The 132,343-nt window shown below is 38.4% G+C and overlaps 8 protein-coding genes and 3 non-coding genes across 11 annotated transcripts; 6 read left to right on the top strand and 5 right to left on the bottom strand.

Moving 5' to 3' along the window:
• Positions 1-4,671: 4,671 nt before the first annotated feature.
• Positions 4,672-7,523, bottom strand: LOC145782731 (cell cycle checkpoint control protein RAD9A-like). Its single transcript, XM_082594486.1, has 4 exons — positions 7,243-7,523; positions 6,526-6,677; positions 6,118-6,336; positions 4,672-5,790 (listed from the first exon to the last, which is right to left on the bottom strand). Exons 1-4 carry the CDS (start codon positions 7,508-7,510, stop codon positions 5,143-5,145), a joined length of 1,287 nt encoding a protein of 428 aa, XP_082450612.1. The 5' UTR covers positions 7,511-7,523; the 3' UTR covers positions 4,672-5,142.
• Positions 7,524-7,591: 68 nt separating this feature from the next.
• Positions 7,592-9,107, bottom strand: LOC145782748 (uncharacterized). The gene has a single exon (XM_082594507.1). The coding sequence runs from the start codon at positions 9,027-9,029 to the stop codon at positions 8,364-8,366; it is 666 nt and encodes a 221-aa protein (XP_082450633.1). The 5' UTR covers positions 9,030-9,107; the 3' UTR covers positions 7,592-8,363.
• Positions 9,108-23,901: 14,794 nt separating this feature from the next.
• On the top strand, positions 23,902-46,879 carry LOC145782746 (uncharacterized). The gene is made up of 2 exons (XM_082594505.1): positions 23,902-24,838; positions 46,524-46,879. The coding sequence occupies exons 1-2, from the start codon at positions 24,344-24,346 to the stop codon at positions 46,809-46,811; spliced, it is 783 nt and encodes a 260-aa protein (XP_082450631.1). The 5' UTR covers positions 23,902-24,343; the 3' UTR covers positions 46,812-46,879.
• Positions 28,501-33,567, top strand: LOC145783130 (uncharacterized). The gene is made up of 6 exons (XM_082594912.1): positions 28,501-28,617; positions 28,686-28,766; positions 28,900-28,962; positions 29,145-29,180; positions 29,489-29,533; positions 29,724-33,567. Exons 1-6 carry the CDS (start codon positions 28,520-28,522, stop codon positions 33,565-33,567), a joined length of 4,167 nt encoding a protein of 1,388 aa, XP_082451038.1. The 5' UTR covers positions 28,501-28,519.
• Positions 46,846-55,084, bottom strand: LOC145782733 (mannose-1-phosphate guanyltransferase alpha-A-like). The gene is made up of 11 exons (XM_082594488.1): positions 54,953-55,084; positions 54,677-54,774; positions 54,066-54,163; positions 53,603-53,706; positions 52,700-52,892; positions 51,857-52,047; positions 51,039-51,161; positions 50,525-50,625; positions 50,063-50,202; positions 49,304-49,475; positions 46,846-49,092 (listed from the first exon to the last, which is right to left on the bottom strand). The coding sequence occupies exons 2-11, from the start codon at positions 54,732-54,734 to the stop codon at positions 48,992-48,994; spliced, it is 1,281 nt and encodes a 426-aa protein (XP_082450614.1). The 5' UTR covers positions 54,735-54,774; positions 54,953-55,084; the 3' UTR covers positions 46,846-48,991.
• A 14,164-nt stretch (positions 55,085-69,248) lies between these two features.
• Positions 69,249-79,088, bottom strand: LOC145782741 (uncharacterized). Its single transcript, XM_082594500.1, has 2 exons — positions 78,422-79,088; positions 69,249-71,045 (listed from the first exon to the last, which is right to left on the bottom strand). The coding sequence occupies exons 1-2, from the start codon at positions 79,053-79,055 to the stop codon at positions 70,633-70,635; spliced, it is 1,047 nt and encodes a 348-aa protein (XP_082450626.1). The 5' UTR covers positions 79,056-79,088; the 3' UTR covers positions 69,249-70,632.
• A 1,831-nt stretch (positions 79,089-80,919) lies between these two features.
• Positions 80,920-81,038, top strand: Trnal-caa (transfer RNA leucine (anticodon CAA)). Its single transcript has 2 exons — positions 80,920-80,957; positions 80,993-81,038. It is a non-coding gene; the product is annotated as a tRNA-Leu (tRNA).
• Positions 81,039-84,966: 3,928 nt separating this feature from the next.
• On the top strand, positions 84,967-85,038 carry Trnae-uuc (transfer RNA glutamic acid (anticodon UUC)). Its single transcript has one exon. It is a non-coding gene; the product is annotated as a tRNA-Glu (tRNA).
• Positions 85,039-85,046: 8 nt separating this feature from the next.
• Positions 85,047-85,117, top strand: Trnag-gcc (transfer RNA glycine (anticodon GCC)). The gene has a single exon. It is a non-coding gene; the product is annotated as a tRNA-Gly (tRNA).
• Positions 85,118-102,054: 16,937 nt separating this feature from the next.
• On the top strand, positions 102,055-104,185 carry LOC145782730 (kelch-like protein 11). Its single transcript, XM_082594485.1, has one exon. The coding sequence runs from the start codon at positions 102,138-102,140 to the stop codon at positions 103,428-103,430; it is 1,293 nt and encodes a 430-aa protein (XP_082450611.1). The 5' UTR covers positions 102,055-102,137; the 3' UTR covers positions 103,431-104,185.
• A 4,491-nt stretch (positions 104,186-108,676) lies between these two features.
• Positions 108,677-120,691, bottom strand: LOC145783584 (uncharacterized). The gene is made up of 14 exons (XM_082595480.1): positions 120,599-120,691; positions 119,970-120,151; positions 117,966-118,098; positions 117,762-117,871; positions 117,123-117,294; positions 116,024-116,252; positions 115,727-115,843; positions 114,281-114,432; positions 113,347-113,528; positions 112,930-113,062; positions 112,448-112,557; positions 111,748-111,915; positions 111,098-111,321; positions 108,677-110,751 (listed from the first exon to the last, which is right to left on the bottom strand). The coding sequence occupies exons 1-14, from the start codon at positions 120,603-120,605 to the stop codon at positions 110,580-110,582; spliced, it is 2,091 nt and encodes a 696-aa protein (XP_082451606.1). The 5' UTR covers positions 120,606-120,691; the 3' UTR covers positions 108,677-110,579.
• Between the last annotated feature and the right edge of the window lie 11,652 nt (positions 120,692-132,343).

The following is a 132,343-nucleotide window of genomic DNA, read 5'->3' as shown; positions in this document are numbered from 1 at the left end:
GCTTGGGTCATATTTTGAATAGATTTTCAACGCTGAAGTTAAAAACGGAGTTATGTTTTCATTATGATATCATATTGAGGTGCAACCTAGCAGCTTTATGCAATTTTGGCTGTTTCTCAAGATTGTTTCTCAATTTTGGTGGTAAAAGATAGAGAGCTGGAACTTGTAGCAAATATTCAGAAGGGTCGGTTTTCTATCTGCTTTCAACACATTGTTAAGTGCTAACTGCAACAGAAAACGAGTTGATTAGAAAAAATGGCTTTTTGTTTATTTCCGTCTAACAATTAGCATTCAACCTGATGGACAACTACATTTGGCAATCAGTGTCGCACAGTGACTGTGCAATGCATAATGTGGCAAGATCTCTACAATTGATGACGTAATAATATCATATCGTTGTATGAAGCCCAATTCCCATCATTGTAAGTTGTATGATTGAAGAGCAGCCGGAAGTGTTGGGGAAACGAAAGGAAGATTCAATAGGATAGAACAGGAGACTACGTTTGAGATTGAAGAGATAAAAGAAGCCACAAACGACAAGGAAAATATTCATACATACAAGAGAGTGGTTATCCTGTGCAGCTTTGGAGCAAAGATCATGTGACCAAGACTACTTGTACAATGGAGGATCGACATTTCACTTCTCTGCGACAGCAAGCCGACCAACTGACTCCCAAATATTCTGAAATAGCTGGCTGGAACATCAAAATCATCTGTGCATCGCAAGAGGAAAAGATTTTGTCTTGAATGTTTAGAAAAAGCTAATCTTGAATTAAGTTCTGTTGATACTTGGAAATTGTGCTATGGAAACTATGCATGCCAAAATACATGGCATACAGACATTTCAACAAGTGGAAATTTCAATTTCCATGATTGGGTCTGCGTCAGTAGTTCAAAGCCTTTGCAAGTAGGCTATGTGAAACTGCCAGTCGTAAGCTTTACAAGTCTGAGAATAAAGATTCCCACAAAAAATTACGGTACGATATAATTGTCAAAATAAATTAATTGCATAACTGTGAATTAGAATGTTGATAAGTTGGCGAAGGCAAATGGAGTGAGGTGATATGGGCATGTTTTGAGAAGAGCGCTGGAGTTGCAAGTGGAGGGTCGTAGAAAACAATTTGAGGAGGAAAGCAGCAAGGTGGGCTTGACAAGAGAGGAAGCGTTAGACAGAGGCAGGGTGTGAAGGCAATTGTGGCAGAGGTGAATCTGGCCACCTTTGGTAACGGGGACATCACCAGATTAAAACTGGACTACTACTTCTGTGACTGCTCAACTGCACTATACTAATTTTCGTGCGCTGATTATATTTTCCACTTATTTTTGAACTTTGTACAGTATTCTTCCTACACCACATTTCGCGCAACACATAGAATGACAAAGCTAGCATATTGTTAAACGAAGTATGATAGAAGCTGATATGCTTAACAATCAGCTCAACAATAATCAAGCGTTTTTGTTTTATTATCTTTATCCTGCATTGCGGGAAAGCGGACTTGAGCGCTATGCATCGGTGTAGCCTACGCCTTCCGACGTACATCTGACCCACGCTGCAGCCAATTGCAATGTCTGTTTCCGGTTGTCTACTCTACTTATGCCTTAAATTTGGTACTACCCATTACTCGAATTCGATCACTGGATAGAGGCAATCATCGTAAAGTTTCTTGCCCAGAGAAACAACAGCAAGTGCGGGTGGCTGGAGTCGAACATGCACGCTCTCGACTGCGAGCCCAACGCGCTAACCACTCGGCTACTGCTGCCGAGTAATTCAATTAACTAAATACATAACCTGTAAAAACCAGGAAATGATCTAGAAAGTAATCTGAAAAGGGGAGCAATCCATATTTTATGTCCTGATAATGATAGGGTAATTTTCAAAAAAAGCGAAGCTATGCAGTACCATACACACACCAAGGCAGTTGCATAACACCACCGCAGTGGTCGATTTAAAAAAATCTTTCGTATGTCATCTGCGGCTATGTTTTTGTACATTTGCCAAAAGTGCAATTTTTAGAGGGTCTCTCATCAAAAGCCACCATAAGCAGATTCTACTCTAATCAGAAGCTTAACTCATAATACGGTAGGCCAAATGGCCAATTTTAATTTCACTTTTGTTGTCTTTGACTTGACCAGTATTTTCCCACGCTCTTTAGCGCCCCTACCACAGAGTCGGAAGCCAACTGCACGTGCTGAATCCTCATCGGGCAACGAGAAGCTGAAGCACACAAAGTAAAAGCAAATTTCAGCTTTATCTTTTTGCGTTAGTTAAACTTGAAGATTATTGTTATTGTCGTCATTTTATTTACGTTGATTTTATGTAAACTTGTGACCTGCCTCACTACATAATCACATTCAGCGTTTTCTGGTACAGACGTTGGAATTGATTACCACCGCACTGCGCGTGTAATCAATTGAGCGTTCTGTACCACGTTCCTTAGTTGATTGTTTTGCGTTTCTTTCTTACTATATATTGCGTTGCTTTTATACACTGAATTAGTAAGTACAAGCTCAGTGGCCGAGTGGTTTCGCTTTCGGCTCTGGTAGATCTGAGATCGATTCCAGGTCGGGTCAAACCGCAGACTTTAAAAACGGTACCGATTGTGTTCTATCTTGCATAGCGCAGTGAGAATGAGTCGGGTAATAATGTGATAGCATCGTAAACCTGATACAAATTAAAAATGAGCCATGTCGCTAAAAGACCTCAGCTGTTGTAGAGCGACAATAAATAAAACCATAATATTATTAGTAAGTACAAGAGGTAAATGGTTTTCTCACTTGGTTGGCTATCGCTACAATTATTATTGTTTATTTTATATTAAACGTCTGGAAATACAACAATTATAAAACTTACTTTTGAAAGGCATGCTAAAAGCATCCCGGTGCATCTTTTTTGCATCACGTTTTGTCGCTTTTATCTTTTTGTTTGTTTATCTTTATCCTGCATTGCGGGAAAGCGGACTTGAGCGCTATGCATCGGTGTACGCCTTCCGACGTACACCTGTCTACTCTACTTATGACTTAAATTTGGTACTACCCATTACTCGAAATCGATCACTGGATAGAGGCAATTATCGTAAAGTTTCTTGCCCAGAGAAACAACAGCAAGTGCGGGTGGCTGGAGTCGAACATGCAGGCTCTCGACTGCGAGCCCAACGCGCTAACCACTCGGCCATGTCTTGCAGACACTCAAACACATGCCACCAAAACGGAAGCAGCAAACTCGCTGTCTTTTTCTATTTGGTGATGTTGCGTTTATAATTCGCAAAGTAGCTGAATGCGTGTAGCCTATGTTGTCTCAATGATCATGAAGTATACAGACTACTTATCCAACAGCAGACACTTTCACTCCCCGAGTATGCTATGCAGTTGAGCAACGCACTTGCGGTAATTCTATTCAACGGCTCCGAGTGGATGGAATATTTTACAAACCTGTTAGGGAACGTTCAAATATTACGTAACGCCTTCGAGGGGGAGGGGGTGGTTTATGCAAAGCGTTACGTTAGCGTCACATCGGGGGGGAGGGGGTTCAAGCAAAACGTTACGTAACGCTTTCGAGTACGGAATGGTAGTTTTTTGTGCTGAATTCGTAGTGAAAAAGCGTTACATGGGGGAGGGGGAGATTGAAAAAAGCGTTACGTTGGCGTTACATGGGGGAGGGGGGGGTCAAAAATTCGGAAAAAAAGCGTTACGTAATATTTGAACGTTCCCTTACCGAGCGTGCATTGGTGGCCAAAAAGAATGAACCACGATTAGCGCTCAAGCTCTGCGAGAAATGAAAAATGACGAAGATGATCGACAAACGAACTAGGGTTGTAAAGGGGTGGAGAGTTTCCGGGAATTTTGGAAACTTTCTGGGAATTTTGAAGGACCCGGGAATATTGGGAATTTTCATTTGGCATTTATTATGTTTAAAACATTTGTTAAATATTTCATCAATTAGAAAAAAATATCAAAAACCCATCTTAAGCATTTCTTATTTTCTTTAATTATTATAAACATTAATTTGGTGTTAATTAAGAATGAGGCTTATGCATACTTATTCAATATTTAAAAAAAATACTGATCATATTTGGGAACACTCACACCAAGGTCCGCAATAGGCTCGCAAATGAAAGGGCGGAAAAACTAGTATCAGTCAGGTCAAACTTAGCATTGTTTGAGCCCTGTGAAGACAAGTCAACTCAAATTGAAGTTGACTCTGAAGTCGATGACGCTGCCAGAACAATCATTAGTACATCACTTGAAGAAGCCGTGCCGGAGGAGATGCTAACCGCAGCAACTAGAACAACGACTTTGTAACTGACTCAGTATTGTTTTTCTTTGCAAAAAAATAACAGATTGGTGGTGAATCATTTTTGAAGTTGTTAAACTAAACCATGTGTTTGTATGTTCTAAAGTATTTTAGTTATACATTGTACTATTATTCTAAACAGTATACGGCCATTATTTTCCTGTTTCAACATCAAATTAAGATTGTTTTGAAAGTTTCCCAAAATTCCCATGGAAAGTTTCGGCTCTGAAAATTCCCGGGAATTTTGCAACCCTAAAACGAACAACAATAAATGAATCGACTGGAAATTGCTCAACAGCAGGAGCCCTTCAAGGTATTGTACGACTGCTAATGTTTCGACAAGCGCGGGGTTAACCGTGCAGTGATCCATTTGCGCGGACTCATGTTAAAAATAAACATGTGTAATTGTGTAATGCAACAACAGCCAACATCACTGAGAGCAAGAACAATGTAACATGCAAACGATATAAAGTTTAGAAAGTTCTTAATGAAACAAATCATCTCTATAACATCAAGGCAATGCGACTCACAAGCAGCATTTGTAGCATTGTCAAATTGAACTCTTTGTGTATTGAACCAAGTTGTGGAGCGTCTGTCACGTGATGCTGACATCAGGAAGGAGACTTTTCAAAGCACAGTAGTCGGCAAGGCAACGAAAAAGCAGTTTTGGTCCCTTGCAACCGCTTACGGTGAAGAACTCCAAGAAAAATAAATAATATCTCTGGTTTAGAAAGCAATTTCTAAAAATGTCTCTTAAGAGTTCACGTTCATGACGTCACTACGCACGATTTGTGATGCAACAATAGTAACAGTGATGCAATACTTGTCACGCATTCGCAATGCACCCCCTCTCAATCAGCCTCATCGTCTGAATCGGGGGCGAGGACAACCAAGGTGTGATCGTCCTTGTCCTGAGTAGATTCAAAGAAGATCCTCCTAACTTTCTGGAACGAGGGTTCCACGCTTTCTTCCTCTGCAACTTCATCATCGTCCGCGCGAGAAAAATTTTGAACCGGGATCTCAGGACTCACTCCAATGTCGTCGCCGTTGGAATGGTGGGAATTTAATGTTCTGTCGTTACAAACGGAATCTGACTCTTTAGGAAAAGTCTCAACAACTGTTTCAGTGGATTGCTGACGCAGTCGTGGGAGGGAAACTTGTTTTGACCGGTTTTTACTTGATTCTGTAGTTCTTGGTGCTGCTTTAGCACCCGCGTTATAGCGAGATGCACCATTTTTCAGACCAGAACGGTTCTTTGTGACGTTTTTCGTGAAGTTACCACCAGAAGTTGCATTTCTCCCCTGGGATGTAAACTCGTCATCCGATATCGTTGCTAGGACAAAGTTGGCCTGGAAACCATTCTCTTGCTCAACGCTGATAATCAGGGGCTTACCTCCGACTTCGAAGTGCATGTGAACTGGAACGTTGGTGACGTCACAAAAGGCAAGGATCGCCCTCAAGTCCTTCAAACTGAACGTGACGTCAGTGTCAACTCCAACCTGCGAAATAATCAAAACTTTGAGATCACAACCATGCAACTGCGCAATATTCTATAAACAAGAAAGTGCGACATTCACATAAAACTTACAAAACAGGAATGCTTAACCAAAAGTAAACTTACCCTTTGTGTGTAAATTTTATCTATTATAGGGGTAGGATTAATAAAGGAAAAACAGAACACACAGTAAAGGCCTAAAAGCTGATTTGATAGAAGATGATGTACGTAATCCATGGACGGTAACCGAAAGTAAAAACGTGAAGAAGTTTTTTCAATGAAGATTCGTCAAATTGTCCATTACAGAATTTAACTACAGATTTGTTAGTACCTGAAAATCTAAAAACTCTTCTGGGTTCAAAATCATCTCAGTCTTCATGAAGGACGTGGAAGTGTCCTCCAGGTCAATGTAACTGCGTAAGATGACGCGGCAAGGCGTGACGGACAACGTCACTTCCTCCAGGCTAGGTGAGAAGTTGGTGACTATATCGTTCAATAGTTTATGTTCACATTTCAGAAGATTCGGAGAAAGATCTTTTGCAAAAACAGCCTGGGGAAAATATGAAAGAAATATCTTGTTCAAGAAGCAGAAAAACAGTGCCTATACTGTAAAGAAAATACAAGAGATACCAAATATTACCGCCTTAATAAATCTTTAATGTACGAGAGATTTCTAGCTCTAAGCAAGAACAAGCTGAGAAAATAATGGTAATTTAAATACGTATCACACCCTACAGACCTGCAAGGTTTCGCATTCCTGATACGTCAGCTGATGCGTTTTCATAATCCCATGGCGGCACTTCAACTGGAAGACCAACTTGCATTCCTCATTGTCCAAGTTCATGTCGCAAGACTCCACAGTTCTCTCTATGGAACTGAGCGACTTAAAAACTACAAAATATACGAAGTGAAAGCAGTGGTGCGATGAATTGAAAATAAGAAAAATTATTGAAAAAAATGAAATCAAACGTTTTGCAAAGTACTAACCATCCACCAATTGAATGATGTGATGCGGGTGTGATGGAATCAATTCGTTGATGAAATAAACGTTCACACGGCAAGACGCTTTGACATACTCTACTTTACAATTTTTTACATTAACTCAAAACTTTAAAAAAGTTACTCAAGTAGCCTGGTTCTTAAACTCAACAATTCTGCAAAAATGGGTTGGATGACTCGTGCAGATCAACACAAATTAATTATATTAAAAGCTCTAGGAGGGTGGTATCCTCAAGTGAGAGCTTTTCAGATTTTATCTTTGTCAAATACGATTTTTTAACTCCATTGATTTTGTTGAATTTTCACTTTCCAAAAACACATTTATTTATTGGCAACATTACTTTAAACAGCCAAGGTAAGTCTACAATTTTAAGCATCAACAAAAACAAATTCTTGAACTATTTTATTTTAATGTACACAACTTTGTTATTAAATGTACATAAACAAAATATTTAACCTTGCAGCATAGTTTTTACGGCGACTTTACATTTGAAATCCTCTGCTTCTTCCCCATCCTCGCTCCATCCTTCAACATCATTCTCATAAACTTTAAAGAGAGGACGCAAGAAGAAGAAGCTAGCAAATGCAGATCGAGAGGAATTGACAGTCTTCAAAGCCAAACCATTATGCAACGCTTCGATGTATATCTCATTGCCTAGCTTGGCAAGACAGTGAGTTGACTTGGCAAAAAGTTTGACATTGACGGCAGGTAGAACACATCTCATGACGAGGTCAGGTTTACGCCCTTTAACTATTTTATATTTAAATGTTCAGTTGCATATTGCCACCACGAAATGCAGCTCGACCTAAACGTAAAACAAAAATGAGTTGCTGCTTAAAAACTAATCACCAAGGTACTCGCACTACCAAATGCATTTCTATATTGAACTCCCCAATAATCGACAGTTTGTTCAACTTGATAAACCTGTTGAATGCGGCTTATTGTTCTCCACAAAATTGTAATATTGAATTCAAAGCCAGGCAGGAAGTACCACAATAAGCTGAAACTATGATCTATCTTGTAATTCAAGAACTGAAAATTACAAAGCTCTTTAACACCCTCAGCTTCACATTACTGGGGATAATAGTGAAAGCAATGTTGCATGCATCTTGCTAAGTTAAAGCTTTCATTATTAGCAATTTTTATTCATTTTCAATGTTACGAGAAATACAAAGTAGTTTGTACATATCAAACAGTAGCATTACACAATTTTGTCTATCAAAACTACATTATCATAAAAATGAAGTAGAATATTCAGAAGCACTAAAAGCCAAGTTAATTAATTGATTGTTGATGAATTGATGACCTTTCGATAAGAAATCTTGCTGCTGATGCTGCTACACAAGCTGAGCAAGCTTGTCAAAGAAATGATTTCAATCACACATGAAATATGATTGCGCAATGATAACGGTTCTATTAAAAGTTGCTCAACTTTAACAAATTATATCTCAACAAAAGTTATTTATTCTTGCTAGCAAATTTTTCATCTGTTCAGCAAAGACAATTGTGTAGTATTATCCAAAACCATGGCGAGGCAATGAAATACAACTTGTGCTAAACATACTCAAAATCTACAATCATGCCACAGATATTCCAAAGCGTTCAGCTCGTTTTTTCTTCTTTTCAACAACTTCTGGAGACTCAGCTTTAGTTGAGCTGCCAAACCGCTCCTGGCGCTTTCGTTTCTTTTCATCCGTCTCTTTGGATACTAACACATCAGATACAACGGTGCCGAATCTTTCGACTCTTTGTTTCAGCTTATCTGGGTCAACTTTGCTTGTTACTTTTGATGAGTCTGTCACTCCAAATCGTTTTGATCGATTGGACAAGCGGTCTGCATCACAAAGTTCATTTTCTTTCAAGCCAAACTTCTTCGCTCGGGCGGATTTTTTCTCTTCATCTGTCATTGATTCTACAACTTTCACTGGTTCAGAGGTTTTGTCTGGTGTCGGTTCAGGTTCTGCTTCTTTTTCTGCAACTACAGGAGCCTCTTCCTTTACTTCTTCTTCTTGCTCTGGCTCCTGAATTTTATCTTGAGCTTCAGGTTCTTCTTCTTCTTCCTCCAAGATTCCACCATCATCCTCAACCTCTGCACCCTCATGCTCTTCCAGATACGTTTGGAGCCTTTGAATCAAGTCTTGCTTGTTTCCAGAAACCTTTAAACCTCTGATTTGCAATTCCTTTTTCAATTCGGCAATTTTCATCTTTGTCAAATCTAAAACGAATTCCTCTTCATTTGACATTTTGATGTTATTAGATTTACGCTTTGTTCAGTTTAAATATATCAATACAAGAAACTCACTGTAAAAAAGACATATGTCAGTTGAGACAGATATTTCACTCAATCGTTTTATTTGCATTGTTCATCAAAGATGTAAACAAATTAGCTTTCTCAGACTGAGAATATAGATTTCTACAATCAGTTTTTATTACAACTAGCTTGTATTTTCAAATTTCAACATTGCATTTTTTTTAATGATGTAGGCTGCTTCTAGGGATGGTTAAAATGTTTTTAGTTGTCGCTTTTTTCAAACATTTTTTTGATTTTTTTATATATACTATTTTCAATAATTTCATACATTTATTTTCAAGTAACAACTGTTTCATTCATTTCATCATAACAAAGAACTGCAAAAGAAAGAATATCATAACTTAATATAAATTAGTTTGGTGCAGTTTTGACTAAGTTCTGTAAGTCAGCAGTGTGGTCGCATGCTCAGCATGGTAAGCAATGAACTACCTAACTTCAAGTGTTACCATCTTACCAATGATGATGATAAGGTTTGTTCGGTTCCAGTATGACTATGGACCATGTTAACCCTTAAAAGTCAACCTCATTTGTTGCTTGTCTTAATTTCTTTTATTAGTTTATTTTACTTTTTTTGTTCCTGCCATTTCTTTCATTGCCCATAGCCTATTATGATCAGTATTATATGAAGTATGGTATATCTCGGAATGGCCCGTTTTGACGAGTCCGATTCGACGAGTCCGATTCGACTAGTCCGATTCGGCGAGTTCCCTATTCGGCGAGAGCCTTTTTCGGCGAGTGCCCTATTCGGCGAGTTTTTGAAATTTTTGAAAGGAAATTATCGGGTACCGTAGCCTAATTACAATTGCCGTTTTTACATCGTTTTAACGTCGCTAAACGTTGAAATCGTGCAGAAAGAAATAAAAATAAAATGTTTGAACTATTAAATTAAAATTCGTCATGTCAGTTCAGTTATTTTTTATTTTTGACCATCATATCAAAAACAATACACGTCAACATAGCAAAGATAGAAGCGACAAAACGCGAACGTTAAAACGTGCTTGAATTCGTCATGTCAGTTCAGTTGTTTTTATTTCTGATCATGATATCAAAAACAATTCACATCAACATAGCAAAGGTGTAGAAAAAGATAGAAGCGACAAAACGCGAACGTTAAAACGTGCTTGTGACCGAAGTAAGTTATTGAGTTGAAAGAAATTTGGCACGGTCGCATCACCTTCAGAAAAATTTAAGATATGACGGAAAAATAAAACAAAGAAAATGTTACAAAAAAAAAAGATGTTTATTTCTATAAGTTAGTACTTTTGAATAGTTAAAATCATAGGCGCCTAACTATTTTTTTGACCGTGGGGGCGAAAGCGTGTTTTATCAGCAGCAACGTAAATTCAGCGAAATGTCACGCAGATGGATGACGTAATTATGTCGTCACACTAGGATTGCTTTTATTGCCACACTCGGAGTTATCGCTACGTTCGACCTACCGTTAATTATTATAAATAAAGCTCGACCAAAACACATGCTATGCGTCTGCGTTGGCTAGCGGTTGATGGACTGCGACTCTTTAAGCTAAGCACAACATAAAGTTTAGCAACGAACTAGATTTATTAGCATGAAACAATAGACGAAAAGGTTTACTAAAAGGTACACTGTAAATGGAATGAAAATACTGACTTGATCATATGCTTGAAAATATACCTGTTGAAAGCAAAATCATTCATGTTTACATCAATTCAACAGCACGTCACCTTTAATAAATTTAAAAGTTGCTGACATCCGTAAACAGCCCTTGAAAAATAGTTACAGAGAGACGTTTGATTAAGTTTTCGACTTGACATTGCTCCTATTTCACTACAATATCGCAACTTATGACTGACCAGCTTTCAAGTTTCAATCCGCTGTAATACGCCCGTTTTCGTGTTGCAGATGAAACAAAAGATGCGCATATTCCCCGCCTTTGATCGGGTTTCTATGACAACGGACGTGTGTGCGCCATGCAGTTTGCGCGAGTCCGTTGTTGTGTTGATTATGCCGCTTGTGCGACTGTGCGCAATGCGGTTTGTACCAGCCCTTGTTACGTTGGTTAGTGGTAACCTCGGGCCGAAACTTCAAGTTCATTTTCACAGCAACCGATTCACTGCCGCGACAATTCTCTGCAGAGGTTTCGACTTTCGAAAGCGACAGAGAGTCTGTTTGCAAGCGCATTAAGCTAAACGCAATTATGTTGTTTTTGGGTGCATTCAACATCTGATGACATTGAATCGATGCAAAATGGTAGATTTTTGCTATGTCACTGGCAGCAAAATCAGTCATTTTTACATTGATTCAACGTCTACAGACGTTAAATCAACGTAAAAATGACATATTTTTTTGTCTGGGGTGGGATTGTAGCATCGCTACTCGTTCTAGTGATTATTTATCGCGAAGCTGTTGCGGTTTGCATTTAAAAATGTTTTCCTGCTGCCGATCGCTAGTTCATCTATTGTTTTATGTATCAATGTAGCATAAAAAGTTGCTCCCACTCGGAAATATGCGTGGGGGGCTGGCCCCCACGGCTTAGGCGCCTATGGTTAAAATGATTAGTTTGGATCAACAAATGTGTGACCTACAGCTTAGATTAAAAGGAAATTATCGGGTACCGTAGCCTAGTTATCCCGACCAGCAAAAATTTGTTCCAAGAACCCAGTTAGCCTAACAGTTCATTTTTACATTGTAGTAACAGAATGAAAAGGCTAACCAAATGTGTGGCCTATCGTTTTAACGTCGCTAAACGTTGAAATCGTGTGGAAAAGGGTGCTTTTGCTGACTAGGATACGTTGAAACTGAGAAACATTCACAGAAGCCCTACGATACGTTGCATTTTTAAGATAATGTATTCAGACGTTGAATCAATGTACAAATGAAATGTTATGCTAAATGAGTTCTTGGAACAAATCGTAGGGCTTCTGTGAATGTTTCTCAGTTTCAAAGTATCTTAGTCAGCAAAAGCTCCCTTTTCTACACGATTTTAACGTTTAGCGACGTTAACACGATAGGCCACACATTTGTTTAGCCTTTTCATTCTGTTACTACAATGTAAAAATGAACTGTGTTCTTGGAACAAATTTTTGCTGGTCGGGATAACTAGGCTACGGTACCCGATAATTTCCTTTCTATCCAAGCTGTAGGCCACACATTTGTTGACCCAAACTAATCATTTTAACTATTCAAAAGTACCAACTTATAGACATAAACACGATTTATTTTATTTATTTTTTGTAACATTTTCTTTGTTTTATATTCCTTCATATTTTAAATTTTTCTGAAAGTGTTGCGACCGTGCCAAATTTCTTTCAACTCAATAACTTACTTCGGTCACAAGCACGTTTTAACGTTCGCGTTTTGTCGCTTCTACCTTTTTCTACACCTTTGCTATGTTGACGTGTATTGTTTTCGATATCATGATCAGAAATAAAAACAACTGAACTGACATGACGAATTCAAGCACGTTTTAACGTTCGCGTTTTGTCGCTTCTACCTTTGCTATGTTGACGTGTATTGTTTTTGATATGATGGTCAAAAATAAAAATAACTGAACTGACATGACGAATTTTAATTTAATAGTTCAAACATTTTATTTTTATTCCTTTCTGCACGATTTCAACGTTTAGCGACGTTAAAATGATGTAAAAACGGCAATTGTAATTAGGCTACGGTACCCGATAATTTCCTTTCAAAAATTTCAAAAACTCGCCGAATAGGGCACTTGCCGAAAAGGGCTCTCGCCGAATAGGGAACTCGCCGAATAGTAGCAGACCCGGTATATCTACAGTAGAGTGGTTCAAAAAAACACAATTTTCTCGGAATCTTCCTCCACAAGGCTTAAAATGTGCCATTTCCCCATAGAAGTGCCCTTGCAAAAAATTAGACTGATTAGAAGTTGTTTAAAGGTCAATCAGATTTTCACTTTTTTACCACATTCTGCCTATGTCAAACCCTATCGCACACAGGCCGATATTGTGTACAAGACTTACAGAGAGGGAAATGCCCCGATTGCCCCCTATTGTTTTGAAAACCACAGCAGAGAATGAGCTAGACTTCTATATGATGCAGAATTAAACTTCGTGTGTAACTGTGTATGTAAACAGATTTATTAACTTAACACCCAGACCCAGCAAAGCAAAAATCTTATTTCCATACTAAACTATCGGCAATTCGGCATCTACAATTTTTATTGAAAAACACTCGAAACCGGCAGTAGTCTCATCAGTCATCACTTCAATTATTTTGATAGGTTAAATAAGTTTAAACATAATACAATTTTCCTTTTATCACAAAGAGACATCCATCAATATCACAATAAATGAATTAAAATACAATGTTAACATCAAGGACTGTGGTGTTAAATCAGATATGACATTCGGCCACTGTTTTCGTCACAGTCTCATTTCAGGCTTTGTTGAGATTAAGGTTGCTTTGGTTAGCACCGGAAACCTTTTCCTGTGGATGCTTACTAACTGCAGTAGGTACTGGTACTGTTTCTGAGTCTCATGAAAATGATTGAAGTGATGACTGATGAGACTACTGCCGGCTTCGAGTGTTTTTCAATAATAATGGTAGATGCCGAATTGCCGATAGTTTAGTATGGAAATAAGATTTTTGCTTTGCTGGGTCTGGGTGTTAAGTTAATAAATCTGTTTACATACACACTAAGTTTAATTCTGCATCATATAGAAGTCTAGCTCATTCTCTGCTGTGGTTTTCAAGGTGATAGCAGGCATTTCCTTCTCTGTAAGTCTTGTACACAATATCGGCCTGTGTGCGATAGGGTTTGACATAGGCAGAATGTGGTAAAAAAAGTGAAAATCTGATTGACCTTTAAACGACTTCCAATCAGTCTAATTTTTTGCAAGGGCATTTCTATGGGGAAATGGCACATTTTAAGCCTTGTGGAGGAAGATTCCGAGAAAATTGTATTTTTTTGAACCACTCTAATCTACAGTCTAGTCGACTGATACAAATTAATTTATTGACAAGAAAAGTGGACAGTACCACACATTCTTTCAATTTATATTTAATAAACTTGAATTTAATTTGCGAATTTTAGTATGATGTGTCATACTTTTCAGGCCTTAAAACTCGTGTTTTTTTCCGGCAGCCATCGTGGCCTACTGAGAGCTCCTTCTCGGCAGCCAAATCTACGTGCTTGGAGGCCAAAATACAAATAACGATAGCACACGTAAATAGAATTAAACTGGCAACAATACCAAAATGATCACTGTAGCGTTGTTGAAGTCTGGGCGACGTCCTGCTATAGAATCGTTGTACCATGCAATAACTGCCTTATCGGGATTGTAATCTGGTATTGCGGAACCATCTAACGACACTAAATTGTTTCAACTGCATACCGCCTTTCATAAAACCTGACCATTTATACCGTTATGATGTCACCATTTAGGGTGTGAAGTGAAGTCATTAACCCACATCGGAAGCATTTCTCAACTCTGAAAACACGTGTTTTCCCCTCGGATGTCAACTAACCTACCCAGACAACAAAAGCCGTCATTTTTACATTGATTTTATGTTTGCAGTCGTTAAATCAGGGTAAAAATGACAAATTTTGTTGTCTGGGTAGTTCTCCTTTTTAACAACGATTCAATGTCCGACAACATTGAATCTACATAAAAACGACAATATTGCCAGGCGATGTGAATTAGCACTTCGGATTAACACTTTGTTAAAATAAACGTTGGGAATTACAAACAAGACTTAGAGCTGGTGATCGCAGCTAGATATTTTCCATACAATAGCAAATGTTCCCGCACAATACAACAGTGGTGATTATGACGCGCTGACCTAATTCGGATGCAACCTAGTTCGTACCCTGAACAGTTTGTACCCTCAGTTCGTACCCTGAAAGGATCGAGAGAAAAAATTAAAAAAAGCAGAAGTCGCTGATCACACTTTCCGCAAGCATTTTAAAATTTTCCCCCTGAAAAGATCGAGAGAACGATAGCACAAAGCAGAAGTCGCTGATCGCAGTTTCCGCTAACCTTTACCCTAACTCTAACCATAGAATAATCTATACTCTAACCCTAACCTCGCTGATCGCAGTTTCCGCAAACATTTTTCTGCAATTTCTGCTAACCGCAGTTTCCGCTTACCCTAACTCTAACCATCGAGTAGTCTATGATCTCTAACCCTAACTGATCGCAGTTTCCGCAAATATTTTTCCTCAGTTTCCACTAATCGCAGTTTCCACTAACCCTCGAGTTGTTTGTGGAAACTCCAATTAGCGACTTCGGCTTTTTGCTATGAAACTGCAATCAGCGACTTCGGCTTTTTTTAATTTTTTTTCTTGATCTTTTCAGGGTACGAACTGAGGGTACGAACTAGGTTGCACCCACCTAATTCTGCGTCACTCTTTGATACTAGATGTTTTCGACAGCTAATCCACAATCATTCTATTGCAAAATTAAATAATTAGCTAGAAGAAACCGGCGGCCAAATTGGCCGACTGAAGAGGTAGCACCGGCGGTCATTTAAGCACTACTTAGCGGCAATGGCCGCCGGCTGCTTTAAGGCTTGCTTTTTTTGATCATTTTATTACATTACGCATCTTTTTGGACCATTGATGAACTCAAAAAAAGATTTTAATGAAAAGTTTAGCAACGACATTTTATTTTGGTACCTAACTTATCGATGTATTGATTATATATTTCAAAACAAATATTTCAGAGAAGCAAAAGTACAAATTTTGTTTCAACATTTAAATTTTAGACTAGTATTATTTATTTGCATTAGACACAAAGTTCATAGAATTCAAATTTTTAACAATCATCACACAAAATACCAGACTAACACAACACCATTGTTGGTGCAAAAAAATTGATCGCTTTTTGCGCTCTAGCGACTACTGAACCCGCCCAAAACCAGCCCAAACGCTTTTTTGACGTCATAATACAATTAAACTTCCAAAATATTTTTGATAGACTCAATTCAATCATATATACTAATGTCTAACATATCTAGATCTTATAATTTACGCTGAAATTAGCATGTACCTGCAAAAAAAGAACAATCAATGTGTAAAAATTGAGAGTTAATTACAGTGCAAACAAAATAACAAATATGTAACTTTACTAAACACAGGTCAGCACAGCAGGCACAGTATGTCCAATTACACATTACCTACACATTTATGATCATACATATTCACGCTAAACTTATCTAACAATTTCAGAGGTTATTTATCCCACTTTCTCATGGTAAACAATGCCTTGCTATGAACACAACAGCGTTAAGTAAAGCTTTGAAGGCCTACTGAACTTTTATGTGAGCTTTCTTAATGAAAATAGAAAAATAATAAAACATTAATTTATGCATCTCACTAGCACAAAATAAACTTGCCTTCTTTATGAGACCAATCTAATGGCTGACATGACAGCATTAGGGCAGCAACTTACAGCATTCTATACAACCTACCTCAACCTAACCACAGTACATTTGAATCTCGACTACATTCTCTCCTTTTGATAAATTTTAGCAATCTCACGTTTTTTTTAGACACATTATTCAAACCAGCCCAAAAAACCGCAACCCGCAACCTTCAAAAAAATCCCGCAACTCAGGACGAAAACCAGCCCAATTGGGCGTGAAAACCGCAAGGTTGGCAACACTGCCAGCAAGACAAAGTGTCCACCGGTAGCCACTTTAACAAGTCGAAATTCTGCCACTGAAATTGACTACAATGCAACCGCCAACCAATCAGAACGTGTTATAAGAGGCTACCGTCCAATTGTGACCCTTCTAGCACTCATCCAGGGAGTTAATGCTTGTTTTGAATTTTATTTGGTAATTACAGAAGAAAAAGAGCAATAGCAGTGGTGAGAATCGAACACGCGTCAATGAAATGACTACTTCCTAGCCCTAACCCTAACCCCTAAGCCAACCAGCTGACAAAAAATCCATCACTTAATTTGCTTTCTATGATCTTCTTTTCGCCACTTTTTACGTCACTTAAACCGTAGCTTATGATTGGTTGGCGGTTGCATTCTAGTCAATTTCAGTGGCAGAATTTCGACTTGTTAAAGTGGCTACCGTGTCCACCAGCACACGGCAGTGACCGCACACCAGGGTTGCCAGATTGATAAAACAAAAAAGGCCAAATGCATCCCCAAAAAAGGCCAAATTATAGAAAAAAAGGCCAAACCTAAGGTTTTGTTCTCTTTGTTGAAATCAGTGGTGTTTTTGCACTTACTTTCAACAACAAATTAGATAATATTTACCCAGTTTCTATTGTTCTACATGTTATCTGTTAAAGAAGAATCGCTTAGTAAAATTCCTGAAAAAATGCAATCCATAAAATACAAACAGATAGGTATGGAAACAATTACAATACAACTGAAATATGCATACAGCATTAGGCTAAGCGTCATCCTATAGACTAAAAAGCCATTAACGTCCACCAGTGAGACCTAGGTGACTAGTGAGAAGGAGTTAATATTGGCATATCACTTAATGCAATATGAAATAGTATATATATACAATATTTATACCCAATATAATTACTTGTAGGCTACATTAAACACCCAACACTGCAAAATCAAAAAAATCAATTGCATTTATGTCCAACATCTTTCCACAATGAACACTCCTTATTATAGGAAAGCTAGCGCCTCTGCCATTTCGTTACTGCTAGTTTCACCATAAACAATATCAGATGTGAAACGCCTTATCATTATGGCACTGCCATCAAAGTTTGTGCAACATTTTCCATTCAGCAGCCTGTCCGTTTGTATTCGCAAAATCGTTTCCAAAAGCTCAGTCTGCATTTTGTTTCGTGTTTATTTTCACTGCAGTAAGTAATAAAAAAATCCTCTCTACTACTGCATTACTGACAGGGATGCAGAGACATGTTAAAGCATAACTAGCAAGGTCTTTGAAATGGGCATGATGTAAAACGCTACACCAAAACTTTTCACTGTTGCTAGGGATAACCAAAAGAACTATGAAAACCAAAAGTAAAAAAGGCCAAACAAATGCCAATCGGGAAACTAAAAAAGGCCAAGCGGCCAAACAAAAATTGTCCAGCCAAACACTTTTCAAAAAGGCCAAATTTCTGACATTTGGCCGTAAAAAGGCCAATCTGGCAACTCTGCCGCACACCAGCTCCACCTCCAGCTGTCCGTCCAGCATGTTTATTTCGCTTTTCAATTTCTTTCAACGTCAGTGTTGCCAAACGCAGCCAATTCAAAATGTCAAAACTTATTTTTATTTTCCCACTCTTTCTCACTGAAGTAGGCAATAGGTCTCCAAATAGGGTCTCTTTTCTCTGGAGGGGCAATATTATCAGTGATTGTCGTACCTGCTGAAGGGCTTCGCCCCCCAGACCTCCCAACTTGTTAATGACTTATCTGGTGCATAAGTCACATAGCAAGCCGTGTTATTTCATTTTTTCCAACTTTTTTCTGTGTTGGCATAAATGTTCATTTGGAATCTGCAATGAAAATATTATTTGAGTTTTTCTTGCAGGCCTATGAAATAGACATAAGTTCCATCGTCAGTGTATTGTTTTTCTGGTGCCAGGGGTGTAGCCAACACAAAATTTCGGAAGAGAAGGCTGGCAAATAAACACTATTTGCACAGGTCTGTAAACCTGCAAGGAGTTGACGAAGATGAAAAACTTAGAAGGGGCCTGGGGGCTTCCTTCGCATAATTTTGAAAAAAACACCTAAAATCCGCACATTTTAAAAGTACTTTCAGCTTAAATCAACAATAAACCTCTGTTAAATAATATTGTAACAAAGAATGGAATTTTTATTTAAAATATTTCGTGAGGGAGAGGTCAATTGCCCCCTTAACTACGTCCCTGGCTGGAGTCAATACACCATCAGTTTCTTCAGTGATGCTGTAAGATTCATTTCTTATTGTACATTACGAAATTCCTCGGTTAAATTTTTTTTGGTGTCTCTACACTTTCATCTTATTCTAAAATTACTTGATATGGCATTGCTGCAGGAGATGATTTTGTCCTTTTTCAAATTAGATCTTCTCGAGAAGATGAAATTCGAACTTCTGAATCATCACATATTTTCTTTGCAGAATATGCAAAAAATTTTTTGCTGATATTGTTACTTTTTCGTTTCATTTTTCAAAAACTTGTTTCATAATTTCGAAATATTTTATATTTGTTTTTTCATATCTTTATCCTGCATTGCGGAAAGCGGACTTGAGCGCTATGCATCGGTGTAGGCTACGCCTTCCGACGTAGGCTTCACCTGACCCACGCTGCAGCCGACAGCAATGTCTGTTTCTGGTTGTCTACTCTACTTATGACTTAAATTTGGTAGGCCTACTACCCATTACTCGAAATCGATCACTGGGTAGAGGCAATTATCGTAAAGTTTCTTGCCCAGAGTAACAACAGCAAGTGCGGGTGGCTGGAGTCGAACATGCGACTGCGAGCCCAACGCGCTAACCACTCGGCCACTGCTGCCGACAAATTCTTTCGCATTAAAGCAAAATTATTTGTCCTTAGGCCTACTTGTTTCGATTCGATGATAAATAAACTGCCTGCGTCTCTGATAAACAAACGAATACTGACTGAATGTATAGAAGGCCTTGAAAGTCGAAATTAGTGGAACAAGTGCAAACAAGACTAACTGATAATATTGTGATTTTAAAAGATAGTTTTTTATTGGTCGGATAAACACGTCCATCTCATCAAAAATTTTTTAACCGCAAAGAAATACAGTAAGCTATTTTTAACTCTGAGACAAGATTTTAAAAAGTTTAAAAGATAGAGTACCCGGTAAGTTACTAAACCATTTTTAAAAATTACAGAGGCTGTGATTCGTCGTTGTCGTCGTCGTGTGAGCCTCGGGGACCGAGGGTTTATTCTTTTGCCACCCCAGATTAAAGATGTTTCCGGACTAACCTGGAATGCTACTAGAGAGCATCCAGTCTTTAGTTTCATCATCCAAGACACGCAGACCTTCCACTCCATTAGGTGGCTTGAAGATGGTGCAATTGTTGATGATGTGATCTGCGGTGTGTTCCTCAGCACCACATTCACAAGAAGAGGCCACTCCCATTGGTGCATGGTTGAGGGAAAAGCCCGACGCCGTATACGGGGACGGTTGGGGCTGTCTTTGTAATGTTAGGCCTGTGAGATGGGTGTCGGCATCGGAGATGGCTGTCTGGATGGTATTTTACTGCACAGTTTCGTATTTCGCAATATTTGTTGGCAGCAGGCTTTCAATAGATTGAAATGATTCTTTTTCGCTTTGTGAGTAGGTTATCGATTGTCACAAATCTCCATTTTGATGACCTGATTCTGCTCGTAAAGTTATTTTTAAAAATTGCGCATCAGTGCGAGGTCAATTAGTTGTTTACTGGGTAGTTTTGTTATTTGATCTGACTTGACCAAAGAAAGCTGTCATGTTGAAACTACCAACCGTTTAATATCCTACACCGAGATTCATTTTAGTTCATTGTATTTCTAAATATCAAAGAGGAGCTACTGGCTTCGCGATATCACACGGTATAGCCTGCACGAGTGCACGTACAGAGGAAGGTCTATATAGAAACAAGTTGAAACGACAGGCTCGAAAGTTAAGACATGCTGCATGGAGAGTGTAATAAGATAATAAGTTGAACGGGTTTTGTAGCCTACTGCTCAGAGAAATCAAAGAAGTGAAAATAGGATGAAGACGGTTGTTGGAGCATCGCGTTCTATGGTAGCCTACAGCAGTGGTTCTCAACCGCCGGTCTGCGCAACCGGTTCATAAAAAATCTTACTTTTTGCCAAGCTTGTTTTGATATCAAAACATAAGCGTTGCAAAGTTGTCACCCAGACAGCCACTTTATCTGATCCATATCCGTACCCGATCTGGTAAAGATGGACCGAATAAAGTGACTAACCTCATTTTACGCTTGACCTATCTCGTCGTCGTTGATATACTTTTGACGGCCTAAATTTGTGACGTTTATAATTACTCGTATATTGTTGTAAACTGTGTGTGGCGTTCAAAATGCTTTCGAATGCAATATTGATAAAAGGGAAATTTTGTTTCTCATTTAGGAATTCAAGGTCATTGGGTTTGTATTTTGTCGAAACGCTTGTATCATTGAAAACACGCTGTTTATTTGATCAAGTTTCAATTGAAGAGTTGTGTCAGCCTTTGTCGTGCCAGTCTTACAAACTAGACTTGAAAGTTACAATCCTGACAACAAAGTCCATCATTTTTACATTGATTTAACGTGTACACATATTAAATCAATGTAAAAATGACGGATTTGTTGTCAGGAAAGGGGTCAGTAGCGTTGATAAGAAGTGTAGGGGGATAGCCTACTTTTGAACATGGCCCTAGGTGATTTGGCGATCCGGAACTTTTTTGGGGAAGGGGAACTGAAGGACTCCTTTAGAGACCCTTTTCCTTTTGGTGCAACTTCTTAAGTGAAGTTACCCCTTTCCTAATGAGGCCATCAATAATTATTTCTTTCTGTTGAGATCACGTCTTTTTATTATTGTCAAACAAGTTTTAGAGAAACAGAAATATTCAAACCGCAAGCACCGCTCACTTTCAAGCTAGCAACATTGGCTTTTACGTTGATTCAACGTCTGCAGTGGTTGAACAGACATTGAATAAATACAAATTGAAGTGAACCCATTTTTCTTGTTGATTTGCATGAAAAAAGAATTAAAGTGAAAGTTGTAGTTTTGTTCATTGTTACGTCAGTTTATTCTTAAGTGACGTTAAATCAATGTAAAACTGACGAATTTTGCTGTCTGGGGCGTTTTCTTCTTGTTTCTTGATTCCATTGTCTGTGATTGTTTGTAGAAGTAAACGCGCTCAACAAATATGAGGCTAATCGATTTTTCCGACTCCAAATCAATCGACAAACGAACTAAACAAAGGAAAGTAACCCCAGAAAGCAAAATCCGTCATTTTTATGTTAATTCAACGTCTGAAGACGTTGATTGTCAATCAATGATGTTGCTGGTTAGAAGGCTAAAGCTTTTAACGAGATTCTTTACCATTTTTCTCTTCTTTAATTTCTGATGCATGGCCTTTCATTGAGAGGAGGAATGACGCTTTTCCTGTAAGAAGACAGGTTTTTAATACACACGTTTAAAAAATGCCGTCAGCTTATTTAGGCCTACCATATTTCCATCGCCTAAAAGGAGGACACGTTTCGCCAGCAAGTCGAACTTTACGCTTGAAGAATCTTTTACACGTTTTCAGATCATTCCAGTATAGGGCTACGCAGCAAAAGTTAACAAAAAAAAACAAAAACAGATTGACTGAACGTTTAATTTATTTTTTCTCATTTCTAGTGCTTCTTTTAGACAACAAATGATTTTATATTTTTAAGAGTCAGCAAAAAGTGAAAAAAAGACTTACAGACAGCAATGATCGCAAAGATTTGCAAAATGTGACAAATCAGGCACGACCTCCAGCCACGTCAAGCCTTAACATTTTTCAACAAGGAATGGTCAGCCTTAACGCAATTGTTAAATTATTTGCAAGAAATATGACTAAAACAGTAGGCTGGCCATTACCGTTAAGAAGCTAAAAGCGGCGTGAATTAAAAAGCTGTTCTTTTCCTTGCAAAGCTGTAGGCCTATCCATGCCACGATTCTTTTTGCTGTAGGTTAGGTGTTATACACATTACACTTTTGGACATTCGTTTCGATTTGTTTCAAGTAACAAACGAACCAAACTGAGTTGGTAATCAACAACGTCTACCAGCGTTGTATCAATATAAAACGTTGGCTATAAAGGTAAAAGAATATTTTGTGAAACTGCATGTGAGCATGGCCTTTAAAATGTCGTTTAATATCTTACAGTGAACCAGGCAATGAACGTTCAACAACAGTTCCATAAAATGCGCCAATTTCTTGCAGAATTTATAAATCAGCATGTTACATTGGTCTACGAAATATTTAGAAAACAAATAGCCTACAAGCCGTCGCTGAAACGTCATCAAGCAATATAATCCCTTTGAAAATATAAGCATGAAAACTCAATCTGACAAAAAAAGAGGACATTTGAGCATTTTTTAGTGTTCTCGGAGGACAATTCATTTTTCTTGGAAAAATAGGGCAAAATGCTTTTAAAAGAGGACGTATGGCACTTGGCAGCCCTAGCTTATTTGATTCACACGCAGCAGATTTCACAGAAGCTTTATGCTTTTTTGTTGTATCTTTTCATCTAAACATGAGGTTGGTTTTGTTCCAACGAGAACACACAGTAGGCTTATGCATCTTGAACCTTTCTAACTTATTTATTTGTTAGACTTCGTTATATTTTGAGAAACATTGTTCAAAATGTAGTCTTTGAATGCCAAGTCATTGTTGAAATTGACTGAATGTGTTTTTTGCAAACAAAATCATTTTTTCTTTTTTAATTTTCTCAAACTTTCACGATTAGATTTTGCTATCACTTTCTATGCTGATCACAGACGCGATTGTGAGGGAAGACAGTGCAACAGCTAACCGCGTTGCTTCTGTATATTATGATTTTTTATCGTGTAGCTTTGCAGATAAGACCTTGTTCCGTCCAATCTATCTTGTTCGGTTATGCCGTCATAATGCATTCTTTATCATGTAATTGAGGAACCGAAGCGATTCAGTGAACGGACAGATTCCAGATTTCTTCAAGTCACTGAAAGTTGAAAGTCACCATTACGTAGTTAGTCATCTGGAAAGTTAGTTCGTCTCATTCTAGTCTTTGTTGCGTGACAAAGCCACAATTGAGTCAAGCGTGATAAGAATTTCCACCTTAAAATATTTTGTTGTGTTCACTTTAGTTTGCAAAAGTTGCAATCCAGAATGTTTCAACTTGCTTGGCAGCGTTTGATAATGTAGCAAGGGTTTAGCTCAGAAAGAAAAGGCCCGTGAGCAGTGCCGGAGGGTCAGATTACATTATTTTTACATTTCATATAAAAAATGTATCTAACAAAAGTGATTAGACATTGTCGTCAAGAGGCAAACGTGACAGGGACTGCACCTGGAAGCCCCTAGCTATGTCATTATGTCTTAATCCTATTATCAAGTTGTTGATTCGAATGCGTATAACTGTGCGAAAAACAATCTGTTTTTTTTTTTGTTACAATTAAACAAGTAATTAAATAAAACAACCATCACAGCTTAAAATTTCAAAACTTATGTAACAACACTTCAAACCTAGCCGTTTTCTTGTGCTGGGCTACGACATAAACTTGCAATGTAAGCAAACTTTATGCTAATCCAATAATTACAGGAGTAGGGCGTTAATGTGATTCTTTAATTCTTATCAAACCACGATGTCTGATGCAGTAACAACTTCCTCCAGTTTGCCATGCTCCACCTACGAATCCTGCCCATCCTGCCCCACTTCCGAATCCTGCCCCACCTCCGAATCCTGCCCCACTTCCGAAATTCCGGCCCATATTCATCCTGGAATCTTTGCTGGGGTTCTAGTCGGAGGCATAGTGGTCTCTGTTATTTGCTCCGTAGCAGTAACTTGTTGGTACATGAAGAGAAACTTGGAGAATGAGAGTCAAAGATCAAGTCAGTCTCATGTTTATGATACCCCCCCAGATGCATTTTTTAATCGGAAACCACCCAACAGATCAGTATCTTCCCCATTAGGGGCAAGTCACGTCAATCAAAACTTTCTCCATTTTTCGGACAAAACTTCACCCAGTGCAAACCAAAGACAGTTTTCCGATGATCCACAGACACAAGACTCCTCAAGACAATTACATGTCTATGACAGTGTCATCGAAGAAGCTTCGGGGTCGTCACAGCAACATGAGGTAAGATTGTGACCGTAACGCAGGCGATGTCTCGGGCTGTCCGAAACGAAAGTTGAATGAAAAGAAATGAAAGGAAGATATTATTCTGAAAATTCTTTAATGAAAATCCTGATTCACAACAAAATGAAACTGCAACAAGTAAATTCCTCAGCAAACAAAATATTGCTAAATTTTAAAAAAATTTAGAAATAGGCTACCTATTTTAAATGGGGAAACTTCTAACCTCTATATTAATAAGAGCGTAGCGTTTGATGGACGAGATTTGCTTTAATTTTAAGAAACTTTTCGGTCTTTTGACTAAATCAAAATCAAAATAATGAGAATTCGAAGTAAAGCTATTCCCTTGGAAATTTAGCCAATACTTCACGGTTCTCGGAAGATTATTATTGAAAAGTTTGATTCAATACAAAACAAATTTGTGATTTTTGTGATATCAAGCCTAATTGTTGAACAACTAGATCAATAAAATGATAAAAATGCCAATAATTTTGTCAACGTTCAAGCATTTGACTGACTGCAGGGCAGATTAACAAACTGAACCGGTCTGGGAATTTAGAAGAAAAACCGACCCACTTTTAACAAAGCAAATTTTGTAGCCTAAACGGCAAGCTGCGATGCTCACTTCATAAGTAATTTTGAAAAAATAGTCTATAAAGGTGAATCATTACTATCATGTTCCTTCCTCGTACTCTTTCGCAACCACCGAGTTCACGACGTTAGTAGTAGTAGATGCATGGTAGAGCAAGTAAATGTACTAACCCTTAGTACGAACTGGTAAGACCCCTCGCTTGGTACGAACCCTAGATCGCATCCTTTGTGGTACGAACCGAAGATAAGGTTGTTTGGTCTGAACTTTGTGGTACGAACTTGTAAGAACGGATGTTATGACGTAGCCACCGGTACGAACGGATGTTATGATGTAGCCACCGGTACTAAGCCTAGTCGGTACGAACGGATGTTATGATGTAGCCACCGGTACTAAGCCTAGTCGGTACGAACTTGTAAGAACGAATGTTATGACGTAATGATATGTAAGAACGACCGGTAAGAACTCTATGAACGAACTTGGTATCGAACCCTCCGACCTAGGACGGGTTCGGTACGAACGAGTGATGCTAATAGGTTATGTATTAAATCTAAGTACGAACTTTAGCTAGAAACTACAAGCTAACATACTCTATGTCTTGGTTTACTTATAAAAAGCAACAAATAAATATTTTTTCGTTTGTGGTCTGTAAAGAGTGATTTTTTTTTTATGTTACATTGCTAATGATCAGTGACCTGGGTTCAATTCCCATGACTGAGGTTGTTTTTAAAGCAATAAAAATGTACAGTTTCATACATTAGATGTCTTGTTGGTCAGTTTGTGTGCATACATAATCACAGTGGTTGGAATGACTACAAGATATAGAAAAGACTTTAAAACATAACCAGCTTATTTTTATTAATTCACAAAGCAACCTTTTAACCTGAAATTAAAACGATATGATATTGAAAAGACTTTAAAACATAACCAGCACATTTTTAGCAATTCACAAAGCAACCTTTTAACCTGAAATTAAAACGATATGATATTGAAAAGACTTTAAAACATAACCAGCACATTTTTAGCAATTCACAAAACAACTTTTTAACCTGAAATTGAAGTTAACAAAGTCATTCTTGATTTAAAATCATTTGTTTAAATTCTATAACTGTAGATACACAGCTGGAGACCACTGCAACAATTTAACTTGTATGTTTACTAGGTCAAACAAAGCTACTCACCACACTCCCTTTGCGGAGTCAGGCAGCCGACCTAATACCTAGTGCAGGACACCATCCTATGATACAGTTGTAATGGGTAAGTTTTCTGCTAGGTTACGTCTGTTTTCACGCGTTTATTTACTTAAAACATTTAATCTGTTTGTTCGAATTCTGGGTCGGTTTGAACGCTCAAGAATTTCAAGCTTGCACATTTCCTGTGTCCCTGTATTGTGCAATTTTAGAATGAGAAAAAATACCTTTGACCCATGAGTTAAATTTCTATTTTCCATTAAAGCAGTTCATTTGTTATTTGAATTAGTCCAGTATGGCTGAGTCTCTAGGAGCTCTGTTTCTTGAAGAATTTAACCAGCTAGAGGCCGCTGTTCAAAATGGTTTGCAAAGGTCAGAAGAGCTTGAAATTGAAGATAATATTCAAAAATCTGTTCGTGAAATTAAGACTCTCATTCAAGTTAAATTTCCTATTCCTAAGAACTCTAATTTATGTAAAGGTTTACTTTTTGTTGAGGGATTTGATTTTGACCTGTTATGTCAAGTCGCGCAGCAGTTGATGTGTAAAAAACCTTTTATTTGTATCAAGGTAGAAGACTTCAAATCACTATTGATATTGTATTGGGATATTGAGTGTTTAAAGTTGTTTTCTGCTCAATCATTTCACTGCGAGCAAGTTATTAAACAACTTAGGTCTGAAGGTTTTTCAATTTCGTTTAAAACAGATCGATTGTGTAATCCACAAAGTTATTTTGAAAAAGTTGTAAAGCAACCGCAATTTTTTAAAAAAATGAATGAAAATTTTGTTTTTTCTAATCAATGTGATGAAATGCAGTTTCAAGCAATTTTCAAGTTTCTAGACAAAAAGTTTTCTTATTCTCCATGAGTTTGTGATGCTAATGTTACCTGTTTGATTTGTATGAGAAGTTTGTAACTTGAAATGTTATGTGATTTTCCTTGTGTTTTATATTATCTGTTTAATTTTAGAAATTAGAAATTAGCTCATTAGAAATTAAATCATATCACCATAAAAAAAACATGTCACAGTCCAGTTCAGTTCAGTTCATCCAGACTGGTCAACCAAGACGTCAAGCTCCAACGTAAGTACTATTTTGACTTTATTTTCAAGTTTATATTACTATATAAATTTATTTAGAGCTTACTGTAAATTTATCATTTCTTTTCGTTTATTTTTATGAAAGGTATTGTATATTCACAGCTACCACATCGACGTGGAGTGGGGGTTGGCCCAGGACGCGGACAAGCTAAAAGAGATAGACATATCTCCAATCTTTATCGCTGCATACTCTGGTTAGTTTTTCTCTCCAACCACTTTAAAGTTGTTTTGTCCAAATCACTTGTTAAATTTTGTGCTTAGTATGTTGTAAAAGTAAACCATGTTTTGAAACCACGTGTAAACTGGGGATATTTCACATCACATTCAAGCTTAAACCAGAATTTTATATCTATTTTTATCTTCATTTCTAGGGTACTTCATCCCATCAAGCCGTCGCTTTAAAACTCGAACAAGTCGACGAGGGGAGATCACGCCGCTGCTGGCCGCCTATCTTGGCGGTCATTTAGAGACATTAATTCTATACATGTGCGATGGCTGGAACACTAGGGACTTTGTCCAACTCGTTAGGGTCATGCCACTAGGGTATGGAGAGCTATTGAGGGAGGCATTGACAAACGCCGGGCTTATCAATTTTGTTTATTAATTACTTAACTGTGTTTTTCGTCGTTGTTGTTTTTGTTTGGTGTGATTTCTTTTTTGTACAGTGGTGTTTGTTTGTACTGCCATTTTCAATTGTGTTCGTTTTGTTTCAGGTTAGTAGGGGTTGATAGGTTATAATATTTTTTAAAATGTATAACTGTGAAATCTGTGGTATTGGATTCAAGTCGAAGAGTGGGAGATGGTTGCACATGCAAAAGCATAGAAACATTCGCTGGTCGTGTCGGTTTTGTGACAAAACGTTCGCCCAACGCGTTTCCAGAAACAGGCATGAATTCAGAATTCACAAGTGAGTTTCATTAATTTTTCCAAAATATCTTTTTTATGCCATTGTCTGACTTTGTTTTTTCGTTTTAGGAAAGGTGGTAGTAGTGATGACAAAGGGGAGTGTTCGAAAACGGGGGAGACTGAGGAACTGCTCAACCCTGAGCTTTGGAGGTATGTTAAAGATTTAATATTTTAGTAATTTTAATTTAGTAAACACAATTAAATTAAGCGACCTATAAGTTTAAAACTATTGATAAAAAAATTAATAAATTACATGACATTCATTACAAACCCTTTCTTGCAGAGATGTGAACTGGCAAGCGGTGAGAGAATTAGAAGAGGATTTGAAAAATCCTAATTTATGGCAGTGAGTATAATAAATAAATCTATCTTTTTATCATATCTTATTTTTATCACATAACTTTAAAATGTTCTGTAGGTCAACCCATAACTTTAAATAAGCAGTTCAACACGTAAATTCACAACAACTTTAACATTGACTAAATAGAGTTATTGTTTGTCATTTTGAAAAGTTTATTTTTTTTACAGAGATATTGAATGGTCACAAGCACAAACCGGCACTGGGTGCGTATTTTCTAAAAGTAAACCACGCTTTTTCTTTGTTCGTTTTTAAGTCACGTGGTAATTATGGAATTTTACATCACGTGCTAACCGCATTTTTTAAGTCACGTGCTAATTATGGAATTTTACATCACGTGCAAACTCAAGTCATGTGCGTCTTTTTTTTTTGGATTAGAACAAAGGATGTGTAATTTTGTTGAAACACTTAATCCCACCTCCAAATGTATCCTGTTGGAGGTTCGAGTGGTAATCCGCATAACATTGCACACTGACCTCCATCTAACACTTTTGTTTGTTCATTTTTTTTCTAGACCACCTTCTAATCAAGACCAACCTCCCAAGGAACAAGACATTCAGTAGGTGCCTACTCATCTTTAATTTGTTTTAGTTGTATACATTATTTACCTAAATAGCCCCACTATACACCACACAGATCAAGCAACACTCCTCTTTTCAAATCAGAATCAGATTTGATATTAATAGACAAGTTGCTAAGTACAGTCAATGGTCTAACTCGAGTTGTTCATGAGTCTTTTTTAATTCCAGGGAATTTCGAAAACAAAATGCTTCCAGCATTCATGCGAAACATTTCACCAAACAGAAAGTGCAAGATCGATTCAACTTTGCTTTGAATGACAATGATTTGGCTTCCAGGAGAGATGAGCTTCGTCATGTGGTGTTTGAGTCGCAACAATCCCAATTCAAAATTAATTATAGTTTTGGTTTCATTTTAAGACATAGAGTGAATAGAACTTTGCGCTTTTGGCATGCCTCTCATGGAAGTGACCTGGTCTTGCGAATTCCACCCCTTATTTCAAATGCCCAAGATTTTGAAGAATTTTTAGACACTTTGATAAATCAAGACATGTTAGAGTACGCACATTTGCAGCGACCAAACTCAAGCTGGGTTGTTGAAGAAGTAACTAATGTGACAATTTTTGTTAGCAAGTTGCCTAATCATACTATTGGTTGTTGTGTAGAATTACCAGATTTCATTGCTAATAAGAATGGAATCCATGCTCTCGTCAAAAGTCAACAATCCCAGCGGTCATATACAGACAATTTATGTTTCTTTCGTTGTTTAGCATTACAAAGTGGTTGCACCTGTGTGAACTTAGAAACAGTTGCTAAACAAAAGTTTCATGCATATTGTTCACGCTTTCATGTTGATCCTATGCAATTTTCAGGAATCTCACTATTTGAGTTGGGTGAAGTTGAAAAGTTTTTTAAAGTTAATATTTGTGTTTACAAACTGGAGATGAAACAACAAGTATTTGCTACTTTAGTGCAAAGGAGTGCAACGCGGTTTTCAGAAACAATGTATTTAAATTTATTTGAAAACCATTTCAGCTTTATCTACAACTTGTCACTTTACTCTAAAACTTTTGTGTGTCAAAAATGTAACAAAATTTGGACCCAAGGGTTTATGTACAACAGGCATTTGAGGACGTGCGAATTTAATGTGAAAAATAAATTTGTAGGAGGAGTTTACAACACACCTCAAAATATTTTTGATCGATTAGAGCAAATCAACATTTACATCCCAAAGTCTGAGAGATTCTATCCATTCAGAGGGGTTTACGATTTTGAATGCTTATTTTTAAATGACCAACTCCCCAACAGATCTGACACAATTCAATGGAAGGCTGAGCATCGGGCATGTTCAGTAAGTGTATCTTCAAATGTACCAGGGTTTGAAAATCCCATATGTTTTGTCGATGAGGGTAATGTAAAAGAACTTGTTGCTAAAAAATTAGACTACTTGGGTCAAATCTCTTCTGCTGCTTATGACATACTTGTTGCAAAGTTTAGCTATGTGTTTGAAGAACTAGAATCTCGTTGCTCATCTGATGAAAAAGATCCTAAAAACAAGCCCATTAAGGAGTTAATTGAACGTTTCGATTCGTATTTAAAAGAGTTACCTGTCCTTGGTTTCAACAGCGGCCGGTACGATTTGAATTTGGTAAAAGGGGAGCTTTTTGAGCAACTCCAAAATGATATTGAGTTTGTAGTGAAAAGAAATAATAATTTCATGTGTGTCAAAACAGACACTTTAAAATTTCTGGACATTATGAATTACATAGCACCAGGTTTTTCTTATGATAAATTTATCAAAGCGTACGAGGTACAACAAACCAAATTCTTTTTTCCGTATGAATGGTTAACTGACTTATCCCAATTGAACCAACCTTTTCTGCCGGCGCACGAATGCTTTTACAGTAGTTTGAAAGGGTGTAACATTACTTCAGAAGAGTATGCTTTATGTCAAAACACTTGGAGAGAGGAGGGTATGGAAACAATGAGGGACTTTTTAGTGTATTACAACAATCTCGATGTCGGGCCTTTTTTAACTGCTGTAGAGAAATGTTTTCAATTTTATAAATCCAAATCTCTTGACATGTTTAAAGATGGGATTTCTGTACCTGGTTTAACTTTGAAATATCTCTTTTCGACCCTTGATTCTGGAGTTAGCTTTACTTTAATTGACCAGAAAAACAAAGACCTTTTTGACTTGTTGAAATCTCAAATAGTAGGTGGACCTTCGATTATTTTTCACAGATACCAAGAAAAGGGTGTGACAAAATTGCGTGAACTAGAATACGGCACAAGTGCCAAAGTGTGTCAATCGATTCTCGGGTTAGATGCTAACGCTTTATACTTGTTTGCATTGTCTCAATTAGCTCCAACAGGACGGTTCATTCGTTACAAAGAGTCAGACGAGTTCAAACCAAAAACATCTCACAAATATGGACATCTTGCAATGGAATGGCTTGAATTTCTTTCTGTACAGGAGGGTCGCCACATTCAACATGCATTTAACAAGGGTGAAGTAAAAGTTGGTAAGCTCTTTGTTGACGGTTTTTGTAAAGAGACTCAAACAATCTACCAGTTCCATGGGTGCTTTTGGCACGGTCATGTCTGCCAGCTCAACATCGATTCTTCAACCGGACTGATGAAAAAGACGAATTCTTGCAGTGGCATCTCGATGGAACAGCTGCGTGAAAACACTGAAAAAAACAACAAGTATTTACATGACTTAGGTTACAGAGTGATTCAAATTTATGAATGTCAATGGCTTGAACAAAAAAAAAGTTACAGTGTAAAACAATTTTTAAAAACCTTGAATGTGCTCAAACCCTTTTACAATATGACCCAAGACTCTTTTCTTTCTGCAATTCTAGAGGATAAGTTGTTTGGGTTGGTCTTGTGTGACATAGAAACACCTGAAGCATTGAAAAGTCATTTTTCTGAATTTTGCCCAGTTTTCAAAAATACTGAAGTCTCTCGTGAAGATATAGGAGAGCACATGCAACAATTTGCTGAACAAAACAGGCTATTGTCTAAACCCAGACGCATGCTGGTGTCAAGTTACTTTGGTTCCAAGCTGTTGTTGATTACCCCTTTGCTAAAATGGTATTTACAGCATGGTCTTGTTGTGACAAAAATCTATGAAGTTATTCAATATCAACCCAACCAGTGCTTTCAGAAATTTGCAGATCAGGTCTCGAGCGCCAGGAGAACTGGAGACATCAATCCAAGCAAGAAAATTTTGGCTGACACTTTCAAACTGTGGGGTAATTCAGCTTATGGTAAGACCATCACAAATAAACAAAAGCATAAAAAAATCAAATTCTGTAATAATGAGACAGTAACAAGTGAAATTAATGAACCATTCTTTCATCACTTGAACCCAATCTCAGAAAATCTTTTTGAAGTAGAGAGTTTCAAGAAAAGTATTAAATTAGATTTACCTCTGCAAATTGGTTTCTTTGTGTATGGGTACGCTAAACTGCGAATGTTAGAGTTCTACTATGACTTTTTGGATAAATTTGTTGACCGCAGAGACTTTCAATGTCTTGAGATGGATACAGATTCTTTGTACTTTGCTTTATCTGCCCAATCTTTAGAAGAGGTGATAAAACCAGAAAAACGTCTTGAGTTCTTCACTACCTACCATTTGTGGTTTCCTTCCATTGCTTGTCCCACCCATCGTGCTGATTTTATTTCTATTAAATGTCGTGGTGGTGAATTTATTCCTCAGGACTGTTGCATTGCACAGCAAAAATTTGATAAACGCACGCCTGGGTTGTTTAAGGAAGAATGGTCAGGAGTTGGTTTTGTAGGTTTATGTTCTAAGACCTACTATTGCTTTGGGTCTTCAAACAAACAAGTTTCAAAAGGGTTGAGTACCACCACAAATAATTTCAACAAAGATTCATATCTCAATGTTTTAAAAACTCACCAGAGTGGGAAAGGGGTCAACGTTTCATTCCGAGTTAAAGACAATAAAATGTTTACATATCAACAAACAAAAAAGGGGTTGGCTTATTTCTACCCCAAACGAATTGTGTGTGCTGATGGAGTGACAACATCACCATTGTCTGTGTAATTTTTCTTTTGCTTTGTCATGTTTGGTTTTCTTAGAAATGTTTTGGTTTTACTCATGGGGCTATTGCATTGTTTCTTGTGTGTTTATTCATGTTTTTGCTTTCAGGCTTTAAGATTATTTTTAAATTACAAAATTGATATGTCAAATCTATTAAGTGATGAGGATTGTATACGGCTGGCGTCCCAACTCCATTATTCCGCCGGATGGTTTGTTCTTGGTGCGCGACTTGGCATTACATTCCCGATTCTTGAAAACATCGAAGAGGATTATCGATATGGTATGTTTGAACCAACCAATAATCAAGTGTGGAGTTGTTAAAATTTCTAACATTTTGTTCCTTTGCAGCATTTGAAAAAAAAATCGCTTTGTTCCGTGCATGGGTTCATCTACGAGGACGCTCCATCCCCGATCTCGTTGCTGCTCTGCGGGAAGCTGAAGTTTCAGTGGATGTTTGGCGTTTCCTGAACAATAAATAAACTGTTATGTATTGATCTCGTTCCATTTGCAACGATGAACCCGTCATTAAAACATCCTTTTACCTGTCTAGTGGCTGGACCTACTCAATCTGGAAAGACTTTCTTTGTTTCTAAGTTAGTACAAAACGCTTCAACAATCATCGAACCTCCGGTTGTAAAAATAATATGGTGTTACTCGGAATGGCAAGTTGCGTATAAACAACTAAAAAATGTTGAATTTATTGAAGGCTTACCACGAATGGAAGATCTTGATGATTCTCAGGCAAAACTTGTTATTATTGACGATCTTATGGGTAGTTTTGAAAAAACATTGGCTGATTTATTCACTAAAAAGTCTCACCACAAAAATTTGAGTGTGGTTCATATTGTACAAAACATTTTTCATAAAAGCACAGGGCATAGGACGGTTAGTTTGAATTCACATTATCTCATAATATTCAAGAATCCGCGAGATGTGACTCAAGTGCGTCATTTAGCGAAACAAATGTATCCACACAATCTAGGAATTATGCAGGAGGCTTTTCGTGATGCGACGTTACAATCATATGGTTACCTTTTCGTTGATTTGAAGCAAGAAACTCCCGATCACATGAGGCTAAGAACTAAGATTTTTCCCGGTGAAAGGCAGGTCGTCTACGTACCAAAAGTATAAATACTCGTAGTGTTTGAAAAAATCTATCATTTGTCAACATGTCTGTTAGATTGAGAAGAAACGCGTCGACTCTTCAAACTCTTGGCACCTGTAAACCTCCACTTAGAAAAGCTATAGTGAAGTCAGCGGGTCATGATTTGATTCATTGTTTATGTGAGTGTGCACTAAATATATTAAAAGGTCACGTCCCTTTGAAACCCCATCAAAAGCGAGTTTTATCGCGTCACAAACAGACCTTAAGAGCTTTGACAAAGAAAAACGTATCTGTTCAGAAAAAAAGAAAACTTATCCAAAAGGGTGGGTTTTTAGGCGCCCTTATCGCCCCACTTCTATCGGCAGTAATTCCTGCAATTAGTTCACTGTTTACAAGAAAATGATTCATGCAAGGAAAATGGTGTTGGTTGACCCAAGACACCTCAATGACCAAGAAAAACGATCAACAGAACGCCAACTTTCCAGTTTGGATAAAGAGATGAATGAAATTCTTGCCAGTGATTTGGCAGATGACGAAAAAGTAAAACTTTATCAACAAACTTTGCAACGCTATCTACAATTTCAAACTAAAAAAACCCAACCAATGCATATAAATATTGAACCACCCCTTGAAGAAAGAAACGATAAACAGCAAGTTTCACAAAACAAAGAACAAAGTGAACAGCGACTTTTGAAAAGTATTCCTATGAGATTTGCGAAAAAAGGTCAACTGTTGATAAACTTTATAAAAGATAACCCAAAGCTGAAATGGAATGATAAAGGCGAATTGATTGTTAATGAAACGCTTGTCCCCAACTCCAACATTGAAGACTTGGTCAATGATTCTTTGAGTGCAAGAAAAACCTTTCAACCAAAGGGCTGGAAAACGTTCATGAATGCGTTGAGAGAGTCTAACGTCCCTAGACATTTAATTGTAAACAAAGAGCGGTTAAAATACCTTGAAGCTCCATCTAACTTGCACGTCCCTTATTCAGTCTCTACACCAAAAAACAAGCGTCCCCCACCCCTGAAATCACGCAGTGAACCTAGTAAAACAAACTTCTGGGTGCCTTATTAGTCATGTCCTTTCAAAAAATTTATTACAACCCTAAAAAGGTTGGTAGTATTGGTGGTGTAAATGCTTTACAAAGAGCTTCTAAAAAATCCTCAAAGACAGTGAAGCAGTGGCTACAAAACCAACGTGCTTACACCCTTCACAAACCACTGAGAAAAACATTTCTTCGTAGACGTGTCATTGTTGGTGCCATAGACGATCAGTGGCAAGCTGATTTGATTGATTTGATTGGTTTGAAACGACACAACAGCAGTTACAGATTCTTGCTGACTTGCATTGATGTTTTATCAAAATACGCTTGGGTTGTCCCACTCAAACAAAAAACTGGAAAATGTCTTATTGATGCATTTCAATCAATTATTGAAAAGAGAAAACCACTACGTCTTCAAACAGACAAAGGGAGTGAATTCACGAATCGTTCTTTCCAGATGTTTTTAAAACGAAACAATATCTCTTTCTTTACCACACACAATGCCGAAACAAAGGCGAGCATAGTAGAAAGATTCAATCGAACTTTAAAAACCAAAATGTTTCGATACTTTACAGCTAAAAATACCCAGAGATACATTGACATTCTTCCTGACTTGGTTCATGTGTACAACCACAGTTACCATCGCTCAATCAAGAAAGCTCCAGTTGCGGTGACGTTACAAAATCAAGAAGAGATCTGGCAAACTTTATACGGAGAACCTCAAGTTTTAAAACAACCAAAACTTCATGTTGGTGATGTGGTCAGAATAAGCAAAGAAAAAAGGGTATTTGAGAAAGGCTACCTCCCCAATTGGACTGAGGAGTTGTTCACTGTTTCTAAAGTTCTGAAAGAATACCCACCTGTTTACAAAATTAAAGATTACAATGGTGACGAATTAGATGGTACGTTTTATGATGAAGAACTCCAAAAGATAATCAAAAAGGACGATCAGTACTTGGTAGAGAGTATTCTGGCAAAGCGCAAAAATAAAGTTCTTGTGAAGTGGTTAGGTTATCCACATTCTTTTAATAGTTGGATTGGAAGCAAAGAGTTACAGCGTTTCAAGAAGTAATGTTATATTCCCGATCAAGATATATCATTGATTCATTTCGTGTGTCATTGCTGTCGTGCAATCATGAATTCTATTCAAATAAAAACAATTTTAGAAAAAGATGTGTTTGCGAATGTGATTTTTAAAGGTGTGTTTGCAAGAGATGAATTGTTAAATTTAGATGCAGAACCTCCAGCTTTGATTGTATTTAATTTAGACCCACGAAGTTTACCAGGTTCACATTGGGTTGGCTTGTACATCAATTCGGAAAGGAAAGGTGTTTACTTTGATCCTATGGGAATAAGACCTTTGTTTCATGATATCTACAGGTTTATACAATTGCATTGTTCTGACATTCAGTTCAACGATCGCACAATACAAGATTTTAACTCCACAACATGTGGTCACCACGTCATTCTTTTTTGTCTTCTCTCCGCTAGAGGTCGATCCCTCCAAGAAACCCTTGAGATTTACTCTAATGATTTGAAAGAAAATGATGATTTAGTTCGAAACGTAATCCACCTATAAATACCACTCTTTAACACATACAACATTCATTTCAAAAATGGATACCGAGATTGGATCATCACCAGCACCTTCCATAGCAAGTAACAGTTCTATTCAACAAAAAGGTATCTGGAAACACTCTTTAGCATTTGTCTTTCAGGTTTTGTTGATTTACATCATCGTGTGTGCTTCAATTTATAACTTGAGCAATAACACACAACAGAAAGATTTGTGGATTTCTTTGCTTGGAACTTGCCTTGGATTTATTCTTCCAGCTCCGAAAATCAAACGTTGACATGTACTTGACCTTACCGTCAAACGCATCAATGGATATATTTCCAGACAATACATTAACAAATTTTAAAGTAAAGTTACCTCACAGAATGGAACTGTCGGGTGAATGGGAAGCTGGAATTGTTGAATTTCATTATCCAATTTCTTGGTATAACGTTCCTGATGGGGGTAAAAGAGACTTATACATACTGACCCATTACACAGATAAAGACGTTGACAATACCAACTCAGGTTCGTTCACCTTTAAGAATAGTTATGGATTCTTGAGTATCCCACCAGGTCATTACGACAAACCACGGGACTTTGTATCTGCTTTAAACAAACTCAACCACAACATCGCCCAAATGATTCCAGACGCTTTGGAAAGATACGGACTAGAGCCACCATTCTTTAAAGTTGATTTCAACCAACAGCTGCACAAATTAAACTTTGACATAAAACCACCGCTAGTTTTCGAAATTTCTGATGAAGTAAAAGATTTGTTTGGGTGTACTTCACGATATTTAAACGGAAAAATGTCTGCCCCAAACCAACTCAAAATCAAACAAATTTATCACACTTTGTATGTATACTCTGACATCATTGAAAATCATATCGTCGGAGACTCTTCAGTTCCTTTACTCTCAGCAGTAACAGTCAAAGGAAGAAAGTTTGACAATGTCTCACACACTTTCCAAAAGGTTCAATACCACCCCTTACGAGTCAATGCATTTGAAATGGTAGAGATCAGTATAAATACCGATACTGGACAGATAGTACCGTTTCAGTTTGGAAAGGTGTTGGTAACGCTTCATCTACGTCGACAAAGAAAATGGTAGCGTCAAACGCTTATGAACACTATTACGTCAATCAGGCTGGAAGTGGTTTGCCAGTTTTTCATGGAGCCCCTGTACAAGGCGGACATGGGTTAGGTGGTGTTCTTGCAGGGATTGGTCGAATGGTTTTGCCGTTAATTAAAACAGGAGCTAAAGCAATTGGAAAGCAAGCTTTACGGTCTGGTTCTGAGTTTGTCGGTGATGTCCTTAGCGGGCATAATGTTAAGCAAGCAGCTATTCGGCGATCAAAAGAAGCTGGGAAAAACCTCTTAGGGTCGGTATTACACCAAAAACCGAATAAAAACAGAAAGCGACCAAGACATCAAGTCATTTCAAAAAAATCAAAGCGCAGGAAGCAGTCAAAAGATATTTTCTCTTAATGGCGTTTCTCCACCCTCAATCTTGTGAATGTGTGAAAGGTCAGTTGGATTTGTTTTCTGTTCCGTTGACACAAACTTCAGTCGAATCAGGAAAATGGATTGAATTTAGACCACTCAACAATATATCAGAAGGTGGAGCAATAGAATTCAATGTGAGTTCATCACACTACCTTGATCTGACCAATTCTTACTTTGTAGTAAGTGCACAAATTGTGAAACAGAATGGGGAAAATCTAGGCCAAGACGATGTAGTTGCACCTACAAATCTGTGGATTCATTCTCTTTTCTCTCAAGTTGAGTTGACTCTCAATGACAAACTAATTTCTGCATCAAATGTCACTTACCCTTATCGAGCTTATTTGGAAACTCTTTTGTCCTTTGGACAAGACAGCAAAGACAGCCAGCTCACTGCATCAATGTGGCAAACTGACACCCCCTCACACATGGGTTCCCTTGCTGACAACAATACCGGATTTACAAAACGAAAACAACAAGCTCGTTTGAGTCGTGTAGTTCACATGGCTTCAAGACCACACTTGGATATATTCTCACAGAATAGATATTTGCTCAACGATGTCAAAATGCGCTTAAAATTCATTCGCTCTAAAGACGGATTCAATTTGATGGCTGCAAATAATTCAACTTTTAAAACCGTACTCAAGAACATCTCTCTGTTCATACGACAAGTTTCCATAAGTCCTTCGGTTTCTATTGCTCATACAAAAGCTTTACAAGTCGGAAATGCTAAATACCCCCTCCGTAGGGTTGCGGTAAAAAGCTTCACAGTGTCAAGAGGAAACATGTCTGCCAACCAAGAAAATCTTTTCAATGGACAACTCCCCAAACGGGTGGTGCTTGGATGTGTGACAAATACTGCATTCAATGGAACAAGAGCTGAAAATCCATTCAATTTTCAAAACTTTGGAATCAACTTTTTAGCTCTGTACAAAAACGGAGAACAGATCCCTTCAAAACCGTTGCAACCTAACTTTCCTTTAAACCAGTACGTTCGATCCTACATGTCCCTATTCACCGCCACAGGGAAGTTTTTAAAAGACCAAGGCAATGGGTTGAAATATGATGAATACCCAAATGGTTACACACTTTTCGCCTTTGATCTCAGTCCTGACCTAACTGATGATGGATCGTTGGATTTGGTAGAACAAGGAAATTTACGAATGGAGCTGCGTTTCAGTCAAGCTCTGGAGAACACAATCAACGTGATCGTTTATGGGGAGTTTGACAATATTATTCAGATTGACAAGAACCGCAATGTGATTTTTGACTACACTGTTTAATAAATGTTGTATTGAAATATTGCGCAATAAAAAAAGAGAGAAAAAGAAAAAAAAGTTTGATGCTATATAAACTAACATTGGTGAGAGAAAGGTACAACATTCAAGAATTTGAGGCAAGTCTAAACCAGCTTTTGTCAGAGAAGGTAGAGTAGTAAAGAAATTGGGGCAAGGTAAAATGAACTCTTATCAGACACGATTAAGAACATTTAGTGAGGCGTGGCCACACCAAGAAAATACTTTTTCCCCACCAGATATGTTTGCTGAAGCTGGGTTCTTTTACCTCACCAACTTAGATTGGGTAAAGTGTTTTTCATGTGGGGTGAAGTTGCAAGGATGGCATGAGAAAGATGATCCTTGGTTTGAACATGCAAAGTGGAGTCCTCTGTAAGTATATTCTGACATAAGAAAATTTTATAAAATTGTTTTCGATTGTTAATTGGTTATTCACATAGCTAAACCACGCTATTTTGACAGATGCGAATATTTGAGAGAAAAGAAAGGAACACGATTTATCGAAATTATCACAAGTCAGTTTTTAAACGGACGACATAGCAGTTTTACACGTGATGGAAGAGTGTTAATCAACAACCAACGCACAAGAACAGAACAGAGAAATATGTTTTTCTTCGGAGAAGAAGACACTTCTCGCCTACGAGATGAGCAACCCAGACCAGCTGGAGAAGTACTCATGCAAGGAATTCAACGACCTGAAACAGAACTAACAGATACTTACTCTTGTGTTGTTTGCTTAGAAAGCAGAACCAATACCATCATCTTACCTTGTGGGCACATGTGTTGTTGTCGGGATTGTGTGCAAAAATTAAATACATGTCCTTATTGTAGAAAAAAAATATTGAAAACTGTTATTGTTTATCGTGTCGAATAAAAGTTAAAAAAAAACAACCTCAGTCATGGGAATTGAACCCAGGTCACTGATCATTAGCAATGTAACATAAAAAAAAAATCACTCTTTACAGACCACAAACGAAAAAATATTTATTTGTTGCTTTTTATAAGTAAACCAAGACATAGAGTATGTTAGCTTGTAGTTTCTAGCTAAAGTTCGTACTTAGATTTAATACATAACCTATTAGCATCACTCGTTCGTACCGAACCCGTCCTAGGTCGGAGGGTTCGATACCAAGTTCGTTCATAGAGTTCTTACCGGTCGTTCTTACATATCATTACGTCATAACATTCGTTCTTACAAGTTCGTACCGACTAGGCTTAGTACCGGTGGCTACATCATAACATCCGTTCGTACCGGTGGCTACGTCATAACATCCGTTCTTACAAGTTCGTACCACAAAGTTCAGACCAAACAACCTTATCTTCGGTTCGTACCACAAAGGATGCGATCTAGGGTTCGTACCAAGCGAGGGGTCTTACCAGTTCGTACTAAGGGTTAGTACATTTACTTGCTCTACCATGCATCTACTACTACTGACGTTTAATCTAAATAACCAGACATTTTTCACAAAAACCTGTTGTGTTTACGCCGTAATAATATCTCATGTGATCGACATAGACGCACAATCTTGACATTAAATGAAAGCATACATCTTCAGCTACCCAAAGATGCAAAGCTTTGCAATAAAATTTTAACATTCAATGTACAATTAGCAACTTGCCAAACGGTATTTTTTCTAGTTTCTAAAAAAATTAAAAATTGGCAGAAAAGTATACTTCATTATAATCTTTACTACCCAAGCATGATACAATAATATGAAAATATATGTAGTTTAATCGAATGCCAAAACAATTCTGCACATGAGAAAAATTTTACTTCGTTTCTGCGCGCAATGCTTTAGGAGATACAGCAGAATGAATACGGACAGGTAAAGATTATGGATGGATCTGCCATCATTTACATTTTTTTGCTTGAAACACCTTTTAAAGTTGGACGTATGGATACGTCCTTGGTCATATGGCAAAAACCTCAAGACGTGTGTATACGTCCGTGGTCGCGAAAGAGTTGGGTTAATTGCAATGCGCCATTGTTTTCGATCATGAGCTGTACAATACTGCACTGCCATTATTTCATTTTGTCGATTAAAGATGTTTGTTGTCCAAATCATTCTTGGTCTGCCTTTGTTTCTTTTACCGTTTATCTTTCCTTTTGTTAATTATCTTTGTAAGGAATATTGACTTATTGTGTGTCCGAAGTAATTCAATCTTCTTTAACTATTTGAAGGAGAATTTTCTTTGAATTGAATTTGGATAATATTTCATCGTTAGTGATCTTTTGTTTCCATGAAATTTTTAACCTTCGCCGTATCGATGCCTTCCAGCTCTGGACATACAAGCGAACTTCGCTTGTATGTCCAGAGCTGGAAGGCATCGATACGTTTCTGTATTTTTTTTTGTGACACTGTTCAAGTTTCAGAATTGTGTAAAAGTTTTTTTTTTTTTGTATCCAGGCTTACTTCTAGAAGTTGAACATATAATTTCTTGTCAAAGACACATGCTCTTGAGTAGTGTCGAGAGCCTTTACGAACCAGGACTTTCACCACTAAAAAACCGCATAAAAGGGTTGCCCAGATGTAGCATTTTAATATCCTTTAAGGAATTGCTTAATTTTAATTTTGATTGATAAAATCATTTTTCACTTTCCCAAATGCAGTTTTTGCAATTTTTATTTAGGCCTACCTTAGAATTTCATGGGCACATCTTTCATCTTCAGTTCTTGAATGTTTACGATAGGAAACGTTTTAAATTTTGCAAATTTTTATTATCAATTAGGCTATAATTTGGAGTAGACCTACTGGACTGTCTGGTGATTTTGATATTCTTCTTCTTCAATTGCCTTGCCTGAATCAGGCATCGACGGCCTCAGATGAATAATTAGACCAAATGTTCCTATTATATGTTGCATGGATGATTGTTTCTGTTTTGTCGTTAAATTGTTCCAGATGTGTTTGTCTTTGTCTGCCAGGTGCCCGCTTGCCAAAAATTTTACCAGTTAAAGAGAGATGCTCCAGTTTTTGCTTTCTTACTACATGGCCGAGAAATTTATATTGTCTGGTTTTCATACTTTTTAACAGAGTTCTGGTTTGGTTCACTTGGTGTAGAATTTCTTTATTTGTTTTCTTTGCCAGCCATGAAATGCGTTGCATTCTACGGAAGCACCACATTTCAAAAGCATTAATCTTTTCTGCCATTTTTGTTGAAATATTCCAGGTTTCAGAGTTGTAATGAAAAACAGGATAAATATAGCATTTTAAAACTCTAGATCTTGTTTTGAAAGAGATATTTTTATTGCAAAGAATTGGTTTCATTTGTTGGAAGCTTGCTTTTGCTTGGGCTGTTCTTATGTTGAGCTCTGTTTCGTCTCTTGCATCCCAATTCACCATAGTACCGAGGTATTTGAATTTTGGACCTGTTTAGGAATTGTTCCATTAACTGATGAATTACAAATAGGAGTTTCGGCTGCTTTTTTCTTTGTTGTGACCATTGTTTCTGTTTTCTTTTTATTTAATTCCATGCCAAATATCTTGCTTTTCGTACACACAATATCTAATATGTTCTGCAGTTTTACGTCCGAGTCGGCTATCAAAACGGTGTCGTCAGCATATCGTATGTGGTTAATGTTGTTTCCTCCAATACTAATACCTCTTTCATCTTCAATATGTCTTAAAATTATTTCGCTGTATAATGAGAAAAGGTCAGGTGATAGCACACAACCTTGTCTTACTCCTTTCTGAATGGGCGTGTAGTCACTGCAGTCATCATTAATCTTGATATAGCAGCTGATTGTTCGTAATATAAATTTTGAATGATTCTTAGATCTTTGTCGTCAGTTCCAATTCTGTCGAGCATGCATAACATTTCATTGTGTTGAACTCTATCAAAAGCTTTTTTATAGTCGATGAAGCACAAGTACAGGTCTTTTTGCATTTCGATTGATCTTTGAGCGAGGTTTTTCAGAATGAAGACCGCACTCCTTGTTCCTTTATCAGGCATAAACCCATATTGGCATTCGTTTATTTCTGGGTGTAATTTGTTTCTAACTCTGATCATGATGACTCTCAGCAGTAGTTTAATAATATGGGACATCAGACTAATTGTGCGATGTTCTTCGCATTCTCTTGTGCCTGGTTTCTTCGGGATTGTAATGAAAATAGATTTTGTCATATCAGTTGGAATTTCACCGGTGTCATATATTTTGTTGAAGAGTGCGTGGAGTACGTCAATGCCAATGTCATCTAGTGCTTTTATCATTTCGGTGCTTATTTCATCTGGGCCTAATGATTTGTTTGTTTTTGTTTTACTATTTTGATATTATCAATCATTTAGTCTTTTTAGCATTAAATTTTGTATTAAGATCCATAGCATGAATAAGCTGAATCCGTATATGGGATGTTGCTCTATTTCGGTCCCACAAACCTAAGTTGGTTTTGACAGACTTGCCTTCGCTGAGCAACCCAACATCGGGAGCTTTGAAAAATAGCTCATTATGTTTAAGCTGCCAACGTTCATTCCTTTCATATTTTATTATTGCGTTGAAAAATCTTTTCTGAATATACCGTAACTTAAAAAGACAGAATCTTTGACGTAATCCACGCTGGGTGTTAATTCCACCAGATAAATATTTTTCCATGTGAATTGGCCTTGATATGGGTCTGTAAATTAATGGCGCCAAGACAGCTATGATGACAGTGCATGGAAGGGAAGAGGTAAAAACTGATGGCCAGGAAAACAAAAAGATGGAAAAAATTGGATACTTGGGATCATAGCTTATATCACATAGCATATGGGATCATAGCCATAGTAGACATGGTGACGAAAAAGAAGACATGGTTACCTAAATAAATTGGTTACTGAATTGAGTTTTTCATGACTTCGATGCTTAAGCAATGGAATGACAATTTGACAACTAGAATTATCTGGTTGTCCAATGTTGAGACAGAGTATTGCGCTCTACGGATGCAAAACGTGGACATTAAGAAAATCAAAGGAGAATACAATCAGTGCTTCTGAAATGCGGTTATTGAAACGAGGGTTGATGGTGAGTTGGACTGCAGACGCACGAATGATTGGGTGAGAAACATTATTGGAATCCGGGAAAGTGAAGGTATGCTGACAAACGTCATAGAGAGGAAGCTTCGTAAATATGGTCATTGGAAAAAAGGGGAGATAGTGTGGTTTTGGCTGCTATCGAAGTAAAGATGTGTGGAAAAGGTAAACCTGGCAGAAGAACAGAATGACTGGACAATGTTCTCGATTGGTGAGGTGGACTCGATTGGACAAGAAAAGCTGCTCTAGAGAGAAATATCTACGGCCCTCCGTAGAGCTACTGCCTATACTGAACTGAATTGCGAATAAACACTTTTTGATTCCAGCGTTCAAAAGTTTACATCTTGCCTGTAAAAAAATAAGCCAATATGTAATTGTGCACTTCAACTAAACTTCCGCCTCGATGGCTCAATTGGTTAGCGCGTGACGTAGTGGACGAAGAAGTCTAAAGATCAAGCGACGCTGGTTCGACTCTCGAAGTGTGCATTTGAGCAACGCATTCTCAGGACAACTCTTCGTGCAGCGTCATCTGGTACATGGAATAATTCCCCTCTAACAAGACTTCAACAATCGGAAACTTCACTCTGTCAATCTCGGTGACCGGCACTGTGTCAAGAGCCTCTACAAGCATACGAAACTACCAGGATTAAGCTCTCAAAAGAAACTTTCCCAGTCCGAGGATAAAGATTCAACCAACCAGTAAATCAATCAGTGATCGCCCAACCGCCAACATTGAAAATATCAACTGGCCCACCGCCGGTGGGCCAGTTGCCAACGGTCAAGTCTCTGAATTCCCTGTGGACTAATCTGCTTCTGGTTGATTGGTTTTCGGTATTTATTCAACCATGATTCAACTTTGCAAAACATGCGTCAATCAAGTTTTTTTTAAAGTTTTTGACAAAATTGACAGAGGAGCTTTAAACCGCTTTAACTTTTCCGGTTTGAGTTTGTTAATTATGTTTCTTTGAACTTTCTAACTAATGTTGATAAGTTGTGACTGATGACCTTTTTATACAAAATGAAGACGACTGGTTTAATGCAGAAATTATGAATCAGTACCGGTATTGATAGTTGGAATCTTCATTTTCGAATGGAGAAAACTTAGAACTTTCAAAGTATCATCCTGGCAGTTTGCAGAGGCTTTCAACCACTGGTCATCGAGTTTGACAGGGTAAAGTTTCCGATTGTTGAAGTGTTTTTAAATTATTTCATCCACTGAGTGCCACTAAGCAGAGAGCTGTTCTTGGTATGCGTTGCTCAAGCCGCCAAGCGCATACTTCGAGAGTAGAACCAGTGCCGCTTGATCTTGAAGTTCTTATCGCCAAGCGCTCAACCAACCGAGTTATCGGGGAGAATGAGATCTTTGAATTATGCAGATGATTAATTTTCATTTGTAACTTTCTTTAAATCATAAGATTCATAACAAACTGATTGTTGAACTGTTTTAGGATGAGGTTTCTCTTGAAGACTCGCATGGCTACGTTATTATGAATAAAAATCCTCCTACTCCAACGGAACCTCACAGACTACCCTCCTCATCATCTCAACCGTCATCTCCTCCCTGCCGGGACAATGATGAATCACCCGTCTACCTCTCACCGCTTGAACCATCCCCACATCACCAATATGAGACAACAATTCCTGAAGGTGTCGTTAATTCCAATAACAAAAAGTTACTTTCACCTCCTCCTCTGAAGCCGAAACCGCAGCGCATGCGACTTGAAAGCGGCTCCTAGTGGACGGGATACTTATTTTAACAGCTCATCGTATTATTTTATTATTAATAAAAGTTTCTTGCAACGTCTGGTCGTTGGTAATTTGGTAAACTGTAAGTAGGTTAAGTAAGTCCGCCCCGATAGCTCAGTTAGTGAGCGCGTGACTTCGTGAACGTTAGAACGTGTTATGTTTGAACTTCTGCTCCTGTTTATTTTAAATGTTTTATAAAATTCAACAACCTACAAATGTCACGAGTCGTCAACAGCACATGATCTATTGACCTTCCACAAACGCGACCACGTCTGAGTGAGTCTTCGGGGGGTTCTGGATGATGATGGTTTCAACCCCGGTTTCAACCCTTCAATGGTTTGTTTGTCAGGAACAATATTGTAGCCTACATGTTTGAAATATGCAAGTTCTAACTGCAAAAGCTGGACAAGTTTATGGGGCTCGCTTATGGATCCTTGAAAAATTGGATCAATATTTTGCAAAAACCGATGCAGTTTTTAACGAAATCGTTTTGTAGAATAAAGTTTTACTTTAATTTGTAAATAGCAGAGTTGACGACAATTATGACGCAATAAGACTTGATCGCTACAACTTTGTGCGCGTATTTGGCGGAAACACACAAACTTAAGGAAGTGAGACAATTCGTCACGTGATGCTTCGGAGCCACGTAAAAAATTCATGCTCCAGAAATTCCCGACGGGATCTTTTCTCGGGAGCAACTCTTCGGCATGGAATGATCTTTTAGAGCTCGCTTCCCTGGCAACTAAAGCTCCATAGCAACAATCAACGAAATATTGACGAAAACAATGCACATACAATACAAGAAAATATAAACAATAAATACCAAACATAAATCAAACCGTTTGAAATGAAACATGAATAAAACCTTGTTCACTAAACTTCAAATTCAAGTTGTTTTTGTTTAATTTATGTGTTTGTAGCCGAACAATGTTAAATCCTGCGTTGCTGCGCGATCAGCTTCGTTTGTGACGCAAAAACTTAAACTCTCCACCAAAGCTCAGAAATGGAGACAATTGAAGAACTAATGCACATGACGATCAGACTTTCTGAAAGCTAATATGTTATTGATATGTTTAGCAGAGCCCCAAAGCTGCACACCCAGTTGTGAATCATGAAAGTAGTTATGAGTTGATATTTGCGATCAGACATCCAACTACCACAGGTCTTGAACAGTAGCCTTAAAGTTAGTGGAGTAAATAGGCGAATTCCTTTACAATTGGTGGAGAATTAAAGCAACTCGTCTTTCACTCAGCGAGAGGTTTTCAGGCAGGAAAACTGATGAAAACATTTAAAATTTAAACAGAACTCGATATGACCTACTGTCATATCGCGCGCACAATACAAGCGGACGTAGTCTCAACGCAGCCTTGCTTCTGCCTGTCCTGACCAGTGGCGTGACCATTTTTTGAGTGCTCACTTTTTTCAGCAAATTTTAGTCCACTTTAAAAAGCCTTGGGTGCGTTTTAACTGAGTCAGCTTCACTGCTTTTTTGTTTTGTTTTTAAACACAAGTAAACTATATGCTCAATGTTTACGCTTCGTCACTGGTGTTGAGCGCAGAAACAAGGCCATGCAAGAATAACCATAGCTGCCACAAAGATAATAATATCACTACACCACTACTGCATAGCGATACTATGAATACACTACGTACAGGTCATCGTCAACAATGGGTAAGTATTAAAAAAGTAGGTATATGTATAATTTCAAATAAAAAGTGCCCTACAAATGGCTTCAAAATCTTCCACATGAACGATTGCGCTAAGCGAGCACAGCGACAACAACAATCAGAAGGCGAACTACGCGAGTTCAAGGCAACAAGGAACATCCTGGAACAGCTAGTGCTTTCAAGCAACTGTCCAGACAGAAAATCAATTTTTTTACATTGATTCAGCGTCTGCAGACGTTGAATGCAAAAAACGACTGATTAGCTGTCTGGTCATGTAGAATACAATGCGCATTTCTGAGCAGAACGCATCTCCACTAGGTGGAGTGTTGAAGACAAATTTTGAAGAAATAGGTTGAAGATTTCGACGCAATCACTGTGGGTCTATACAACGTTGCATAACGTTAATCTTTCATAAAGCTGCGCAATTCAGTTCAAATATGATTACTCACAACTCGAACGGCATCAAATTAAAAGCATTTGATGTTGAATTAACGCGACAAGCTCACAAGATGATTTCATTCTTGGTGCTGTGTTTGATCTCCTTATCCGGGAGGAGGATGCTGTTCAAGATGATGATCTCCGAGGATACTCTCACCCCGCGCCCTGAGATGAAGAGGAAAGTTGTAACAGTCTTAAGTGCAAAGGGATGCATCTTAAACGTGATTAATCGTTCATGCATATACACTTTTTATACAGTTACCAAAGTTACCAGTTAGACCAAGACATTTCAGTTCAAAGATCGCTCTACCATCAACCAATCAGCAACGAGATAAACCTCACACCAACCAATCAGCAGCGAGATAACCATTCTCACCTAGCACCGTGATCGATGGAATGAGCCGACCTTTGTTATCAAACAAACACCCACTGACGATCTTGGCAAATGGGGCGTTGGGGTCTGGCTGCTGGGCCGTGCCTTCCACTCGTGACCACTCTCCAACCACGGACTTCCATCCGATGATCGAATTGCGGATGCAGCAGCGATCCTGGAATCATCCAAGAAAATATTTTGAGAGGATCATCGTCATTCACACCAACTTTTCAGAAATTATTTTTTTCTTCCAAAACAAAGTTTGCTTATTTCTCTTGTAGTACTCCTGGATGCAGTGTCATCATTTTTACAACAGATACTTCATTAATTTTTGCCTCTTGTGAGACAGGAAAATCATAAAAAATATTCACTTTCTTGTCAGGGACAGGGATTGTAAAAAAAACTAGGCAGTTAAGAGATAATGATCAATGTCATTTTTCACCAAGATTGTGTTTCTTTCTGGACATGTAGCAAGAATGACAGACAACAGATGGGACGAAACAACCACAGAATGGACACCAAGAGATGCGAAAAGAACTAGAGACCAATAAGAAGATGGCGACATGACATTGAAGAAAATATTGGCATCACCTGGATATTGTGGATAAGATCAGCGAAAGACAGAATGGTGTGGAAAACGTATGTGGAGGCCATCTGTCAGCAGTGGCATGACCGAATAATGGTTCACGTGACGCAGTTTATAATTCAACTGACGCAGCTTCGTTTGTTACGTTGGCAATCCAAAAACGTGACATGTCTCACCTTCAGCTCGGCACCTGGCAACACTATGGAGTTGCACACACGTACCCCAGCCCCAATCACTACCCCGTCGCCAATTGTGACGTTCGGACCGAGGACAGCAGACGAATGGACGGTGGCCGACTCGTGGATGAAAACGTCACCTGAACGAAGCGGGCATTGTTACGTCATCACAGATCATGTGTGACGGATTCACCAATCACGACAGCAGCATAAGCAAGGTAACGAAACGACAGCTTCATGAACGAGAGACATCACATCAAGCCCAGCGCATGCAGCCTACATAGCGATAATTCGCAGTGCAGAGACCACTCAACAATCCCATTGCCTTAGTTAAGAGCGTAAAATCTTTTCGTTTCATGTTTTCACGACAATTCCGTCCAAAGTACGTACATCAGCAGCGCTTGTTATCTCTGAGTTATAGCAGACGAGATAGAACTTGGTTCACTCCTTGTATTGACTCACCAATAACTTTGGGCCCTCCATTCCTGGCGTTGGTGGCGAGTCTATCGGGGTGGGTGGTGTGATACTGAGACAGGTAGAGCTTGTTGGCGTGGATGGCTGAACTGGGGGATGAAGAAGTATGACGTCATCATGATGAAACGTTGATGCGCAGAGAATACCGAGTCAAGCAATGTTTTTAAATGGTTTGTCTTTACACAACTGAAGAAGTAGCGGTAAAGCCACAACATACGATATACTTACACAACAATCAACAAGGCGGGGGGGGGGGTAGCCTTCGCAACATTTGAAAGGTTAATTATTTGGCTGTGATTTGAATGAAAACCATTTCACGAAACCATGACGTGACTAGGTATAGTGACGTATGCATTACAATAGAAATCAAAGAAATTAATTTCAAACAAGTGGGGTCAAGTTAAATAAATATATAGAAACGTTTTAAAACACGTCACATATAAACTGCTAGTGAAGTGACATTCTAGCGCAGTTATGACGACACAAGATGACAAACTCTTACGCGGCGGACTTGATCTGTCCCCACGGCTTGTTCGTTTTGTATACGAACATCTTCCCAGAAGTAACAAACGGCTTTAGTATGTCCTGCTCCAGTGATATCTTCCCAGCGTTAGATGACTTGTCCCTGAAAGGACAACATGGAGCTGTGAGAAGCCGGTTGGTTGCCTTCTTACGTAGGAGGTGGTAGCAGTTACGTTATGTCATCAAGGCACTGCATCCATTGGACTGTGTTGCTACCAAGCGCTGTGAGATTGGCATTTCCATTTCGAGGTCCGTAAACGGGGCAGCGATGAATGATGTGTTGTGCGATATGAGATGGCGATAAGTCGTCTGTTCAATTGTTCATTACCTTGAGTGACGCCATAGCCATATTGCACGTGTAAAAAGTTACAACTTTCCTTTCCAGTTAGATAGCGCAGCCTTCTGACAGATAATTCAAAGGTTATTGGTTCGAATCCATCAGCATCACGGCTATGTCTCGAGATGTTAGAAGGTTGGAACAAAAATTGGTTTTGTTTATTTTCAAACCTTCGTCATCAGGATAGGAATTGAATCAATAAAATTGTTGTTTAACCTCAACCGACCAAACTGCAACGTACAAGAGATCACAAAAGCATTTATCTAGCGCAATTGACACGACAATATGACACGCAATTGATATGTCGTTTATAGTGACTTGCATAACGGAAAGTTGTCATTGTGGGTTTTGTAGAAAAAATGCATTAAATATTTGATGTCTACTCCGGGTCAAAGTCAAGAAAACAAGCAATTTTGAAATTCTACATTTGCATTTACTAAAACAGTGGTGCCAAGACATACCCGTCATTTAAGTCATATTGTTGCCGGTAGACCTCGGACAAGCCTATCAGTACATCAGGGGAGAACACGTAGACCCCGCAGTTTATTAAGGAACTGACAAACGTCTCCGGCTTCTCTACGTAGTGCGTCGCCTCGTGAGTGTCAGGGTCTTCAACGACGCATCCGTAGCTGAGCGACTCTTGATGGGTGGCCTGGAGATGAAGGTGACATCATTGTTACAAGGCCATTGGTCACGTGGCTGAGTGGTACGAGCATCGGCATCACGATCGGGAGGACTTCGGTTCGACACCCATCAAGGGCATGCATCTAAGTTTTTGGCAAGACATCTAATGATACACTTGAAACCGAAAGCGGACACAGAAATTGACTTGTTTGGTTTCTCGTCCACTTAACCAAAAATGTGAACACAAAAATTTGTAAGTCAATACGATTGATAAAACTACATTACATATGGTAGCAACATGGAACTCTAGATAGCAGATGTGGACCGTTCTGGCTACTTTGTTGGCTTGAAAGACACAATATGAAACCTGTAAACAAGTCTTAAAAACAGTGATACAAACGTCTGATTGAGAATATCTTTTACGTGCACATTTGTTTTCAATGATGCCTAGTTTTTCAAATGTCAATTATGCTGCAACAATCATCTCAACAAACAATCATCTGAATCAACATAAATCAAACAAAATACATGGATCTTACCTCTTGTAATATTTAATATCTTTTCAGGAATTATCGATTCATTACTTTTTTGCATGTTTTTGCAGACCTTCTGATGATCCGTTAGGTGAAACAATTTGTAAAGGCTTCAGATAGTAATAACTATATTTGATTGGATCTTACCTCAGTCACAACTATGGTCAATCCGTTGCTTGGTGTGACTTCTTGGTGGAAAGTGACGATGCTTTGCAAGTCAAACTCGCAGCAAACATCGGAATTGAAGACGAACACAGCAGTGGGGTCGCCAGCAAGTATCATGTGTTTGTACAGATGCAACCCCCCGGCAGTGCCGAGAGCACTTGGTTCAGGAATGTATCTAAGTTAATGTTGATGTTAGATAGTGAGATAAAACCAAGTAAGCTATAAGTTTACAAACCACACTTAACAAGTCACATGAGTTGTTTTCATCGTTTACAAACATTAGTTTACAAACCACACTTGAAATTTGACAACACCCTTGTAGTTGAGAAAAATCTAGTAACACTGTTTGGCCAATTTTTTAAAATATTGCGTGTTTTATTTTTTCTTGCCTTCAATTGCACTGCAGTATATAACCTGGTGAAATTTTATTTTGTATGTTATTCGCTCTGAGGATGCGCATTGTCATGGCGCGCAAAACGTCAGTAAAGCAATAAACCATCTTGCTTGTTGTTAATTTTACTTTCAATTTCATCAGATGAACGTAGCAACTAGTGCTAGAAACGAGACTGTTAAAGTCAAATTCAAGAAAAATGCATAAAAAACTATTTCGTTACTACTGTTAGCTAATGAACATCGTATAAACTTGCATAAGATACCTTCTACATTTTCAGATCATCAACAACAGCAGAAACGCTTCAAGACTTCAAGAATTAACAAAACTTGATATGCACAAAGTGAACTTTTTAGGTTCTTCCGGATTACAGAAGTGAAATTTATTAGAAATGGCACAATAAAATATCAATTTCACATGTAAATCAAAATTAGTTTCTTCAAAAATTTAGGAAATCATTCATTTTCTGCTCCACCACACAATTCAAGACTTACTGAATGTTTCGATTGTATTTTTTCTTTGCATTTTGGATAAATTGACTGAAATCGTCAGTTGATTGGTAGAATCCAATCAAAAAAATCTCGCAAATCTCTGGAACCTTTGAAATAATTTAAACAAAACTTTAGGAAACAGTTTAAGGATTTACATGAATGGAACCAACATTGTATAGATTGTTGTTTTGGGTAGCAGCTGACTTTGGTGACCTTTTGGTCTTTCGCTGCCATCCTTGTTGTGCTAATTATTTATGTTTTGTATAATAAACTTTTGTTTATTTATCAGAAGAAAAATAAATAAGCTGAACTTGTAAGTTCTAACGAGGCTTAGCACAAAAGTGCACATTTGAAACAAACAACAAACAGAAAGTATAAGAATTCAAATTCTTTGAATTCTTTCATTCTCTGCACATGAGTATTTTCTACAATGCAATTTTAGCTGTTTGTAAGAAGTTAGTCCCACCTTGGAACAAGCCTCGATGTGGTGTTCAACCATTGGGAATCCAGCAACTGGAAACAGTGGCTTGGGAACATCAAGTGAGAGCGGTCGAAACCTTGTACCTGGGGAAGATCACATTTACTGGTCAATACATACTTATTTATTGTTCAAGTGAAGATTTAAAATCAGTACGTTGCATGAAGAAAACACCATGACTGTTGGCATGAATAGATGCTGCCAAGAAACACTGTCCAATATTAAGATATAAATTTTGTAATAGCAGAACAAAGTACAGAATGACCTGGTTGAATCAGTGCTACCATATTAGAAATGACTGTGTCTGTGTGGACTAAAAGTTCCCTTTCGGTGTTGCTTGTACATATTTCGAGAAATTGTAAGGTTCAGTTCTTTAAACGTACTAGTGAATGTGCATTAGCTGTTGTCTTGCGAGTCATTCTAGCAATCTATTTTAAAGTTAAAAATTTAAAGAGTGTTTGTGTCATTTCACAAATGTCAGCGTCAGATCGTAGATCAGGATATCCCAATCATTTTCAGGCCACTGTTATTGAAACTTCAGTTTTGGACACTCTATTTAACTACTGCACAATGTACAGAACCCGTACTGAAATATTTACCTTTTTCCGGTCCGCCAACAAGGATTACAGCTTTCCACATATTTGATGACGATTTCATAATAAAAACCCTTAGTCAATAGCCAGCGATGCAAAATTTACTGCCAAATAAATTTATAATTTAATCTTTCCATTATCGTACTTCATAACCATTTCAATATCACTCAAACCAATATTAACGTAGTAATAACATGCAATCAATCTAGGCTATACATTTCGAAAATGTGAATATCTTCAAGTCTGTAATATCATGAAAAACAAATTCGCATTTGTAATTACCGTCATGCAACGATGAGTGCTGATAGAATGATACCGGGTATCGTAACTAAGGTTGAATTTCTGCATCAAGCATTGCTCAATAATTTGCTGCCTCAAAAGCTCAAAAGAATTAACTAAACATTCTAATAAAGGCCTGATAAAAAGATTTTTTTGCTTGTATTTGTTAAAAATAGATTGTAATATTTTTTTGTGTTGAAGCAGCACGGCTGTTGCTCGGACGCTTGTTCGAGAGCGAGAAATCAACAACATTCGTGCTTCATGAGCAGCAGAGTTTCACTTTGACAGACTCCTGGTTGAGCACTTTATTAGCAAAAAATATTTTTCTTGAAAATGCAAAGAAGCTTTCTAATCAGCTGAAACAAAATACGGAGCTGGTATACCGTACAAGCCCCCCCCCTCTTGGTAACTCATGACCAGGCGCGAATCTAAGAGTTTTTTTCGGGGGGGGCCAGAAAATTTGAAAATCAATTAAAAAGAAAGAAAAGGCTAAACAGATATGAACAATGATACTACGACATATACGATATGCTATAAAATAGACATTAAAAGAACCATTTTCATCAATTGTGATGCCGAGGGACTAATATCAGCTGTTTAGAAGCTTATCAAACCATTTGATGCGGAAACATACAATTTCTACAATTTTTCACAAAATTTTGGGGGGGCCCGGGCCCCCCCCATAAATCCGCGCCTGCTCATGACAAAGAGGAATTGACCAAAACATGTGGATTGAAGTGTGTGAACAGTAAAGCAAAGGTAAAGTAGTTTCACCCTATATGTTTGGTCGAGTCCTGTCTTTGTCATGAGTTACCAAGGGGCGGGGGACTTGTATACCAGCTCCCAAAATACCATAGAACAGTCAGTCACCCTACTGTCCTATTGCGCAGATAGAGCTGTCTGTTGATTTTTTAAATTTAGGTCAAGTTCATTTGTTTTTGCTGATAAAACAAAAAACTCAGTGACTCTGTCATTACAATCCAATGCCGCTCCTATTGTTTTGCTATTTGATTTTCTTCCACGTCATTGCTTTGCGGATCATCTGCCTCCGCTACCTCTGCTTCCACGCAACAACAAACATATTTTAGAGTTTCCAAAACGTATTTTAAAATGATCAACTCAGAACGAGAGCAGTATATTTCTTGTTTCACTGCTGTTTTAGTTTTCATCCAGAGGACCAGAGAGACAGAGTCAAGTTCAACTTAAATTTAATCTGCAATTTTTTCTTCACAGAGGGCATATCCATGATAATAGCGGATTTAGAATAAATGGAATATCATAATTTAGTCGACGTAAAAATCATTATCAAAGTGAAACTGACAGTTTGTTTTGGATGATTTTTCTGTCTGGTCTGCGTATTTTTTTTCTTGCCGACGTTCTTGTTTAGATATTTGACTCTGACAATCAAATTACGACAATATTTTTATAAAATTTTGTTTGCTGTGGTGTAAAGTACAAGTTGAGCTCAAAATCGAATGATTGATTGGAGTTTATTTTGTTGCGAGTAGTAGGCCTAGGCTTAGGCCTATAAATAGCCTAACGCTGCTTCCTGTCTGTTGTGGGTTCTAGATTGTTATGGTGCTATTTTATTCGGTGCCACTTTAACAAGAAAAAATTCTGCCACTGAATCTGAAATGTCGAACCAATCAGAACATGTTATAAGAGGCTATCCTCTAATTGTGACCCTTCTAGCACTCAGCCAGAGAGTAAGTTAGCCTAATCCTTGTTTTGAGCTTTATTTGGTAGTTACAGAAGAAAAAAAGAGTAGCCTAATGGTAGGGATGGCAATCGAATCCATGTCATGGAAATGACTACTTTCTAGCCCTAAGCCAACCAGCTAACAGAGAATCCATCACTTGATTGGAAACTGGAAGAATAACTAAATTTGCCGATGCTTGACATTTGTCGCATTAAGAACAGGGAATCAGCTGATTCAATGACTGATATTGTCAGGCCCGGATTAAGGTCAAATGGGGCCCCTGTGCTAATGAATTTTATGGGGGCCCTTACCAGTTTACGTGGAGGGTAGGCCTAATGGAAGTGAGCTGGTTTCGCTTGCAGAGGAAACCGAGCCTTGCTTAGGTAAGTTAGATAACTTTGAAATAGCAGGTGATCGATGATTAAATGAGCATGCGCAAATTAAGTCAACAATGTTTACGTTATAATAATGGATGCAAAATCACACACATTAAATCAACGAAACCGTGCAAGAGATAACATTGTAGCAAAGGACCACTGTTAGTAGCCTACTGCACACTACACTGCAAATTCCAATGAAAGGTTATTCTGAATTTCTATTCTAAACTTCTCTTTCATACACTACTAACTACCAATAGGATTTAGAAAACTAACATGAAATTCAGTCGAACGACTTTTTTCTGGCTTTCTTTGCTGCAAAGTCTTTGTTGCCAAAGAAAAAATACAAGAACCATATTTTTATTTCACGTGAAGGGGGAGTGATAAATGTGTTACTTTTTTTAGACAAAGGGGCCCAACTTTTCTTAATTTTTTTTCTTGAAAAATTTTTTCAGGAAAAATTTGTTATTTTATTTTATTTATTTCATTTTTAGGAAAAGTGGAGCCCTCTGTCTGCGGGGCCCTGTGCTTTAGCACACCCTAGCACAATGGTTAATCCAGGCCTGGATATAGTCTTTCGCAGCTTCCTCTCTGTTGTGGTATGTAGCAGTGGCGTATATTCAGGGTGTTCAAGGTGTGCACTGAACACCCCAAGAAATCCAGAAAAAAAGAAAATTTCCATCGGTTGTCTATGTTCTTTACTTTCATGATATTCTAACATCTTGCTGCATGCTGATTGTTTTCTTTTCAATTGCAAAACTCGTCCCCTTCTAATTTTAATACTCCAACGTTTGAGGTCATTGCCTTTAATTTTTTTCGGTCATTACCTTTAAGCTGGGTGTGTACTGACAGCTTGGCGAGTGCTATTTAAAATAAACAATTAAGAAAAATGACGTCACAAGCAGGGCCGGATTCAGGCGGGGGCTGATGGGGCTGTAGCCCCAGGCCTATCAAAAAAAATAGGCCCACCGATAACAACTCACTAAGAGCAACTGACATGCTTATTATCAGGATCGAAAGAATAAAGGACGAATATCATAGAACGAATGCTAACTGTGTGAACCAGTGGTTCTTAACCAGAGGGCACGCCTTCCCAGCGGGGCGTCAGCTAATTTCCAAGGGGGCACGAGACCTAGCGTGCTCTACAACTTTATCTCTGGTTTTAAGTCAGGCAAACATCTCACTTACAAGTTAATGTGGGCTACTTATAAGCAGAATTTATGATGTCATAGTTTTTCATAAAACTAGTCTGGCGCTGCAGGATAGCAAAATTACTTTGAATAAGGCAACAAATTTGCTTCAGGGTCTACATGACTTTGTTCAAACATCAAGATCCCAATTTCAAGAATTCGAAGAAAAGGGTAGAGTATTTACTATTTAGTAGCTGTCATCATTATATTGAAGAAATTTCAAGAAAGAAGAGAAGAAAAGTATGCTTGGATACTGGATAGCGAAGGTGGATCTGAAGACACATCACTTGATTCATCGAGCAGATTCAAAGTAGACTCATATTTGCCAATCATTGACCAAATTATTTTGTGTATGAAATCTCGAATTGCAGCATACGATCGTCTTCAAATAAGATTTTCATTTCGGACGGAATTAAACTGTAAAATTGAAGAGAGTGCTAAAACATTGCTTCACTAACATCCAGATGATCTAGAAAAATCACTGCCTGAAGACATGATTCATTTTTCTGCACTGCTAAAACAACACTATTTAACAGCGAATGCAGCAAAGAAACTCAAATGTTTAGATTCATCAATGGAAATGAGTTTATGTATGCATTTCTTAACGTATCTGTTGTACTAAGAATGTAGGTATCTTTGTCTTATGACTTCTCATTGTTCGAGCAAGCGCTCATTTTTAGTGCTTAAAAGAGAAAAGAATCAACTGCGTTCATTCATGGGCCAGAAAAGGTTGCATTCCTTAGCTCTACTCTGCATTGAAAACAAAATTTTAAAACAAATAGACACCGATAATGTTATTAACAGCTTAGCTTTGTCTAAATCCCAAAAACATGCATTTGAATGTGTTTAATAAGTAGGCTAAATAGGCTACTGTACTTCGGTATAATTTTTGTTATTTCATTTTAATTGCAATTGGTAGCCTACAATGAGGGAAATGAAATATAGGCCTCAGATTTCCATACAGCCCCAGGTCCATCAAAACCTTAATCCGGCCCTGGTCTCACAAGGCAGCGAAAACAGCAATGGTTTTAGGTCAGCCAGGCTGTGCAGTGTGCACTCGCTGATCTGAACACCTTGGCGCGTCATTGGGGGAATCCCAAGCAATAGCAAGTTTTAGCTTGTTGGATTAGAGTTTGAGGTGATCAGAGTTGGAAACAAGATAAGATAAAATGTTTTTTATGTACCAAGTGCCAGTAAATTAGGACTAGCTTGTCTGAATCTGCAACAAAGCTTATGGCAACAGCCAATATCATTGATGCACCATTCTAAAACAACACATCGAATCGTTTTGTAATTAGAGTGTTTGTATGTTACTGGTATTGTACCTTATTGCTGAAACACCTTTATTATGTAGCAGGTGCCAGCTGACTCAAAGTCGCTTTCTGTGTCTCCTGGTTTGTATATATATAATAAAATGTGAAGCCAATGAACAAAATGATACCGGTACTGATAATAAAAAAATTGGCTAGTGACTAAAGCTTGTTTATTATCGAGTTGCTTTGCTATTGTTTTTTGTTTTAACTTTCACCTGTTTGTTTTTAATTCGCTTGTAGGCTACATTTCTCAAGGTGTTGCGAGTTGCGACCGTGTCTAATCCTTGCATAAAGTAAATCATTTCCATCTCGAGCACGCTTTAACTTTCGCGTTTTTTCAGACTCCTGCTGTGTTATGGCAAGTACCTACGGTAATATTGTTCGTTTTGATGGTCGGAAATAAAAACTGAACTGAAGTATGTGACTTTAGAAATGCAACTTAATGTTTGATATTATTAAGTCTTTCATTCAATGCGCTGTCAAATAAATATCTATTTTGTATTCTTCTCCATTCCGACAACATTATTTTTGTCAGTTCTGTTCATGTTCAGAATTTGTGCTGAAAATGCTCTCAGAACGCACCAAATTCAATGTTAATTTTAAAAATTATCTGGGGGAGGCCCCCCAGACCCCCCGCTGTTGCTTTGTCGTCACTGAACACCCTGTCAAAGTGGTCACGGTACGCTACTGGTATGTAGATGTCTATTGTCTATATGGGGCTATTTTGTTCGTATTATGTATAATTGTACCGTGCTATTCTTGCAACAGACGAAATAAAAGTTTTCTCTCTCTCTCACTCAAAGCAACCAAAGTCTATCGTGGCCTACTTTTCGTTGTTTAGTCGAAGTTGAAATCCCGGGTTGAAATTTAGTGAATTTCTTACAATTACATTTAGTCCGCCCCGAAAGCTCAGTTGGCTAGCGCGTGACTTCGTGAACGAAGTAGTTTCAAGATCAAGCGGCGCTGGTTCGACTCTCGGGGTATGCGCTTGAGCGATGCATTCTAAGGACTGCTATCCATTTAGCGGCACCTAATGAATGGAATAATTCCACGGCAACAAGACTTCAACAATCGGAAAACTTCACTCTGCCAATCTCGTTAATCGGCCCTGTGTCAAATGCACATGTATATTCTGCAAAGGCTTTGTCAGTCCGAGGATAAAAATTCAAACCAACCAACCAAACCAATTGTTGTCGGATTCCTCATGAGAGCTAAGGTTAAGCTAAGGTTAAGTTAAGCCGAAAACATTCGACTGTTGAAACTGTAGCTCCTGCGAGCTTTACGTAGCCTACATCATTTCTACGTTTGTAGACGTCACTTATTATTAGTTCTAGAATCTGTGTAACCCAATGGCATACGAAGGGGGACCATTGGGCCATGCCCCCCCCCCCCCCCGTCAAAAAATGTTGATTTTTTGAGTTGCTGTGATTGTGTAGTGCAAACATGTTATTGTTCAAAAGTGGTCTTGGGTAGCAGGGCCGTATTAACCGCCCCTTGTACCTCCCGGGGGACACGACTGTTTAGGGGCCCACTCATTTTAGCTTTTTTAATTTTGGCTATTTGAAATGAAAAAATGCTGTAAATATTGCTGCAGAAGCTGGATATTCAATAGCTTAAATTAAACAAGGCCCTACTTAACGCTTCCAAAACCCCAGTTAGTGGGCCAATATCTCTGTTTAGGAGCCTACTCATATTCGTATTTAGTTGGTAGAGCGTTTTTCGTCGATTTTAAATAAAACACATGTGATAATACTGCTACAAAAACTCGAATTTCATAGCTTAGGCTGCATCCATCGGTTTTGTGTTGATCATCATTTAGAATGACTATTTAAATCAACGAAAGCAGCTAATCTATGCTATTTTGTTGGAGTTTACAGAAGAAATAGTTATACGCTCTCACTTTCTTAGAGAATGTCTTTCAACGGTTGATAGCATGCAGTGACGTTCGGTGGCTTAAATCGTTGGGAAAGCAACTTGGAAATATGCTGCAGCCTGCAGCAAGGTAGTAGGCACGAAAGGAGTAACCGTCGGGCGAAGCCCGAAGGCGTGTTGCCGAAGGCAACACTTCCAGCGGGGGTCTGGGGGGCCTCCCCCAGAAATTTTTAAAAAACACTTTCAATTTGGTGCGCTCTGAGAGCATTTCCAAAACAAATCAAAAATAAAAATCTGTCAAATTGTGCTTCGCCTATGTCGTGATCATACATCCATTTAATGTTTAGAAGTCATGAACAATCTTAATTTTAACGTTGCAGGACCAAAATCCAGTGTTACACATGGAATAATAGTTGTCTAAATATTTAATTCGTCATAAATGTTCATTCTCAGATATTCAGTTAGGCCTACACTACAAAAACTAACACCTAGGCCTAAACATTACAACCGCAAGCAATTTGTACAAAAAGCTGGATAAGTTTGCCTCCTGCGTATAGAAGCTTAACGAACTAAATATTGCATCCGCACCTGAACGTTCATTGGCGAAGTAACGTTATATCAACGCTGTAGAAAGGGCAAAAGCATGACTATGAAAGCTGGTAAGCTAAAGCAGAGATGGAGGAACCACGTGGGCCTGGGCCCACCCACTTTTGAAAGCCAAATATTTTTGAAAAGGTAGCGAAAGATTTGACCAAGATAACCTGCAGTTTTTTGTGACATAGAGAAAGTAATTTTAGCTGCAGCAAGGGTAGAGGATGCAGCAACTTTGTCTCTAAAAGAAGGCTCTTAAACTAGGCTAGATGGATGGGGATATTGTTGTTAATTCTCTCGAAAACAAACTCAAGCTGTTAAAATAGATAAAACATTTACATAAATCTATCAAAACTGATACAGTTTTACCTGAAAATCCCTATGTTTAATGCTACTGCAAAAAGGTATTTTTCGTGCCACAGACTGGTGAAAAATTACTTAAAAAGAAGATTAACCCAAGAGCACTTGAACTACCTCAATTTGCCAAGAATTTATTGCTTTCAATGATCGTATTATTAACTTTTTTAGGAAAAGTTTTTAAATGTAACACAGTAGCAGTCACCTATATAGTGACAGTTGAAGGAACCTTGTTGTTGTTTGATACCAGTAGGCCTATTATATTTGTATATTGGTGGTGCAGCTGTTGTGTATGCACATAATACTGCAGGCTGTTACTCCCGGATAACTTTGCTAACTGTTAAATATGTCTATATACCAGTACCGGTACTCCGGGTATTGAAACTTTGTGGTAATTAGCTGTGCATTGTTGATGCCAGTATTATTTTGCATTATTGGTGCTGCAGCAGTTACATATGCCCACAACCTACCGTATAATGCTGCAGATTATTTATCCCAGGTAATATTATAACTGTGTGTGTTGTTTCTTTTTTATTTGTGTGTTCATCGCCATATTTTGTACAGCACTATAAAGCATAGAGAAATAAAACATAGCAACCTTAGCGGGTTTACCATACTCTTTTTAAACACAAAAATATAACATAATTAAAATAAACTCAAACGTTTTCGACACGTAGCTACGTGTGTCCTCATCAGGAGTTAAATCTGCAATAGGCCTATACATAAAATGAAAAATCGGAAGATAAATTTGACTTTGCACTGTAACTGTAACGACACTCTGGACTGAAAAGTACAAACTGAACAAATGATTCGAGAATGATTACGAGTAAATTATGCGGTGGGAAACAGATCACATGAGGTATAGACTACAGGTAGTGCCGGTCTTAGGGTATTTCTGGCCCTGTGCGGAATATGCTTTGCGGGCCCCAATGACAATGATCCAATTCAGTAGCGTAGCTAGGTATTTTGAAAGGGGAGGAGAGTGGTTTGACGGTCGGCGGGCAAAGCCTGATGGCGTGACCGCCGAAAGCGACACCCAGCGGCGGGGGGTCTGGGGGGGCCACCTTCAGAAAATTTTGAAAAACTAATTTGAATTTTGGGTCATTCTGAGAGCATGTTCAACAAAAATTTGGGTACCGTATGAATATTAGCCTACTGAAAAATGGTGTTGTCCGGTGGCATAGCAAAAGGATTAAGATCACGCTTTCTTAGGCAATCGGAGTAACGAAATCAAATTTTGACCTATTTCGTCCCCTGAAAAGATCGAGAGAAATTTTGAAATGTTTGCGGCAACCCCGATCAGCGACTTCGGTTCTGTTGTTTTTTTCTCGATCTTTTCAGGGTACGAAATGTTCAGGGGACGAAATAGGTTGTACCCGTTCTCTATGTTTTCTTGTTGCTAATTTCTTTGTTGAATTCACTTGTTGAATTTTTTCATTGGAAATGACAAAATTACTGCATTTTCTGAGTAAATTGCGGGCCCCCTAATTCGCGGGCCCTGTGCGATCACACGGTTTGCACACCCCAAAGACCGGCACTGACTATAGGCATTGGAATAACAATTAAAACACGCACAAAAGGAACGATGAGCCACAGGCGAATAACTGCCGGTTGAGAGATGGATTGTTACGTTTGATTCTTAAGGCTTCCATGATCTTAGTCTGAAATTCAGATCTGCCTCGAGAGATGATTTTAAATTGGCCGATCGAGACATTGTCAGTGCACGTTTCACACTCTTTAATTGCACTTTTAGTTGTTAGGTTTGGGTTCAAGTGCTCCCCGGCCCTTGTCAACAAATGTCTGGTTGACATACCAATGTATGTGTTGTTGACATACCAAAGTTAGATTGACTTTGACTGCTGCGCCTCTGGGCACACTTACTTTTAAAATGGTTCCTCCATCCCTGGGCTAAAGTAGGGGAGATGTGTCACCAACGGGTCATTTTTCACATATTTGTTATTTTCTCTCCATACAAAGGTCATGCATCCTCCTTTTTTGGCATAACAGTAGGTTACATACCCTGGTATATTCAGCCAAAAAAGTTTTTTAATTTTCCAACTACTAACTGCCGAAAAAAAACTTTTAAATGATAATAAAAAGTGTCCCGTTGGTCAAACCCCTATACGACCAACGGGCCACTGCTATTCGACCAACGGGTCACTTCTACTTGGCAAAAAGCTGATGCACTGGTGCTTATTTTGGACTATTTAATACACGAACAACATACAAACAACACAACAACATGAGCAACAAGCACTAGAAACATGCTTTTATTATGAAATTTCATTTCATATTTTCATATTCAATTCAATTTCATAATATGAGATTCAAGGGTTTTTGGTGTTTATTTTACTCTTTTTAAATCTCATATTTTTCTAAAGTTGCAGAAAACTGTAAGATAGGCTACCAGACAGGTGTTTTGTAGATGCCACGGGTGTTGGTGCAGTAGTTTTCTCACTATCCATTGATTCATTCTTTAACATAACGAGCCAACGTTGTTCGTGGTATATCATATTTTTTCACCGAGTTTCGAACAGAAATATTTTGTTTCAAAACATCTTCGACAGCTTTGTTGAGATTATCAGAAGTAAACAACCCTGTTTTATTGCTGTAGCTAACTGCTCTTGGCTGATGCTGAGCTGCGTCGGAGTCTGCCTCGCTTTCTGACCTAATCTTATTCTGAAACGATCCCTGTTCCATATCTAGAAAGCTAAAACCTCAATTGCTAAGGTAACAGGGATCAGTTGTCAGTAGATGTTACAGAAAATATATTTCGCACTTATTCAGTGCATCCAATAAGTGCACTGAATAAGTGCGAAATATATTTTCTGTAACATCTACTGACAACTGATCCCTGTTACCTTAGCAATTGAGGTTTTAGCTGTTTTATTGCTAGTTGTTTTAATTTCTGACATCTTTAGTCTGACTACATAAAGGAAGACGTTGTTGAACAATTAGCTAGTGACCCACTGGTCAAACAGGTGGTTGGTCCGTTGGTCAGATACATGATAGTTCTTGGATTTTATGACCTAGTTTAATGATGGATAAAATTTAAACATTTAACTCATTGCAATTTCATTAATCAATGAATAAGCAATCAGCAAACAAAAAATAGTCTTGAAAAAATAAACCGATGGGTGAAAAAAATTGCAGAAAAAAAATGTTCAAAATTTACTTTCTACCTTGTAAAACATACTTTCCTTCATAACAATATGAAAAAAAATCACAGGTCCCCGCAAGGAAGATTTCCAAAACCAAAAAGGTTAATCTTGATACCACAATAATATTTTTCGTGCTTCCAACTTTTATTTTAAGAAATAGAAGGGTGGTCCGTTGGTCGTACCCTGTCCGTTGGTGGAACATCTCCCCTACATGGCGAGGAGACATCAAAAAACAGCAACAATCTTTTCGCCTTTATGATGCTGTGCTGTGTACGGTGACGAGAGACCATTCTGTGCGTATGACGAGATAGTCTAGCTATTGTACGCATTGACGTCACTGGGAAAGCAACTCTAACCATAACACATCTGATTGGCTAAGCAGCTTGTGACGTTTTGCAAAACGAGTGAGGATTGGATAAAACGAAGGCGTTTTTTGACGTTTTTGGACGTGGGGAAAGCAACTTTGATAGTTGATTTCCCTGGAGCCTCAGTGATTGTTTCTGACAGGAGCGTTTGCGTTAATTGGCATTTATAGGCAAGACATGCGGTTTGGTGAGGACTTAAACTACTCACAAGCGTTACGAGTAATTCTAGTCACGAACACAGTAATCTCAAGTTAAAATAGACTTGATAAAAATAATAAAAAGTTAAACCTAGAATTCAGTCATTATATTTTGCATAGTTTTCGCTCAGGTAAGCACTGCTTTCTACTTTCCCTCACCGATCGTCACTGATAGCATGAGACTTGTACAAAATTGAATGCTCGTGAAACGGCGAAGATGTTGTATCAAGTATCGCTTCTAATAGCCTTAAAGTCAGATGTGATGGGAAAATTCGGTTCATCGTGGGTAGCCATTGCATTGGGGTCGATTTGAGCGCTCCGGTGATCGGGTCTCCGCATTGACTCCCCTAATTGAACGTCAACTTTTTCCATGTGTGCACATCCTCCACGGCCTGGGTCGGTACGTTGTCGTCATGTGGAAGCTTGCAACCATCGAGGAATCTGTCAGGTAAACAAGGTCATGAACTCCCATAGGCTACTTGCTTTGACTACAGATGAGCTGCCAGAGTAAGATTGACCCAACCCTGGCATCACGCCAAAGCTTATATAGGTGTCTGTGCCAAGGTTTATAATGGTGTAAAGCAGGGCTACTCAACTGGCGGACCGCGGTCCGAGTCCGGATCTTCTGGGTGTTGAAGGTGGACCTCGGGCTTCTGTAAGAATAACCTCATTGCCACATTTTAGGGCCTCTTTAAACAGATTTCGATTAGGGAAAAGCAATGTTTTTGTGATTATCCAAGGAGCTGGGGGCTTCGCCCCCAGACCCCCCAACGCTTTGCCGTCTTCTCTGATGTGTGATCCACACAGCTACACTACAAAGAAACACAATACCGTACATTTTTTCCTTTTTTATTTCTTTGTTTGTGTCAGACAAATATCCAAGTCGTGTTACATACTACCTGAAAAGTGTTTCGGTGCTCGTAGGCTACTGGTTGTTTAATTTTCGTGGTTGAATATGAAATATTCACCGGACCGCAAAAATATTCAACTTGTCAAAATAGACCTTTGCTAACATTAGTTGAGTAGCCCTGGTGTAAAGGTAAAGCTGTTGTTGAAGTAATTCGCCCAAGCGCACACACACATCGAGAGTTTGTTCGTTTCTGAAGCTGGTTTTTTGTTCATTAAGTATCGGTGGGAAAATATTTCAATTCCGGAAAACATTTGTTTGTTTAATTGTTTTTTTAATCTTCGAGATAAAGAAGAGTAAAGAGTTTGAGAACTTTTATAACATGTCTTCTGCAAGATAGGATTGAAATATAACACAAGTAGTTTGTGTGGTTGAGGCTCAAACTTAGCATCAAGAAGGATAGTTCAAAACTAAAAAGCAGATCTTAAAAACTTTTTTTACCAGTAGACTATTGCTACCACTCTACATTGCTTTTGACTCTTCAGTGTCGCGTTATTCATAGGTCTATCGTTCGTTAGATATTTTTTTATTGTTGTGATTGAACACGGTATCGAACCCACATTTACCGATCAAACATTGAGACTTTACTTGCCAAGCTAGTTAAGGAAACCAATACAGTTTGGCCTGTAGCCTAAATGGAAGCAATACTCCCGCCAAGGTGGTTAAGCACATTAGTCATTGTTGTTTTAAGTAAGACTTCGTTCTTGCTTTTTTGCTGAGCTTTTCATAACATTAGTTGACTTCCCCATTCAACAATTCATCTGAAAAATGTCTGATCTTTCGGGTCAATCAAGAAGTCGTTTATTTCTGTATAATTTGACACAGAGAACAATCGAACTGTAACAATGCCTTTGTCCACTTATTTATGCAGATGCTGCTACATTGTGAAGTCATAATGAACTTAAAAAAAATATTTTTTTGAACTTTAAGCATTTAATCTGTACGGCACATGACAAAGCATGTTGTTATAAATGAAGTAGAACGGCCTACAAAAACAAACTTATTTAATAAATTCAAACATTTAGTCTACATATAATATCGCAAAAAGACTAGTTATACTCTATATTTTGCTTTTACCACAGAATTGGACCAATGACAAGAGGACCTTTAGTACAATTGTGGCATTTTGTTGCTTTCACAGCATGACCCTGTATTGGTGGCACAATTTGACGTTAGCAATGTGTTTATAAATTTAGCTGTAAATTCTTTTCAACTCTTTTATTACTTTTGTTTTGATGGGGAGCATTGTTAAAGAATAAATACCAAAGTTTCCAAGCTTAGAGATTCATGAAATTGTCTGTCATAAATAACATTTTTGAACAATCGGCACCTTGTTGACCCAACGCTCATGAAAAAACCGCATTGCCTTGAAACTTAACATATCAAAACGTTGTCAACGCTGTGTGGAATGTAAAAAAAACAGGTCGGACATATCTTGGCTTAAGACGTAGGCAAGAGAGGGGGGAAGGAAGGACATCTATCCTTGGAGCGACATTAGAAGGATCCAAATTAATTGTTTTATTGAAAGTTGTCAATAATACTACAGGCTCACAGTCACACTTTTAACCATTGAACGTACACATCTAACACTCCTAATCATCCCTGGCGCTAGAAATGTAGCCTACTTACCATACTGGTATCGGTGTTTTTAAGTCGCCAATCAAAGTGGAACAGTTGCTTTAGTTACTGCCAAGAAGTGGAACAAAAGTAATTCAGTCATTTCAGGCGGAAAGAAACAAGAGAGACCAGTGGCGTAGCCAGAGGGGTTGAGGGTTTCAACCCCTCCCCCCTTGGCACGCGTGTGACGTCACGATATTGAGAATGATGCTTTCAGTCTCTTTATGTCTAAAACAAAGTTTGCCTAATTTTAAACGAAACTGCATTAAAAGAGCGAGTTTTGCCAATACCAAACATTCAAATATCTCAGCCAGGAACAAGAAAACATAGAGACTTGGCTTTAATTCCGAAAAATGCCGAAGAAAAAATGATATCCTTTTTGACAGGAATATTCATACCCACATTTTTGTTGAAAATGCTCTCAGAATGCACCAAATTCAATGTAATTTTTCAAAATTTTCTGGGGGAGGCCCTCCAGACCCCCCGCCGCTGGTGTCGTCTTAGGCAAACACGCCGTCGGGCTTCGCCCGCCGGTCGTCAACCCCCCCCCCCCCTTTCAAAATTTCTGGCTACGCCACTGAGAGAGGCATTTAATCCAACGAGCCATATTCGAGGAATTGTTTGAAACAAAATGCAATATTTTAATGTGTATATTTAATTCAATTTATTCGTACTGTGTTAACGATGTTTATACACAAACACTAAATCAACATGAACTCAATTAGAGAAATCATAAAATTAAACGGAAACTGAATTCAAACAACACACAGTATAACAAATTTATATTTGCTACCCGGTTGTCTGGATATCTTTGGCTGGAAGTGTTAGCTTAGAAATGACATCATAGTTACGTTTAAACGATGTCACAAATCTTGAGTTAAAACAATTAGTAAACTTCACTTTGAATTGCAATGCAAATAACATGATGTTGCTAAAACTATTGAAACAACTCATTTGGAAGGAGAGGCAAACAGCTTGTGACGTAATGTGAGGTCACTGATGGGTCATTGCTGACGTCATGAAGACGCACAACTAGCTGGTAGCGCAACTGAAAAGTACTTTTTGGATACGAAATTGTTTGTTAGTTGTGCGTCATATTTTTAAACTTGAAAAACTCGACAAAGTTCAAAATTAATTTGATTTTCCATTTTGTTTTTATTTTTTTGTCATTCCTTGGTTGCTGGCACAGAAAAGTCAAATCTAAAAATGTTTTAATCCTAAGTAATTGACACTTGAAAATAACTCATACAAAAAATTTCTTTCCTTAATATATCTTCTAATCTTTGAAAAAAAACTAACGTTCACTGTCAGCAGTTTGTGTTCACTCGTCCATGACCACAACACCCTTGTGACGTATGGAGGGCGGCGGAGGAGAGTAAAGCATCGAAACGACTCGAAGAGTTACGAAACATCACAATTGAGTTTGTTTAAAGCAAAACCATTTCGAAATAAGACGCTTAATAAGGATTGTTCTATTCATTGTTTGTTTCGAAAAGCTTTCGAAACATAATAAAAAGCTGCAAGAACAGAAAGAGAAACTGTCAATACTTCATACGTCAACAATAATCCTGCAGCAAAAAGACCTTGCACCATGCTTTTCAATCCTTTAACAAAATCATCAAAACGTAAGAAAATAATTGTTTGTCTAATGCTTTTTTCTCTGTTATAATCAAGCCAAAGCAGAATTCATTACCCATCACTAAAAGAACAATTTCTTCTTACTTGGTTTCACAAACGAAAGGATTGTTTTAAGTCTCATCACGATTTGCCACATCCATCTTTACAACGGTTACTGACGCAGCATTAACGTTGGAACAAAGAATATTACGAGGTTATGCACTGAAGGTTCTTGTGGTGAATTGAATGAAGTTCTTAGACGCCTAATCGACAGTGGCCACGAGTTCTTGCTTGGTTCTTGTCGTGCATCACTTGTTGCATCATACTTGGCCGTTTTCGCCATTGTTACAACACAACACAGGTCGCTCCGCCGACAAGCTTGGTAGCAAAACTTCCTTGATAGTTTGAGAAGTTTCAAAGTCACGTGACATTCAAGGCTGCGCACAACAATGCACAAAACGAAAAGAAAACGATAATTCGAAGGTTGAAAACTCTGAGTTGAGTCGCGTCGTTTGGTCGAGTGAAGTCGATGTCACTTTTCACTGACGCACTTTCCGGGGGAGGTTCAAGTGCCATTGGGAGCAAATGGAGGTTTTCTGATATCTCATTATCAACAACCTCTTTCATTATTGAAATGTTTTCATGCATTTCACCAGTCGTTGTGATAATAGGCGCTCTCGTGGTCGGTTGATGAGGAGGGGAGCCGTTGTCATGGGAAGTATTGTGAGATCGACCAACATCGATCTTCATCGTAACTGAAGAACCCGCATCCACCATCGCGATAATCTTGTGGCCATCTTCCTTGCTGATCATCAGAGAAACTGCTCGAGTACCTAAAGCAAAAAAAAGTGTTTCACTCGATTATGTGGTAGCTTCAAATTTTATCATTATTTCAAAGATATTTCGAATTGATGACCACATCAACAATATGATTGTACGATGTACCACCCTTGGTGACATTGTTCCGGTAAGCAATGAATAAATTAACCGTGCAAGATTTCTCCAACCCAGATTTCAATGAATGATTCTTTGAGCTTTCCCACTAAAGTGAGAACACATTGCTGCCGTGTAATTGATCTATAAACAGAGTGCGCGTTAGTTATAAACCTCACAGTTTGACACTGACTTTATTTTGAGATGAAGGAAGACGAGGATTTCTTTATTTAGTCGATGTTAAAAACATTATTTTTGATGTACTTTTTCTTCTCAGTGCCTCCACAATACTGAAAGCTACTCTCATCAATAGCAAATCGAACACCACAAACATTCTATTTGACAAATAGTTTAAAAAATTGCCCAAAAAACTATTGCACCTTCTCATAAAGCAAATTACAAGCTTGGCAAGATTGCGATGATTTTAAATTTATAAAAAGTTCTTGTGTAAAGACAAGAGAAATACATGCGAACAAATTGCTATGTGCTACCTACCGAGTAAGTGCAGAATCTCAGCCTATCATTAACTAACGGAGGTGCCTCTTACCGCTTCTACTCAGGCACGCAAAAATAATATCCACAACTATTCTGCAAGTGCCGATTACTGAGGCGCAACTTGTTCGCACGTTTATCATTTCGTAGAACAGGATTTTAAAATTAAAAAAAAAAACTCTGTATTTTAAACAAGTTTAAAAATTTCACAATTTAAACGTGTAAACTACGTTGTTTTTTTCAACAAAAAAATCAGCAATTTTACGAACAGTGTAAGTGTGTTCATTTCGAAGGCGTCACTCTCTAATATCAGCTTACACAGCGTTTGTTAAATTGCAGGCTATGGGCACTGCTGCACTGGGCAGTGTACTTGGCCAACTGACCTTCAATACAACAATATTCTTACACTGTATGTCGGTTCTAAATATTAGAACCAGTCGGTTTTGTTGCTTCACTATTTCCCTCATCATTTGAGAATTTTAAAAGTTTGTTCTGAGCTGCTTTTACGTTTAATTGTTAAAGGTAACGTTGTCAGTGAATTGTTTTATTGTTAGATTGCGCTCGTTATCGCCACAAAGGACGCCAGCTTTCGCTAAATGCTTTCATCATTTGTATGCTTGCCAAGGTTTTATTTGTGTCTAATTTTTTAAACTAACTTGTATCACGACACAATGTTTTGCAAATAATACTAAAGTAGTATTTCCTTAAATTATATAATTGTACTTTCTTCAAGCGGAAAGTATTTTTCACTAATTCAATTTGCAAATTGGATAATTTTCGTTTGAAAATGTTTGCTTGACTGCAAACACACTTAAGGGTGATTCAAGCCGTTAATCGCCCAACGTTGATTTTATGTAAATCCGATATCGCCTGACGTTTTCCAACGCTAAATTATTATTTTTGCTGGAATAGCGTTTTCTACAGCTCTGCTAATGGAGAACTATCCTCAGTGTAACAATTATGAGGAAATGAGGAAACAATCGGCGCTTATTGTCAAATAGTTGCAGATTTGTGACAGGCATGACGAACCCGGTGTCGCGGATTCGCCATACCACGCCACGGTTGATGACGATAACATCTGAGGTTTCATGCAGTGGCTGTAAGTGACACGGGCATTGTGGCATAACCATCGTCGGTGCATGTTTCAATGTATTCTTATCTTGCCAAACAATATAAGTGTTTGAACCAAATATTTCCTTTCATTTTATTTTTGAATTTAATTTTTAATGAGAAATTTTGTTTCGTTTAAACGCAGTTCGTTTCGGATGCTTCTCGTCTGTCATCCTTTCACATTAGAGGTTTGGTTTTTCCTACCAAACCAATTCGTTCATTTTTTATCGACGCCGAGATGGTGCGTCTTTTGGACATATTGTAGTTGCTGATCTAATTACACTGTTGGGTGGGAAATACCCCCAAGAAAAGAAACATCATTGTCAACGTCACTGCACATTTTAATAACGTAACAATGGTAGATTTGAAAATCTTTTGTTGATTACATGTTCCTGTCATTCATGAAGCGGCAATCTTGTTACATTCCCACGTTTAATTGCAACGAATGCGAAGTGAGAGTTCATTTTTAGATTCAGCTTATCATTAATTTCATCATTTTTTGAAAGTTGTCCTGTCACAAATAAGACCTGTTAAGTTCCAACATAGAAATTTTAAGTTGTAAAATTTCTAAAATAACCATCGCCATGTATCGAATTGTTTCGTTTGTCATCATAAGAAAACAATGAACAACAACATCAGAATGACAACAATAAGTTTAATGCCAGAAGATGCAGATCGAATGTTTCTGCTGCAGTTATGACGTCAATGAAGATGTGCAGTCGTTAATCTACAACGGAGAAAGTTGATTTATGTTATTTTTTATTTTCTTACGTCATTGTGATGTTATGCTCATGTAAGCAATTCTCATACCACTGTGACGTCAGTGGCACTGTGACGTCAGAGACACTGTCCGCTTATGATGTTTTTTTAACAAAGCAAATTTTTGAGAGTAACAGAAGATTTGGAGAAACAGCTTTCTTTCCGTTTCGCCAAAGAAGCCAAGCAAGCTCTTGACCCTTACGTCTATTTTTGAGTTTCTAATTATCCGCTCACCAAACCACCCACCGATGCTTAAAATAACCCAAGCTACTTTTGAAAAGTCTCAGTTAAAGTTTGAACTCGAGAACTAACAGACGGGGTTTGTTACGTGACAATCATACATGGGATTGGGTCGAAGTATCATTCAGTGACTCACACGGGTCCAGGTGATGTTGAAGATTGGGTGACAAATTATTTCAATTTATTATTATTTATTCAATTATCACATTCGCTTCATTCAAGCCTTTGGTTTGTGATTCACAAGCTGTTTCTATTGCTTCAAAATAAGACTCTTGTTACCACATTATTGCTTAATAGAGGCTTAGCGACTTGATGCTGACTTTTAACAGCACTTCAATGACGCAAATCACTTCAACTTGGATGTTTTTTTTTAATACTAACCCTAACCAACTGCTCCATGTGACTTGTAAGTCATTTAATTTGGTAGCCACTTTAACAAGTCGAAATTCTGCCACTGAAATTGACTACAATGCAACCGCCAACCAATCAGAACGTGTTATAAGAAGCTACCGTCCAATTGTGACCCTTCTAGCACTCATCCAGAGAGTTCATGCTTGTTTTGAACTTTATTTGGTAATTACAGAAGAAAAAGAGCAATAGCAGTGGTGAGAATCGAACACGCGTCAATGAAATGACTACTTTTTAGCCCTAACCCCTAAGCCAACCAACTGACAAAAAATCCATCACTTAATTTGCTTTCTATCATCTTCTTTTCGTCATTTTTTACGTCACTTAAACCGTAACTTATGATTGGTTGACGGTTTCATTCTAATCAATTTCAGTGGCAGAATTTCGACTTGTTAAAGTGGCTACCATTTAATTTGAGGTTGACTGCAGTATTTCTATTTGAAAAATTGTTTTTGGTTTAATATTTCTCTTCACCAGTAACAACTACTGTAATCCGATCATCATGACTGGAATTTATGCAGAGAATACTCAATTGACATGTGTGAATGCACTAACAAGAAATTCCCTATTGCTGTGATGCATGCTTATGACAACACAATGCATGCCTACCGCAGCTGATAAATTCAACGCAAATACATTAATATCTAAATACTGTACCAACACTTGGCGAACTGCAAAGACGCCAAACAGAACCGGTTTAAGACCTTTGCAGCAATTATACCACATCTGATCTATCTGAGCTACTTCAATCAGTATCAACTTAAAACACAAGAAAACAGCAGAAAGACGGTAATTGAAAAAGTACAATAACCAGGTCTTTGGCGAACGTTATTAATGTTGCCGGCCTGCCAGGAGCAACTCAACTGATCGTTCAAACTTTATGAAGTTCCCAAGTTAATAAAAACGTTGTATCGTGGTTGCAGTCACGTGGTGCTTCATCCAATCATCAGCACAGAGCTGGGAATCAGAATGTTTTCGAATTGTATTCGCTACATGTCGTGCGTTGTTCATTGTTATAGTGGCGTCGAAGCACCGATTGGTTGCCCGCTGGACGGTTGATGACAACCCCTGATTTTATGCCAAGTAGGTCACTGTAAGGACGCGCGCTAACGAGATTAACGCGATTTCATGGCTCTGTGGTGGAAGAATTTTTTAGTTCAATTAAAAATGGAAACCGTAGTTGCATCGAGCGCCTGTGGTCTTTATCAACACAAGATTTGTGTCAAAACACGTCGAGGCTCAAAAACACAAACCCAACTGCAGGAATGATAAGTCAGTTTACATCATATTGATGTGTATATACGTTCATGAAATGGGTCTTAGCGAATGAAAAAATCTGACTCTTTTATGATGATTCACCTGTTTTAGGTTGTCTTGCCCAAAATATAATTTCACCCAATGGTAGCCAACAAGTAGAAGAGAAATGTTGATTGGGGGGTAATAAATCTTAATAATTGTTTAATAGACTCCAGAGGCCGCAGGTTATAAGCCGCCACTTATAAAAAGCGTTGCATTCACTGCAGCGTCGCACATCCATCACAATTTAGGCGGGAATTCAATCTCGATGCGTGGATTCTGGTCGGGGCAAAGAGCAGCAGCCGAGGAAGTATCTATTGTCAATTTCGACCGCGTGGTGGCGATGTGATGAGTGAGTCGACGATGATTTTGACTCAGTATCTGGCCCATTAAGCAGCCACTGTGCCGCATGAAAGCGCAGTGTGACCCAACAACCAAGCAAACAATCTCAATTGTTTCGTAAACCTCAGGCGACTGATACATTGCACGGCTTCAGTCAGGAAGATGGTTCTTTGTCGTGTGAGTTTGCCTTTTTTACGTTACCTAATGCAAATTAAGCCAGTTTTATGTTTGGTAATTTCGCATTAATTGCATTTATTTTCAGTCATGAGCAATGAACAGGTGACTTTCTGCTAAACAAATTAGCAAAGTTTTGACTATTGAAAACATGTTCTACATTTGCAAGCACCAAACGTTACTTCACGTAAAACCAACATAAGATCGCTTTCCAACCTGAAGTGTTTTCAGACCTTTCGCGTCACATCAATCAATCCAAGTTACGACCCGTCAGCGCCATCGCGCCTAATTCAAAAGTTTAACAACAATTCACCATAAATGGTCTCACAATGTTTTAACTGCGAAACTTCTTGTTTTGTGATAGCCTAAATCTAGATGCAAACCGGTGACATTGGGAAATCATTTGGTTTTGCGACTCAGGCACCAGCTCTAAGTGCCAGTCACAAAAACATTTAAATTGTGGATTCGTCTCAAACCATTGACGTAAGCCATGAAGTCACTTTCCCATGACGTAATCAGATAGGCAACTGGCACATGTCACCAGTATGATGGATGGCGATGTGCAACCACAGGTAGGTTATAGATGAAATAAAAACTGAATATTTTGGAGCTACATTGCTGAAAATCTTAGTGACTGCAGGTACACAAGTAAGAATATATCAGATTCTTTGCAAAAGCTAACACACCGGTTTTAAAACAAACGAAAACGTTACTACTAATTAAATAAAAACTGCTAATGTGATTTTCAAACCGTGTTGCCATGATATTGAATCTGAATAACTTGTTTGGTTATCCAATGCCGCACAATCGTTTGTTTCTGACGCAACAATAATGAGTGAGCGACTTTGCTTCGATAAGTGGCCTAGATGTATCAGTTTGTGCTAAGCTGCCTATATAGATATGCAGTCACTGCATTGCAGTTACGAGGTTACAAGGGCATGAAAGCCAGTAAACACAACACATTCATTACTTCCGCTTCTAAAACACGAAACAAACTGGTTTATATATCTGGTTCATTTCTTTTGAAAGAAATTGTCTGTGCCCTTCAAATATTGATGGCAATTTGTTACAACTTGTTGGAAAGTGTAGCGAGCAGTTATGCGAAAACAAAAGAGTATCATCCCGTCACAGACCTTTCTATTGCTTGATAGAAGAATGTTAAGTAATGTTTGAACAGATAGCCAAGTTCAGTCAACCATGACTTGTGACGGTCGCTTGAAAATATTTCAAATCTTTAAATCTTTCTCATTTTTCATTTAAGGCAAAGAGAACTAAAAGTTTTGAATGCAACCAAAGACCAATTACTTATGAATGCGCATCTTGAAATGTATTCAGACTTCACTATCAAGTAATCAAGCAACTTCAGGTTAAGTTGGTCTTTATTCTTTCAAACAACAAATTCTTCAGTCGCAGTTATAAACTTTTCGAAGATTCTGGCGTTTGTGTATTCATAACTACATGAAAGAACAACGAGTAAGATTTGAAAATATTTTTTAGTACATTTGTCAAAGCTTTTGTCTTCATCTAACTTGAACACGACCGCGTTGAATTAACAAAAACAGTCACATGTAATTGACGTGCATTGTTACGAATTTTTTTTTGCTAGTAGACATTTGCAGCATAGAGTTGTGCGAGAGCGTTGCATGCACGATATTTATAATGAACAAAAATAGTTTCCATTGTTTCTGCGTCAGCGTTGAGAGAATTGTTTGGAAAAGGAAGTTAAGCCCCCGACAGTCTACGACATAATCTTCTTTGTGTCCTCAATTGTTGTTTAAATAATGAAAGACAATCCTGATAATCCAATTCAGTCTGTTAGCATTACTGCTTCACAGAGGGTTTTGTTTACGCTTTCTCACCAAACAAAGCTATTTCTGAGCAAACAATCAAAAGGACAGAACTGCTGCAAAAGAAACAGATGCAAAATTCCAAGGTCTCAGCAACCGGAAATTTAACGGGCTTGTTTTCACCATTTTCAAGAAATTTGTTTGTGCCTTTTCGTTATCATGTCGCCTTCATAGACAATGCGTGCGATCGCGATCGCCGTTTTATCAATCGACAACAGTCGCAATAGCGCAAAGCTTCAAAGATCTGTGACCAATTTAGTATTTTTCTCTCTGATACTGGTAACTCAACATCGTTAATGTTCGTAACCGCGTTCACTATTCAGAAATACAACGAAAAGTGCGATATGCACCAATCAAATGCAAAATCTGAGTCACTTAACTATACAGTAGTGGCTACTTATAAGAAGTTGAAATTTATTATATTTTACAAATTTTATCAGATTCTGATGAGGACTTAAGTTAAGCCGAAAACGTCGGATAAACTATGTGTAGATATTTAAACTTTTACACATTTTTACAAATCATTTTTACACATTGAATTTTCAAAGAAAACACAAACTGTACAACCGTGCAAGGCCAAACAGCGAACTACCAAGCCACAAACTCACCAGCTGTGTTCATGATTTCTGTCCTTCCCTTCCTATCGTTGTAGATCACGACCGCTACCGCTTTGTTCACTTCTGACAGACGGATCTTGTTAAAGAAATAACATTTACCCCTTTCAATGAGAGCGATCCAGGGCTCTCCCTTGGGAATCTGCTCCCTATTTCCAATATAATGATTGCAGCCGTAGTGAGTCTTTAAGTTTGGATCATGAAGATGAACAACTTTTCCAGAAACAGATTCAGTTTTGGAATGATATCCAAACTTTCCAAATGCTGAATGGGAGATCGAGATATCGTCTCCTCCAGAAGATACTTTCACCATAGCTTCTGTCCATGATGTTACCTCCACACTTTTAGATGTCTTCTTGGAGGATGTTGTTGTGGTCGAATTAGATTGTTCCTGCTTCTGTGCGTTTAGCCTGCTTGAGTGCAGAAGTGAAAGCATGTCGTCATGTGGCGGTTGTTCCATATCTCGTCTCCGCGCGCGATTACGGCGCGATTTTCGTTTTCCTCTTTCATCGGAATTTTTGTTTCCATTCTTTCGGGCATGGACGTTTTCATTTCCCGCAAACAGAACTAAAATGATTACGATGACGCTGATGTAGATTTTTAAAGCAATCATTTGCTTCAATTTCATTTTTGCGGGTAAAAATATTTTCTACTTTCTCATAAAAAATTAATCTGTCAGACAAAATAAAAGTTTTAAACAACGTTTATAAAAACGATCAACACAAAATGAATGAGTACTATAAACTAAGCACTTTTCTTCCATTGTATAATTTTAGTTAAACGAATCTTCAACGCTTCCCCTTTTAAAGCTGCTATTGTAACTAGTCCCTGCCTTTTAATCAAAATTTATATTTGCTATTTTTCAGATTCAAGCTTTGTTGAATTTTCTTTTTAATCTAATTCCTTAATCTAATTTTTAATTCCAATTTAAAGAAACCGATTGGAATCAAAGTGTTGCTGCTCGGAAAGTTCAATATTTCTGCCGCTCACAAGCTTTGCCTTCTGTCCGCCCGTCGTCGCTTCTTTTTTCTTTTTGCTGCATATCACGCTTGAATCTTTACACGGCGACTCTCGTCGCGATACAATCGATTCTTTTCCTTCATGCATGTGATGATGACGTTACCGCGACGAGGTTAATGACGGGGTCAGCGTCATCTGTGTCGTCATAGTTATTATCTGATATCGAAATTCTAAAAAATCGCGGCTTTCCGATACCTAGAAAGTTCATTGTGTCCGATCTGCTGAGATGTTTTTTGTTTGTCGCTTACACCTGGTGGTTGAAGATTTAGATTAAGTATCTCAGCATAGCCGAGATAACATTCGTAAATGAAGTTGAACAAATATCTGCATTATACGTTAACCATCTGCATCAACTATCTTGTATGAAAGATGTTGGATATTGTTGTTGTTGTCGAAGTGAAGACGAATGTCACTCAAGCAATCTAAATAAAGCGTCTGCACAGACATGCCTTCCAATGAAGAAGACAGACAAGCGACATGCCGTTGTTGTTTGTTTACATCACAAACGAAGTTATTTGCAAACAATGCTGAAACCGTTTGCAGTTTTGTGTTCTTTCAATATAAAATTACGTCGAATCATAGCAAATAAAATTTCACTTTTTAACAGTTTGGTCTCCAGCACAACTGTTTCGCCATTTTGTTTTTTAAAATTGTCTCGAAAGAATGATGGAAGTGTTGAGGGACATCTAGCGGAATGAGTGACAATCTTTAAACTGTCAACTTCGGTGACCGACCCAAGCGTCAGTGGTTCTGCAAATCCAGCAAGATGAGGGCCAGCAGTGCTGCTCAGTCAGATTTCATGCAGGCGGAGGTCTTCTTTCTAACTGTGACGTCAGAAGACGTCGGCGAATAAATTTATGCTCCAAGTATTGAGAAAAAAATGTGAAGTTATTATCAAGATTTCAACGCGCGACTTTATTATCAAGATTTCAATTATCATCATGGCATAATACATCTTCTTGGTGCGATCTGTTCCTCAGATTAGATGAAAATCCTTCGTCGTTATCTCGCAAGGGTTTTTATCGTCAAATAAAAAGCAATTTTTTTCCTTGTATCTTGGGTTTGGTTTTGATGAATCGATTACAAATAATTTGGTGTAAAATCAAAATGTGAAAATAATTCGACTTTGATAAAAATGGCGTCGAAAAATTGTAAGCAGAGATTGATGCACCCAAAAAGCATCTTGAAAATAATGCTTGAAAACAATCAAAATTTTGAATTTTTTCATTCCTATATAACCTCACTCTCTCGTTTCAGTCTTGAGAATCCCATGGTAGGACATGGTCGGGGTGATGGGCTGAAGCATGACATGCAGCTGGATGACCAAGGCGTCTTTTGCCGCAATCAGTCACACTCACAGGCCAACTAGTAAATTAGTTCACATTCATAATAATGCACATACGTTGTATCAACATGGTTGTGGTATTGGTCAGCTGCTCTACAATTCCGTTAATTTGCTGACTTTCCTGCAAGTCAGGATGGCCGAGTGGTCTAAGGCGCCAGACTCAAGAACATTGTTCTTCGCCGTTGATCGGTGATTGGGTGTTCTGGTCTCCGAATGGAGGCGTGGGTTCGAATCCCACTTCTGACATGTTTTGTATGAAATTCATTTTTCTATTGATTTACTCATTATTCGACAGTGAAATATTTGTTGAAGAAAGCGTCTCCAGCTCACTTTATTGATTAACACCTTAATAATATTATTTAATCCGTATAAGTTGTTGTCTGCCATATTTTTATGCGCAGACTACTTTTCACCTAAAGTTAGATGCTATTCGCTTATTTTTATCAATTAGGCTAAGTACCAATTCCATACAACATCACCGGAGATTCATCTAAAAACGCCATCTATGGCTTCCTGTCAGCTTCTCGAACATGGTCGCATCTAAGGCCGTGTGAGCACCATTGTGTGCCCCCTGAAATCCAATGGTAAGCCCCTATGTTTAGTGATGGCTCTAAAAATTAGGACAAGAAAGCGTTAGAGTATAACCGCAAACTCTTTCAATGTAGAGAAAAAATTCACATTCATCATTCCAACAAGAGTAAACAACTTTAAGATTTTAAAATAGTAAATAGCCTAAGCCGACAATGCAGTAAGTTAGCAGGGTCTGGGAAGAAGTGGAGAAGAACCAGACGTTTAATACTGTAACGTTAAATTATAAGATAAATGGACAACGCAAAACTTAATGACCGAAAAAGTAAAGCTGGAGAAAAAATGTGGCGGCTTGACCCCCAATATTTTTTGACAGATACATTCTTGTTTTGGTTACTTTTTAGACATTTTTGGCGCAATAATGTTTTTGTTTATATTAAGATGCACACTTTGTATGTGACCATAGGTCGTTTTGTATGTAATCAAATTCATCAAATTAAAATGGGATTTGCGTAGAAGGTTTGGTTTAAATTTAAGCCACCTTATCATTTAAAAAAAAATATTCACGATCACAGAAGGATTTCAATGACGTATTTCTTCAAAATTTGTATAGCCTGTTGTGGCGTAGTATTTCAGCAGTCTAGAGCTTCGAAAATCTATCTGAGGTGTCACCACCTTTACTTCACCAATAATACTTTCACGAAACATTTCACTGTATAGCTTGTCACCATTAACACTGAAATTTATCGATACACTTGTAGGTTAACGAGGCTATTTGAGTGAGCAGTGTTTACGTCAGAATATTGCATTATTTTGTTAGTTTTTTGTGGGATACAAAAGCTTTTTACTCCCTTAATCCACTTTTAAAACCTTGTGGGCTATGGCAAAAATCGCTATAGTTAAGTGAAGAAAATGTGGTTGAGCGAGCAAAGCGAGCGAGAAAATTTTATAAAAATGAAAAAAAGCTTTGGAAGAGAGTTTGCTTTGTTGAACCATAGAGAAATAAAACAAAGTAACCTTAGCGGGTTTAACTTAATTTTTTACACACAAAAAATATATCATAATTAAAATAAACTCAAACGTTTTCGACACGTATGTGTGTCCTCATCAGGAATTAAATCTGCAATATACATAAAATGAAAATCGTAAGATAAATTTGACTTTGCACTGTAACTGCAACGATACTCTCGACTGAAAAGAACAAACTGAACAAATGATACATTATGCGGTGGGAAACAGATCGCATGAGGTGTAAACTTCAGATATTGGACAAAACAATTAGAACACACACAAAAGGAACGATGAGCCACAGGCGAATAACTGCCGGTTGAGAGACGGGTTATTACGTTTGATTCTTATGGCTTCCATGATCTTAGTCTGAAAATCAGATCTGCCTCGAGAGATGATTTTAAATTGGTCGATCGAGACATTGCCAGTGCACGTTTCACAAGAGGCGATGTGCTCTTTAATTGCACTTTTAGTTGTTAGGTTTGGGTTTAAGTGCACTTAGCAAATCTTTCAGCAAACTTTTATATCAATATTATTTTGTTGGCAAGACTAAACCCCAACTCCCATAAAATCACAATCTTACCTAATGTTTTCCATGTCGATAATTTTAGCTGTTTTTGAAGTGTGGGGCGGGTTGCGTGAACAGTGACCGTGACAATAGAGTCACGCGTGATTGCTGCTGACTTTCATGGTTGTGCCGAATCCCAATCCCACCACCACGGTGGCCACTCGAATGAACGACCTCGCACTTCCTTTGACATGCAGCGATACACCATGACGTCACAATTCTGCAGCGCAAGGTGTCTGCATTGGGACACACCGCAACAATGTAGATCTCCAGCACGACTTAACGTTTACGTTTTGTCGCTTCTACCTTCATTAGACCTCTGCTATGTTATGGTACGTATCATTTTTCGCTTTGTTCGTCAGAAACCGAGACAATTTGATTAATGAAAAATACTGAAACGAAACCATAACAGAAAAGACAAAAAAACGAAATAATTTGCACAAAAATAAAAAACTTGCATTTAAAAAATAAATAAAAGCATCATACGTGATGACGGAATCAGTCTTCCAGGTGCTTGATAAGAGTAAGCGCGATTTTTTTTTTTTAAATGACGAAAAAGTAGTTTGGCAACAGTCCAGGTAAAAGAAAGACCACTTTTTGTCCAGGAAAGAATTCAGCTGCTAACCAAATAACTCAAAACACATCAGAAAAAGGTTAAAATACTGCATTGGGCGAGAATTCCTACACCGGAAATCGAACCCGGGCCCCTAGGTGAAAGCCAAGAATTCTAACCACTCACTAGACTGGACCATATACGAATTGTTCACAGTCTTGGCGTTAGGTTTTCGAAACGAACACTCAGAAATAATTTGACCTCCAGTTTCTATGTGCTACGGCCAGACAGATGTATTCAGTGTTTTATTATTATTTTACAAAAAATATAAATATTGCTTTCAAAGCATTTAGCGAGGCCTCTATTTGAAGCTGTTCTGTGATATTTTTCGCAGCTTAAATTGTTTTCATATTCATTAAATATTTTACTGAAGATTCCGCCTTTAGGCTACGGTGATGAAAGCTTTATCAATAAATTATACAAGTTTTCGAACCTGATTGATTTGTTTACTTATTAGATAAAAATGTTGCCAAAAATAAGTGATCCCACCTTAACAAAGAGATTTTCTCATTTAGCTCGAAGCAATCCTTCTTCGTGGGAGTCTCCATTGTTGCTAATCTTGTCGTTCATTCTGACGTCACAATATGAAGATCAATTGCGCGTTTCGTTCTGGTTGGTTGGAGGTGAAAGATCACCATGCTTTAATACGAGCTCCCCTTCAACACATTCTTGAATTCGGCGAAACGTGTTGCAATTAGAACAAATTGTTCATGTCACAAACGGTCCACGTGCCTCTGTACAATATCTCGTCTAAATACAATATCTCCTTCCAAATGAATATATTATCTTCGCTAAAACAAAAAGCTTGAGCAAAACTTTTGCATGAAATTTGAACCTAAATCCGTCTTTAAGATCGAGAAGGTTAGACGAAAAAAAGAAACTGAGTATTTCGACACAAAAACTACCTAAGACAAAACATTTTGGTGTCAAGTGTTAAAAAATTAAAGCAGCCTAAAGATTGTGGCTTTTCTGGCCGTGTCCATTGCAGTTTGCAGACACAAAATTTTCTTGCTTACTAAAAAAAAACGTTCACCAAAGACAGCAATTTTGGGGTTGTTCTTGTCAGTCTATTATTATTGTCTCTTTATTTATTTGAAAATTAAATTTGAATGTTATGCTTGAATACTGAAAAGTTTGGGTGTTCATCAGGACAATTATTATCGTTTCTAGCAAGAGTTGCAACGTTCATCTGATGAAAGTGAAAGTAAAATTAACAATAAAATGAAGTAATTGCTTGAAATAAATGAAATAATTTTCTCAATCTAGTCTCGTTCAGTTTGCATCTTTGAAACCATCGTTGAGCAATAAAGACAACAAAATCCGTTGTTGTTACATTGATTCAACGTCTGCAGACAACAAAGAGGGATAGCACTGAGTGACATAAAAAAAATTTTGACGTCATTCTCTTCTATCGATTGAGCATTAGTTGATTGTGAATTTCACAGTAAGACGTCGTCTCCTGCATGGTCTAGTGGTTAGGATTCCTGGCTTTCACCCAGGCGGCCCGGGTTCGATTCCCGGTGTAGGAACATTTCTTGCATTGGTGGTTCAGTGGTAGAATCCTCGCCTGCCACGCGGGGGGCCCGGGTTCGATTCCCGGCCAATGCACATTTTTCTTTTCATAAACGCAATGTTGTGTTTTGTGATTCATATTCAAAATAATAGTTTTCTGGGAAGCCTTTTCTTCGCTTTTAGGTCTTGAATCTTTGAAAAATCATATTTGTGCAAAGTCGTTTACGTAGCTAAGTCACGTAGGCCTACTTCATTTGAAAAAAAGGTTGTATAGGCTACTTTGTTTAGTGTGAAAGAAAATACAATAGTAGCGTGCGAGCCACCGGGCCGCTTTACTAGCGGTTCGGTGAAGGTTAGGGCATGGCCACATCCAAAAGTCAAATTGTTGTTCAGTAGCAAAATAAAAAACTGCTTCATTGTAGGCTAGTTGTTGTTGTTGAGCAATTTTCAGTCGGTTCATTATTACATTGTTGTTCGGTTGCCGTCGCGATCATCTCTGTCACCTTCTTTCATTTCTTCCAGACCTTGGTTTGGTTTTGAATCTTTATCCTCGGACTGACAAAGCCTTGATTGGTTATTCCTGGTAGTTTCGCATACTTGTAGACTAGAGGCTCTTGACGCAGGGCCGGTTACCGAGATTGGCAGAGTGACGTTTTTCGATTGTTGAAGTGTTGTTATCGAGGTATTATTCCATTCATTAGGTGCCGCTGAATGGAGAGCAGTCCTGAAATGCGTTGCTCAAGCACACACCCCGAGAGTCGAACCACTCAGAACCAGCGCAGCGTCATCTTGAGCCAAGCCGAGCATGAGTTTGAACCTTGAGCAGCAACCATGGTTCTTTCACGATCGTCTTTGGAACAATCAACTGGCCGCGCGTTGGCAGGTGGATAACTGAGCACTCCAGCAGGGCATGAAGTTTTGTCCATCTAATGAAGACAATTAAAAGAAACTGAGTAGAAGCAGTGGCGCAGCCAGACCTTCAACAATGGGGGGGAAAAATATTGACAGTGCAAGAGTAGTCAGGAATTTTTAAAGGGGGGGTGTTGACGGCCGGCGGGCGAAGCCCGATGGCGTGTTCGCCGAAGGCGACACTTGGCGGCGGGGGGCCTCCCCCAGAAAATTTTGAAAAATTACTTTCAGTTTGGTTCATTCTGAGAGCATTTTCAACAAAATTGTGGGTATGAATATTCCTGTAAAATGGTGCTGTCCGGTGGCATAGCAAAAGGATAAGATCATGTTTTCTTCGGCATTTTTCGGAAATAAAGCTAAGTTTCTATGTTTTCTTGTTGCTAATTCCAGACTGAGATATTTGAATGTTTGGTATTGGCAAAACTCGCTCTTTTAATGCAGTTTCGTTTAAAATTAGGCAAACTTTTTTTTAGAGACATAGGTTGATTGCTTTTTTTGTGAGATTATTACAGTTTTATTATTTAACAATTTTCTCCTTGGTTGATCCAAAAAGCGATCTTTTTCCGGTAAGTCACTAACTTTTATGCTTTAAAGTCAACCCAAAGTTTAGAAAATGATTACTATAGCGAAATCGATTCTTAACTTAATAAATTACGGTACACTAAGAGGTTAGATTGTTGTGCAAATGCCAGCATTTGATGAATGCAAAATAGCAGTAACGTCATAGACTACATCCTGATGAGTGTCAAACAAAAAGCTTTGAGAGAATGAAGTTACTTTATTTCTGATATATTCAAGTTTTGTATAATGAATAGCTGTTTAGACGTTAATCTAGATCGAACAAGCGATCTCAGCAGTTCTAGATGGCTTGCATCCTTGCACAGTTTGACGTGAAATTACACCATAGGCTAAACCTTTTCTTGCAAACAATGTATTAACATCCGTAAATTCAATTTGAAAGGTTGAAACCCCCCCCCTTGGCTACGCCACTGGTGCAAGACATGCAAGACAGTGATATATTATTTAATTTCTCTTGTTTTCTACTGCTATTGTCTACTTTAATATAGCCCAGCAAAAGTCCCACATTTTTGACATGTCTGATCTGTTGACAAAAAATAAAATTCAAAATAAATCACAGTTTGATTCCGTATGGAACTTGCAACTGCTATAGCTAGCGAAATTCTGCGTAGCTTTTTGCCAGATTGAAAAACCATTTTTTACAAATGCACTTTCTGATTATCCAACAGTCTGTTAGTTAAATATGCCTCATGATTTTGACTAGTCTGTTAGTTGACAGAGAAATTATCAAATACTGTACTGAAACGCTGTGAAAACGTTTTTCCATGCTTGGAAAATACAGATGTCAAAACATAGTAGATATATCAAACGCAGAGGCGGTCACATGCGTATTGCGTAGCCTTTGACATTGTGAGAATTGAGGCTAATAAAGGTTAATGGAATAAATATACTGTGACGCCCACCGGGCGTAGTTCAACTGCAATAAATACTCAGCCGGTGTTAAATGATTTTTTATTCTTAATATTTTTTCTTTCTATCCACGAAGATTTCATCAGGAAAATGCACAATATCAAATGATAAGTTTAAAACACAAGATTAGAGAACAATTTTTATATTTCTTATCAAGATGCCAAAAATGCAGTATGACGGAACAATACAGTTAAAGTCAACATATTTCTACGTTTATTAGACGTAAAAACAAGCTTCACTGAAAGTAAAAATAATCAAGCAAATGAAGTATCTTCTGACAGGTGTCAAACCCACAACAATGCTTGATATGAACGACTCGGTTACATGTCTTGTAATGCAAAGAAATTTATTCTCACACGAGTCAGTTCAATCACATATAGCTGAATATCGATTTCGATCAGCTAGAAGCTAGATTATCTTCAGTTAAGCTTATTCAAATAGAATAAGAATATCTGAAGATGATCTAGTTTCTAGCTGATCGAAATCGATATTTAGCTATATGTGATTGAACTGACTTGTGTGAGAATAAATTTCTTTGCAAGTAAAAATAATCAATTAACACGCCAACCCCATCCAGCTTAATCTGCTGATTTTATATCGATTCAACGCCCTACAACGTTAAAAAGGCACAATCTTGCTCGCGGGGACGCAAGTGTTCCAATTTAAAGGCAATAAGCAACGCAATATCCTCAGAAATAAAAGAATGAGAAAATAATTTTACTACAAGTGAAACGTATTTTAACGTCCAAAAAACGTAGGAACATGTTGACTTTAGTTGCATTATTTCGTCATACTGCATTTTTTGCATCTTAATACGTATATAATATAATTGTTCGCTCAGTTTGTGTTTTAAACTTTATCGTCATTATATTGCGCATGAAATCTTCGTGGATAGGATAAAGAAACATTAAGAATAAAAAATCATTTAACACCGGTGGAGCATAATTGCAGTTCAATAGAATAAACTTTAACTAATATTAACAGGACCATGGCCACCTGGAGATGCGGCCTGATTTGTCACATTTTGCAGATTTTGATTACAGCTACTGCTAGTGTTTGACTGACATTTTTTGAGATGTTTTTACTTTTTGCGGTTTCCAAATGATATAAAATCTTTTTGTTGCCTTGGGGAAGCAGTAGCAAATGAGAAAAAGTAAGTTGAAAAACGCAAAATCAGACTGTTATTGAAAATTAACAGTCTGACTAATATCTTCGAAATCGAATTTTCTTTGTTTTTCAACATGTGAGAATGTTAAAACCTACGTTCTCTTTTTTTCATCTACTGTGTCATCTGGGGAAAAGAATAAAGAAAGCGTAAAAATCTAATTTTTAGAAAAATTTATTTAAACGTTTGCCAAAAGTTAGAAGAACCTGGAAATTTCTGCAAAATGTGACAAATCAGGCCATATCTTTAGGTGGCCATGACAGGACTATAGCATATCAAGCTGTTGAAAACTCGACAGGGAAAGCAAAATGTGGCATCCTTAGCTTCTGAATACTCCAGCCAGAGATAGTCATCAAACCACTGGTTACTTACTGTATTACTTTAGTAGACTTCGTTGAGTTAAATCTACATTATATCCTTGAAACATTGAATGACCCACTGCTGTATTCACTGCCACCACTCAAGAACCAAGCAAGAGCCAAACTGCTGAACAGCCGGTAACAATTGTTACGTGACAGGCAGCAGGCGAAGTACGTGAATAGAATCACAAAATCGTAATAATAACAGCAGCAAGAAGAGCAAGTTTAAAATAAAAGAGAAAGCTTTTACCCCCCCCTTGCAACTTGAGTTGACTTCAGGTTGGGATCCAACTTTTAAACAAAAATAACAATATGTAATAATATAAAAAAAATAAAAAGATGATGCCCAAAACATTGGGGGGGGGGGGGCAGCTGCCCCGCCTGCTCCCCCTCTGCCGGCGCCACCGAGTAGAAGGCTATAAATCAGGGGTTCTTAAACCTTTTGGGCTGCGCCCTCCCAGGCGTCACTTGTAGCCTAAAGCTTTGTGCCTCCCCCTTTTCTCGCTTAAGCTATAATTTTGGGTTTGTGGTTGTGCTAACTAGGGGGAAGTGTGGGACCTATGGAACACTTTTTTTGAAATGGTCATAACTTTTGTATTTTAACTTCAAACAACCTAAATTTTGGATTATATTATGCTGGTGGGTGGTTTTAACTTATGATAAAGCGAAATAAAAATATGTTGATTGGTTAGCTTGTTACGAAAAAAAACAAAAATTTTGCGAAATGTTCCATTGATCCCACCCCTATGGGACCAATGGAGCACCCGATGGGACCTATGGAACGCTATTGCATTAGAGCTAAAAGCACTGCTCATTGTCAAGCAAAATCTAGATTTTTAACAAAGCACCACGGAAAACATTCAACACCAATCGAAAAAAACGAATACACAGAAAAATAACAAAAAATGAAACCCACAAAATAAAGTCACGTGGTAAAGTTGTTAGGCTACTAAAAATATTAAAAACCTAAAAACTCTACCCCTCCAAATTTAAACTTTCTTACTGAAGTGCAGGCGTTTCCAAGATGTCACCTTTCAAAGTGAATTCCTTATTCCGAAGTTTTCAGTAGAAACACTATGCAACGAACATTATATATTGAACAGTGTTGCCACTAACAAATTTTGGTTAATAGGGTTCACATTGAACAGTAACATTTCAGCAACGACCGCATGCAGAGCTTATTTAAAACCGCAGTGTCTCTTTCTTAGTTTTTTACCATTTAAATGACAAATCCAGCCAGAATAATGATAGCGCCCCTTAGAGATCACACATAAGACAAATCAACACTAAATTTCAACACACTGCACAACCGCTTGGTTTGTGCAGCCGCATAAGGAGGAGGCAGAATCTTTTCAATGTCATGAGTGGCAATATAGGCCAAATCTTCAACTTCAGGAAACGCAAATGCATTTTTAATTTTTTTTTGACCTTTCCAAAAAACTGATTTCAAAGTCATGATCTTCATCTAGCCCACTGATCAATTTTCCCACAAACTTCTTGCTCCTCCCAGCAGCAGTGTGTACATTGGCAATAATAAAGTCTCCACAGTTTGGCTTCAGTTCTTCACTGCTATGGTCGTGACTGGCATCACTTTTTGACAAACTGACATCACTTTCTGAGTCAGCATAAGACACTTCCTCATCTGTCACTATCATCTGTTTGTTGAGGGAAAAGTCTCTTCTTCACTGGAGTGCTGGTTATAATTGAAGAAGAGACTTTTTTACGCCGCTGAATTTTTCTTCGCTTAGCTTTTGGCAAAGGATGGACAGATTGTACTATGGAAATTTCAGGATTTGCTTCCATGTGGCAATTTGAGGTTTTTTGTTTGTTTGTTTGTCATATCTTTATCCTGCATTGCGGGAAAGCGGACTTGAGCGCTATGCATCGGTGTACGCCTTCCGACGTGCACCTGACCCACGCTGCAGCCGACTGCAATGTCTGTTTCCGGTTGTCTACTCTACTTATGACTTAAATTTGGTACTACCCATTACTCGAAATCGATCACTGGGTAGAGGCAATTATCGTAAAGTTTCTTGCCCAGAGAAACAACAGCAAGTGCGGGTGGCTGGAGTCGAACATGCAGGCTCTCGACTGCGAGCCCAACGCGCTATCCACTCGGCCTCGGCCACTGATGACATCATGGAGGATGAAGCTTGTGATGCAGCGACTTCACTTGTTTCACCAGTATTGTTGGACTCATCATCACCAGAATTTTCATTTCGCACTTGGTCAGTCACTGTGGAGGGCAAAAATTCCTCTTCCGTAAAAATTTCTGAATTTAGAGGAAAGATGCCGGTTCGCCTGAATGATGATGTGATGTTTTCCAAGGTGCAGGATTTAGTGAAAGCTTTATTGGCTAATTCAGCAACATAGTAGATCGAAAGCGATTCTCCAGGATTCGTCAAGTGTCATTAGTTGCAAAACAAGCTGTAAAATCTTTTGAAGGAACCAAATACACCGACATCTAACGGTTGTAATTTGTGGCTACAATGAGGGGGGAGTGTAAGAAGAGCCAACCCATGTTCTTTAACACAATCAATAGCCTCGAGTGTAATATGGCTATTATGATTGTCCATGATCAACACACCTGGTTGTTCATTGGACACCGACATATTTTCGATAAAGTGCTTTAATACCTGAGGGAAAATGTCTTGCTTCATCCATCTTGATGAATTGGCCAAACCAAGTCTTCCAGCAGGAGCACCACGCATCATCTGAGCTGTAAATCTTACTCTGGGGAATATGAAGGCAGGTGGTAAGGCTATTCCAGCAGCACTGACACAGCAGCACATCGTAACGTTCACCCCACGTTCTCCTGATCTAATTTGTCCAACTTGCTTAGTGCCAGTTTGACATAAAATTTGTCGTGATTTTGGAACTGTGTTTATCTCTGTTTCATCCAAATTCCAGATTCTTGTTGGTGGGGGCTTTACACTGTCATACATATTTTCAAGGTTGTCAAAAAAATGCTTTGACGTTAAAGCGATTGAATGCCTTTGCTCTGGCAAGGCTGGTCGACTCTGGTGTTCTTAAGCTGAGATCACCCATTCGCTTACGGAAGCCCTTTAACCAATCTTCTCCAGCCATTTGATTTGTGTTCCATGAATCTGGAATTTTCTTCTTTTTCTTTTGGGCATATTCAAATGCCAACTTTTTGACGTTTAATTTGTCGAGATCATAGAATAATTTTGGCATCTTAACAATGTGGAGTTTCAATGCGGATTCTTCGTCCATTGTAAATATCTACAAAAATAAACATTCAGATTAGTTTTTTTTCTCCTCTGCTTTATTTACACTTCTCCATCACCATTCTCTTCTTTATCAAATGATGATGAAGAGTTGGCTAATTTGTTGCTCCTGTTTTATCAAATTAGGCTACAATGACTGATGAAGCGAAATATTGAAATTTATTTTCTTTACCTACTTACCAGCTTACTGGTAGGCTATCTATTCACATCAATTCTGCTGTAGGCTATATCATGCTTATAACTATTTAGAACTAGGCCTAGGTTTAAGTAAAGCAAAAACTTGTAATCTTAATGCTAAACAGAGCTATAGGTAGCTTAGGCCTACTTACTTGCGTTGTAACCATGGTCTTTTTTTTAATTTCAGTACTTCCTGTAACCATATTTTTCTTGTAGCGATGCAAGGTACTGAGAGGAATCTCATAAATTTTGGGAGCTTTTCTAATACTCATAGCATTTGAACGAACATCATTTATAGCTTTTTTCAGGTTTTGTTCCGAAAACAATCCCTTATTTGACTTTCTAGGTTTGAAAGTAGACATGATCTGTAATTCAAGAACAAAAGGGACCTATGGAACACCTATGTGAAACAGTGTTCCATAGGTCCCACATAGCCATGATGTTTAGATAACTGGTTGTAAGTTTGAAATGATGCACTTCACTGTGCTGCATTCTTGTCTATATATTGTTTAAATAAATGGTTTCATCGGAGATTCTGCGCTAAGAGTCCTGCTTGCCCTAAACTCCTGAAGAATTCTTACAAAGTTAGACCTCAAAGGTACATTTTCAAGCTCAAAAACATAAAAAAGCGTTTGCGTCTTTCAAAACAGCCTTTTCCAGAATTTTCAAAGTTGATTTCTGCTTACATGTCAAAACGGTGTTTCCAAATATAAATATTTTTTAAAATCCACTTTTGGTTTGGGAGCAAATCTGGTGTTCCATAGGTCCCGGCGTTCCATAGGTCCCACACTTCCCTACAGACTACAGACAATACTACATATGATCTACTATTCAAGCACGTTTTAAATCTTTCAAGGTTTTGCCACCCTTTTCACGTTCATTGACATGTTGGTATAGGCAGGGCCAGATTTAGCTGATGGGGGGACCGGAGCACTTTTAGATCGGGGGCCCCCGTGCAAAAACCACCTCTACGTCTACAGTAGCATTAATCCAGCACTGCACAGCATTTTGCAGAAACTTCAAAGGCTGAAAGAAAAAAAATAATAACACAAAATCACATTTTTTCCACGTAGGGGGGCCCGGGGCACGTACCTGCACCCTCTGCCCCCCTAAACCCGGGCCTGGGTATAGGCCAGGGGTGGCCAACACGTCGATTGCGATCGTCCAGTCGATCGCCAAGTCTCAACTGGTCGATCACATTGGGTTTTATGTTTACCTTACAAGATTCCTATAAGGCAAGTTTTTCAATCAAAGTGAGAAATGACAAAATTCAATCAGGGCTTTTGTAAGTATGAAAACAGAATAGGCCACCTGTCAGTCATACACGCTCATTGAAGCAGATGGTGATGCTGTCAGGCATACTTCATCATCTGACCAAATGTTTCTATTGCTTTTAAGGAGAATCATCAGCAGTTGTAGCCTACGCTTGTTTGTCAATGTAACAATTGTGACATTGTTTAATTGTTGTGTAATTATGCTGGATAAGATCAGTTAAGACTTGTATGAAACAAAATTGGTATGTACCTTATGTGTGTTTTAATGTAGCCTACTAATGTGTTAATGTACTGTTATGCCATTGTTTGTACAGTATCACGTTACACATCTTTGTATAGTATAAGCTACCAGTAGACAGATTTCACCGTGTTCTTAAATTTTGTAATTTCAACAACTTATGAATAATTTAAAACTACTAATTTCATTACTATTATTAAATTTTAACAAACGTAGAAATAGCGTAAAAAAAAAGTAATAAATCTAATCCAGAAATTTATGCAACGAAAGCCCACAATCCGGGGAGCAACTTGGTTGCGTATTCTCGCTTAAAACCCCAAAAAAGAACATTGATGCTTAATAAGTCATTGATTTATTTGGGAACGCAATCAGTGAGACCTTACAACTTATTTTGAGAGAAAATACAAACTGTCATATTGTTTACATGAAATCGTAACTTGGTCTGTGTCGACCTCCATGAATTGTGTGGTCCGTATCTTAGCACAGTACACGGTGGAAAGAGTTGGCTTTTGGTAGAGGAGTCACCTGACTTCCGGTGAGATCTCATGCTATGACATTTTGCAACCTACCCAAAGCAGCGTCACGTTTGCAATGAGTTCTTTAATCATGCATAATGCAATACACAACAAACTGATGTTATAGATTTTTGAAACCTGTCAGCATCGCACCAAATTTTGACCACAAAATAGCGACCGGCGCCCTCAAGCTGGAAAATGTGAAAATGATATAATTTTTTTTGTCAAATCTTGATGCCAAATAGTAAGAAGACATATTGAAACAACAGTGCGATGTTTCAAAACCGAATTTGGTTGATTTTCTTTCAGCATGTGACCTTGGTTTGTTTTACTGTTACAATCTTTTTTTAACCCTTAACTACTGTACTTGCATTGCATGCTGTACTTGCATGCATACTGTACTTGCATGCATACTGTACTTGCATGCATACTGTACTTGCATGCATACTGTACTTGCATGCATACTGTACTTGCATGCATACTGTACTTGCATGCATACTGTACTTGCATGCATACTGTACTTGCATGCATACTGTACTTGCATGCATACTGTACTTGCATGCATACTGTACTTGCATGCATACTGTACTTGCATGCATACTGTACTTGCATGCAGGGGCTCTATCCGCTTTTAAAATTCGGGGGGGTGATTTTTGGACAGTATGGGCTAAAATTGTCATAGTCATTTCAACTTCTGGGGGGCTGCGCCCCCCAGACCCCCCATTGCAGCGTCAGCTTCTTTCTGATCGAAGCATAGGGTTTCCAAGTCGTTTCACAAAGTATGTTTCAGGGCATTTTTGGGTAAGCAAACTGGTAGTCACTTAACAAGAAATAATTCTAGCACTGCAAATGAAAACTCGAACCAATCATAAACTACGTTTTCCGCGACGTGAAAAAGGGCGAAAAGAAGATGATACAAAGCAAATCAAGTGCTGGATTTTCTATCAGCTGTTTGTTTGTTTGTTTATTTGTTTTTCATATTTTTACCCTGCATTGCGAGAAAGCGGACTTGAGCGCTATGCATCGGTGTACGCCTTCCGACGTACACCTGAACCACGCTGCAGCCGACGGCAATGTCTGTTTCCGGTTGTCTACTCTACTTATGACTTAAATTTGGTACTACCCATTATTCGAAATCGATCACTGGGTAGAGGCAATTATACTTATAGTGAAGTTTCTTCTCCAGAGAAACAACAGCAAGTGCGGGGAGGTGGAGTCGAACATGCAGGCTCTCGACTGCGAGCCCAACGCGCTAACCACTCAGCCACTGCTGCCGACTAAGTTGGCAGCTGGTTGGCTTTTTAGGGGTTAGGGTTAGAAAGTAGTCATTTCATTGACGTGGGTTCGATTCTCGCAACTGCTATTGCTCTTTTTTCTTCTGTAATTACCAAATAAAGTTCAAAACAAAGATTAACTCTCTGGCTAAGTGCGAGAAAGGTCACCATTGGACGGTAGCCTTTTATAACATGTTCTGATTGGTTGGCGGTGTCATTCTAGTCATTTGCAGTGGCAGAATTTGTTCTTGTTAAAGTGGCTACCAAACAAACTAAGTTAAAACACAGTGTAAACGCCTGGCTCGTAGTTCAGGGTTGCCAAACCATAAAATCATATTGAAATAAATATATATTCATATTGATAAAAAATTCAAAATGTGCTAACAGCGAAAATATATTTTTCAACATTTGATCAATAAAATATCACAAAACGTTTTCAAAGCCAAATGAGTGGGGGGGTGATTTTGCATTGATCACCCCCCCACTCCAATTAGTGGGGGGGTGATCACCCCCCTCACCCCCCCTTGGATAGAGCCCATGCTTGCATGCATATTGTACTTGCATCTATCTCAAAGTTTGTTGTTTTGTTTTATTATCTTTATCCTGCATTGCGGGAAAGCGGACTTGAGCGCTATGCATCGGTGTACGCCTTCCGACGTACACCTGACCCACGCTGCAGCCGACGGCAATGTCTGTTTCCGGTTGTCTACTCTACTTATGACTTAAATTTGGTACTACCCATTACTCGAAGTGCTCTTAGACATTACATGGAAAGACAGGAAACCAGCCAAATGGATACGACGACAAACACAAATCAAAGATATCATTCAAACAATAAAAAGTTTAAAGTGGAATTGGGCAGGACATATCATGCGAACAACTGACAACAGATGTACAAGAAGAGCTACTGACTGGATACCGCTTGACAATACACGCAAAGGAGGGAAACAGAAAACAAGATGGCGAGACGAACTCTACCAATTCGACAAATACTGGACACAAACGTGCAAAGACAGACAAAATTATAAAGATATGGGGAAGGCCTTCGTCCTGCAGTGGAACAGCAATGACTGACAATGATGATGATTACTCGAAATCGATCATTTTTTGTTTTTGTTTGTTTATCTTTATCCTGCATTGCGGGAAAGCGGACTTGAGCGCTATGCATCGGTGTACGCATTCCGACCAGGGCCGGATTTAGCTGATGGGGGGCCCAGGGCACTTTTAGATCGGGGGGCCCCCAAGCAAAAAAATTTTTCGCGTCTACGGCGCGAAAAACCATCTCTACGTCTACAGTAGCATCAGTCCAGTACTGCACAGCATTTTGCAGAAACTTTAAAGGCCAAAAGGAAAAAAATAACACAAAATCACATTTTTTTCCACATAGGAGGGCCCTTCAAAAGTCGGGGGGCCCGGGGCAACTGCCCCTCTGCCCCCCCTAAATCCGGGCCTGCTTCCGACATACACCTGACCCACGCTGCAGCCGACGGCAATGTCTGTTTCCGGTTGTCTACTCTACTTATGACGTAAATTTGGTACTACCCATTACTCGAAATCGATCACTGGGTAGAGGCAATTATTGTAAAGTTTCTTGCCCAGAGAAACAACAGCAAGTGCGGGTGGCTGGAGTAGAACATGCAGGCTCTCGACTGCGAGCCCAACGCGCTAACCACTCGGCCACTGCTGCCGACCAAAGTCATAATTACGCGCGCGGTGTATTTCAGGCGCCAAGTCATAAAAAAATATTTGAAGTGAAAAACGTAGCATTTGTATTGAAAACAAATTGAAATAATACGAAAATTCATCCAAGCACAAACCAAGTCAACTTTGGTCAGAGGATTGTGCACAGGTGTCACGTTTTACATCAGTTTTTGAATGTCTTTTGCAAACAAAGGTATCGCAAGATAAACATTTCAGTGTTACATAAAATATGTCCAGTTGCCTCTGCTATGTTTAAGAGTTGACAAATTATACACAAAGGCCATCTGCATGTCCTCCTTGATACAGAGTAATTACCACAGAGTTGTTCAACTGCATCTACCACTACTTTGATAGAATTACAGAAGCGAATAATTTCTGGCTTTTTGGTTTCGGCACCAACTGAAGCATCGTGATAGGCTACTTGGTGGAAAGCAAAACCACAAATCTGTTTTTGTTTTGTGAAGGAGACCAAAGCAGCTTGCTTTCAAAATCCAAGCATTGATGAAGAAACCTGCTTTTATTTGTTTGGTAAATACTGCAAAGTTCGCGTTACAGAAATGTTTTGTATCATTTATGATACATTGTGACTACATGGGTGAGAAAACGGCCGTTTGCTCGCTCTGTCGCTCCGCACCGGCACGTATCAGAGGCCCTCATGACCCAACGTCCAACGTGTCAATTAAGCATTAAAACTCCCAACTCCCGTTCTCAATCGGTTTAGTGTCACCTACTCCCGTCTCTGAAGCTCAGAACCAAGTGGGAGTGAGGAGGCAGGAAAGATATCAAATGGAACGAGGCGGGATTTTATAATTGGTGCAGTGCTCAATTCCACAGATTGGGCATCCAACGTGTTAAAATTAGCGAGCTGGAGTGGAACGCCGTGATGATAAACGTTGTATAATTGAGATATTGAGAGTGGACATGCGATCGTGTAGTATTTGGTTCGGATCAGTAGAGGCTTTGTTTACTAATGAAGATACCAGCGTTTCAGGTAGGATGCCTGACAGTGCTGGTAGGTATTGCTGTGCTGTTGGTCGTAAGCATCCAGTAACAAACTAACAATGCGTACTGACTCACTCAGACAAGTGTTCAACTTTTTGGTATGTTTGCTGTGACATCATACCGAAACTGCATATTCCGAGGCCCATTAGGCCAGTGCCAGGCGTACTTTCGCCCAAAAACCTAAAGAAATTGTTTATCTCGCTCAGTACGGGATGTCTTTGACTTATACTCTTTGAAAGGCGCTCACTGAGACTTCATAAATCACTTTGAAAAGAAATACGAGCCTTCATCTTTTCACATCAAACCGTTATTTGAACCAAAATAAGCGACACAGTACAATTGATTTATTGAAAACAATAAAAGTATATTATATCAATTCTTAAGGGGTCGCATGTCAAGCGCTGTTTGTTTTTCACGTTTCTGTGTTGTTGTGTTCCTTAATTAAAAAGGAAGTTATTGTTTTGGTTTCTATAAATCAACTTCGTTCTTTAAAATAGAAAAAATTATGGTCGTACATCTAGAAGGCAGCGAAAGACTTGTGGAAAGCATTTGAGATAATTCTGAAGCAGAAACATATTTTGTGTTATGTAGGTGCAATTGAGTAAGAGGTGCAATTGAGAGTGCTGAGCAATTGCCCATTTTTTTGTCTTATTCAGGCTTACGCCCGATGGTTGAAAAACTAGATAAAGTGGATGGGAAGGCAAGGAAGCCAATCTACATGTCCACCTTTAGGCATGCCTTTAAGTGTCCTGCCAAAGACACAGCCGCATGCTCTTGAGCGGTGTCGAACCGGCGCCCTTTCGATTGCCGTTCCAGCGCTCTCACCACTCGGCTATGCAGCCGACAATTGCCCATTGAAATAGGGTAGACATAATTGTCCTTGAATCTGTATAATATTAAATACAAAATTGAGTTTTGAATAAAAAGTTACAAACCAGAATTATTATTGATTGAACGTCCCAACAAATTGATTCTTGCATTGTATTCGAAATAATTGGCTTTGTTTTTATGACAATGCCTTAGGTCAATGTTGTATTGATAAAGTGAATGTCTTCTGAGACACCGAGACCTAACCCTGGCACGCCGTCAGCAAGAAGCGGTTGACTTGATCACATCGAAAATTTTGTTTGAGAATTATTAAAATAAAAGTCAACCAGCCTCATGTTTAAAAAGATTAAAAGAATATATATTTCGCTACATAATGAGCATCTTCAGTTCTGAAAACAAACAAACAAATTACTGCAATGACTGCTGCATAAAGGGAAACTATGCTGTAAGCCTCTATAATCAAAATTAAAATGATGAGCAAAATTTCTTCAATATTTACACATTAAGAAAATTGTTTACGTCATGGGATATAAAGACCAATGTTTAAAGTGAAGAATAAAAACCAAGAATGGATTTGGTAAATCTTCTCTCGTCGGTAAATGGCAGTTCACCCTAAAAGCTATCAATAGGTAAAGTAAAGTGGTATCAAGAAATGCAAATCATTCAAAAACGGCAGTTCAGTTTGTAAAATGAAAAATCAATTGAAATTGTTGATGTGGTTGCCAAGGAACAAATTTGTTTGCGAAAATAGTCTGCGAGCAGTAATAATGAAACATATTTATGCAAATTATAAAGGTCATACATTATAAAGGCGAAGTGAACATTTGGGAGGGGTTCGGTTCATTCAAACAAGCGTGAATTACAAGAAATAGTAGTAACAGTGGATAAATTAAAACCGTAGAAAACAGCAACCCTTGAAATTACAGTGAAGCCTATTATCATTTCTATAAACATTCTATCTGATTTTGGGTAAGAACATTTTTTTAATGTTAATGTTTGCATTTAAAATATGAAACCAAAAGTTTTCTCGGCTATCAAGAATGGAAGGTTTAGGTTCTTCAACGAAAATAACTTCGAAACAATCTGGAAGGGTGGGTTTATTCTTGATAACATTGGGGTGAAATCGGTGAAAATGTTTTAGTAAGGCTGCTTTATCTGAATTGTCCTTGCAATCAAAGCTGTTCCAGTTGTGTCGGTGACCTGTCCATCTTACGGAAAAGGGGTTTTTAGTTTGGCCAACGTACTGATTTTTGCAGATCCTGCAAGTTGCGACGTAAATTCCAAAATTTTTGCAGGTTAAGTTTTGTTTCAGGTTACATGTCATAACATGTTAAATTGTCATGTCAAATTGTCAGGCGACCCCAGTTGGGGTCGCGACTCACAGGTTGGGAACCGCTGGTCTATTTCAACATGTAGATTAAAACAAATTGGTTTGGAGACGCCGGTTCGGAGCAGCCGTTCTTGAAAATTCTGTCTATTTATTTAGAGAAATTATAGAGATTAAATTTGAGTAGGTGGGGTGAATGCAGAATGGCTATTATCGTGCGAGTAGTCTAATTCTAGCGACTCGTTTATAGGTCAATCGTAATAATCAGCTCATGGGATGTTTCTAATTCCACAAACTAATTAATAGTAAAAGAAAATCACCTCTCTACCAAAATTGTATTAATTAAGTATTAGTAAAATTAGTAAACCATATTAGTAAAACAAAATTGTAATAGTAAACCATAAAACATCGATTAATCTTCAAAAACATTTTAGTTAATTACCCAAGATTGTAATATATATTTTTTAATATGTTTTCCAGACAACTGGTTCAGAAACCCAACCTAAGTTGGTATTTGTAATGACCAATGACCAAGGTAAAATAATTCCAGTCGGTGCTTACTGTCATGCTGCTTCAAGACAAAACACGGGATGTCACGAAGATTTAATTTTAGTTAATTTAAAGAATAATCGCGCCATTTTTTAGCCACGTTTGAAACTTCATTTTTTAAAGCTATGGTAAAAAGAAAAATTAAAAAAGTCACTAATTATTTTGTGTTTTTAAAAAGTTTTGCCAGTCAAGTATTTAGCTCATTTAGTAGGCTATATAACTTTTTAAAAGTCTTTTACTGATGACAACACAATCTAAATCTCCTCGTGGTCTGTGGAAGTTAAATTAGAGATAACTTTATACTTGTTAAATATTGAATGTATGTAAAGGAGTTCGTGTAGGCCTAATTGAAATAAAACAGCTAGAGAACAGACAATTATAGAATTACGACTAAGAAGTGCCAACTAGCCAATTACTTTTTATTATACTTTGGTTATTTAAAAAAGTCGTTGAGTAGAGTATCATAGAGTATTTTGGCAAAAGTTCTGGGGTAGATTGCCAGGTCTTTCCCCAGGCCAGAGCCGTTTAGCCAAGGTATATAGCATACGTTGTTGCCACCATGGTTGGACTTAGGAAGAGGAACGGACGTTGAACGTTGAGTAGAACGACAAAAAGCAAGGTACCAAAGTTATGCGCAATAATACTGACCAGTTTTTGTTGCTAAAAAATCTAAGAAAATCAAAAGAAAAAAGCTCCTGATAATTCCATTTTTATACTTTTGGCAGAAATGTAATCAATCGGCTTTAAAACCACAATGAAGTCTAAAAACTATAAAAGTAATCACGCTTTAGAAATTTTGTCAATGTTGAACAATGACAGAATCAAAATGAAAAACTATTGTGATGTCACTTTAACTGCTGGATCTGACTTCGTTGGACACAAATGTATCCTTGGAGTGTTCTCAACATTTTTCTCTAAAATGTTTTCTGTTGAAATGAAGGAAAAGGAAATGTCCAAGGAGTGACTGAAGAAACACTTGAAGCTGTTTTGAACTTCATTTACACTTGTGACATCACAATCACAAGTGAGAATGTGTTCAACTTAATAGAAGCAGCTAATTACATGGGGATTCCCCGCTTGAAGGAATTCTGTGAGGAGTTTTTACTTGAGGAAATTGATGCAACAAACTGTCTACATATTCGTTCATATACAAAGTTGTATGATCTTGACAAACTTGTAGAAGAAGCAAATTTTGTGATTGCGAACAACTTTGAAAGTCTAATCAAGGAAAAAGTGTTCAACAAACTGAAATTCAAAGACTTCAAAGAAATATTTGAATTGGAAGATAAACAGGTGACGTCTGAGGAAATTGTCTTCCATGGAATGATTGAATGGATCAAACATGACGTCGATGCACGTAAGCAACACTTGATTGAGCTTTTCAGTTCATTGAAACTTGAAGATTTAACTGGAGAGTTCTTGCAAAATGTTGTCAGCCAAGAAGAATTGATCATGAATTGTCATGAATGCACCAAAATGTGTTTTCAATCAACACTTTTCCGAATTAAAACTCAACAAAACAATAAAGCTATTGTTGAGGAACAAACAGAAGACAAACGTTTTATTGCATTTACTGGACAACACGCATGGAAGTATGACGTCATCAAGAAACAGAAAATAAATAATCTGCCAAACACATTATTTGATCACAAGGGAGGATCAGTTGTAAGTCACAAAAGAAAAGTTTACGTCATAAGTGGAAGGAAAACCAATGCAATAGAAAGATTAGACTTGGACGACCAGGCGTCAGGTTGGAAGGAATTAGCTTCTATAAATGCAAAGAGAGAAGATGGTGCTTCTGTTGTTTTCGATGATTGCATTTACAATTGTGGTGGATGGGGAGGTTTACGATATGGAGAATGTTACAACATTGACGAGAACAAATGGAACAGGATTGATGACATGAGGGAAGGACGTTATAACTTTGCATTGGTTTCTACCAGCGGAGGAATATATGCAATCGGTGGTTATGGGAATGGCAATTACTTAAACTCAGTTGAACATCACGATCCTCGCCAGGGTGGTTGGAATATTGTTCCTTCAATGAAAGTCGCAAGGTATGGTCTAGCAGGTGTTGTTCTCAATGATCGAATATACGCAATAGGAGGATACAACAACAAGAAGGGAAAACTGAAATCAGTCGAACGGTTTGATCCACGGAATCAAACTTGGTGCAAGGTCGCAGAGATGAATCATGCAAGAAAGTATCATGGGGCTTGTGTTTTAAATGGGAAAATATACGTCGCTGGAGGAGGATCAGATGCTGTGGAGGTTTATGATCTAGAGAGGAATGTTTGGGAAATAGTAGCAAATTGTCCAGAATTTCAAAACGTTGGATTTATTGTTGATACTTAGTTTGTTATTTTATTTATCCTTTAACTTTGGTAATTTACTCTGAAAGAAGTAAACAGATGAAAAGTTTATAAATAAAATTGATGCAGATATTCACCAGTTGGAATTATTGTTGACATTCAATTTGTTGGGTTTTGTTGTTTTGTTTTGTTTGGTCATTTTGTGGTGAACCACTTTCAATCTCGTTTATCTCATAAGGGTAACCTTGTAGAATGTACATGCTGCAATCTTTGTATGGGTTTGAAATCGGTCTCATCAACTCTCGGTTAGGATCAACTGACATGACAAACTTATTCAACAGCAATTTTTGATGCAAACATTTGTAATAATGTCTCTTTTTAACATTCTTTATTTGTTTTTCGGAAACTGCCAGCCCTTTATCTCATGGGCAATTGTGAATTTAATATTATTACAGTAGGTAATTTAATCTCTTTTTACTGTGTAAATATTTTGATCATGTGAACAGTATTATTGTATAATGTTGTTACAATTTTATTTGAATTTTTTTCCTATCGTATTTCATAATTTTGTATTATTTTACATCTATTGCAAACAATCACTGCAAATCAAATATGCGGACAACAAACAACTGGAAGCACTTGGCCCCGCAGAAAGTTGGTCATTCTGCCCAAAGACTTCCGACAACGTTGTGCCGGTTTTTTCCACGATTCAATTTGTTATTATCATTGTTTTGCTAAATGCCAAGGTGTTACCGTGGCTGACCTGCGGCAACTTTCCAAGCTGATGTGGTATAAGACAGGGGCTCTATCCACTTTTAGAATTCGGGGGGGTGATTTTTGGACAGTGGGCTAAAATCGTTATAGTCATTTCAACTTCTGGGGGGCTACGCCCCCCAGACCCCCCATTGTAGCATCAGCTTCTTTCTGATCGAAGCATAGGGTTTTCAAGTCGTTTCATAAAGTATGTTCCGGAAAGGGCATTTTTGGGTAAGCAAACTGGTAGTCACTTACCAAGAAATAATTCTGGCACTGCAAATGAAAACTCGAACCAATCATAAACTACGTTTTCCGTGACGTGAAAAAGGGCGAAAAAAAGATGATACAAAGCAAATCAAGTGCTGGATTTTCTATCAGCTGTTTGTTTGTTTATTTGTTTTTCATATTTTTACCCTGCATTGCGGGAAAGCGGACTTGAGCGCTATGCAATATGCATCGGTGTACGCCTTCTGACGTAGCCTACACCTGACCCACGCTGCAGCCGACTGCAATGTCTGTTTCCGGTTGTCTACTCTACTTGTGACTTAAATTTGGTACTACCCATTACTCGAAATCGATCACTGGGTAGAGGCAATTATAGTGAAGTTTCTTCCCCAGAGAAACAACAGCAAGTGCGGGGGGGTGGAGTCGAACATGCAGGCTCTCGACTGCAAGCCCAACGCGCTAACTACTCGGCCACTGCTGCCGACTAAGTTGGTAGCTGGTCGGCTTTTTAGGGGTTAGGGTTAGAAAGTAGTCATTTCATTGACGTGGGTTCGATTCTCACGACTGCTATTGCTCTTTTTTCTTCTGTAATTGCCAAATAAAGTTCAAAACAAAGATTAACTCTCTGGCTAAGTGCGAGAAAGGTCACAATTGGACGGTAGCCGCTTATAACATGTTCTGATTGGTTGGCGGTGTCATTCTAGTCATTTGCAGTGGCAGAATTTTTTCTTGTTAAAGTGGCTACCAAGCAAACTAAGTTAAAACACAGTGTAAACGCCTGGCTCGTAGTTCAGGGTTGCCAAACCAAAAAATTATATTGAAATGAAATATATATTCATATTGATAAAAAATTTAAAATGTGCAAACAGCGAAAATATATTTTTCAAAATTTGATCAATAAAATATCACAAAACCTTTTCAAAGCCAAATGAGTGGGGGGGTGATTTTGCATTGATCACCCCCCCACTCCAATTAGTGGGGGGGTGATCACCCCCCTCACCCCCCCTTGGATAGAGCCCATGGTATAAGAACAGCGAATGATTCAATTGTATTTTCCCTCATATCTTGATACAAAATTAAATAATACGTATATAAGTTTATAATAAGATATATAGGCCTGATCAACGGTTGATTTCAACTTTCAGTAGGCAACCGTAATACTGATATTTTAAGGCTGCCGCAGATTCTATTTCAGTGTTATCAATATTAACATTTATCGCACGTTGGATTGAAGACAATGGTACTATGACGTCACTATCTGCCCCCAATCTTAACAATCGCATTGTAGGTCGTCTTGGCCTTTATGTATTAAGCCAACTTTGGAATGCACACACAGAGACTTCATAATTTGCTTTCAAAGGAAATACGAGCTTTCATTTTTCTTTTACATCAAACCGTTATTTGAACTAAAGTAAACAACACATTATAAGTAATTTATTGAAAACAACAAACACTACAAAACTATTTCAACCTCTGAGGTTTCAAGTCAGAGCATTGTTGTTTCATGCGTTTTTATGTTATTGTGTTCCTGAATTACAAATGAAGTTACTGATTTGGTTTGTCTTGGTTTCTTAACACTTAGATGCGGGAATGGGTCAAATATGTGCGGTTGTATTTTTGTTACAATTCTAGCACTGCTTTATATGTTTGTTTGTTTTTCATATCTTTATCTTGCATTCCGACGTATGCGATGGCGCAGCGGATAAGGCGCTCGCTTTCCAATCATGCAATCCTGGTTCGACTCCCAGCTTAAGCTGGTTGTTGAAAAACAACGCTCACCTCTACCCAGGGTGTAATAAATTGGCTGGCGTAGTTACTGAAGGAAAGGCGGCTGAGAGAAAGGAACTGGCCACACTACTCTCGTTAGTGCCGAAGGCTTAGTACAATGAGAACCTTATATTCTCATTCTCCGAGGCTTAGGTTCAAGTATGGGACTCACCTTTAATCCTGCATTGCGGGAAAGCGGACTTGAGCGCTATGCATCGGTGTACGCCTTCCGACGTAGCCTACATCTGACCAACGCTGCAGTCGACGGCAATGTCTGTTTCCTGTTGTCTACTCTACTTATGACTTGAATTTGGTACTACCCATTACTCGAAATCGATCACTGGGTAGAGGCAATTATCGTTAAGTTTCTTGCCCAGAGAAACAACAGCAAGTGGGGGTGGCTGGAGTCGAACATGCAGGCTCTCGACTGCGAGCCCAACGCGCTAACCACTCGACCACTGCTGCCGACTACTAACTACCTTCTGTTTAATCGTTTGCAATATCATTGTGATGAATTTCCAGTATTTAGTTTTGAGAAGAAGTCCCGCTGGATAACATAAGCAGTATATTTTTTTATCCGCACCCCTATTCTCAGTAACCGGGCATCTTGTTGTGTTGAATTTGGCACTGAAGTATTCCCATAAATTCTTCAATTTGCAAGTTGAATCGATTTATATTCTCCTCATGATTGATCTCTTTATGGTGTAGTTTTATTTCTATTCATCTAAGGGTCTAAGTGTATCAACGTACGGTAGCATATTGCTTAACGAAGTAACGACATCTGTAGGATTTCCTTCCTATCTGCTTTATGCGAGTTGTCATAATTTGTAATTAGCAGAATTGTCACAAAAAAACACTGGTAAAAAAGGAACTTCAATTGTAACAGTATCATCTACAGATATGATGAAATAATAATGCAAAAGCCCACAAGCTACTGTATAACTTTCACAGAATCACATTATTCTTACCAGCCTACCATTCAATTCAGCAATCAGTCGACCATTGATTCTTTGAATTTTTTTTGCACGTGTTACTGAACAAATTTAAATTGACATTTTCCCGCTGACTCAATAGCCTACATCCAGGCTAACTTCATTAACACAACAGAATTTAGTGGCTAAAAATATTGTATCCTGTGGCGTTGCATACTTCCAGGCTCATAAAAAAGCTACACTGCAGAGGTGCCGGATCCTGTACACCCCTGCTACATTGCGCCCGGTACCAACACATTTTCTTTAACTTCTTCAGTCTCCTGAAATTTTCGGGCCACTAAACGTATTCTGGGCCGAGTTAGGTCACTGCTTGCTTCTACCGGAGCCGGATTAATGTTTGTGGGAGACCAAAGTAAAATATCTACCAAAGTAGCCTACTTCCTCCCGTAACATGATTCAATAGCCAGTTACTCTCGTTCTTATGACTGTAGGTTACATCCTATGGTGAGCCTAAGTGCATACCACCAGTCTTTTTGATTTGAACCACCCTGGCACCAACATAAACATATTTCAAAGCTAGTGACAGCATCTAATGTGCACATCTATTTGATAATAATCGCTACCTCTATTGTGATGTAACAAACCAACTTTGTAGTTTGTACCGATTGAACCAAACAGCAGATTGACAAATTGAAGGGCAAGACACGTGATCAAGATGTTTGTAACAGAGCTTTGCCCGAAATAAAATTATTTCAAGTTACAAAATTCTTGCATGTTGGCGAGGAACAATAAGTAATCGGCGCTTTGTAGCGGGACCAACTGTCGCAACACAAAAAACAGTTTGAAATCGAGAAACTAAATGTGACAAAAAATGCAAGCAGAACAAGATGCCTGGTTCAGTTATATACCAAAATAGTCATCTTTTTGTCATAACTGTCGCAGTGAAAGGTAAATTCTTTTGATGGCCACCCCTGTGCACACCTTGGCATCGATGCTTCGTCACCACAATTAGCTGACTGTGACGCCACAATTAAGGTGATTGAAACTGTATGGGTGAAAAATGAAAACACGATTTATTGTACGGGAAACAACAAACGGTTCATTATTGATTGACATTTTTATTTTTGTTGCGAGTAGCCTATAAATACACATATTCAGCAAAGTCAGATAGTACAAACGATAACATAGAATGTGTGGATACTGCAACGGGTGGCTACGAAGTGACCTGGAAGGTCTTCTAGTCGAGCAGCCACCCTCCAACAAAAGAAAAGGCAACAAATTAAACATAAAAGAAGCAATCAAAGAAGCGAGGCGAAATAATTTAAAACATAAGTTTACGGTATATTTGCTTGAATGAACACAAAACGCATCATCTAATAAGAGATCTATATAGGACTGAAGCCATCATCATTAACAATACGATAGTAAATTTTTAAAGGAGTTAGGTGAGTTTTTTCTCATTTTCAATGGGATTGAATTCCACATTTCCAATCTGTATACTTGAAACTACGTTGAAGTTTTGAAGTTGAGTATTGAGGAAAACGAATGTTGATTGTCAATAGTTACTCCAAGATATTTAGCGTGGTCAACTATTTCTAATTTATCATCATTGTAGAGAACATGGATTTCATCAAAATTACTGTAGTTTTTTTTTTGGCGGAATTACTAATAAATTTGATTTGGAAGCATTGATAGTTAACTTGTTGGCATTTATCCAGCGATTAATTTCAACTAGATCCGAGTTGAGCTTGTTTTCTAACAGACTTAAGTTTTCAGCTTTGACAATGAGACACGTGTCATCTGCAAACAATCTTGGTATTGATGATATGCTATTGGACAAATCATTTATGGATAACAAGAAGAGCAGTGGGCCTAGTGTGGATCCCTGCGGAATACCGTACTCAATAAGCTGATGAGTGGAAGAGTAATTGTTAATCTCAACATATTGTTGACGGCCATTCAAATAGGATGAGACAAGGTCGCTTGCTACTCCCCGGATACCATAGTGATCAAGTTTGCGCAAGAGTCGTTTATGGCAAACAGTATCGAAAGCCTTTTTTAGATCCAAGAAAGCAAGCCCTGTAAAATCGTTGGTTTTCATTTGATCGTAGTAAGTGCTAATGATATCGAGAGCGGCATGTGTTGTAGACTGTAGAGCGATTAGTACGGAATCCATATTGCGTAGGAATGAGTACAGAATTTTTATCAATAAAACAGGAAATCCGTTTAAATATTAGCTTTTCGAATACTTTTGAGAAGCACGATAACAACGAGATAGGTCGATAGTTAGATACATCTTGTTTGTTACCAGACTTATAAACTGGTATAACTTGGGTAATTTTTAGCTTACTGGGAAAATGCCATATGTGAATGAATAGTTGATCAAAGCTGTCAAAGGAAGGTTAGTCTATGTTCTTGTACTGGTTACCAAAATCTACTTCAATTAACAACTTGAACAAGCCTCTGAACATACAAGTTTGTCCCCAGTGCCAACTATGGAACAAGCATCTAAAGACAGTCCAGGTTTAAAGAGAATAAAAATTTCCCTAGTCATAAAGCTAAATAAATAATATCATGAACATCGATCGATACTAAATAACTTCAACCTCATCAAGACCGAAAACAAAATAAAGACTTTGTTGTTTACATTTAGAAGATACAAACAACAACAAGATTAAATTAAAAATGGTCAAAATGAGGTTTAAGTAATCCCCCATGAATGAGTACACTAAATTTGAATAATTTTGTTCACGACACCTGTAGTGTAGACCGATCAAATTCATGGATTTAATAAAGTGAATTAGGACGGGCTCGCTTCCCCTGAATTGAGGAAAGATGACGCCGCTACATTGAAATATATCGGGTAAGAAAAACTTAATTTGATTCAGTAAGAAGAATTTTGGAGGTAAGTTAACTACACACAGTGCATAGGTGGGTGATCTGTTCTAGCGACTGTTTGGCCAAAGATACGGTAGCCACTTCAACAAGTCGAAATTCTGCCACTGAAATTGACTAGAATGAAACCGCCAACCAATCATAAGCTACGGTTTAAGTGACGTAAAAAATGGCGAAAAGAAGATGATACAAAGCAAATTAAGTGATGGATTTTTTGTCAGCTGGTTGGCTTAGGGGTTAGGGTTAGGGCTAGAAAGTAGTCATTTCATTGATGCGGGTTCGATTGCCACTACTGCTATTGCTCTTTTTCTTCTGTAATTACCAAATAAAGTTCAAAACAAGCATTAACTCTCTGGATGAGTGCTAGAAGGATCACAATTGGACGGTAGCCTCTTATAACATGTTCTGATTGGTTGACGGTTGCATTGTAGTCATTCTCAGTGGCAGAATTTCGACTTGTTAAAGTGGCCACCCAAAGATACAACAAGAAGCGATGTTGCCAATACATAATTCAAAATAATGCCATAGTCACAGTAGGAAAGCTACTACACATGTTACTCTTGAATGACGCAGCCTTGATGTTGGAGATTTCAAAGATCCCATAGATCCTTAGGGTGTCATGGAGAAGATATTTCGTCAACAAGGGATGGTTTTTCAAACTCATTTTTTGTTCTTTCCTCTTCTTCCACGCCACGATGTCCTCTCGTCCATTCCTCCGATAACTTCCACAACTTTTCTGCATCCTTTTTGCTTCGCGCCTTCGCCGCAACACTATCCTCGGCGCAGTTTCTGTTAAGCAAATGATCAGTGTTGGCAATTTGGTAAGCGTGCCAACTTAGTGCGAAGGGCACCCTCACAGCGGGAGTGGAAAAGCAACAGTATCAAAATATGGCGCAAGTAACGCAACACATCTATGTGCAATGGGAAAGAAATTTGGAGCTTTTTCTTTTTTTGCAATTGTATAATGTAACTTTGCCATTCCTTTACAACTTTTTTACTCCAACTTTGACATTACGTCGGGGTCACAGGAGGACGAGCAAAGTCATCATCACGTTGTTATTTGGCAACAATAACGGTGGTGACTCATACAAGACATTGTGACGGCACAAATATAAAAAGCACAACTTTTCCTTACGTGTAGTACTTTCCGGAAACACCTTCCAGCTCAGGGGCGACCGCGCAGTATATGGAAGTCTGCGCTCCTTGCCTGGTCGGGATGTTGAAGGCCACGGCGATGGGGAGCACGGCCCTCCACCCAACCCGCCATAGAAAGGGGAGGTGCTTCAGGTCCTTCATGTGACGGCCAAGGTCAGACACAACCATTCCAGGATGAACGGCATAGCAGGTCACACCAGTTCCAGAACGTACAGAATCATGTTAGTTATATGGCTTGGTCTAGATTTCTGCGGCAACGTCCAACCACGTAACTTATGATGCAAGACATCACACAAGAAACAACGTGGACCGGGATATAGGCGATTTTCTCGATGGATTCTTAATTTACTACAACTTACTAAATGAAATGATTGAAAGAGAAAACATTCAGACAACAATCACAAATACAAATTGTCATCCTCGGTGATCATGCGTCAGTGGTTCAAATCAGGGCGGTGGAAAGACAGTTGTGGAGGGCATGACCTTTGTCGTTCCAGGAGTCGGTTTTAGGAAAAGTGAAAAGTCAGAAAGACTGCATTTGTTCCGACAGCCCTGGTTCGAAGAATTCAGAAGTGGAGTTTTCAATATGAAACTTTTCACAAATTCATAACAAATCAACTTGGTCGCACCTTCAAGTCTTCTACTCAGTTCCGTGCAGTGATGGATGTTTGCAAGCTTGCTGTTCCCATAAGCCTTGAGGGCATTGTAATCCCTTTCCTGCATCAGATTATCCCAGTCCATAGATCCAAAGCTGTAGGCGCGAGATGTGAGGATAACGATGCGACTTGGCTTGCTGCTCTGTTACAAGATCAAAGAAATCATTATTCAAATTCAGGGTAGACTGAAGTTTTTTTTTAGTTATTACAGTATACAGTAATATCTCTAAAAAGCATGGCACAGTGGTATCAGCCTAGGAATCAAAAGATTCAACATTAGATTCTGCTTCTGATTCCGTTCAAATTTGTGTTCCTAAACAGATTCACGATATTCCGCCTCGCGCTGAAAACGCAATTGTCCCCTCTGAGCGAAACAGTCTTTTTGAAAACAGACAATGAAGCTATAAAACAGAACTAAAGTGAAAAAAAATCCAGTGATTATGGGTGTCTTTGGATTGCAAAAGTAAATTCAGTGAAAGAAAGGCAGTTTGAAAAAGCTAAATTTGCAGCAAAAAGTAAAGTCAAAAAGTAGCTCTAGTTGGCCCAACTAACAATCTATGGTCACCGTCGCAACCCAACATGACCTTACCATGGCACAAGTAGACCTGATCCACTCATTGGACCTCCATATGATACCTAGTGGTTCAGTACTAACGTCAAGCAATTCAACTCACCTTGATCAAATCAAGCAGCAGGTTGGTGAGAAGGAAGTGGCCGATATGATTAGTTCCAAGTTGCATCTCAAATCCATCCTCCGTCTTCCAGGGAGGACACATCATTACTCCTGCATCAACAGATAACATGCTCTTCCACATTGGACTGTATTTTGTCACAATAGGCACAAAACAAACTTCACATGATAACAAATATATCATCTGGAAAATTATCTCAAGTAAAGTTACTCAGGCGTCCAGCAGATATAGCTTGGGACACATGCACTCATATGTCCTCCTCTGAGCCAATTTTTTGACCTTATTCACAATTCTACATGCTTTCCATCAACATTCAACAAAGCACCACTACAACAAGCCAGTCTGACATGTCTTTGCACTAACTACCAAAAACTGGGAAATGTGCCTCATGCAATAAATGTACAATGTTAATATTGCTTAAAATTTGCATCAAAACTAGGAGTATAAACGCAAACCCACGGTACCTGCATTATTGATGAGAATGTCAAGTCTTTGTTCACTTTCGTTCACGTCTTTAGCACATGCACGTACAGACGCAAGTGAACTCAGGTCAAGTTTCTTAATCATAAGATCAGCCTCTTTAACTTCCTCCAAGATCTGGAAATTAAAAAATCATCAAAATACTATCGCTACATTATTGGTGGTGTGATTTGAATACCCAACTGGTCGCAGCAGGAACATGGCATTGTGATTCTACGACACGTTACTGTCCTAGTGGCAAAGCATATGGCCAAAAGTTAGTTCGGTAAGTTCGATATTGATTCAAACGCTTGCACTTCTTCGTCTTTTCTCAACCAAACGTTACAAAATACACCGCGCTATAGAATTTTAATACAATGATAACCGAATACCAACATCCAACAAGTGCCACGCCCACGTACTTTTTCTTTGGCTGCTTCAGCTTTGTCGACATCACGGCATGCCATGATCACTCTAGCTCCTCTACCGGCGAGATCTAGCGCGGTTTCGAACCCGATACCTGTGTTCGCCCCCGTTATGAGGGCGGTCTTCCCGTCTAGTTTGATGTCATCCCGGACAAACCCATTGACGACGGATTTCGAAGCTGCAAGTGATAAATGACATCAAACTTTCAAGTCAGTGGGCGTAGGTTCGATTCCAAGCGGAGGCAAAATGAAAGATAAGTCTTGTTTGTCACTGCAAGGGTACAGAGAGTCCCATACTTGATCCAAACTTCGGGGGATGAGAAAATAAGGTTCTCATATTTTAAACCATCGGTACTAACGAGAGTAGGGTGGCCATTTCCATTCTTTCGGTAGCTTTTCCTTCAGAAACTACGCCCACCCAATTTATTACACTCTAGGGAAAGGTGAGCGGTGTCTTTCAACAACCAGCTTGAGCCGGGAGTCGAACCAGGATTGCATGATTAGAAAGCGAGCGCATGATTTGTCACTGGACTCCGTGCTAAAAATGTAAATTTTGATGACTCTGCTTGTTTAAATTGTTCACTCAATACATCATCAATAGCAGAAAATAACTGAGAGAGTGCAGCAATATGATGAAAGTTTTTGCTGACAAAGATGAACTTCAGCGATATGAGTTGTCAAACAATAAAGACTGTACTACAAAAAGTGTTCAGTGCCAAACAGAGCAAATTACATTAGAAAGTAACAACTGAATTTGATCAGTTGTTACATAGTGGTGCTGCTAGTGCGAAGTTGTTTCCCTCAGAGCAAACAGACTCATCCATCCGGATGCGCACGATGCGACTCAAGAATCACGCTAATCATCGAGTAATCATCTTATCATCGAGCATTACGTCACATTCACAATGAGGTTTATTGTTACGTCGCTTACTTGGCATTTCCTTGTTGCCAGAGGAAGCTCCGTAAGAATTCAAAGCACGGTCAGTGCCATTAAGTTGTCGACGGGATTTCAATATTAAAACTTTGTGATCGCAATATGGACTTGATGGCAAGAACAAACAGCAGTATGTCTGAGGACTACACCTGCACAGACAAGCCTAATGGACCTGTACGAGTGCAACGACAACATGTTAAGTTTACAATATTTTCTCTAAAATCTAAATTGAAACAATTGCGTTTAAAGTAAGCAGAGAGGTTAAGAGCATAACACAAACAAATTGAAGAAACCTTAAATGCCTCGGAAAATTCGCCACGTTTGCACTACATCTCTTGCATTGTTACGTCACAGTCTATCAGCTACACATACGGTGTGAAGATAATTTAAACACTGCCCAAATAATTGGGTGCAACATTGCGAATAGTGTAGAAAATATATCATTGTATCATACCGCCAATAATACGGATAATCGCAACTTGATCTCAAAATTAAGTCATTTAAAAATAAATTTATCAAAATGGCTTTTCACAAACTTCTTAGGTTATCATAAACACTACAAGCAAGACCCATGATTCCATTCAACGGGATAAAGAGCGTTTGCACTCCATCGGTGAATACACAATAGGAGCTATATGTGCCGCAGGGGATGCTTCTTCATTGCCGAGTCTCAGCCCGGTGTGTAGTTATCTTTTCACCCGTGCCACGTCACAACGTCAATTATTGCGTCAGTTGATATGACGCGCGATGAATCGGTCAGTTGAAAATGTGGAATTTAGTTTATTGCAGTTTTTCTGTGGCAGCACTGGAGATATCGTAACACTTAACACGGCGTCCCAAACACAACACCGCACAGCAGGTCACGTCAGTGTATGTAACGTAGTAGAATCAAACAAACGTTATATAGGTAGGATAACAAATGGAAGGTAGATTGTTTAAAATGCAGCACCGTGTGATGACAGAAAAGCTTCGAGATCGAAGCATTAATAAGCAGGAGTGAATACGTGGCAACTATACAGTATATGAAAGATTGTTTCATTTCGACCCTCTTTGGCCAACCTCTGAATCTTTAAGGAACATTCTATTTGAATTCGAGCAGCAGATGATATTATTATTATTATAGCGAAATCGATTTTAAATAAATTGCATTAAGAGATTAGGTCGTTGTGCAAATGCCAGTATTTGATTAAATGCAAAATAGCAGTACAACAAAAAGCAACATATTGAGGTCAACAACGTAATAGAACCTAAGCACTACAAGTAAAGTGGAACAATTTCAAGGAAATCATCTCGTACAAAGCGGTTGATCCTTAGCCACCATTGAGAGATAATCATTCGCATGCAACAAATTATATCAAAGATACTAACAATCTGATACATATCGAAATTAAAGATCTACAGTTGGGTGGTGGTATTGCTTCACTGTTATTCTCCTCGCTTCACTCTGCTTTTTCCTCTTCTTGATTCTTCTCTTTCGTCCATTCTTCCGACATCTTCCACAGTTTCGCTGCATCCTCCATGTTCTCCGCGTTGGATGCAGGTTCCGTCTCTTTACAATCCCTGGACAATCAATTGTGACGCAACAATTCAGTTAAGTGACGTCACAAGGTACAGTAAGTATTTCATACAAAAACAATTGGCATTAATATTCCAAGCGGAAATGCAAACCGGACACATCAATTATTATTCTTAAAGCTATTGCACGTTAATTATTCAAGTACAATCTGTGTGTTTACTCACGCGTAATATTTCCCAGAGACATTCGCCAGCTCTGGGGCTACAGCGCAGTAGATGGTTGTCTGTGCACCTTGCGCTGGCGTCAAGGAAGCAAATGAAGAACCATAGTAGACCATCGCCGCCTTCACCATCATCCTCCAACCGAACGGAAGATGACTCAGGTCGGTCGTGTGCTGACCGAGATTGGTCTTTACACTTCCAGGGTGCACCGCATAGCAAGTGACTCCGGTTCCTATCAAGCAGGAAACACAGCTGGGATTAAACTATTTTGTCTGTGCAACTAACATCACTAATAATAATCAATAGGATGAGTTAAAAATGTAAGGAGCTAACTACATGTCCCTTCCCTGCTGCCACCTGTCTGTTGTATCGTATCTGTGATCTCAGTGTACTGTAGGCCGTTGCAATGGGGCAAAATAAAACACAACTACACGAGCCAGGGGCGGAAAACATACGGCCGCGACAGGATTGTGATCGGGCTGCAGATGGTTTCCGGTCCTCATGATAATGTGGTCCGCGGCCACAGTTTGCCGCAATCCCTCAATACTTGCTTAATGCTTGTACTACATCAAATAATCGTGACTGTTAGTTATTCTTTGATCCTTGTTTTCGGTTTTTAGTCAAGAGATCTTGGAAGATTCGCGCTCGGATCACAGCGAATTTTTGTACCAATACTGCTGTACGGGGGTTGAGTTTGAGGAAGCAAATATTTTCGACCACGAACATTCACAAGACAAAGCTGCGTTGCAATCCAACTGATGTTCACGTGCAGTCGTTACGGAGGGTTTCTACGCCACATATGCAGTCACAGTTGAAAGAACTTGTTAACGACTTTGATCGACCACAAATATCTCATTGACTTCAGGAGCTATTGGAGTGCATTACGTTGATAGATTCATTAAATACCGTACTGGTTTTGGTCTCTATGCTTTTAAACGCAAAGTTTATATTAACTATGATTTATTCCTTCTATAGATGGATCAATATGCGATTGATGTATCGATTCAGGAATCCGGCCCACCAAGTACTTCCTGTACCCATATCAGGCCCGCCGACCAGAGAAATTGCCCGCCCCTGCTGTAGTTATATTTGCCATTCAAACCTTCAAGTCGTCTGGTTAGTTCTTTGCAGTGAAGGATGTTAGCGAGCTTGCTGCGGCCGTAAGCAAACATGGAATTGTAAGTTCCCTTTTCCTGCATCAAATCGTCCCACACCATGGTACCGAACTTGTGTCCTAGGGAGGACAGGTTAATGATGCGGCTGGGAGCACTTCTCTGCGTGGTAAAGTAGGAAAAACAGAAAGTATCAGCAAGCTTGATATTGTTGCACAGAAACTTTTGGTTGTTTTCAACTGAAAGTATTTGCTGGTAAATGTCCGGTGTTCATTGAACAGCAAAGGTTTAACTCAGGGATGAAATGAAGCAAAAAAAAACAACAGCGACGCATGCACTCGACCATCCTATCAGGCCTTTTACATTGATTCAACGTCTGCATGCGTTGAACCACTGACAATGAAGACCGATGTACTGAATGGAAACAAAAGAACCAAAGTTTTTCAGTTTTCAAATAAGTACATTTGATGAAATTTACATTTTATGCATGATAATGATAGCTATTTCCCGCATTCCCGAAGTCTAACGGTGGGATCCGAAGAGGCTGATCCAAGTTCCTATATAGCTTTGGAATTTCAGTCGCACTTTGAACATTCGAGGTCAAAAGAGTAACTTAAAATAAAACTGACCTTAATCAAATCCAGGAGCAAGTTTGTTAAAAGAAAGTGGCCGAGATGATTCGTTCCAACTTGCATCTCAAACCCATCCTCAGTCTTCCAGTGCGGACACAGCATTACGCCTGCACACAATGCACTCAACATTACGTAATCCTTTACAGGATTGGATGATTTGTTTATTACGTTGCTGATACGGCCGACCCAAGGACACTGTACCTGCGTTATTGATGAGAATGTCAAGTCTTTGTTCACTTTCATTCACATCTTTAGCACATGCACGTACAGACGCAAGTGAACTCAAGTCAAGTTTCTTTATCACAAGATCAGCCTCTTTAACTTCCTCCAAGATCTGGAAGATAAACAGCAAAGAATATAATCAAGTTGAAATGTTAAGGTGTTTGTTATTTCAAGTACATGGTTGAACCATAATGACAAATTGAGTAAATCCTGCTGATTGACGTGAATAAACATCCAGCATGACATCAGTAAGAGTAATAAAGTGATTCTGGAGTCTCTCAAACCTTCGTTCTGGTTTCTCGTTGTTGGAAGAACTGCAGATTTAAATTTTGTTACAATCCATGTTCAAGGATGCAGTCAAATCAGGTTTGGCAACTGAATAAAATTTATTTGTAGAGCTTTCGCCCCCGTAAAGGCGGCTTCTTCAGTACTTATATGCAGTTATGCACATACGGTAGGCACTTTAACGTAGGACAGGTTTCCTCGTGAATCAGCTGTTTGCAGTCATGTGACTCACGCCATTATGATTGTAACCTGATAAACTCAATTGATTACAGTCTTTAAGATCCTTCTTGCACTCAGTTCAGTTGCAGAAGAAAAAAGAACATTAGCAGAGGGTGGGAATCGAACCCACGCAATCGAAATGACTATTCCCTTGCCCTAACCCTAACCCATTAGGCCACGCTGCTGTGGCGATACATTCACTTAATTTTCTTTGTATCAAAAATGTTTGGAGAAGATCGGATCGAGAAGATCGGAATATCACGTGCTGAGTCACATGACTAAAATCAGCTGATTCGCACGGAAAACTGTCCTATGTTAAAGAGTCTACCTGCACATACACTACTGTTTTCACAATATTCTCTTCTTTAATTCTGATTTGTGCATATTTATTTCAGCTTTTCACTACGCATGCGATTCTTACTGTACCCTTGCGATTTCGTAATAATATCTTAAATTTTGTACCTGAAAATAAAATAATTGCGAACTTAAACTTAATAAAATAATTGCGACCGTTAAAAAAAATTCTACTTTTTTATTTGTTATCAATCACAGTCATTGCAAAACTGTGAGTGGTAATAGACTGCTGACTAACGTTTGCATTTCTAAGTTAATCATTGATCAACAATTTTCTGTCTCAAAAGAATAAAGTTGAACATAGCAAACATAGCTTTATTGAAAGGTTTAAGGTTTAAGTAATTAAGTCATTTACATGATATTTTTTAGTTACGAAACCACACCCTTGTGCGATGTCCTTTGTAATTTCAAACGACGCACCAGTGCGTTGCGACTTACAGTTAGAGAATCACTGTAGGTTAATAATAAATAATACAAAAACAAAGCACAAATAATTTTTAAATTTCGCAATTTATCAATCATGCTGAAAACTCGGAAACGTTCACGGACCCCCTGAAATCGCTTCACGGACCCCTTGGGGTCCAAAGGGGTCCGCGGACACCCGGTTGAGAACCACTGCCTTATCTAATGTTGCTAAGCTGCTACAGTTGAATGAAATCTCTACCGCAGCACGAGTTTGATAAACGAGAGTTAGTTTAAAATTATTTTAAACCAGAACACGTTTCCATTTAATCTGCAGTAGATTGGCAGTTACTTCGGCCTATGGTTCTAATTCTGCCTTTCTGATATGATACTTTGTGCTGAATAGTAATATTTTTTACACTTCTTGTTTAATGCTTTTTATTTGTGCTTTTCCAGAGTGCTGAAGAAACCGCCTTCAGGGCGACGAAAGCTTTTTTAATAAATTTTATTCAGTTGCCAGATCTGCTTGTTTTATTTGCTGACATCAGTAAGTTAGCAATCTTGGTTGAACTTTGCCAAAGCAACCAACTGTGTGTTTCATCGGAAAGTAATTTACAATAAATGCTTCGGTTCTTACAAAAACAGTGCTGCACAATAAATTAACTGCTTTAATTCCAAACTACGAGGCAATTGAAGCAATTGACGGCTAATTCATCAGCTTACTTTCGCTTTTGCTGCTTCTGCTTTCTCCAGATTCCGGCAAGCCATAATGACTCGAGCGCCCCTTCTCGCCATGTCCAACGCAGTTTCCTGACCAATTCCTATGTTTGCTCCAGTGACCAGGACAGTCTTCCCATTAAACCTCACATCGCTCTGCACCATCCGATTCACGATCGCAGTTTTAGCTGAAAAGAGACAAAGCGATATTATATTTACATTAAACCATGTACCCAAAAGTGTTTTTGTCGACTGTATGACAAAGTGGCGAGGGAATTGCTTAAGCCGTATCCAACACTTGTATCACAGGTGGAAAACTCCACCCACATATCAATCTTCTTCACTTGAAAGTGATTTTTGTTGTAGCAAGGCTCACACCGGGTCGGTAAAAATTTAATGCTTGAACGTAAACGGAATGGTAAGGGAGCCAACCTACGTGTCCACGTTCAAGCAGGTTATTAAGTGTCTTGCCGAAGATCAAATGACATGGTCTTGATGAGTGTCGAACCGGTGCCCTTCCGAGCGCCAGAAGACGCTTTACCTACACAATCGACGACGTGTCGCCGGTGCTCCAAGGGGTGAGGTTAGATCAGAGCTTGATCGAATGTGACGTCACTGTTGCACACTCAACTTACATGTCATTTCGTGTCGACGTCTATTGGCAGCTCAGTGAATGGAAATTTCCAAACAAGATACTTGGCAACTATTTAAGTTATAAATTAAACGCTGCAAAATATATGAAGGTGATGCTTCTATAATATAGCGCTTTACAAAGCAGACAGTGTCAATGCAGCCGTATAGAGGCGCAACTGAGTACATTATTATCCGAATCCACTCCATTGCTCAGTGCCAAGCAGGAATTAGACTCAGTACCATTTTTAAAAAGTCTTTGGTATGACCCGACAAGGTATCGAACCCATGCCTACCGATTCAGAGGCGGGCGCACTAACTACTAACCCACCGAGTATCGCGGATGTTTCTATAACAAAATAATAGTTTACATTAATAACAGCATTGATGCAGTGCCACAACCACACTGCAAACTATGCTCCTGGGCGCTGTACCTTATGATGGTGATAAAATAATAAGGTACTTTCAGTCATAATGTTCAGTAAATAGAAAGCAAGCCAATCTTCCTCTTGCTCTTGTTGAAAGCTTTGACTACACTTGCACTACACCTGCAGTGTCCTGCACTACACCTGCAGTCCTACACCGCCTTATCCGTCACCACTTGACAAACCACCAATCGACCATTCTCAGTAACAACCTCCGCGCTCTTTTCTGCTGTGACGGCATACATTTCTACATTGAATGAACGCACATTGCACGCCTACCATGCGCAATTTAAGGAAATCGTACGAAATGTTCACTTGGACAAGCAAACTGTTCAGACCGGAGCTTCAGCAGTAAACACCCAACTTACTGTCACAACAACTGTTTGTCACAATAGGATGACAAATCAGACGCAAGATACGTGACAACGCGTAGCAGGCAACGTATGCCGGCTGGCTGTCTGATTCAGAGATGGATGACGTAAAATATCGAATCAATTCGAATCTTGAATAATAGGTTCGGTTTATAGTTCATCATGTGTCCTGCGTCGCACTCTTCACTAGGATTTTTTAAGATGTGTGAGCGTGAGGTCTAATCTATGGTTGCTTAAGCCAGATAGAGTTTTAGTCACGCAGAGCGAATCAAGATATTTCAAGACTTCGACAGTGTTGTTTTTATGTTTCTTCTGCTGTGTTGTTGATTTTAATTTGTTTAATAAATTTCGTATGTTGACTGTTGCGTAATGGCATTGATGAGCAATGTTATCACTGCTATTGTGTTCCCAAGTCTTTAAAATTGGATTGATATTTCTTCACTAAATAAATAAGAATTAGGAAAATTGCGGATCCCGTGGTAATTTATATCAATGTCCTAGTACAGGGGTGTGCAACGTGCGGCCCGCGGGCCAAATGCGGCCCGCGAAGATGTGCCAATTTTGAATTGTGTGCGGCCCGCGAAACGTGTTTATAATTTAGTTTACTCTGGTACGTGTGAACAATTCATTGTGGAGTGGATTATTGTAGATTTCGCACCTTTTGTTAACCATTTTAGAAGTCTCCCACCGGCCACCGCTAATCCATTGTATTTAATTATTTGGAACGTAAAAATGTATGGTCACATAAAAGGCATTATGAACAAAGTACGACTTTGGAAAGCTCACGTACAGACAGGAAATCTTTTCCACTTTCCAACTTTAAGAGACTATTGAATGCATCCTGAGAAGAAAACTGAATTTGCTGACCAACTTGAAAAATGTTGTATGAATTTTTGGCTTGTTTCAAGGACTTCAATTCTCATGAACATTTGTTTGGTATATTCGCTTCGCCATTCAACACAGACATTAACAAAGCACCAGAAGGTATAACTTGAACTGATTGATCTTCAAGAGAAAGCGTATTTAAAAGCAAAGTATTTAGAAATGAATCTTGGCGATTTTTACCGAAAACATTTCAACCAAGATGACTTTCCACATTTGAAAAATCCATGGCTTCAAAAATGGCACTTTTTGGCTCATCGTATTTGTGCGAACATTTTTTTCTACAACGGGCGTCATGAAATCTGCCTATTGATCGGTTCTGACAGACAAACACTTGGAAAATGGACTTCGAATTGCGATCACTTCCATTAAAGTAAATTTGGAAAAGCCGTCCGGAAAAGAAGCCAGCTGCAAACTTCTCACTGAGCTCAATTAAAGACGGTGTGACAATAAATTTGAATAGCAGTTTTCTTCAGAAATTTATGCGTCCTAACTTATTATTTCTGGAAGGAGATAACCCCTAATATAAGAATAACATGAATAACAAAAAACTACTCTTTTGTGCCTGCAACTACTAGAAATCATATGTTAAATAAACGTGCGGCCCGCTGTTTCACCTAGTTATTTATATCTGGCCCTCCTGTAATAAAGGTTGCACACCCCTGTCCTAGTATAGACCAACATCGTTTTTGGGATCCATTATGCCAAGGTTTGGGTTTTTTTCAGATGAAACTATCTGAAAATAATCAGTAGGTATGCAGATTGCAGGAGCTAACCATGTCAAACCTAAGTAAATTTATTCCAAAATAAACGTGCTATTGAAAGATTTGTAATACCGGTATCCACGAATTTCCCCAACTGCGCACTTACGCATTTGTGATTTCTCCATAAACCGCGAAATCCTTGCTCTCAATTACGATCTTCGTCGGTAACCTATATGTTTAAAGTTGTTGGAGTTTTCGGTTGAAATTAATTTTTTGTAAAGTAGACGCAAGTAGCTAGAAGCGATTACCACAAGAAAATAGGTTATAGGTAAATTGTTCGTAAGCAATTGTTCGTAAAGCAATTGTTCGTAAAGCATTTCTTCGTATACATCAAATTTTAACTGCATGCACGAAAAAATGCTTTAGGAAGAATTGTTTCACGAAGAATTAATTTTACGAACAAGTGTTTTACGAACAATTTGTCGGACACCATGAAAATATATATATTCAGAATTAAAAAGTGGGTGAAGAAAAATATTTCGCGTTTATGAAAAAAATATCGTGGTTAGGGAAATCACCATAGTATGTGAAGTATCGGGATTATGTTCCTAAATTTTGGTGTTTTGTTTATATGTTTAAGTGGTAGCTGATGTTAGTGAGGTTTTGATTATTTCCTACCATTCTTGTTGCACTGTGCATTATTTGTGTTTTGTATATTTTTGTTTATTTGCCAGCAGAAAAAAATGGTTGGTTCGTTTTGAATCTGTATTTTCGCACTGACAAAGCCTTGATTGGTTATTCCTGGTAGTTTCGCATACTTGTAGAGGCTCTTGACGCAGAGCCGGTTACCGAGATTGACAGAGTGAAGTTTTCCGATTGTTGAAGTGTTGTTGCCGGGGAATTATTCCATTCGCTAAGTGCCGCTTATTGGAGAGCAGCCCTGAGATGAGTTGCTCAAGCGTACATCCCCAGAGTTGAACCAGCGCCGCTTGATTTTGAGCCGGGCGCGTAACCCCTAAGCTAACGGGGTGGATGAATATAAGGACGAAATAAACTAAACTTATAAAAAACAGGAAAAAACATTGCTATCACAATAATGTAGTAAGCATTAGAAGTCATTGGATGACTTATTGCAGGCATGTGCAACATTTTTCACTGGAGGGCCAAATACAAAATTTTGAATGATAACGCGGGCCACATGATTTTTTCAGAAAAAGTTAGTATTATAAAACTACTTTCTGTAGTTAAGAAATAGAGTTAATGCAGTCCACGACACATTTGTGCAACAGTTTATTGAAAAACTGTGAATAATTGTCGATGGAAGATGAGGAAATTAAATTCAGTCAAGCGTATTTAATCACAGATTAATGTGATTTTTGCTGTTGCAGATCTTTGCAAACTTTTGGAATATTTGCTTTCACAGAACTGTGAGCAACTCGAAGTTGACTTTTCAAACGTTGGTCTGATAGTTGGCCTCTTAGCTTTCCTTTGCAATATTTCATCTTAAAGAGAAGTTGCTCGCAGCAATATGTGCTTCCAAAAAGCGAAATGGTTATTAAGACATGGTCGACAAGATTCTGATGCTTCCCCTTAACATAGTTTTTATAAAAGTTCACCAAATCGTTTTCATCAAAAGCTCTTTTCATGTCATTGTCTGACTGCAAATCAATCGGTTGAAGTTGATCAGGGCTTACGGTCCTGTACAATAGGGTGGAGTGAATTTCACTTAATGTTTTGGATTTTGATTTAAGGTGTTTTAATGTTGTCTTTGGGCCTAAAAAACAACCCCGAAAATAATTTTGGTTCTCCTACCCCTAAAATGACCCTCCTACCTGAGGTCAAAGATCACATGAGGTCAAAATTGCTCTATCTCCGCTTCTACTGGTGCTAGAAATCTGTTTAATAGCTTAAAAGATTCAGAAGACCCATATTTCTATCTGTTGTAAGAGAACTTTTTCTTCTATTGCTAGTAGAATTTGACTAACAGCAAAAATATTGTTTTTATGGTATTTTTGCTTATACAACATTATAGTTAACGAACTTCAACAGCCAAAATAGAAAATTTCAGCAATTGGTTGGATTGTAGTTTGAGAATAAGTGTATTGAACATCGAAATATTCTTATCTGGAAGTTGGAGGAACTAAAGTTTGAACTAAGTATGAAATTAATGTTTTGATGCATTTAAGAATACATTTCAATGGTTGAAAGGCATGAAATTATTGAGAGAGAGGTACATTTTTTGCCAAGTCACACTACGTACAATAATAATTATTACACAAGCAATCAAAATTTAAATTGAGTATGAACTAACCAGCAACAACGGGAAGGCTGCGAAAGAACCACGGACAGGTCTTCAAGTCAAGCAGGACCTAATGAAAACCCATTGCTTGATAATGAAAATCCAATTGCACTTTTAAACACTCAAAAATGTCCCAAAACATTTTGCCTCCCTCATATTTAGTTCCCGGCTATGCTCCTGGTAACTATAACGAAAAAACAAGTGGTTTTTATCCAATCGTATTCAGTAGTAAAATTGCTTTTTGGTGTTGAAAGAGGGCATCAACTTCCGTGATTTGATCTTTTTCCGAATCATACCATCCCGTCTTTCGAACCTAGCCACAAGCATGGAAGCTTCTGTTACGAGCTTCACATGACGCTCTACAGCTTGATTGTGGCATGGGTGATCAAGTTCAAGCTTGTTTGTTTTGAAATTTTGTATTGCACCATCATTTATGACTTTGGTTGCGGGAGGTTCTGGGAAATGAATTTCATCAAAATTTACCATGTTGTGGTAGAACTCGGTGTTGATATTGATCTCCGGTATGATAAATTTTCGAACAGTTACTGTTCTCTCTGCAATAGATTTCGCCTTTGCACTTTCATCATCTGGGGTCATTTCAATATTTTTGCTTCTGTGTAGCGATAGCACAATATTGACAGCTTGCGATCGAATTGTATCATCATCGTCAGCCATCATCGAAAGAAGAATGATTTCGTGTGAGCTGAGAAGCCATTACGTATCAAAATTTTTGATGCAATGTCTCTTGCTTGCTTCTAGGGGAATTGGTTGATCCGTTTGAGCATGCTGCGAAAATATTTGACAGCTACTTTATTTATTTTAGAGTTAAGCTTGACATCAAACCAACTTATGAAGTAGACAGACTTTTAAACAAAATTCTACCAGAATTCTCAAACTTTTGCTCGGCTTTGTTTGAGACGTGTAGTATCTCAAAATGCGACATGCAAGTGTCAACCATCTTGCATGTGACAAGCTACCTACTTCAAACTGTGCTAACTCATTCTCAAGTTTCCAGATATGACAGCCAAACAAATTTGGTATGCATAAAATTGATCGGAACTCAAACTTTCCATAACTTCTTTTGGCAATTGAGGAAATTCAATGGAAGATAATGGCTTAAACTTAACCACATGCCAATCAGACACTAAACCATTTAGCTTTTTGCCAATTGGGCCTGAAAACGAGTCGGAGTTTAAAGAGACTCCATCCAAGTGCTTAAAGACATGCCTGAGAGGTAGTTCGTTGGTATGCAGGAGACAGATGACCTATTGCGAAGGTCTTTGCAGCAACTCTTCTAATGTGGTAATGCTGCAATGGTGTTTACCTGTCATAATTATGGTTCCATCTGAGCCTATAATTGAGAAATTGTTCTGCAGGTCGGTATTTTCCCCTGCTTTGTGATTCTTAAATAGCAATCCAACTAATTGCTGAAATTTGCTATTTTGGATGTTGAAGTTCGTTAACTATAATGCTGTATAAGCAAAAATACCACAAAACTATATTTTTGCTGTTTTGTCAAATTCTACTAGCAATAAAAGAAAAAGTTCTCTTACAACAGATAGAAATATGGGTCTTCTGAATCTTTTAAGCCATTAAACAGATTTCTAGCACCAGTAGAAGTGGAGATAGAGCAATTTTGACCTCACGTGACCTTTGACCTCAGGTAGGAGGGTCATTTTAGGGGTAGGAGAACCAAAATTATGTTCGGGGTTGTTTTTTAGGCCCAAAGACAACATTACAACACCTTAAATCAAAATCCAAAACATTAAGTGAAATTCACTCCACCCTACTGTACAATGCCACACAGCTTTTTCTTAGTGCTAAGCTCACATTGCAAAATTATGCAACGCAGCATTCTTGCATCACAAAGCGCAATATTTCTGTGCACAGCATGTGAAAATTTCCATTGCTTTGATGTAAACTGCATCAAATAGTGATGGCTAGTATGAACTTTTAATATTTTGCTGAGCACCACGCGGGCCGCATGGAACAACCTGGCGGGCCGCAGTGCCGTCCACGGGCCACTGGTTGCACATGTCTGATTAAAACGGTACTTTCAGTCATAATGTTCATTAAAATAGAACGTTTTCAAGCGAGCTTTGAATTCATTTAAATTTTCAGCTTCCTTTACACAAATAGGCAAACAGTTCCAGCAACTGGCAGCAACAACTGGGAAGGTGCGATTTCCATATTGTGTCCTACATGAAGGGTTGCACAAGAACAATTGATGTTGAGAACGCAAAGTTCTGGCAGGTTTATAACAGGGTTGTTGGTATTTTACCCAACCCAAAAAAAACCGGGTGGTTTTTTTTAACAAAACCCACTTAAAAAACCCAAAAAAAACCCATAAAAAACCCAGAGCATCATATTTGTCCAGTTTTTATTGGAAAATTAAAAAAATTTACAAAAACACTACAAGGCACTTACAACAAACTTTAAATTAGGACTTAAGGATGTGATTGTGAAGTAATTTCCAAGAATAAACTGAAAACGCAGTGGATATTGCACAGTACACAAAAATCAAGTAATGTCACTTTGTGTATATAATACTACACTAAAACTCATTTCTGCAAGAAGGCCTTATAGTTAAATTGGTGAAAGTACTACTCTACTGTAGTCTGTATATATGATGTGAAATGCAATTTAGGAGGCTATTTACCAATTACAGATTCTGGATTCTAACGCATGGCTGTTTCAAAGCATTTGCCTAATTGGCCACGCAATCGCTCAATCGCTCATCCATTACTACAGACGAAATCGGTTAATCGAATCACCTATTTGCCAGACGTTTTGATACGATTATCCGATTGATTCGTTTAACCAATTTACTAAAAAAAAAGGTTTATTGTGAATGGGCGTAATTGTTGAGATGTCTGTGCTGACTAGGCTGCAACGCACATTACAACTGATACTTCCTACAACTGTTTACAATTCTGGTTAAACTTTAAAGAGTTTACTAGTTCTGTGTTACGTAACACTATGCTGTATTTTCCAGCCAGCAAAACTGGTCCTTTTTACATTGATTTATTATCTGCAGACGTTGAAACAATGTAAAAAAGACCAGCTTTGCTGACTGGGAGAGCATTTATGATCAAAGCATTTTTCTGCAAACTGTGGCAATCGGACTTCTTTTAATCTCACCGATATCTGTGACGTCACAACGCAAACTTTGACGTTGATGTTTTTGATTCAAGCGTGCTATTTTTAGCTCCATACCAGCTGTGTAGTTTTGAGTATGGAACGTGGCCTACGAAAATAGTGGTATGGTAGAAAAACACGGCTCACACTCATTGTTTGTTTTGAAATCGCAAAGGTTTTTTTTTTCAAGTCTTTTGCGCTGTCTGGTAAAATAATTAATTTGCAATGTTCTTCAACTGAACGAAACTGCACAAATCAAATTACGCACTGCATTTCACAACAGTAGGCTGCTTTTTTCAGCAATTTAAAAAAAAATTCTCCAAAGTTTTCTGGTTTAAACTTTTGGACATGCTTTCCAACACTTCTCTCTCAAGCCAAAATAATTTGTCTTTGTCCATTCCTTGGAAAGCCAGTCGCCGACGGATGACATCAAAAGCATTTAAACTTCTTTATTGGGAAGTGTGATTATTCCTTTTGTCTGCTCTTCTGTTTTAATGAAGCCCAGCTGTGCGAAAATTGGTTTTTTTGTAGTGCGATGTCTATTAGATTATGGCCTGGGATCACAGACACTTGTCTTTGTTTTGATCGCATGCCTATGTCTCACCTCTGCTTCATTTCGCCTTTGAACATTGCAGACAATTATGCGAAGCAAAAAAGAGACATTCTCTTTTTGCTAACAGGCACAATTATACGATTAAATGAATGAAGTATGCAAACTAGAAGCAAATCCTGATGCTTTTACCCGACTTATTCTTTTAAGCGGTATTCGTTTAACCGATGTTTTTACTTAAGATTAGATTGGATTTGGTTTGGGATTTCAGGTTTTGATTCAAATAAACGATTGATACGTTTAAGCAGTATACTATTAACCGATTTCGTCTGTATTTAAAATATATATATAAATGATAAAAAATATTTAAACATGATGGCATAAATGCTCCTTGCCTTCAAATCTAAACAAATGATGCAATAATGTGATTTCTACCACGGTAGCATCAACTTGGTATAGAAATCAGTGGATGATGCAACATTCAAGCAACAACAGCCCTAGTGCATTATTTTATTGAGTTATGCAAGCATGTACTGTGAGTGAAAGGCACTTCACTCGTAAAAAGTAGTTTTGAGGTGAAATAAGCATGAATCTACTTTTTTTGCATCTTTTTTAAAAAACCCAATAAAACCCAAAAAAACCCGGGTTTTTTTAAAAAAACCCGGGTGGGTTGGGCTTTTTTAAAAAAACCCGGGTTTTTCTCAACCCTGGTTTATAATGAACAAGCAAAGTGTCCAGATAGTTCGGAGCAAAACCATGGAAAACTTTATAAATTAATAGACATATTTTTAAGCGAATACGATACAATACTGGAAGCCAATGCAGGGATTTTAGTATAGGAGTGATATGCTCACGTTTACGTGTTAAAGTAAATAGCCGAGCAGCAGCATTCTGAACTCTAAAGACGCAAAATAGTACAATGTGGAATGTTATTTAACAACGAATTTGAATAATCAAGCCTGGATGTCACAAGTGCATGAGTTAAAGTTTTACAAGCATCAACATTTATACAACAACATAGCCTACTATACGCTATCAAGCTTACAAAGTAGCCAGACCATAGGCGCCTAACTATTTTTTTGGCCGTGGGGGCGAAAGCGTGTTTCATCAGCAGCAACGTAAACTCAGCGAAATGTCATGCAGATGGATGACGTAATTATGTCGTCACACTAGGATTCTTTTTATTGCTACACTCGGAGTTATCGGTACGTTCACCTACCCGTTAATTATTATAAACAAAACTTGACCAAAACACATGCTATGCGTCTGCGTTGGCTAGCGGTTGATGGACTGCGACTCTTTAAGCTAAGCACAACATAAAGTTTAGCAACGAACTAGATTTATTAGCATAAAACAAGAGACGAAAAGGTTTACTAAAAGGTATGTAAATGGAATGAAAATACTAACTTGATCATACGCTTGAAAATAAACCTGTTAAAAGCAAAATCATTCATGTTTACATCAATTCAGCAGCACGTCACCTTGAATAAATTTAAAAGTTGCTGGCATCCGTAAACAGCCCTTGAAAATTAGTTACGGAGAGACGTTTGATTAAATTTTCGACTTGACATTGCTCCCTTTTCACTACAATATCGCAACTTATCGCTGACCAGCTTTCAAGTTTCAATTCGCTGTAATACGCCCGTTTTCGTGTTGCGGATGAAACAAAAGATGCGCATATTCCCCGCCTTTGATCGGGTTTCTATGGCAACGGTCGTATGTGCGCCATGCAGTTTGCGCGAGTCCGTTGTTGCGTTGCTGATGCCGCGTGTGCGCCATGCGGTTTGTACCAGCCCTTGTTACGTTGGTTAGTGGTTACCTCGGGCCGAGACTTCAAGTTCATTTTCACAGCAAGCGATTCACTGCCGCGACAATTCTCTGCAGAGGTTTCGACTTTCGAAAGCGACATCGAGTCTGTTTGCAAGCGCATTAAGCTAAACGCACGCTGTGTCAACGTAGCAAATTATGTTGTTTTTGGGTGCATTCAACATCTGATGACATTGAATCGACGCAAAATGGTAGATTTTTGCTATGTCTCAGGCAGCAAAATCTGTCATTTTTACATTGATTCAACGTCTGCAGACGTTAAATCAAAGTAAAAATGACAGATTTTTTGTCTGGGGTGGGATTGTAGCATCGCCAATAGTTCTAGTGATTATTATTTATCGTGAAATTGTTGCGGTTTGCATTTAAAAATGTTTTCCTGCTGCCGATCGCTAGTTCATCTATTGTTTTATGTACCAATGCAGCATAAAAAGTGGCTCCCACGCAGAAATATACGTGGGGGCCTGGCCCCCACGCCCCCACGGCTTAGGCGCCTATGAGCCAGACAATATACTGACAATATTAAATTATTTTCATATTTGTACATAAACTGTGCATATGCCAGCTTAGCAAGATCTACTATAGGCTACTTAGAATACACATGTATTTTTTAAGTTGAATACCAACAAATAAACTGACAAAGCATTTCAGTGAAATTCAAGATAGAGAGAGAACCTTTTATTTTGTCTGTTGCAACAATAGCACGGTACAATTATACACAACATGAATAGAATAGCACCATAGCCATCTAGGTACCACAACAGACAGGAAGCAGCGAAAGACTATATCAGTCATCGAGTCAGCTGCTTCCTGAACAAAGACGGTTATTTTTCTTAAATGTATTAACAAAAGAAAAATGATCGAATCGCAATTTCTGCAACAAAATACACAACGTAAGATTGTTAAACTCAACACTAGAACTAGTACAAAAGAAGCTGTTGTTCGCTAGCCTGCCAGAATGAAATAATACGAATAAAACAGAGTACTGCCTCGCGGAGTACACATGACAAAAGGAGTGCAAAAGTAATCAAGGAAGCATGCTAACTGCAGGCATTTGTGCACTTCCCTGTTCTTAATGTGACAAATGTCAAGCATTGGTAAATTACGTTTTAGTTATTTTTCCAGTTTCCCTTTTGTTAGTTTGCCGTTCACTACATCATGTTTGCACCAACAATTAAAAATAAAATTGAAAAGAAATTAAAAAAATTACAAGTTTCCTTAACTTTTTACTTTGATTCTCCATTCAAGAATAAGCTGCATCCACTTAAGAGTAAGGTAATTCGGCAACCAGACGAGCTGTCAAAATCCAATTCAAAATTAATACCGGCTTCTCTGACTTACCTTACCGGTACGCAACTTTACAAAAGGTACCATTAAAAAATCCCCTTCGAAGTTTGTTTGGTAATTGAAGAAGAAAAAAGAGCAATAGCACTGGTGGGAATCAAACCCACATCGATGAAATGGCTATCTGCATCACCGCCCTAACCCTCTGCGCCAAATCAGGCAGTGGCAAACCGATGAGTTAATTTCGCCATTATATGCCTTTTTCTTTTGTTG

Source organism: Aplidium turbinatum, chromosome 14 (genome assembly GCF_918807975.1).
Source record: "Aplidium turbinatum chromosome 14, kaAplTurb1.1, whole genome shotgun sequence".
In the NCBI taxonomy this organism is placed as follows: domain Eukaryota; kingdom Metazoa; phylum Chordata; class Ascidiacea; order Aplousobranchia; family Polyclinidae; genus Aplidium; species Aplidium turbinatum.
The sequence above is the reverse complement of the archived record's forward strand: the minus strand, read 5'-3'. Positions and strand labels throughout refer to the sequence as shown.

Bases quoted from the DNA above. Each gene is read 5' to 3' on its own strand.
- LOC145782731 (XM_082594486.1), bottom strand. From the start codon at position 7,510: ATGAGATGTGTTCTACCTGCCGTCAATGTCAAACTTTTTGCCAAGTCA. The intron at 6,678-7,242 runs GTTAAATATTTT...TATATTTTGTAG, and splicing joins CGTAAAAACTATGCTGCAAG to TTTTTAAGTCGCTCAGTTCC. The intron at 6,337-6,525 runs GTCTGTAGGGTG...TATTTTCCCCAG, and splicing joins AGGAATGCGAAACCTTGCAG to GCTGTTTTTGCAAAAGATCT.
- LOC145782748 (XM_082594507.1), bottom strand. From the start codon at position 9,029: ATGTCAAATGAAGAGGAATTCGTTTTAGATTTGACAAAGATGAAAATT.
- LOC145782746 (XM_082594505.1), top strand. From the start codon at position 24,344: ATGTCTGATGCAGTAACAACTTCCTCCAGTTTGCCATGCTCCACCTAC. The intron at 24,839-46,523 runs GTAAGATTGTGA...GAACTGTTTTAG, and splicing joins GGTCGTCACAGCAACATGAG to GATGAGGTTTCTCTTGAAGA.
- LOC145783130 (XM_082594912.1), top strand. From the start codon at position 28,520: ATGCAAAAGCATAGAAACATTCGCTGGTCGTGTCGGTTTTGTGACAAA. The intron at 29,181-29,488 runs GTGCGTATTTTC...TTTTTTTTCTAG, and splicing joins CAAGCACAAACCGGCACTGG to ACCACCTTCTAATCAAGACC. The intron at 29,534-29,723 runs GTAGGTGCCTAC...TTTTAATTCCAG, and splicing joins CCCAAGGAACAAGACATTCA to GGAATTTCGAAAACAAAATG.
- LOC145782733 (XM_082594488.1), bottom strand. From the start codon at position 54,734: ATGAAATCGTCATCAAATATGTGGAAAGCTGTAATCCTTGTTGGCGGA. The intron at 53,707-54,065 runs GTGGGACTAACT...ATTATTTCAAAG, and splicing joins ACATCGAGGCTTGTTCCAAG to GTTCCAGAGATTTGCGAGAT. The intron at 52,048-52,699 runs GTAAGATCCAAT...CTTCATCTCCAG, and splicing joins TGACCATAGTTGTGACTGAG to GCCACCCATCAAGAGTCGCT.
- LOC145782741 (XM_082594500.1), bottom strand. From the start codon at position 79,055: ATGAAATTGAAGCAAATGATTGCTTTAAAAATCTACATCAGCGTCATC. The intron at 71,046-78,421 runs GTGAGTTTGTGG...TTTTTGCTTTAG, and splicing joins AGAAATCATGAACACAGCTG to GTACTCGAGCAGTTTCTCTG.
- LOC145782730 (XM_082594485.1), top strand. From the start codon at position 102,138: ATGGGGATTCCCCGCTTGAAGGAATTCTGTGAGGAGTTTTTACTTGAG.
- LOC145783584 (XM_082595480.1), bottom strand. The intron at 116,253-117,122 runs GTTTGAATGGCA...CCTGCTTGATAG, and splicing joins ACTAACCAGACGACTTGAAG to GAACCGGAGTCACTTGCTAT. The intron at 113,529-114,280 runs GTAAGCGACGTA...TATCACTTGCAG, and splicing joins TGGCAACAAGGAAATGCCAA to CTTCGAAATCCGTCGTCAAT.